Below are 127990 nucleotides of genomic sequence, written 5' to 3'. Positions count from 1 at the left end.
TCTATTGTGATTCTTCTTAAGATCATCTGTGCAAAAAGAGCTGGTGAGTTTTGAGCCACACACAATCTGATGATTCACACTCATCTGATCTGGAACAATCTGCAATCATGATAAAAACACATACGAGAGGTCAGTCAATGCTTTTATTTTGCAGGGAGGAAGGACTCGAAGCACCCAGAGGAAATAGAGATGCCGACAATATTAGAATAAAATACTGATGAGTTTAGAGCCAATCTGCAGCAATATTTACAATAGCAGAAACTTACAGAGGATTGTTCATTGTTTTATTTTCTTCTTCTCAGAAAACAGAGAAAAAACTCAAAAAGTCATGTTTAGATACATTTTTCTTGATTTTATGGATATATTTGCCTACAGTGTTAAAAGTCATTTTCTTGCGCTTCATATGTAAACTGCTTTAAATATAATATTAATACAGTAATGGACAGACTCAGACTGTATAATCTCTCTCTGTTCTGTGTGATGGAGCTGATTTGAGGATTCTTGGATCTTGTCTGTTCATTCCTGGTTTTAGCATCTTTTTTCATTTTGAATGATTGCTGTAGTTATCTTAATAAACCTCTGCAGTTGTGTTTAATAAGTCTCCTTTCCTGAGATGTTTGTTAGGAATATGTTAATTCTCCTTCATGAGCTGGTAATGTATCTGTAAGTCCACTGAAGCGAGTTGTAGTTGAGAAGCCGCTTCAATAACCGAGAGCTAGATATTGGGTCTTAAACACCTCATGACACCCTGAAGGACCCACTGAGAGGTCAGACTTGAAGCACTGTTCCTGAGATGCTCTTCTTGGTGGTTAACTGTAAGCAGCAGACAGATCCAGCAAGAGGAGAACTGAGGATTCGGAGGCTCCTCTTGCCAGTCTCAGAGCTTCAATAACCGAGAGCAGGGCCGTCTCAGTTTAGTGGCGCTTCTGAAGCCAGACTGGTTGTTGTCCAGGAGGATGTTCTGTGTGAGAAATGTAGATAGTTGGTCGAAAACGACTCGTTCAAGTGTTTTAGCAAAGTGGTCCAGAAGTTCAGGGAGGCGGAAGTTAAATCAGTGGTGCTTGAGAAATACATCCCAGATCTTCCAGAGCATTTGTAGTGTTGATAAAGGAGTCTGGATCTGATATATTTCTCAAGGCTGGAGAGAGTAAAGCAGAATGTCTCGGTTACGTATGTAACCCTCGTTACCTGAGTAGGGAACGGAGACGTTACGGTGGATGACGACGAATGGGGTTTCGCTTAGAAAGCCTTCCACCTTCGAGTATACAAAACGAGCCAATGGCAATGAAATGCCATGGGTCTGCGGAATTTGCATAGCGTAACTCCGCCCCACCCCGTGGGTATATAAGGAAGTACGCTGGCAACATGCAGATATGTTTCTTTGCTGAGGAGCCGAGACTGAACTCCGGCGTTCTAGCGGTACAGTGGAAGTAGCAGGGAGACGTAACGTCTCCGTTCCCTACTCGGGGAACGAGGGTTACATACGTAACCGAGACATTCCCTTTCGTGGTCACTCCGAGTTATGTCGGATGACGACGAATGGGGTCCCCAGTCTAATCACGCCACCTCGGCTGTCTTCCAGTGCCCTGCGTAAGTCTGAGCTCCCTTTCGTGAGACTGGCACGGACGAAGGACTCCTACTTAACACAGTAATACCAAGGTACACTGGGAAGCATATCTCAGTGGAAATATACAATCATGCCCAACCTGAAAAGGGGGGGGGGGACTTGGAATACAAATATGACCCTGAGGGGCTGCATATGGAGTATCACTGGAGTGTCCAGCCGCAGGTGGAATATTTCAACCCCAGGGGTGGCAAGGTGGCTTGCCGAGGGAAAGACACATGCTCAGAGAGCCTTACAGTGGAAATACACATGTGGGGGTCGCCCAGAGGGGGAACCATGCACATGGAGGCACCTAGCCAAGCGCGAAAGCTGCCGGTGGCATAACTCTGGCGTTGACGTCGACAGTGCTGGAGGAGACTCAGGGCTTATTAGGCTCACCTGAGGAAAATATCGCACGTATCCCATCCGTGGAGAGGAATGGCGAGCAAGTGAAGACACCTGAGCAGAATCTAGTACCGGCTAGTTGAAGCGAGTACATGAGAAGAAACTGGCTCCACTCGGAGATTATAGAATCTCGCGAATGTGTTAGGTGTCGCCCAGCCTGCAGCTCTACAAATGTCACACCAAGGGGGCACGGTCGACCTTGCTGCTGGTATGCCAAAGCAATGGCGTCCACTATCCAGTGAGACAACCTTTGCTTGGAGAGTGCCTTTCCCTTCAGCTTCCCACCATAACAGACAAAGAGCTGGTCTGAGATCCTGAAACACTGCGTTCTGTCTACGTAAGCACGGAGGGCACGTACTGGACAGAGCAGTGCCAAGGCTGGGTCTGCCTCCTCCAAGGGCAGCGCTTGCAGGTTCACCACCTGGTCTCGAAAGGGTGTGGTGGGAACCTTGGGCACATATCCAGGCCGGGGTCTCAGGATCACATGAGAGTTAGCCGGCCCGAATTCCAGGCACGCTTTGTCAACCGAAAATGCCTGCAGGAGCGCTGTCTTCATTGACAGGAACTTAAGCTCCACTGATTGCAGAGGCTCAAAGGAAGCACTCTGCAGGGCAGTTAAAACCACTGAGAGGTCCCAAGAGGGTACGAGGGGAGGACGAGGAGGATTCAGTCTCCTCGCTCCCCTCAGGAACCTGATGATCAGGTCGTGCTTTCCCAGAGACTTACCATCAACTGCGTCGTGATGTGCGGCAATGGCGGCAACATACACTTTCAGGGTGGAGGGAGACAGCCTTCGCTCCAACCCTTCTTGCAGGAAGGAAAGCACGACACTGATCGGGCATTTCGTGGGTTCTTGATGTTTAGAAGAACACCAGTTGACGAAGAGGTTCCACTTCAATGCATAGGCATGTCTCGTGGATGATGCTCTAGCGGAAGTGATGGTAGCCACCACCGCTGGTGGTAGGGTACTCAAACCTGCCTCGTCCCGTCCAGGAGCCACACGTGGAGGTTCCAAAGATCGGGACGAGGGTGCCATATGGTGCCGCGTCCCTGAGAAAGCAGATCCTTCCTCAGGGGAATTGGCCAGGGAGGTGCTGTCACGAGGAGTACTAATTCCGGGAACCAGGTCCGGTGGTCCAATACGGCGCAAGCAAAATTACCTGCTCCTCGTCCTCCCTGATCTTGCGCAAGGTCTGCGCAAGAAGGCTCACTGGGGGGAAACGCATACTTGCCCCAGGAGCCTCTGAAATAGTTTCAGTGGAACCGCACTCTTGTCCTCGAACTGGCGAAGACAAGTCAGCAGTGACTGCGCGTGCTCGCTCGCTCATAGCGGCCCGGTGCGGGGGCACGGTCATTAGCTGCGTCCTGCCAGAGGAGGCAAGGGAAGGACCAGCGTTCCATGGGGGTGTGCTTTGACAGGGGTCTGGCGACAGAGGGGGACGAGAGTGGCGAGGCTCGTGAGCGGTGCGCACTGTCATCCACAGCCTCTTGGGGCTCGGAGGAAGGGGCATCAGGGGAGTGGCCCTGCTACCAGCTCCTGAGAAGAACTGAGCCCTCACTCCAAGCTGCCCGTCTCGAGAGTGCTGCTTAGCCCAGCGTTTGGCCAGCTAAGGGGCAGAGACGGGCAGTGCCGCCCTCCTGCATCCTCCTCCTGCTCAGGCCGGTGAAGGCTCGAGGGGAGGAGCCGCAGGGAGGCGGCCTCGGTGGGAAGCAGACTAAGGAGACCGCACGGACGGATGACCGTTGGTGCAGAAGGCCTCAGTCTGCTTCTGGGGGTTCGAAGACTGTAGGGTGCAGTCCTCAACCACACTGCCGAGGAGCCCAGCCTGGGACATGGGTCAGCTGAGAAAATGAATTCTCAGACCCCCTCACATCAACCTGGCTGAGCCCATTCCTGGACCACACCTGTGGACATCACCTGGCCCAGGATCACACAGGTACCGATGTCGCCCGTAGAGCGAGGTCAGTAGTGTGCATGGCGGATCGACCAGCCCGGACATGGGAGGCATAGCGTCCCTGCGTGGGGGCGTGGTCGAGTTTCCGCATTCTGTCAGTGTTCGGCCAGGGAAGGACCAGCGTTCCACGGCGGCCTGGCGACACACAGCACTGCATGCCTGTGCCACGATAGTGACAGAGAACATACAGCCCATGATCGCCACGCGATCGAGTGCAGCGAAGGCGGAGGGCGCCCACGGGCCGCGATAAGTCACGGGGACCCTCGCGAGCCGGAGCCGCCCTGATGCACGTCTGGGAGAAAGGCACTGGGAGTGAGTGCTGTAGAACAACACACGCCCAGAAACCAATCGTAAGCCTACAGCGCTCGGGGGGGAGGGCGGCGCCACTCCAACCGATGCTTTCAGCTGCCCAGGAAAGCATAGCCATCAGCTCTGGATCTGACTCGACTAACGCTGACACTCCCGAGGGAGGCAACGCAGTCGAATCCTCATTTCCAGAAGAATCAAGCCCGCCTTGTGATGCTGTGAGTGACATGAGCCCCGAATGAAAACACTGGGTCCCCGAGAGGAACCAGGCACACACGGAAGCCCCACGGTTTGCGATGTGGAGGGGGGCGTGGCCCGAGGAAAGCTCGTCGGAATTATGCCACAACATAACCCTCAGATCACCCTGGCCACCAGCCAAAGTATCCCCTCTCGAGGAAGAGATAGATTGGGGTGTGGAAGAGGGGACTCTCACACAGAGATCATTGTGTCTCGATCTATAAACATTGCGATGATCATGTTCCCGCAATGAAAACATGACTCATCCACCGTTAGGCAGATGAATCATGCGCCCACATCCAGTAAATACACGGACAAGCCGTCTTAAAAAATACGTGCCGCGTGCAGCTCTTTTAGAGAGAGGAAAAAGCTCAGTAGAGTGCTGAAGCGCCCAGGGAGAAACACACACACTGTTGGCAGATTACTGCACAGATCAGCAGCAGGCAATGCGATCTCACTGGAACGCGCCGTCACACCAACACACTGAAGAGCCGCTCGTCTCGTAGAGTGAAGATGATTCAGAATGGCTTGCAGGAGTGAAGAGAACTCTTGGCTCCGAAGCGAAAAACATATCTGCATGTTGCCAGCATACTTTCTTATATACCCACGAGGTGGGGCGGAGTTATGCTATGCAGATTCCGCAGACCCATGGCATTTTCCTACCATTGGCTCGTTTTGTATACTCGAAGGTGAGAGGCTTTCTAAGCGAAACCCCATTCGTCATCATCCAACGTAACTTGGAGTGACCACAAAAGGGAACGTTATAATCCATGTGTAGAAACTCCCTTAAGACAGTTAATATCTGCTTTACAGACGCTCATGTGCAAATGCAGGTTTATTTTACCAAGCTGATGCTAATAATTACTTTACAACACTTTTAAAATCTGTTTTATAATTCAGGAAACTGCTAAAATAAGGAAGGGAGACTAACAGTAATGCTCTCGTGTGCAAAAGAATATCTTATAAACTGTGTTCAGAGCAGATGTGTGTTGAGATAGTGCGGTTCACAATACGCATGTAAAGCAGCACTTCACTGTGGCATCGTGTCTCTATACAGCAACTCTAGCAGGATTTAATCACTCAGTTGATCAGAACAGAGGAAGTTAATAACCACAGGAGGAGCTGATGTTTAAAGGAGGAGCTGTAACTATATGTAATGAAGAGGAAGACTGACAGAAACAGAAGATGTCTGATAAGTGTGATCTGTGTCTGCTGGGACTGATCATTCTCTCTTCACTTCTCTCTGTCAAGGTTCTCCTCTGACCGTTCTGTCAGTCCTGTCAGTCTAATCTGTCTATTTTAGTGGTGTTTTGTTCTTCCCGCTGTTCCAGAGGATCCTTGCTATTGTTTAGTATATTTTCCCCCTTAGTTTTATCTGCTTATTCTGGAGCAATGTAGCTGTTATCTGATTGGCTTGAGTAAACGGTGGGTGGAGTCCACTTATCTGTGGCTTTTTCTGCATGTTGACGCTAGAAGTGTTTCAAAATCCACAGATGCGTGCAGCGATTTACAAATGCACAGATAGCGGTTCACAAATACTGGAAATTTCAGTGAAACTTAAGGTGTGTGAAAACCCCGTACACGTCCATACACTTCAGATGCACAGAGATGATCAGATACAGGACATTTCTGATTACACACACTAGATGTGTTCAGAGATTTCCAGTATACCAGCAATTGCGGATGTTGTAATGTTTAAAACCTTGTATGACACACTTCAACTCTTACTCTACACCTTTTATAGGTGACAACATGTGGACTACAGCGCCATCTCCTAACTAATACACAAACACTACATTCCGCCATCTCCTGACTAATACACAAACACTACATTCCCCCATTACTTAAACCTGTCAATCACACCCAGGGCCAAGTTGACTTTACAGTTTTATAAAGTCTTTACAAAGGGGACAAATGCTTACATATTATAAGCATTTTAGAGCTTATAATATGAATAATGCTCAATGTTAAGTATGAAAGTAAATGAATGATGATCATAAACAACCGCTAACAAATCTGGATAAGTAAGAACTGTGTTGGTGCTGCTGGTGCTGAACTGGGCCCTGGTGTGTCCTCAGGGATTGGTGCAATGCCTCTGTCCCAACACCTCATCCATGAGGACAAACCAGGGCCAAGTTTCAGCAGTGATGATTCAGAAAATATGTGTGTATTAACTTTCTTACTTTGTAATTATTATTATTTATTTATTTATTTATTTTTAAGTTGTCCCATTATTTTTTTGCCTGTATGGGAGTTACCTTCCCCAGCTGACCCATTTTCTCCAGAATTGCTCTAAAAAAGCAGAAAAGGGTACTTATGAAAAATATGAACACAGGGGTGCAATATTAACATTAGTGCATTGTTAACACTGTAAAATATGACACATTAGGATATGCTTACAAAATACTTCAGAAATCATATTTCTGGATACTCAAATGTGGTTAAAACCTTTGAAGTTTTTCTCCCCCGTAAAGAAATGCTCATTTTCAGACCGTAATTTAATAAATTGAGCTGTCTGATCCTTGCTCCCTGAAACAATTATTAAACTAATATTAGCACAAGTTCTGCCTCAAACCACCTGAGAAATGAAGCCACGCAATGGCGACGAAGGAGTTAAGATGAAGTTTATAAGAAAAACTTGTGGCTTTTAACTCTGGTTTCGCTAGCTATTTGAGTAAATTAAAACATAATACTTACATTTAAATGTCAATTTGCGGAGTGACGCTCGAGTGATCAAGTATTCCAATGTATAAATAAGCTTTCCTTCAATTCCTCCGTCCTCCTTATCCCTCAGCCTTCCCTCGCATCCTACAGGGGGAGGAGCTGAGACGCGAGGAAAGGAAGCAAGGAAAGGAAACGAGAATGCACAAATAAGAAATGAGAAGCACCCAAAGGGTGCATTTGGTGTCGCTTTTGAATCAGGGTAGCCTTCGTCACGCCGCGATGATGCAACCGGCCTTCGAATACGGCCTTCACATTGGGACACAGCTACCGTCTCGCCTCAGCAGCCTTTTTCAAACTGGAGCAGCACTTACAGTAGGAAGAAAATGCATGATTTGATTTGTTAAACATGAAAAGGTTATCGTCTGGCATGGTCACTCGCTCTAGCGTTAATCTAGATAAATGTGTGCTATTATTAGGTGCATATCCAAGTGTTTGAGCGTAGTGTGGAGCGCGCACTGCATGACATGGAGGCGCCGACGTGATTACTTGCATTTTCCTATCAACAGTGGAAACAACTCAAAATACTCCATCATTTCTATGGAAAAAAATCACTTTCAAAAATAATCGTACGTAATTCAAAACATTTGTGTGTAATTTTAATATACTCGTGCGTAATTTAAAACTATTGTATGTAATTCTGTTTTTTGTCAGAGTTGGACTCCAAAATCTATGGCCACGACAGTTTACAGATACGCGATTTTGTGTGTTTTTTAATCTGACATGTTTAAGCAGAGGCCATCAAACTTGTTCCTGGCGGTCATGAGGTCGGAGCTAAACTCTCAATTTCTCATTAATGCTATTATCTAATCAACCAATCACATGGCAGTTGCTTCAATGCATTTAGGGGTGTGGTCCTGGTCAAGACAATCTCCTGAACTCCAAACTGAATGTCAGAATGGGAAAGAAAGGTGATTTAAGCAATTTTGAGCGTGGCATGGTTGTTGGTGCCAGACGGGCCGGTCTGAGTATTTCACAATCTGCTCAGTTACCGGGATTTTCACGCACAACCATTTCTAGGGTTTACTTTCAGTATTCCTGCTAGAAAAGTTGTTTGTCCATGATAAAGCTGTGATATTACTTGCATACTAGTCATAATCTGAAGATATAGTACACATGAAAGACACATGTTGATATTCAAGGTAAATCATCAAAGTAGACATCAAATACACTTGTTGTATTACATTTTAACATTTATTCACAACACATACTATGACTGTTCACAAACATCTCTATACCCTACAAACTAGGGTAAAAGCACAATAACACAAAGAATCAAAAGGCAACTATATATGTAGACAATACTTTTATTAGTTTAAATTAGTAAAAAAATTGTACATGTCAAGACTGCTAGGTTTTCACTCATTTAAGAGTTTGTTGCGAGTCCACATTGTACAATACTAGTTTCCGACAATTCCCAACCCTCACTGAAATACAATTAGTTAAAGAGACACCAGGCAAGTCTGCTCCCTAGCACTAGCTCCCCCTAGTGTCTGGTAGTAAATGCTTTCAAACACTCTGTCATAAAAACGAACTGTTGTCCCTCCCCCCTCGCCACGAGCAACCCAGCTGATCAGCTGAGCAGAGGAACAGGCTATTTCAAAACCAGTTATGTCTACTGAGGCAAGTAAAGCAATATTTTCTTTCCAACTGATGGCGATTTTTTTTTTTTATTGTGTTGTCATGCTTACTAGTATTTTTACCGGGAACAAACGATATGAACGAGGCAAACTACTGCTTTCGCGTTTGTTTGTTTTTGGGAGAATGGGCATGAGCATAAAAAAATATATATCGGAGGCTAATATTTGTCTAAAGTTATATTAGCAAGGTCTATAAGTTCATCTGGTAGAATGACGGTTTACCTTTGCTTGTCTAAGAAAACATCAGAACGTTTTTTCTAGCTCGATCATGATATGTGCAACATGTTTATTGCCTATTATCAGTCGCGTTGACTTAGTGACATAAAATAAAAGTGTAAGTTACACAAATAAAACCGACAGAGGAATGGCTAAACAACTACAGAAATCAAACGTGTTTGCTAATGACAATGCTAACATCAAAGTTATAGTATCTAGCGTACTATAAGCCCGTAACAGACAGCGATCATAATAAAAACCTTTACAGACAATAGCAAACATCCTCAGGTCACAATTACTTGAAATTTAAATATTAAACAGTTTATTCCAAAGATACTTACAAGTGCAACAGCAGCCAGGTCAGCATCCGTTTTGCAGGCTTCTGTTTCTCTCAGTTCTCGCCATTCTAAAAAAAGCCGGTCCGATATTTACTCGAGTCTGACTTCTTGCTCGGTCAGTCTCCCGTTTCCTCTTTCGTTGGTCCTCCGACAAAGATTTCCTAGCTTTCTGCTTCTTTTTTACAGGCTCAGCCATAACTCAATCTATCGTTGCCCTTGTTTATAGCTAGCCGGTGCTTGAATGGGGGCGTGTACGTGTGCAGTGCCGTCAAGCAATTCGTTACATCGCGAGACCTGATTTCACGCGATACTTCCTGACGGCAAGGCCGCCGACCCGCCGCCCCAAAGTTGCAAGTGCGGATTTTCCGCTCTCGGGCACCAGGGGGGTGCGAAACCACCACCATTCAACCCAAAATAAGTAATATAACCATTCCACTGACTCCGAAGCTGTTCAGTTAAGGTTAAAAAGTTACCTAGAGCACCTTTAAAACAAGTAGGCCTATCTGAATAAATGCAATCTGCTATTTTGGGCTGAAATCTAGGCTGAGATGGGAGAAGTGAAATCAGAATTTTTTTTTTTTTTTGTGTATGTGTGATATAAAAGTCATGCATTTAGAGAGCATGCTAAACACCATGTAACAATGATTTTGATATATAATCATATCAATAATAAAAGGAGTATTACAATGTTTATTTTAACAAATGTCATACTGTCGTTTCTGCTGATTGTGGGCATAATCTCTGTTCCATGCTGCAGAACTGAAAGCGGACTGAAGTTTCTGCGTCAATCGTGCAACATAGTCAGCAGGAGAACCCGTAATAGACAAAGATGGTGTGTTGTTAGGTAACAGCATGTTGACAGGCATCCTGGCTTCATGACCATGTGTGAGGAAGAATGGTGTGAATCCTGTTGTAGAGTGTGGGTTTGGACTGGCGAGCCATCCCATCGTTTCGTACCTGAAAAGGAGTTTTCTGATTGGGTAGGACAGAACTGCAGACATTGCATTTTGCAAGTTTTCCAGGATTTCCCTGAAGAAAAATAGACTAAATCAAGTCTCTCGATCCAAATCTTCTGATTCTGGTCCATAGTTTTGCTAAATAAATGTTGCCTCCCCACTAGAGGGAGACATAGGATAAGGATGGAAACAATGAATGGAAATAATCACATTGATCCAGTAATTTATTTGTTGGATTTTTTTGTTTGTTTTTAGTTTAGTTTTTTTTTTTTTTTTTTTTTTTTTTTTTTTTTTTATGAACACAAGCCCATCATATTATCACTTTATAAAAGTTTGGTAGTAAATTAAATATAAATAAATAAAAATGTAACTTTAAAAATAAATATTTTTGTAAAAATTAAACATAAATACACATACTACCACTAAAAACATTTTAAAAAAAAAATACAAAACTACAAAATATGGGCTAACTTTACATCTAAAAGAGTGAAGTGAACTTTTGAACAAAAAAAAATGGACTGGGGCGTACTCGTCCAGCCACTCGAGATCTAATGAGTTTTAATTGATGATGTAGTAGTATGGGGCCGCAGGATGCAAGACTTCGCAGGGTCCTGAATCAAGCACAAAGAACAGGGTTAAAACTGAATAAAAAGAAGTGTCAGTTTGGTGTTAGAGAAATCACATACCTGGGAGAGAGACTGTCTGAAGAAGGGGTACAGCCGGACAGAGAAAAAAAATCCAGGCAATTGAGGAAATGCCGGAACCAAGAGACAAGAAAGACCTGCAGAGAGCCTTAGGGTTAGTAAACTACCTGGGGAAATTTGTTCCAAATCTGTCAGCAAACACAAGGACATTAAGAAGCCTGTTGGAATCAAACACTGAGTGGCAGTGGAAAAGGGAGCATGTTGAAGAGTGGTTGTGGTTGAAGAGCAGTTTGACTAAAGAACCGGTTCTAAAATTCTACGACCAGGATAAGCCACTAAAAGTCTCTACAGATGCATCGAAATCGAGTTTAGGAGCCGTTTTACTCCAGCAACATGACACCGAGTGGTATCCAGTCGCATATGCATCCCGCACTATGACTTCTGCGGGAAGAAAGTATGCGCAAATAGAAAAAGAGACTAGGTGCAGTGTTTGGCTGTGAGAGATTGCATGAGTATGTTTACGGAAGACCAGTCATCCTAGAGACAGATCATAAGCCTCTCATAGCAATATCAAAGAAACCACTGGGAGAAGTGCCACCGCGCATACAAAGACTAATGCTTCGTCTACAGAAGTATGATCTGGCATTTGAATTTAAACCAGGCAAGCACTTAATAGTGGCAGACACCCTGAGCAGGGCTAGCTTGAGTAATAACACAAGCACTACGGAAGAAGATGTGCAGATTCACGTGGACTCTATCAAAGCACAGATGCCAGTGTCAACTGCAAAGTGGGCTGATATAGCCAATGAGACAATGAAAGATGAACATTTGAGGAGAGTGATAGAAATAATTCACATGCCGGGGGAAGGAGTGTTGGATAACCCATACCAACACTTTAAAGATGAACTGTCGGTGCTAGATGGAGTTCTGCTAAAAGGAACAAACATTGTCGTGCCTATGTCCATGAGAAAACAGATGTTAAAAGTTGTGCATGAGGGACACTTGGGAATGGAGAAATGTAAGAGGTGGGCAAGAGAGGTACTGTATTGGCCGGGCATGCATAGAGACATAGTGACATTAGTGCAGCAATGTGAAGTATGCCAACGGCACAGATATCAGCAACCGAAAGAGCCCATGAAATCACACGACAAACCAGTGGAACCATGGAGAAAGGTTGGGATGGGTTTATTTCAACTTAAAAAGACAAAGACTACTTGTTGCTCATGGACTATCATCCCAATTACCCAGAATTTGTGAGGCTGTCAAACACAACAGCAGAGCAAGTGGTTGTGCAAACAAAAGCCATATTTGCACGTCACGGTATTCCAATTACTGTAATAAGCGACAATGGACCACAATTCAAAAGTCAGAGCTTTAAAGACTTTGCAAGAAATGATGGCTTTGAACATTTAACATCAAGTCCCCTTTACCCGCAATCCAATGTCTTAGTGGAGAAAGGAGTGCAGATCATGAAACGCCTGCTAAAAATGCTGCTGAGACAGGTGAAGATCCATACCTGGCTGTTCTTAACTACAGAGCATTGGAGAATGGCCTTTCACCGGCGGAAATGCTCATGAATAGGAAACTGCGGACAAAGCTTCCATCAGCGAAGCATCACAAGGTACAGAGTACACTGAACTCTGCGAATGAGAGGCAGGCGAGGCATTACAACAGAACAGCCAAGCCGCTGAGTCCACTAGCTCAGGAAGAAGTAGTGCGGGTGAGATGTGATGGACAGTGTGAGAGACTACACCCAGGTCATACGAAGTGTTGACAGAACATGGAAAGATAATGAGGCGGAACAGAAGACTCCTGCTGAAAGTGCCTCAGAGAGACACAAGAATCAAGGAAAGTGACTCACATAGCTGTCAACCCTCCCGTTTTTTCCAGGTTTCTCACGTATTTGAACTCTTTTCCCGCTGTCTTCCCGTTTTAGTATTTTCCCGTAAAATATCCCGTATTTTTAAAAGTCTTAAAAACGGCCAGATTTTCATCCTAGGTCTTGAATTTCATTTAGTCAGGTCTAAAAAAGTGTTTACCCTCGTTCATTTCCAGAAATGCTGGCCGCAGAAAGTTATTACAAAGTAGCAAAAAAGTATCGAGTTGTAGCCTACAAAGTGGAGCGCTAGATCAGGGGTCTCCAACGCGTCGCTCGCGTGCTACCAGTCGCTCGTGGCTTGATATGAGCTAGCTCGCCAGAGGCCGTTCACATATCGCGTCTTTTGCGCGCTCAAGTTTGTTCAAATGTAGGCGCGCGGCAAGCGCGCTCATAATTGAAGCGACGCGCAAATTTTTTTACCAGGCGCAACGAGATGAAAAAAAAATCTAAACTTTTCAGGATGCCGCAAACGCACCGCAGGTCATGTGACATGAACCAACCAATCACCACTTTCCATAACAACATTGAAAGCTCAGTCAATATGAAGGATTGGGGGTACACCCAAACACTACTAATAAATATAAGCTAGGCCTATAATGTATAAATGTCAGTAGCCTAGTTTATCTTTTTTGACTCATTCTTTTTATAATAATAATATAATCCTAGATAGATAGATAGATAGATAGATAGATAGATAGATTAAATTTTAATCTTTATGGTCTTAAAAAGGTCTTAAATTTGACTTACTGAAACCTGCAGAAACCCTGAATGTTTACTTTGTTAATATATAAAGCTCTTTAAAAATATCCATTGGTCTGTCATTCTTTAATATATATTGTGTAGTTATAAACTCTTTAGACTGTTAATGATTAGTGCTTTTTTTTTTAAAGTTTGTGGGTAAGAATCGTGTAAAAAAAAAAAAAATCCCTTATTTTGGGGATGGATTCCGGGAAATCTCCCTTATTTTCAATGTTCAATGTTGACAGCTATGGACTCACATGACCTGGAAATCTCTAAGCAATGTGAACAAGTGTAAGGCAAGTTATCAGAGACAGGTAAAGAGAAAGAGGTTGAGACTCAGACAGAACAAATTCCAAAAAAGACAAATTAAAAGACCACAAAGACTGATAGAAGAAATGTGAAGATGTGTTCAGATAACAGATAAAGGTAAAACCAGGGTAAGCAGAGATTATAAGGGAAGAATTTTGTTAAAGTTTCACATTTAAGTGGAGACAACTAAGAATTGTAAATGGTGGAATATAAAGAGTTATTTGTATTATTTTGAAGGAGGATCAAATATTGTTTGTGTATGAAGAAAAAAAAAGAAGGGAAGATGTATTGATATGTGTTCCATGCTAACTGGGCCACTAGATGGCAGTATAAAGCGGCAGTAAGCCAAGTTCAACACTGTGTGTTATTGAACAGAATAAAAGCGTTCTGATAACAGTACTCGGTGAGTGAGCCTCGTCAACACAATTAGGATACTTTAATATCTCTATTAAGTTCACCACCATTCATTTCAGTTTATAGGCTGTCAGATGAGCCCAAACATGGCATAGTTACATATTAGAGCACACTAGTAAATAAACAGCATGTAGTTGAAAGCATATGTCCTGTGAAGCAAATGGTACAGACGTGTGATTGAGGCTCAAACGACTCCGTCTCTCCCGACAGAACCATCCTGTGCCTGGAGTGTCCCAACAGTCCTCAATCAGCATATTGATGAAACCCCTGCACTAGATAGGCATTAGCATACTGTGATGATGAAGGCCATTGTGCCACGTTTAATTCACATGTATACCTTTAAGAGGCTTTTTGAAGTACTAGGGCAGTAAAGAGTCCTGCCCATATTTGCTCAGCCCTACACTTCCATCCTACTTAATGCAACTGTAATAGTAGGGATGCTCAGTTTAAGTGATTCTTTAGCCATTTTATCAGATCTTTCATTTCCTGGTATATCAGCATGTGCTGGTACCCAAACACATTTAATTATTGTTCCAGCTTGCCTTAATCTATACATAATATTCGATATTTCTATATAGATATCATATCTAACTGTTTGATATGTTTGTAGGCTTATAAGTGATGCCATTGAATCTGAACAAATCACAACTTTATTTGGCATCACTTCTTCCACCCAACTAAGTGCCATCTGAATTGCCACCAATTCTGCGGTATACACTGAAGTCCCATCTGTTAATCTCCCATATTTTCCTATTTTAAACTCTGGAACATTAAATGCTGATCCAGTACGACCTATCTCTGGATTTTTTGATCCATTTGTGTATATTGGAAGAAATGCATAATAAACTGTTCTGATATATTCAATTGTATAGCTCTTAATGTCAATTTGTCCTTTTTTAACACACTCATGAGTTTGTAAATCAACTTCAGGTTGGCTAAAAAACCAGGGGGGTATTGGGGAAATGGTTACAGTTAGTGAAAATGATATATTATTTAGTGACATTCCTGTAGCCCATTCCTTTGCTTTCCATGCAAAACCTGTTCCTGTTAAGTTTATTGTCTCCCAACTCCCCTCTATTATTGCTTTTGTAAAATGTTCCTATTTATGCCCTTGTAAATTGATCCAGTAAGCAACAGATCATTTGTGGCGTCTTATTTCTAATGGGGACTCTCCTGTTTCCACTTGCATTGCTGAGATTGGAGTTGTTTTAATTGCTCCTGTGATACATCTCAAAGCTCGTGCTTGAATTAAATCTAACCTTTTTAGCATATAGTTGATGCAGATCCATATATAATGCATCCATAATCCAAAACGAATCGTAAGAGAGCACAGTAAATGTTGATCATAGATTGTTTATCAGTCCCCCGTTCTTGGCCTACTATACATCTCATCAGATTTAGTACTTTGCTGCATTTCTCTTCAATATATTTGACATGAATTTTCTCTTCAATATATTTGACATGAATTTTCTATGTTAATTTGGAGTCAAACCATGAACCTAAATATTTAAAATTGGATACCCTTTCTAGTGGCTGTTTATATAAATAAAGTTTAATATTTTCTGCAATCCTCTTTTTAGTAAAAAACTGACAACACGTTTTGGATATAGAGAATCTAAATCCCCATTCCACTGACCATTTCTCTACAATCTCAATTGCTTCTTGAATTTTTTGCACTATTTAAAATTTTTCCCCTCTTCCACAATGCTCCATCATCTGCATATAATGCTGTTTTAATTCCTGGATGAATTACTTCATATATATAATTGATCATTAGGGACCGTTCGGTATTTATGGAAAGGACCACCAGAGGAAAATAGGGGAGGGTCATGTCTTTTTATTCTTTGTTGAGGGGAGGGTCATCCAACTTTTTTTAGTCTAGGGGGAGGGTCACCCAACTTTTATATTCATGAAAACAGCAACATTTCAAAGTGGCTTGTTTGGTGCTATTTTTTTCCATTTAGCTCCATGTTGATCTCGCGTTATCAGCCCCCCTTCGATATCAGATGGGTCTGACCCAACAAAAATCCAGTTTGGCGCTGTTTGACAGTACGCGCGCACTTCAGTTTGCGGTAAGAAAAAGTGCATCATGTCAGAACAGAACGCCAATGAAATGTTTACCCAGCAAAGCTTTAAAGCACGAGCAAATAATGAACTTTTGTGATTGCGAATAAGTGCACAGTGTCCTGTGAGTGTAACTCTACCGCTGCATTAACATGTGATGTGAACGTACGTCGAGTTTTACAGTATTGGGACTGAGGCGCCAGAACTGCAGCTGATAGAATGTGCGCTGTATAGCGCGATACTAGCCTACCATATTTTAGTTTCCATTCTTATTTTGTTTCCACGATGTGTAAGATGTAGGGCTACCACATCTTTAAATTACTATTAGTATTATTTAAGTTAACATAATAAAATACGTAGACGTACACCACAAAAACTAGTTGAGGATAAATTCGTTAAAATTGGGCGATTCCAGTGTTATGGACGTGACATTTGCAGTCAAAACTTGAAATATAAATTCTCAGAAAATGCATTTAATACCAATATTTTGAAACGTCTGAAAGGAGTCAAGACATTAGAAAAATATCAGTCTACACATGCGTTTTATATTTAATATGAGGGAAATACACATGTGACGTGACACAAAAAATCTTTAACTTTTGTGGCAAAATATTTTTTAGTAATTCTATAAATTACACTGTGCAAACCAAAAGATATATACCCACCGGATTAATAAAGATCGGCCTCCACAGAACATAAAATATTATATTATTTTTATTTTATTTTTTGTGTTCGCATTTATGTGAAAAAAAAAAAAAAAAAAAAAAACAATGTTAAGGGCGTGACAGTTCTCCATTATGGACATGACTGCCGTAGTAGACTTTAAAAATTGCCGTAGTAGACTTTAAAAATTTCACAGAGACCTCAAACAGAAAGCACAAAGCCTTTCTTTAAAGTGAATTTCTTTTTTTTTAATTAATTGTATCTTAATTTTAATCAATGTTTCTGTAGTGTATTGAGTAGAACGCACTCAGAGTAAACTCAGGAATAAGCACTGCTTGGCCACTCTAGATTAACTCGGGGTTAGATTTTGGTTGGCCAGTTAATTGTCCAAAAGAAAGCAGAAACATGTGTGTTCACAAAGTTGTTCATTCTGATATCGCACAGTAAAAAGAAAAGAAGAATTGCCCATCGTTGTCTCGACTCTGATTTGTGTTAGACAAACACAACAGTTGGCGACGAGGATTTTTTGGATATTATGGAAGTGCTGTCTCCTAGTTTTTTTTTTTCGGATGGGTTTTTTTTTCTTCTAGGAGAAGTGATAAAAGACAGAAGAAACCCAGCCTCATGGCAATGAGGGGTAGATTCAGCGCAAAATAGTAAGTGAAATAAGAAAGATGGCAGGATATATCGGAAAGATTGATGCATTTGAAAGTGCTACGGATGATTGGACTTTGTACTGTGAACGAATCGAGCAGTATTTCAAAGCTAATGATATTGATGGTGAAAAGAGGGTGTCAGTGTTGTTGAGTGCGATAGGAGGGAAAGCTTATGCTCTGCTGAGAAGCCTCACTGCGCCCACAAAGCCTGCCGATCTTAGTTTTGACAACATTGTGAAGATAATGCAAGAGCATCTAGCGCCAAAACCGCTGCTCATTGCAGAACGGTTCAGATTTCATAAACGGAATCAGAATGACGGAGAGTCAATCGCAGTTTATGTAGTTGAATTAAAGAAATTGTCAGAACACTGTCAGTTTGGGGACGGACTAAATGACGCGCTGAGAGATCGTCTAGTCTGTGGCATTTCACAAGAGAGTATACAGAAGAGATTGCTCACGGAAGCAGATCTAACATTCAAACGTGCAGTTGAAATTGCTGTAGCCATGGAAACGGCTGCCAGAGACGCCGTAGAGCTGAGATCAGGAGTGAAAATGTCTGTAAATAAGGTGACCACTGCAGGTAAACCTAAAAGAGCAATACAAAAAGTTGACCTGTGTTACCGTTGTGACCGGGGTGGACACAAAGCAAATCAATGCAGATTCAAAACCGAAATGTGCCGAAAATGCAACAAAGTTGGACACATACAAAGAGCATGTCGGTCTGATGTACCATACTTTGAGAAAGAGAGACAGTACAAGGCTCAGAAAATGAAAAGTAGGAATGTCCATGTTGTCGCCCAAAACTCAGATGAGGAAAGTGACACAGGGTTGGCCAATTTAGAAATCTACAGTCTGAAAAGTGACTTAAAACAAGCAATCTGGCTTACACCTAAAGTGAATGGACAGAAAATCAGAATGGAACTGGATACAGGCTCCGCTGTATCAGTGATGTCACAGTGCGAGTTTGAAAAATATTTCAAAACGACTAAATTAAAGCCATCGCCTGTTAAACTGAAAACATATACTGGTGAGCCCATAATCCCTCTAGGGGTGATGCCCGTGACTGTAAAGTACAATGATCAACAGAGTGAATTAGATCTGTACATAGTACGAACAGAGGGACCAGCACTTTGGGGACGTGACTGGTTGAGAAAGTTGCAGCTGGACTGGAAATCCATAAAAAGTCTGCAAGTCGCAGTTCCTACATCGACGTGCACTCAATTGAAACTGGAAAAAGTGCTGGATGGGGCTGCAGCTGTGTTTCAGTCGGGAATAGGAACTCTGAAGCATATAAAAGGAAAGATAACTCTGAATGAGAACGCAGTACCCAAGTTTCACAAGGCTGTTCCCTATGCTATTCGTCAGAAAGTGGAAAATGAGCTGGATCGGTTGGAAGCTGAAGGAATACTTTCAAAGGTTGACTGGAGTCCCTGGGCAACTCCAGTTGTTCCTGTTGCCAAGAAAGATGGAACTGTTAGACTTTGTGGGGATTTTAAAGTCTCAGTCAACCCTGAATTGCAGGTAGAACAATATCCACTACCAAGAATAGAGGATATTTTTGCTACACTTGCAGGTGGACAGCTCTTTAGTAAAATAGACTTGGCGGAAGCATATTTACAGATGGAAATGGAGGAGGACTCAAAAGTGTTCTTGACTATAAATACTCTCAAGGGCTTGTATCGCTATAACAGGCTTGTTTTCGGCGTCGCCTCAGCACCGGCCTTGTGGCAAAGAGCTATGGATCAGGTACTTCAGGGTTGCCCTGGTACCCAATGCTAGTAGTATTAACATATACCATGTGTCACTTTTGGGTTAATATTTGATTGATTTATGACCCCTTGTCACTCATGATTGACAGGGAATCCATGTGTCAAAAACAGGGTCTCTGATTTACAGCGCCGAGCTGGCTGGGGTTTGCGTCCTGATTGACATGTGACTGCGTTGTCACATATCCACACGTGGTGATGTCCGGTGGGGGATATTTTAAAAGACAAAAACAGATCAAACAGATCAAACAGATGTGTCTCTGATTTACAGTGCCAAACTGTCTGGTCATTTGTTGATTGATACCTGGCTGGCTGGCGCCTTCCAGTCTGATGGGGAAAAGGTGTTTGCTGGACAGGACGCGGGATGTGTATTGTGACATTTTCTGTGGTACTAGGTGTGTATGTAAATGGCGATGTAAGGGACCAGCCTACATATAACACTTTTGACCATGCGTAGGTATCTGTATAAAAATAGTGGTTCACTTCGCCAGTATTCACCCATGCAGATCGCATCAGCGTCCCTGTCTCGTCCTCAAACTACAATTTTCAACGCTGCATTTCGTTATTGGAAACGTGAGTGTTGTTCACAAGAAGATGGACGCCGGTCTTAACAGTAAGTGTGTTTTATTATTTAGTAAATATTGTTAAGAAACTTACGAGAGTCACAGTTCTATTGCGTTACTTAAAACAGGTTTTCTACGCTTCAGGTGGTGTGACTGATATGAGTCTTTTCGATATCGTTGAGGAGATTAATTTCCTGAATCAAGCGAGTGGTACGTAATAATTACGTTTTATGTTTAAATGTTAATATTGTTTGTATGCTTGTATGCTTGTATGTGCGTGTGATGCATAAACGTTTTTTTTATATATATATATATATATATATATATATTAGGAGGAGCTCCGAATCTGAGATCTAGCACTGTAAAGGGTCCTTTGCCAGAGCGCGCGGACGTCCTTGTGCATCGTAAGTGTTCTGCTTCCTAAAACTGATCCGTATGCGGTGTGTGTGAGAACACATGCTTCATATACTGTATTGTGCGTAGGAAAAATATCGTATCTTCTTTGAAACTCACTCTCTCTATATATCTTTTTTTTTTTTTTTTACCAGCCCGTCCGAAACGGGAAACTGTCACAGCATTAGTACATGCAGCTCATCGAGACAACGTGAACATTCCCCCAATCCGTGAGTATATTTAGACATTATCGATCAGTATAATATTTGCATTATGGTGTGACGATTTTAGTTTAAAACCTCCTTATGTGTATTTCCAGAAGGCTTATCAAATGTTGTGAGCCGTATTGATGCACCTGAGTCCGCTAATGATACAAAGAAGACTAGTTCGCGTGGAATAGAGGCAAAGCCAAAAAACAGACTCAAACGTAGAGCTGTTGTGGACATCGCCCCAAAAGCAAAAGTACCAGTTGCTTTCAAACCACAGACATCAGCCCGGAAGAAGCCAAGACGATCAGCTGCTAAAAGTATGTGAACAAACAAAACTGATGGATTGATTTCTGTTTATACTAAATCAGATGCATATAATGTAGTAGAGTATGATAATGTTTTTATTTGGATGTAATAGAGAGAGAGCCCGTGTGTGTGTGTGTGTGTGTGTGTGTGTGTGCGTGTGCGTGTGTGTGTGTGTGCGCGTGTGTGTGTGTGTGTGTGTGTGCACGCACGCGTAGGTCTATTGCAATAGTTTAAAACTGTTGTTGACATGTATGATGTTTAAAACGTAAAATTGCATATCTCTTAGAGTATGCTTTTAGCCTATCTTTTTAACAGGCTGTAGCGGAGAACGCTGTGTAAAAGTGTCTCTTCTCAAATACCTTTATACAGTAGCGGTTTTTGGCACGGGCGAACCGGGCAATCGCCCGGGGCGGCATTTTTGGGGGGGCGCCGCCGGCACGAAAAAAAAAAAAATAATAATAATTGCGCCGCGAAGCGGTTTTCTATTATCTATCATTTCACTGTGTGGGGAATTGGCAAATTTGCGCCCCTGCTTGCTGAGAAGATGCCGTGCACAGAAGCTGTTTGTTTGAGAAGGGGAAAGGGGAGGGGGCGCGGAGGCGCAGGGGAGGGGGGAGAGACCCAGAGGTGAACAGTCATCCGCGCCCGCGCCTCCGCGGATGACTGTTCACCTCTGGGTCTCTCCCAAATGGAACGGACAAGAGGGGGGAACGGGGGATCCATATAGTTATCTAAGTAAGTGACACCTCGACTTTCTTTCAAATAACGCACATTTCATTCATAATAAATACAGGCCTCTATATTTCCTGCACATTTTTGTTTTTCTGAATTGTCTGAATGGCTAATAAAAATAGGTAATACAAAACGATTACTTGGTCACCACCACCAAGGTGAATTGGTTTAGTCTTGACTTCTGGTCGTGACTCGTCGTGAGTGACAGTTGTTATGGGGGGGATCAGGGGAAATCTGTTGATTGTCGATGTCCAGTGCCAAATAAGAGATGGACAAGAAAGGTCAAAGCCATCAGGTGCCCAATTTAGAAACGAGCGAAAGATAAAGGTATGCAACTATGTTTTCTCTGTATGATTACGGTATCCATGTCATGAATGAAGGGGCAATATTAATTGGTGGGTATAACTCTTATTTGTTAGCCTTTTTGCTATGATTCTTGCTATGCTTAACAATAATTCGGTTTTAACTCAAACACGAGATCTAATTTCACCATAATATTGTGCTTTGCAACAAAACTGTTACAAGTTCAGTTATTACACTGCAAAAAATGCTTTTCTTACTTAGTAGCCTATTTTTTTCTTGTTTCCAGTCCAAATATCAAACATTTCTTAAATAAAGATGCATAACGTTATTTTACTAAAGTAGTAATAAGATAAGTCTTGTTTTCTGGGGAAATAAATAAAAATTGAGTTTTTGTTTAAAACAAGCAAAACATGATCTGCCAATGGGGTAAGAAAAATTATATGGGGGGGGGGGGGGGGGGGGCGCTCGAAGGGGGTCTCGCCCAGGGTGTAATTCAATGTAGAACCGCCACTGCCTTTATAAATAGGCATGCTGAGAAAAAAAAAAAAAGTAATAATTTCATCTTTTAATGATGATGATTAACTTTATTAATCCCCAGAGGGAAATTTAGGTGTCGCAGCAGCACAACAATGAATAAATTAAAACAACTTTAAAACAACATTCACAAACAATACAAGACTCATTCTCCAGTATCAAGTCGCAAAGCATTGTGATCATATACCAAAACATAAATCATAAAAAGTAAGTCATCTTGAATAACACTGATTATACAACTTAATTGCAGTTGGAAAAAAAGACTTCCTATAACGCTCCCTGTAACAGCGTGGATGGATTAATCTTAAACTGTGAGTACTCATAAAATCCTGAACTATTTCATTTAGGGGATGACAATTATACTTCATCATAGAAGAGAGTTTCCCGATCATTCTATCCTGTATTATCACCTCTAAGTTGGGTAACACACTCCCTACAACAGAACCTGCCTTCTTTATCAGTTTATTTAACTTATTCTTCTCCTTTTCTAGCAGTCCGCCTCCCCAACTTGTGACAGAGTACAAGATCACCGATGAGACCACAGAGTCATAGAAGGTCTTGAGTAGTACATGACTTACACCAAAGGACCGCAGTCGCCTTAACAAATGAATACGACTTTGACCTTTCTTATAGACTTGCATCGTGTTGTCAGACCAATTGAGCTTATTATTCAAATATACACCCAAATACTTGTAAGTTTTTACAATCTCTACTTCTGACTCTCTTATTTTTACTGGTACCACTTGCTGAGGAAATCTACTAAAATCAACTACAACTTCCTTTGTCTTACTAGCATTTAGCCTGAGACCATTTTTCTCACACCAATCCACAAAACTCTTTAATAACTCCCTATATTCACTCTCATCATGGTCCTTTATACAGCCAACAATTGCAGAGTCGTCAGAAAATTTCTGAAGGTGACAGGATTTAGAATTATACTGGAAATCTGACGTATAAAAAGTAAACAAAAATGGAGCTAAAACCGTTCCTTGAGGGACTCCAGTGCTGCACTTCACTACTTGAGAGACACAGTCCTGCATCCTCACATACTGTGGTCTATTTGAAAGATAGTCAATTATCCAATTTACCATACCATGGTGTACTCCAGCATTTTCCATCTTACTTTGCAGTAGTGAGGGCTGAATAGTATTAAACGCACTAGAGAAGTCAAAGAAAGTGATTCTGACAGTACTGCCCGAGGTCTCTAAATGACTTAAAGATTTATGCAAGAGGTATATAAGTGCATCGTCAACCCCAACACCGGTTTTATAAGCAAACTGAAGTTTATCCACAGCACTAAGCAATACTGACTTTAAATAATCTAGTACAAGTCTCTCAAACACCTTCATTAGTTGTGACGTTAAAGCTATTGGTCTATAATGTGAGAACTCCTTGGGATTTGTTAACTTGGGTACGGGTACTATGCATGATGTCTTCCATAAAACAGGTAATTTCTCCAAGCGCAGACTCAAATTAAAAATATAGTGAACCACCCTACAAATCTGATCAGCACAGGCCTTAAGGACTCTAGGATTAATGCCATCCGGACCTTGAGATTTATTTATCTTAATTCTCCTTAACCCATTTCTTACTTGTTCAACTGACATAGAAAAACCAGGAATATACTCACAAATGGGAGAAATGGGAGAAAAGGATGAGCTAATAGCTGGGGGTAGATATAGTGGAGAGCTCTGTGGTAAACTACTTAGCGGGAGATGTTCAAGATCATCATTAGACCCAGCATCAAATCTATTAAAAAATAAATTTAATCCATCTACCCATGTCTGACCACCAGGGGCAATATACCTCCTTACTTTATTTTCATGTCCAGACATCATGTTTAGATCTTTCCAAACCCCTCTCACATTCTTTTGTTGAAGTTTCTGTTCCGTTTTTAACTTATAACTCTCTTTCCCCTCTCTAACTTTAACTTTTAGTAACCTCTGTACTCTCTTTTGCTCATCCTTATCACCCACTAGAAAGGCCCTCTTTTTCTCGTTTAATAATACTTTTAACTCAGAGGTGACCCAAGGCTTGTTGTTTGAATAACATTTGATCTTTTTGGTAGGTACCGTGTTTTCAACACAGAAGTTAATATAATCTGTAATACATTCAGTTAAACTATCAATGTCCTCTTCATGTGATTTGCACAGAACCTCCCAATCGGTTGTTTCAAAACAGTCCATTAATGCTTCATAGGCTGAATCGGACCATATCTGAATTGTTCTCATGCATTATGCATTAATGCATAAATTATTCTAAATTATTCTATTTTTCTCCCATCTCTTTTCTCAACAGATGTGGTCGTGGATGACAATGCGGTTCCCGATATAAATGATGTACAGAGTTGGAGTGATGGACTTATAGAATCGTGGGATGAGTGTGTGTTTACACCCGAACCCGAAACACAGCGACCTGTTCCATCCAGCAAACGTGTGGTGGCTGTGGAAGAATCTGACCCTGAACAGCTGCCTTCAAATCAGGAGGCTTTCAGACAGGAATCACAGCCCAATATAGACACTCAACAAATAATCAGAGCGATACATGCAATTGAGAAAAAGATTGATGCTCACGCACATTCTACAACTACAGTGCTACAACAGCATGGTGTTTGGATTAAGCAACTCATAGCAACACAACAACAGCATGGTATTTCGTTCAAGCAAGTCATAGCTGCACAACGGCTGCATAGTGGATCTGTCCAAAAAGCGGCCATAGATCAATGTTTGTCGGTGGAATTGTTAAAGAAGGTTGTGTTCATGGCAAAAAAGAATCACCGGTGAGTTGTCTTTTTCTTTTACTTTTTGCTGGGTGCGTTATACTTTTTCTTTTATACAATGTTTTTTTTTTTTTTTTTTCTACATTTATCCCAAGCTGTGTATGTTATCGCTATGATTGTATAGTTGTTGGTTAGTTGGTTTTCTTTCTTTTTCACTGTTTTTATTTTCCGTAGTTATTTCATGTGTAAAACCTACGTGTGTTTAAATAAAAACAAAAACAAAAAATTGATTTAAAATGGCCAAACGTTGTCGGGAGTCAGATGATTTTGATCAGGATCGGGTAGCAAGGTTTAGACGAGATGATGGCAGTGTGGTGTCCCTTGATCAATGCAGTACCACAGAAACTTTGCGCTATTTAATACAGACAATGGATGAAATTAATAGGCCTAGGTCTACAACAGATACATTGCTAGAATTATTAAACATCATGAGCACAATGTCAGATGAAGATCCAGAACCAAATTCTGATTTTGAACATTTTGTGAATACACCACATATAGTGGAGATGTCAGATGAAGATCCAGAACTAAATTCTGATTTTGAACATTTTGAAACTACCCAACAGTCAGGAGAGGTGTCTGAACCTACTCCAGAACCAAATTCTGATTTTGAACATTTTGATACTCCCCAACAGTCAGGAGAAGGGTTGTGTACCCAGTCACAACCCACACTCAATCCTGATGCACCCAACATGGGTCTCACACATGATGATATTGAATTACTTGTAAGAGAGGGTGGTGATGTGAGTGGGTACACTGTACTGCCACGAACTCGGTTCAATGGTCTGGAAATCCACAGGCTTATAAATCTGCGGGATATATCTTCTACAGATTTAGCAGCCTACACAGTGTTTTTACATGATACACTTTCTGAAATAGTGGCGTTTTCCAGACTGTTAGGCGGAGATGGTAGTTTAATCAGCATCACCTTGAGGGGTCCTAGTTTGACATCAGATGTTAGTACACTTTTGTCAGGTAGCAATTGTTACACAAAAAAAATACACTTCAGTATCGATTAACGTTATCCGTTTTATTTCTCCACAGACACCCTCCAACACCACTCGTGCTCCAAAACAAAACAAACCACTCTTCCGGGGACTTCATAATAAAAGTCCCCTTTTTAGTTTCGGTAAACGGTCATGTGAAATATTAAACAATATTCAGCATAAAGATATAATGTGCATGAACACATTTTTAACTTAACAAACTCCCACTCTTTAAAAAAAAAAAAATTATAATAAATAACTTTCAATTTAACATACTAACAGGCCATACTGAACAACAACATCCTTGAACAAAAATACAACCTAGTATATTTCAACAAGCTCTCGAGTATAACTCAAAGACAGACTTTTATTTGTTTTAATTCAGTTTCCATTGTCCTTCACTCAGTGCCTTGAGTAACTGACAAGTTGATGCCCCCTTTTTGGTAAGGCAGTCTGCAAGTTGTTCTTTTGTGTTGTACCACAGTACTCGCTCAACTCTCTGTGTTTGGACAAGTTCTTTGATACTACTTATCTCCAGGCGGAGTCTTTTCTCAGAGACTGACTTTGTGGACTTAATTGCATCAGCAAGCGAATGATTGTCAGTGACACAGATTATTGGTGGAGCATGTTCAGCATCACCAGTAGTTAGTTCTGAGAACAGTGTGGACAGAAAAATAGAATTGTCAATTCCATCAGACATTGCCAATGTTTCACCAGCAAGTGTGCTCCGCACAATCCTCTTGACTCTCTTTGATTGCCAAGAAAGAGGTGAGAATTTTCCATTTTCTCCCATTAAAAGAATCAGGTGCCCTCCTTGGGTGCCTCCATCTGAAAGATTTCCAAACGAAGCATCGCTGAACACGACCATCTTAAGAGCACTGTCTCTGCCCAAGTGTTGGAAGTTTAGAATTACCTTCTTGGACTTAAGTTTGCACACTATCCGGTTTGCTTCATGGATTGTCTGCACAGTTGCATTTTTTATGTTGGATGTCAAATTGCTAGCATCAAATATGACATCTGGCCTGCTCTGCCTTGCCACCCAGAGAATTTGGCCTATTTTGGACCTGAGCTGATCCTTTTCCTCCTCACAGAGAGGTGAGTCTTGTTCCACAGCTCGTGAAGGATCCATATGAATGTGTTGCATGTGTTGAATGTAGTTTTCCTGGTGTATTTGTACTTTTCTGTCAACAGTCACAAAATCTATTCCCACATAACAGAAATGATCATGTTCCTCACGTCCAACTTGGAAAACAGATCTTAGATGTGGTATTACGGTTGTGGAGAAACTTTGTGTGCCCCCCCATATGAAGTCATCCACATGACAGGCAAGCACCCCAGTTACAGTGCAGTCCTGATCTAGCCAATAAAAAACAGCTGGATCGACCTTGGACATTTTTCCTCCTGCTTTCAGCACTATGTCTTTTACTCTATTGTACCAGTACAATGAAGCGTCTGCCAGACCATATACACACTTTTTGAGCTTCCATAATGTTCCCTCACAGATAGCCTCAGGGGGAGGCCTGATGTAGATGTCACGTGACAGTTCTATTCCCTGCAGAAATGCAGATTTTATATCCATGGAATGAAGTGTCCACTGTTTTTGACAAATAACTGCCACCAGTAGTCGAAGAGACTCAGAAGCACATGTGGGAGAATCTTTTTGTAGCTCTAACACATTTAACTCCTCAAAACCTCTGGCCACCAATCGTGCTTTCGGTACTAGTCCAGTTAGTGTTTCCTTGAGAGTGCACACCCATCTGGTAGAGATGCACTTTTGTCCCTCATCCTGAACTTCCTCAAACACACTGTTATCTCTCCAACTCTTCATCTCTTCTTGTTTGGCTAGGTCAAAGGATAGATCTTTTGTTACCAATACATCCTCACTGACATTTGTGGCACTAACATCAGTAACAGCGGGTTCCATTTGAAGACAGTCTAAACATGATACGTCAACTGAATCTTTACTGCCTGCAACATTAGTTGGTTCAATGAGCAGAAGGTTGTTTTTGTATTTGCCAGTAGCTTTGCCTGCACGCCCTAGTACTTTTGCTGTGTGCAAAGCCCCACTGTCTCTGTCTCTGTATTTTAGAACTTGCCCTGTTTTTAAACGGACATCAGTTCCCTGCTCTGTATCACTTTGTGTCACTATGTCGTCACTAGTGTGTTGTGCTGCTACATTCTGCCCCATAGTGGATGCCCCTGTATCCTCAGTTTGCACTGAACTCTGCTGTATTTCAGTTACAGTTTCTGTTCCCTCCGTGTTGTTGACAGCAGCTCCTGTCATCTCCTGTCTTTGCATATTGTTTGTGTCAATTTCAGCATCATCCCTAATGACATGTTGATCTCCGCTGTCTTTGTTTACTTTTCTTAGTCTGAGGTAGTGTACCCTAATGCAGGTTCCTCCATGTCTGACAAACACCACTGCACCATCCTGGCCAATGACAACTCCTGGTCCTTTCCACTCTTGACAGTCAACTCTCTTGTAGTACACTTTGTCACCCATTTCATATTTCTCATCTGTCTGACGTAGTTGTTTACGTAGTGCTCTCCGTATTCTTTCGGAACATTCTGCTTCTGTGAACGCCTTTCTTGATGCATGTAAAGCAGAGATGTGTTTTGCCACCCACTCACTTTTCGTCGTGCCCTCTAAAGCTGGGGGCTTGTCGGTTAACACAGAGGGCAGGTTGGGATTCTGTCCAAACACCAACTGATGAGGACTGTAGCCATGGACATTTTGCATGGTGTTCTTTGCCATAAGAGCCCAGTCCAATGCAGTGTCCCAGTCACAGCCGTTACTTGACTTCACTTTCATTATGATCTCTGTAAGTGTTTGGTTGTGTCGCTCTGTAAGTCCATTGCTCCACGGGCTGTATGCTGCTGTTGTCTTTATTTCTATATTGAAGTTTTCTGCCATGTCTCTAACCTCATCATTATTAAATTCTCCCCCATTGTCGCTAAACAGTTTCTGAGGTGGACCATGGACACTTATCCAGACATGGACAAAGTGTTTCACTATTTCAGAGGACTTCTTAGTGGTCAGTATGCTGCCTGCACTAAACCTTGTGAACTGGTCAATAATGTGGAGATACCACACACCTGGTTCAAGTTCATGTAGATCTACTGCAACAGTTTCATTGTACTGAGATGCCAGTGGTAGGCCAACAGCAGGCTTTGGTTTGGTCTTACTATATCTTTGACACGTTTCACATTCACTCACAATTTTTTCCAGAATGACACTACATTCTGCATCTTTACTTCCTGAGCTAGTAAGAAGTCTCTGCAGTCTGTCAGCAGAAGCATGACCAAATTGTCTGTGAAGCTTCATCAGGATTTTGTGTTTTTCTGCTGAGCTCATTTTGTCTGAAATTGTCAGTATTTCCTCGTCACACTGACTTTGTACATCCGCATTCTTTTGTTCTGTAAGAGTGACATCTTCAACAGCTACCAAGACACAGTCATCACTTTGAATGTTTTTCTTTTCATTGTCCATAATGTTTACACAGTAATGGCCAGAGCTTGTAAAGTCAAGTTTTACAGGTTGACTGAACATCACCGCACTGTCATTTTCCATATCTAGCACTGTCCCTGCTTTTTTCATGGATGCCTTGCTCAAGAGTAGTGGAATGTTCGCTGGCACGACTTCAGTTTCAATATGACACCTAGTTTGTCCAATCTTTGCAGGAATTTTCAACTTTCTGTTGGAATAGACCACTTTTCCATCACCAAACTTAAAGGGTCTGTGACTGTGAGTTTCTGTCTTCCTCAGGTCTTTTATCTCGTTTTGGCTTAGTTCAGTGATGTAGCTATTTATCCATTCCTGTCCACACACAGTCCGTGTGCATGCAGTGTCTATTATTGCTGAGCCGAAACACTCTGTCATAAATATTTCTGCTTCAGTGGGCGACTCTTTTGTATACAGAGTAATGTTGCACTCCTCTATATCATCTGTTCTACAATCTTCAGTTAGTTTGACTTGCTCACCTCTGTGTGGACAGTCTTTGGCCCAGTGGAATGTGCTTTGACAAACAGCACATTTTGATCTGCGTCCATACCTGTCCAGAGGGTTAGTGCCAGGCAGTGGTGTCTTTTGCTGAACATTTTGCGACCATGGCTTGCTCCTTTGTCGCCTTTGTTCTGTTACATATGCTGTTTCCTGATTAATCCCCACTGTAGAAGCAGACTTTCCTCCGAAAATCCTCTTCAGTGCTGACTTCATTGACGCAAAATCCAAATCTGTACATGCTGTCAGCGCTAACTGTCGATCTTTCACTTCTAAGCACGCAGTGTCCAGCAGTTTGAATGCTAATACTGCATCGGGAAGCTCCATCTTATATTTACGCATCCGCGAGTACCGCTGTTCAAAATCAATTATATAGTCTGTCATGGAAACACTGCTATCTTTCATAATCCGGTCAAAGCTCGAGTACGCCTCGTAAACTTGGTCCTTTTCTTCTTTGAGAAACAAGTCATCGAGTTTCGTAAGTAAAGTGTTCATGCCAGTGTCATTATTCAGATCGTCTACCGGTATTTCCATCGCCGTTTCTCTCGCTCTTCCCGACAGCGCCAAAGCCACAGCAAGCGCCTGTTTTTTCTTTTCGAGTTCTGTAACTCTGGTCCAAATCGCGACTTCATTCTTCCAACTTTCATATGGTTTTCCTTCATCAAAGGTTGGCGGTACTCTATAGTTGCTAACCATCCTCTGCTACCAATGTTACACAAAAAAAATACACTTCAGTATCGATTAACGTTATCCGTTTTATTTCTCCACAGACACCCTCCAACACCACTCGTGCTCCAAAACAAAACAAACCACTCTTCCGGGGACTTCATAATAAAAGTCCCCTTTTTAGTTTCGGTAAACGGTCATGTGAAATATTAAACAATATTCAGCATAAAGATATAATGTGCATGAACACATTTTTAACTTAACAGCAATGGTTACAGTGTTGATCTATTTATAAATGAGCTTGAAAAAATAATGCAGAGTAACTCTGATGTGCAGTTTGATGAGAGATTGAATTTAAGAGTGTCGATAGCAAGAAGTAAACGTGGCGGTGCTTATCGTAAGTTACGTGACCTTGCTCACAATGAGGTGATTGCCAAAAACAGACTTAATCTGTTCTGCCCCACAAACGTTTCAAACAACCTTTGTTTTGCAATCTGCCTGGCACATTTCCTTAACCCTCAGAAACCACATGCTGAACTAGAGTCTGTAGCATCTTCATTGCAGAAGTCAGCTGGATATGCTGATCAACACAAGATAGCATTTAATGACATCAGGCAGTTTGAACGCATGCTCAATGTTAAAATAGTTGTCTTCTTTCGGTCTGATACAGGTGTTTTGGAGAAGTATACAAACACAGACGAACCACATGCTAAAACAGTATTTTTGTACCTGCATGACAATCATTATTTTATGATTAAAAATCTATGCGCATTTATTGGGACACCATATGTGTGTGAGTTTTGCTACCAAGGATACACATGTAGGAGAGATCACAGATGTCGGTACGTCTGTGATGTCTGTAATGACCCAGAATGTCATAAACAACCCAAAAAGCCAAAACATTGCGATGACTGTCTGCGTTATTGTAAGTCTGACTACTGTTTTGAGATGCATAAAAAACCACCTCAAGGTATGCAATACGCACAATGTAATGTGACTAAATATTGCAGTAAATGTAATAGACGTTACCATGTCAGCGGCCCTAAACCCAAACCCCATAAATGCCCTGCAGATCGTTGTGTGCACTGTGGTGAGAGTTTGGTTACCGATGGTGTGCATCAATGTTTTATCCAACCAGTTAAGGCAGAGATGCCAAACGAACGTTACATTTTCTACGATTTTGAGACCCGTTATGAAAATGGAAGACACATCGCCAATTTCGTATGCGCTATTACGTATGCTGGCGATGAATTCGTGGCCGAAGGACCAGATTGTGTGGATCGCCTCGTTAAAAAATTCAGACATCCTCGTTACCGTAATTACACATGGATTGCACATAACGCATCAGGGTTTGATAATTTCATCCTTTTGGAATACTTTACTAAGAAGGGGATTGCCCCTAAAATTACGATGCAAGGCTGTCGTCTAATCTTAATGTATGACGCAGCATTCAAACAGCGGTTTATTGATTCATACTCTTTCATACCCATACGGTTAGCCAAGACACCCGTCGCATTTAATCTGCCTAATGCTGAAAAGGGGTATTTCCCACATCACTTTAACCGCGTTGAAAATGACAACTACATAGGCCCGTACCCTGACAAGAATTTTTACGGGTACTCGACTATGTCAAGTCAAGACAGAGTGGCGTTTGATAACTGGTACAGTACCATTTCAGACAAAACGTTCGATTTTAAAAAAGAACTGGCGATTTATGGTAAAAACGACGTTGTTCTGCTGAGGGACGTGTGTATGAAGTATCGCGATGAATTCATCCTCTGCGCAGGCCTTGATCCGTTTAATTACACTACATTGGCGGCCACATGTATGGCTACGTATAAAACACACTTCATCCCTAAAGACACAATAGCGCTAACACGCAACAATGCGTACATTAACCAGAACAAGACATATTCAAACATTTCAATTGAATGGCTTGAATAGATCCGAACATCACGGTCCATAGATGTTCAACATGCTCTAAACCGTGGTGAGGCGTCATTTGGAAAATACTACGTGGATGGTTTTTATGCCGACGGTACCGTGAAAAAAGCATTCAAATTTCTTGGGTGTTTTTTTCATGGTTGCGAACGTTGTTATAACCCTAATGATCTCAATCCGTTATCAAAAGTACCTTATGGCATTCTGAAAAGACAATGTGATGACAAGCTTGAAATTTTGGAGCGTGCGTACGGTCTTCAGGTCGAGGTGGTTTGGGAGTGTGATTGGGTCCGTGCTAAACAGACCGACACAGCGGTGATGGACTTCATGGCTACTTACAATCACCCTGAAAGATTGAAACCTCGTGAAGCACTTTTCGGCGGTCAAACTAATGCCTTAAAACTGTACCATAAAGTCACGGAGGGCGAGCGTATTAGGTATGTAGATTTTACTTCTCTCTATCCCTTCTGTCAGGCTCGAAAATGCTATCCAATTGGCCATCCTGAAATAATATACAAGGATTTTAAAAACCTTGAAGATTATTATGGCTTCGTCAAGGCTTCGGTCCTCCCTCCGCGGAAGCTGCTTCATCCTGTATTGCCTTATAGGACAGGTGGGAAGTTAATGTTTCCACTTTGTAGGTTGTGTGCTGAACAACAAAACCAGACACAGCCATGTGTACACACAGATGAGGAAAGGGCTATACACGGTTGTTGGGTTAGCATCGAGCTGTTAAAAGCAATTGAGAAGGGTTATGTAGTGGCAAAAATCGATGAGGTTTGGCATTTTCCCCAACGATCTGAAACATTGTTTTGTGATTATGTTAAAACATTTTTGCAGTTCAAACAGGAAAGTTCAGGTTTTCCAAAAGATGTTGTGACTGATGCCGACAAAGAATCTTATGTTAAAGATTACTTTGAGAAAGAAGGGATTAAGCTGAATCTGGACAAGATCGAGTTTAATGCCGCACGCAGATCCATTATGAAGCTTATTCTTAATTCATTGTGGGGGAGGTTCTCTATGCGCGAACAGCTCCCGACAACTGAAATACTTACAGACCCTGAACAGTTTGCCCGACACATTTTTGGCATTGAGTATGACGTGAAACATTTCTCATTTGTGTCAGACACCGTAGCGATCGTGCAATGGTCTTACGCAGATGGGAAAGGAGCTCAGACTCGTGACATTAATATTTTTCTAGGCGCTTTTACGACTGCCCACGCCCGGTTGGAACTTTATGATCTTATGGACCGGTTGGGGGACAGGCTGATTTATTGCGATACCGATAGTGTTGTGTACATATCTAAAGACGGTGAATACGAACCCCCACTAGGTCCATACCTTGGCGACCTTACTGATGAAGTCGGGGGCGACGATTTTATTGTTGAATTCTCCTCGAGTGGTCCTAAAAGTTACGGGTATCGTACAGCCAAGGGCAAGGTATGTATGAAGGCCAAAGGCATCACACTGAATGCTGTAAACTCTGAGGCCATCAGGCTAGACTCATTAATAGGACTTGTTGATCAGTATGTGAGGGGGCGGGGCGACAGCAGTTATATTCTTGCACACGCCGACAGTATAGTGAGGAACAAAAAGCAGTTTACATTACACAACAAGTCAGTTGTGAAAAAATTCCAAGTTGTGTACAACAAGCGTGTTTTGCTACCTGACCTAACTACATTACCATATGGCTACTGACAACGTTTTTGGTCATCGAGGGGTGGTAGAGACAGCTGGATTCGATTTCAGATTGGATCACCCATTTTCTTGTGTATTAAGTGGTCCTTCTAACTCAGGAAAAACATTTTTTGTAAAAATGTTGTTGGAAAATGCTAAAAGTGTCATTTCAAAAAATGTTGAAAACATTGTATACATTTATAATTGTTGGCAACCTTTATATGACAAATTGTTGAAACTGTATGATATTAAATTTATTGAAGGTATCCCCCAGACTCTGAATGATGATCATTTGTTTCCCCCCGACAAGAATAATTTTGTTATTTTAGATGATGTGATGCAGGATGCTAGTAACAATTCTGAAATCCAACGTTTATTCACGATGTATGTACACCACAAAAACCTGAGTGCATTGTATATTGTACAAAACTTGTTTTCTCAAGGTAAATCCAGCAGGACCATCAGTTTGAACACCAATTATCTGGTGCTGTTCAAAAACCCCAGAGACAATACACAAATTAATGTATTAGCACGCCAAATGTACCCCCGAAACACAAAATTTTTTATGGAGTGTTATGAAAATGCGACCAGCATGCCTTTCGGGTACCTTTTGATTGACTTTAAAGCAAAAACACCAGAGCAGTACCGTCTCAGAACAGACATTCTGTCACAATATCCAGTTGTGTAAGTTCAGAAAAGAAAACATTGACATTGTTAGACGGAATTTGAAAATGTCTGCAAGACTTTTAAGAAACCTGCCTCTTTTAAAACTGTTATTAAAAGCTACACCTAAACAAAGACGTGTTATTTTAGAGGCTGCTGCAGACGAACTCATTGTGACGTTGTGTGAAGTAGCTCTTAACGTAGTCCATGGAAATATTCCACTATCACCACAACAATATCAGAAACTAAAGAGAAAAAGAAACGAGATCAAAATTGTTGCAGATAAAAAGGTTGGCGTTAGACGTAAAAGACGGTTAATCAATCAACAAGGCGGATTTCTATTACCTTTGTTAAGCGTTGCAATTCCCTTTATAACCAGTTTAATTACATCTAAATAAGCTGGTGATGGAGTATGCCGAGAAGATGTTTTTAATCCTGCAACACCAGTTGGATAAACTGAAATCCTCTAACACCCGCGAGTCTATACATCATGTTGTGGAGAACGATTTGGATACGACTATAAGAAATATATTGCAAAGGTCTGACATAGATCACCACGAAAAAGCTAAGATGTACACCACTGTTTTACAGAGGTTTTTAACACTCGCTAGACTGGGGGATAGGGAATCTTCCACATTAACATTAAGTCTTCCACAGCCTGACAGCCTTGTAAAAGAAGGTCCACACCCAACAGACTGCGTTACAGCCCACGATGGTTTAGATGATTTTGCAGATGAGGTTTTAAAAAATATTCCACAGAGGAGCGTGAAAAATGTCCGTTACATTTTAGATAAAATGTCTAAAACTAAAGATATTACGTCGTGGACTGAGTCGGGGGAGTTTGTGTTCAAAGGCAGAACAATCCCCGGTTCACACATGCTTGACCTTGTTAAAAGCATCACAGCTCCGCATAAGATTGCTGATGAGCGGAGACCAGGCGGATGGCACGAGTTTCTGGAGGCTTTTGCTAATTTAAATCTGCCATACTCTGTGGTACCAAACCAGTATGTCAGACAAGCAATTAACTCATTCAAAACCAAATCGACCCCTACTGTAGCCGATTTACCTAAGAAGAGTAAAAAACGGAAAGTGCATCTGAGCACACCGATACATTCAAAACACCCAGTCTAGACCAGAGTCGATGGTTAAGTTTTTAATCCCCCAGTTTGTGTGTAGCCTATTGCGTTCTCTGTTTTTTTTTGTTGTTGTTTTGTTTTGAGAACTTATGTGTTATGAATTACATGTATTGTTGAATATGTAGTGTATGTGTAATAAAAAAGAGTTTAAAGAAATATCTGTTTCTCGAGTATCTTTATTTAAAGATATTAAGCATGATACATGTACACTGCACCCAATTGCACACACTGAATACATTTGAAAACATTGTCATTACATGGAACATGTTTTAGTTTTTTCACAAATGTTGACACCATTTTATCATTTTTAATTAAATCATTGGTATACAATTTCAACACATAATCATAATCATATCCCTTTGACATGTGGTAGAGAAAGAACACACAGTGTTGACCACACGTGTCTGATGAAAAATCTTGGACTTGCACAGTGGAATGTAGTACTTTACTAGAATTGTGATTTAAAAAGTCTTTGATAACAGGGTGAAAGCCTTGGTAATCTGGTTTATTACCAAAACTATCGAAAAAACAACCTACTCTATCAGCATTTATGTAGATTGCCAACCAATGTTGGCCTGGGAGTCCTGATGGATCTGTATTGATTAAAACCATTGATGGTAATGTTCTTAAAGGTGTTTTCGGTAGATAGTCACACGGTAGTACTCCAAGAAAATAAGTATTGCACGAAATCTTATCCATGACACCCGTAAGTTGTACTGTGTTCATTTTAACGCCTTAATAGTAATCAACAAGTACCTGTCGTCGATTTGACACTTCAATTATGCTGTCAAATAATGCGTAAACAATTAAGTTAACAGTCTGTGGTAGTGGTTGTCTAAAGTGCGCTTCTAGTCTTATATTGCCGCTTTTGATAAGTGATACATGCTGGCTGCACTCCTCGTCTGGTGTAAAATTGAACGAGTAGAGTGTATAGCCATGCAGAAAATCCTCCCTATCGATACTCAGAGCCTGGTTTTTAAGATGCTTTCCTGAAGCCAGCGCCAACTGGTAAAACTCCCGCACTGCAGAACCATTTTCATATTCAGGCTGTAGAGGCTTCGAGGGGTATTGTTGACCATCCAGATAAATAGCTAAAAATTCTAAATCGTAGTTTTTAAAGGCAAAATGGTTTTTATTATATGCCCCGACAAATGCATCATTATCAACCATCGCTAGAACCAGAGATTTTGGTAAATGCCCTAAGAATAAGTTCTCTTGATTACAGACCCGGGAGCCGGCTGGTAATGAAAAGCTTTTCAAACACACCCTGTCGATGGGGTACTTGGCTGTGGTTGAGAGTAGGGCTTGCGCATGACCCAGTCTCACAGCTGGTGACACTGTCACTTTTTTCACAAATAGCGATGCTGTCTGGATGTTCAGTTTGTAGGCTTTGTCATTGCTCCTCATCAGACAGAACTCGTCTTTACCCCTTGTCATTCTAATTTTAAGGTCCAATCCATTGAGTAAAAGTTTATCTTGAAAGAAGATGTCACTGTGAACTGGCGCAAGTAGTTCGACCACGTTACTAGCGTTTTCTCCGGCGGGGTCCGACACATCCATATGCCCCGCCTTGTCTTTGTAAAAGAGTCCCGCTGAGAAAAGTGTTTCAAGGGTGTCTTTACCATAATTAGTAAGACACTCTATCATACAGCGGTATGGGTATGTGCTAGAACTCTGTGAAATGAGTCGATCTCCAAGTGATACGTCCACTTGTGAAAAAATTGTGGCTCCCGGATAGTTAACAAGCCCCACGGGATCTCCGTCTGTGTCACGGTTTTGGTCTGGTTTTGTTCTTGTTATGTTTGCTTCCTTGTCTGTCATGTGATCCCTTGTAGTCATGTGATCCTGCCATGTGTCTTGTCATGAGTTTATTGTCTGATTGTTTGATCATTGTTCACAGGTGTCCCTTGTCTAGTCATTAGTCTTGTGTGTATTTAGCCCTCATGTTTGCCGTGTGTCGGTGTCTTGTATTGCTGATGTAACCACGTAGTAAGTTCTTGTTCCTGAGTTTGTTTTCGCCATGCCTCGCCATGGTTTTGTTTCTATGTCTGTTTCTGATTTTCATTAAACTGCATTTGGGTTCTACTTAAACTTGCTTCCAGTGGACCTCTTATTACATAATACAAGACCTAAACTATGAACCCAGCAGTTGACCTCCTTCGTCTTCGTCAGGACAACCGGACCGTAGAGGATTATGTCAAGGACTTTTGCGAACTCTGTCACAAGGTAGATTTTAATGATGTAGCACTCAAGGACATTTTTAGACATGGTTTAGACGAACCTTTGCGCTGTGGACTGCCTGGGGGAAAAATTAATTTCTCACTTGAACAATACATGGATTATGCTCTATTATTGAGCGGTTCCTCATTTACTGTGGGTTTTGAGAAGCCCCACAAATCCACAGTATCCGTCATGCCTGCCAAGCCTGAGTCTCTTCACGTCATGTCTGCCATGTCTGAATCTCTTCACGTCATGCCTGCCAAGTCTGAGAAGCCTGAATCTCTTCATGTCATGCCTGCCAAGCCTGAGTCTCTTCACGTCATGCCTGCCATGTCTGAATCTCTTCACGTCATGCCTGCCAAGTCTGAGAAGCCTGAATCTCTTCACGTCATGCCTGCCAAGCCTGAGTCTCTTCACGTCATGTCTGCCATGTCTGACTCTCTTCACGTCATGCCTGCCAAGCCTGAGTCTCTCCACGCCATGCCTGAGTCTCTCCACGCCATGCCTGAGTCTCTCCACGCCATGCCTGAGTCTCTCCACGCCATGCCTGAGTCTCTCCACGTCATGCCTGAGTCTCTCCACGCCATGCCTGAGTCTCTCCACGCCATGTCTTCGGACAAAATGGCTGCCGCTACATCTGAGCCTTCAATGACAGCCACACTCACCATTTTTGCCACAGCCATTTGGTGTGTGTGGTCGGCCTATACTGCGCCTGACCACGCCTCGTCTGCCCAGCCAGCGCCTGACCACGCCTCGTCTGCCCAGCCAGCGCCTGACCACGCCTCGTCAGCTCAGCCAGCGCCTGACCACGCCTCGTCTGCTCAGGCAGCGCCTGACCACGCCTCGTCAGCTCAGCCAGCGCCTGACCACGCCTCGTCTGCTCAGCCAGCGCCTGACCACGCCTCGTCTGCCCAGCCAGCGCCTGACCACGCCTCGTCTGCCCAGCCAGCGCCTGACCACGCCTCGTCTGCTCAGGCAGCGCCTGACCACGCCTCGTCTGCTCAGCCAGCGCCTGACCACGCCTCGTCTGCCCAGGCAGTGCCTGATCTCACCACGTCTGAGCCAGTCCTATACCCCCTGGCTCTCCCCAAGAAAATTTTGGGAGGGGGTAATAGGGTCATTGATGGGACCATGGAGGCTGCAACGCCATGGTCTCCCACACAGCCGGATCCGCCCTGGTCTCCCACACAGCCGGATCCGCCCTGGCCTCCAGCACAGCCGGATCCGCCCTGGCCTCCAGCACAGCCGGATCCGCCCTGGCTTCCTGCACTGCCGGATCCACCCTGGCTTCCTGCACTGCCAGATCCGCCCTGGCTTCCTGCACTACCAGATCCACCCTGGCTTCCTGCACTGCCGGATCCGCCCAAGCTTCGTCACGGCCCTGGTCCGCCCAAGCTTCGTCACGGCCCTGGTCCGCCCAAGCTTCGTCACGGCCCTGGTCCGCCCAAGCTTCGTCACGGCCCTGGTCCGCCCAAGCTTCGTCACGGCCCTGGTCCGCCCAAGCTTCGTCACGGCCCTAGTCTGGCCAAGCTTCGTCACGGCCCAGGTCCGCCCACGCCTTGCCACGGCCCAGGTCCGCAAGGCCCAGGTCCGCCCACGCCTTGTCACAGCCCAGGTCCGCCCACGCCATGCCACGACCCAGGCCCCTCCACGCCATGCCACGTCCCATGTCCTGTCCCCCTGCACGGACCTGGCCCACCATCCCTCCCCCAAGACCGCCTCCGCTCCACCACCCACCTGAACTTTTATGTTTTGCAGGGCGTCGGGAGACGCCCTTAGAGGGGGGGATTCTGTCACGGTTTTGGTCTGGTTTTGTTCTTGTTATGTTTGCTTCCTTGTCTGTCATGTGATCCCTTGTAGTCATGTGATCCTGCCATGTGTCTTGTCATGAGTTTATTGTCTGATTGTTTGATCATTGTTCACAGGTGTCCCTTGTCTAGTCATTAGTCTTGTGTGTATTTAGCCCTCATGTTTGCCGTGTGTCGGTGTCTTGTATTGCTGATGTAACCACGTAGTAAGTTCTTGTTCCTGAGTTTGTTTTCGCCATGCCTCGCCATGGTTTTGTTTCTATGTCTGTTTCTGATTTTCATTAAACTGCATTTGGGTTCTACTTAAACTTGCTTCCAGTGGACCTCTTATTACAGTCTGCAATATCCGTTCCATCTGCATAAGTGATTTTGACACGCATAAACAACAATGTGTTGTTTAGATCCACGTAATCCTCTCCATTCCCCGCAATAAAAAATTCCAGAGGGGATGTGTCAGATATTGCTGATAATGGTGGTATTTCTATATAAGTGTTTTTTTCAATAGCGGTTTGAGTCAGTGGTACAGTAAACAGATCCAGTTCGGTTTTTAAACACTCTTCTGACATGTTGTGAAGTAACGCCATGATCTAAAATATTGTTTTAACAGAACTCCTTGATCTTTTTGAAGCACTGCTCTTAGCTGTCTCCTTGCGCTTGCGTTTTACAACTGATGTTTTCTTGGGGGGCTGTTTTGTTTTCTTCTGCTTCTGGCCACTCCTCCGCACACCCGGAGGCCTAGGTACGCTTCTGCGTGCCATCACCATCAACCCGGATCCGTCTTGAGTATCGTGATTGTTATTAAAAGATCGTGATAACGTATTACTAACAACGTCACTTAGTATGTTTTTCGCTGCTGATTTAAGATGTGGCTTGGCTATGCTAAATCCTCGTCTTAGTAGTGGTATAGCCATTCTAAAGAGACCCCTAAAAAGACCACCCAAACCAGCGCCATACATAACTCCGCCTCCTGCATACCCCGGAAGTCCATTTCCCGCTTGATTCTGGTAATAGGCCACATAACGCATGGGATCAACATTGTGATTGTTGAAATACACCATTTTAATGAAATTTTTTTACTGGCCTAAAGTGTAGTTTAATGCACACTTTCCCGTAAGAAAAAGGGATGTGGTGATTTTGATCGTCCTTCACTTCTATAGCAATATCTGTGATGACCGATTTGTTGACAGATGCGTAGTGGGGTTTGTCGTATCGAACACTGACTGTGTTATTGTTATCACCTGTTATTTGTACACACTCCAGGAGCGGTACAAAGGCATCACCTACTGACTGGTATCTGATAATATCTGTGTATATATAAAGAGTATAGAAGCCACCGTGTATGTCTGCCTGATGCATTGCATATGTTACAACATCCTTTTCAAAATTAGTTTTTCCAGGGTTTGTTTTTTGTCGCATAGAATCTCCTATAGGAACACCTGGTTTCAACCCTAAAATAATGGCTAGTTTTCCATGGAATGTTATTGAAATGTTGGGTTTTGCTTTCAGAAATACTTTGTTTTTTACAACATCGTAACCGAATGATCCATGAGGGGCTAGTAAATCATTTATCACACTAACAACAGATGGGACCTTGTCGTAATAACCAGTTTTTATCGGTATGCGTAGTCTCGATAATTCGGTCTTCTTCACATCTACACCACGGCGTATGTTGTTAGTGTTTTTTTCGTCGTCGACAGTGATGGGTTCGATGTTTATCTCAAAAACGGCATCTTTGCTGTTAAATGTGTACCAACTTCTAGGATATTCGATTTGAACGAGCCCCACCTCCCATTCTCCTTTTATATTTATAGGTGTAGCCATCCTTGTTCTATAATTAGAGATTGTATTATCAGGGTATACAGACCGTGAAGCATTGCATGGTAGTGTGACATAAAAACCACCCTCTGCCATGTCTGTTTTTATACAACTGCAGACAATCTGTCCTTGTCCTTTGTTTTTATGGCACCTGTACGTCGACTAATTCTTTCTGATCGATCCATGATGCAAATTTTGCAGGCCATCCGAGCCACTGTACCAGTACTAATGTTTTGCGACCCTTCGTCTTCTTATCCAAAATCTTTTCAACTTTAAATGTCTTGTTTTTACTAACAAATATTTTTTGCAATTCTTCAGCATAAAAAACACCGTTGATAACATCCCCATCATAATCACTCAATCTGTAAACAGGGGGGTCTCGTGGAATACGTGCTGAAACAGTAAAATACTCTTGTGTGTAGTTTTCCTCATACCCTTTGGCAAACGGACCTCTGACTTTAGAAATTCGAACCACGTCACCAATCTTGTATTTAAATATGGGGGCAACATTGCGTGGTTTGGTATCTCCATATAGGTTATGTAGCACCACAGATTCGTTTTCTACACGCACATCAATCGGTCTCATCTTGATGCTTCTGTGATAGCTCACATTGTATCCTTGTGTAATGTCTTGAAGTATGTCGATGTAATGTTTGGAGTTTATAGCTGTTAAATATCTCCACATTCTTCCTTTTAAGGTTCTATTAAACCGCTCGATAACACAAGCCTTTAATTCTGTGTCTGTTGCAAAATGGTTAATATTGTACTTTTTTGTCACATTTTGAAAGTGTTTGTTAAAAAAATACTTTCCTTTATCTGTCTGTAATTTCTGTGGTACGCAACCCTCTTTCAGTATGGATTCAAAAGCTTTAGAGACCTCTACACCACTCTTGTTTTTTAATACACGTGTCCATGCGTACTTACTAAACAAATCGATGCATGTCAACAGAAAGTGGTTGTTGTCATTTACCTTGGCATATGCAGACATATCTACTAGATCGGCTTGGAACTGCATATCAATACCATAGACAAAAACCCGATTCCTTTTATATTTTAGCGGTGCACTTCTGCGTAGTGTATGCATCCTCGCCAGCGAGCCAATCTGAAACTTCTTTATCGGTTAAACGGATCCCCGTCTCTTTTAAAACACCTTCTTTTAAACGTTTTTTACCCCCTAAAGAACCAGGGTTAGAAGGTGTGTAATAAATCTTTTTCATTTCTTCTGACATATTGACACTTCAGGCTCCACAAAAGAATAACACAGATGGTTTAAGTGATTCAGGTTTTATTTCTTAAACATTAAAAGGATACAAAAGGTATCATACAGCATCGATGTAGTGTAGAAATTTTATACACATCACAATATTTTTCTCAAGAATATAATCAACCAGCGTTTCAACAATTTCACAAACATCAGTCTGATTGTTTCTTGTCAACATGTCCACACATAGATCTGATACATATGTACACAAGCATAATATATCAGCTATTCTAATAAAGCTACCACATTCAGTCATCAGGTCTAAAACTTTTCTGATGGTTACACAAACTGGATCACCAGCATTAACACATAATCGCATCATATCAGACCATTCATTTGACACATTTCTTACAAAAGACATTTGTTTCTTAAGGTTTGTAAAACGTTTGGCATCAACAACACATCTGTTTACAGTAACCGATACATTGGCACATTCATTAATGTTGTTATACAACAAGGTGGTCATCTCACATCTAATACGTTGTTTAAGTAGACACTTAGCCAGTCCTGTTGCAAAACAAGTGTTCCCCATGCTGTTGTCACAAACAGTCAACTTGGACAATACCTTTCCAGCTGTCCACAGCGTCATAGACAATTTGTTCACTGCCGCTGTCCACAACTTTCTCTCTGACTTCACGAAGCTTCTCAACAATAAAAACCTCGTCACGCAGCTCGTGTAAAATAGCATCCACTGACCCCTGAATCCTCTGGGGGTGAACCCTTAAACCACAACGACTCAATGCTTGAGCAACGATGTGCTTAAGGTCTGGTCTAACCAGATTACGCGTCAGCTCATCAAAGTAGGCATCAAAGAAATAGGGGTCCGGTTCAAACAAACAGGAATGTCTAATCTGACTGGGGTGATCCACTTCACAACCCAAACAGATTTCTTTCAGCTTTTTGTTGATAACGTGTTCCAGAAGGACAACTACAGTCGCTTTTATGATTTTGAACCCGTCAGAACGAATACAACTGTCTGTGTCATCAATTCCGGCTAAGGCCGCAGCTCCAGCTATGGCACCGGTGTTGCCGTATGGAGTTGTAAGGAAGGTCAGGTTGTGATTTCCTAGATCCATACAAAATTTATCCAACCAACTGTTGTCATAGGTTTGTGGGTGGGGTTCCAGCAGTGTGGCATTGTCATCAGGCATCGCTGGGGCAGTCTCAGGGGTGTTGCTGTAGCAGTAGACGGGTGTAGATCCGTGAGACATGGTGAATGAATGTTGCGAATGCACCGATCCGTACACGTTTTTAATGACTGTAATATGTGGGTGGGCTTAAGAGGCGGTCTTCGGGGTTGGTAACACCCTTCTCAGGGTGAAACAATTGCATCTTTACAGAACTGTAACGATCATACATGTCACACCATCTAAACATCTTGTTTATGCTTGTAAATATATTGTCAAGCATACGAACATCTCTCCACTGAAACAGAAATTTCATGTCGTAGCACGTGTGATGCTCAGATTCTCGAATAGGCCAGGCCTGTACGTTGAGCTTTGTCTTGTCGTTACAGCAAAAAATATAAACACAGTCGTCTGGTAGCTTTTTACTGTGGTCACCGACCACCCGAATTCTTGTGTTAGGAGCTGATCCATCCCACTCAGCGACGTATAACGGATCATCACCACAGTCGTTCAAATCTCTCCAAACGTAGTTGAAAAACAGAAACCAGTCTTTGTCTTGAAAAATCAGACATGGAGTATGACATGTAAATTCGTCTCCAACATCAGCAGTGTAGAGTTTCACAATACGCAGCACCTTGTCAAACGCATATCTCAACACACGTTTACCAGACAATGGGAAATCACTTTTCACATTAGCTATGTCTTCATGAAGAAACTTTGTCAAGCTAACATTTTGCTTTTTCCTTGGTGCATAAGTTAGTTCCTCTCTCATTTCAACAGGTCCTCTTGTTGGAGAAATACACATAACCTTTCTAGGGGTTTTAGGAGTTCCCGGAGCAGCCATTGTAACAGGAAAAGATGCAGAATGTCTTCTGTGTCTAACACAGCAACCCCTAACCTTATTTAATCCATGGTGTAGTTAGTGACGTAGGTGTGAAAAGACATGCCAGGAAAGACCCTATCATAAAAACTTCATTGGCATATGGTGAGGTGTGAGTATTCACATGTCAATCAGGACGCAAACCCCAGTCAGCTCGGCGCTGTAAATCAGAGACCCTGTTTTCGACACATGTATTCCCTGTCAATCATGAGTGACAAGGGGTCATAAATCAATCAAATATTAACCCAAAAGTGACACATGGTATATGTTAATACTACTAATGCTACCTCGATGACATCATTGTCACAGGTGATAGTGACAGTAGTCACTTGGAGAACTTAGCACGGGTTTTAAAGAAATTGGAAGAGTATGGACTGCGTGCAAGACGTGACAAGTGTGAGTTTTTCAAAAATACCATCACGAATTGTGGACACAAAATTGATGTGAATGGTCTGCACAAGTGACAAGCTAAGAGCTGTTGCAGAGGCTCCAGAACCGAAAGATGTCTCACAATTGAGGTCCTTCCTTGGATTTGTCAATTACTACAACTGGTTTTTGCCGAATCTATCTACTGTTCTCCATCCTCTAAATGCCCTGTTACAAGCAGGAAAGAAATGGACGTGGACAAAGCAATGCAGGCAAGCTTTTCAGGAAGCAAAGAAACTAGTGATGTCAGATACAGTTCTGACTCACTATGACCCACACAAGCCACTAAAGTTGGCATGCGATGCCTCACCATACGGCATCGGGGCGGTGCTGTCGCATGTGATGGGTGATGGAACGGAGCGCCCCATAGCTTTTGCATCACGCTCCCTCAGTGCGGCAGAGAAGAACTATGCGCAGATTGATAGGGAAGCTTTGAGCCTGGTATGGGGCGTAAAACGATTCAATCAGTATCTGTATGGAAACAACTTTACCTTGGTTACAGACCATCAGCCGTTGATTTCCATCTTCAGTCCTCAGAAAGGAGTTCCACTGACAGCAGCAGCACGGATGCAAAGGTGGGCATTGTTTCTTGGAGGACATAGATACCAGATTGAATTCAAAAGAACACACAGACATGCTAATGCTGATGGACTATCACGTCTACCATTGGATGGGTGTGACTCAAAGACAGAGAACGTAAGCACACCTTCGGATGTTTTTACAATTGCTCAGCTTGAGAGTTCTCCTGTTACCGACGAAATGATTCGGAGAGAAACCAGGAGAGATCCTGCATTGTCTCAGGTATATTTAGCTATACAGTCTGGCTGGAATGCAGAGCAGAAGATTCGTTTCACACATTTCTATCAGCGCCGTGATGAACTAACTCTGGATGGTGGTTGCATCATGTGGGGATTAAGAGTTGTTGTACCTCCTAAGTTGCGAACTCGAGTCTTGGAGGAGCTTCATGTTGGGCATCTAGGAGTGGTAAAGATGAAGTCACTTGCTAGAAGCTTCGTATGGTGGCCTGGAATAGATCAGCAGATCGAGCAGCTCGCCATGCATTGTTCAGGATGTCAACATGTGCAAAAGATGCCAAAGACTGCCCCGCTACATCCTTGGGAGTGGCCAGCGTTACCGTGGCAAAGGATCCATGTTGACTTTGCGGGTCCTTTCATGGGCACCACATTCTTGGTTGTGGTCGATGCGAACTGTGACTGTTCTGAGAGAACTTTTTGCAAGAACTGGTGTACCAGAACAGCTGGTGAGTGACAATGGTCCCCAGTTTATATCTGAGGAGTTCCAGATCTTCTTAAAGAACAATGGAATCAAACATGTGACCTCAGCGCCCTACCACCCAGCTACAAATGGCTTAGCTGAGAGATTTGTGCAAAGCTTGAAGAATGCACTATGGGCCATGACATGTGAAAAGATCACACTGAACCAGAAGCTACACAATTTCTTGTTTGCATATCGAAATGCAACTCATGTCACCACAAATCGAACACCTGCCATGTTGTTCCTTGGTAGACCTTTACGTTCAAGGCTGGATTTGTTGAAACCTAATCTGAGGAGGACCGTACACGACAGACAGATAAAGCAATCACAAGGAGGGGAAAAAACGAGAGAGTTGGAAATAGGAGAGAGTGTGCTTGCTAGGAACTACAGAGGAGATCACAAATGGACACCTGCAAAGGTCAAAGAAAGAACAGGACCACTCTCATATACAGTTGAGATTGCACCAGATACTATCTGGAGACGACACATTGATCAGTTGAGAAGATCAAATGTTCCTCTGGAAAGTGTTCCCTCGAGTGTTCCATTCACCACTACTGATACTGTTTCCAGTGGAAGTGATACAACAACACTTCAAGATGGCACTGTATCTTCCAGTGAAGTGCCACAAGCACTAACTCCAACTTGTGAAGAGAAACGTTACCCTACCCGTGTACGGAAACCACCAACCCGTCTGGATTTATAAAAAGGAACCCGGAGTGGGACATTATAGTCATACAGTAGCATAAGTTTGTTCCTTTTGAAAAAAAAGTTTTGCTAACAGAGAAATATTGTTTGTTAAGATTTTCTTATCTAGGGGGGGAGGAAGTGTAGTGTATTGAGTAGAATGCACTCAGAGTAAACTCAGGAATAAGCACTGCTTGGCCACTCTAGATTAACTCGGGGTTAGATTTTGGTTGGCCAGTTAATTGTCCAAAAGAAAGCAGAAACATATGTGTTCACAAAGTTGTTCATTCTGATATCACACAGTAAAAAGAAAAGAAGAATTGCCCATCGTTGTCTCGACTCTGATTTGTGTTAGACAAACACAACAGTTTCATCTGGATTTAATAAATAAAGAAGTAAATATAGTAGAAAATAGATAACACGGAGGCGCGGGCGAGTGAACTGGGGCCGGTTGCACCAGCTGTGCGTAAGTTATAACTTAGCCTAGTTTTGACGTAAATGGACACTAAGTTACGATTTACGTACTTCTAAATATTTTTGCGTTGCACCATTAAACTTAGTTGAAGCGTAACTCTACGTATAAACTAAATATTTACGGCAGCCTCCGATCAGGAGTAACGGATGGAATAAAATATCAGACAGACTGAACTTCATCAATAAGCTCTTCTTTTACCTGACAGACTTCAATTCTTTAGACATATATGATTATGCTGACATTTACACTCGCTTACATTTTAAGAGAGAGAACATTATGTGAAAAGATTACTTTGTTAGCGGCTATCTTTAACACGAACCCATCCTAAACAGCACGCCGCTGTGTGCATCGGTCCATGTTGCATGTCAAATATCAGTCATAATCATTAAACGTAATTTCTTATGTTTTTTGTATCAATATTTATTTATTGATCCTTATTCATTTAATTTCAAATACAGTTTCTGAATGTTATTTACAAAAACACTTATGCTATTCATGATCAAGTATCGTATTTAATGGAAACTTATTTTTACCGTTAGTAACGTGAGGCAAAAGAATGAAGGATAATCTGAAATTCACAGCATTTCAACACAACATCTGCTCACATATTTGAAGGCTGCTATTGGATCATCGAGGCTAAACGTCATATTATGCGACTACGCATTACTTTACGGAGAGCTTACGACCTACTAGCTACGTTCTGCCTTACGAACAAATGGTGCAACGGAATAAAGTTCAGAGTTAGTTACAAACTAGCTAGTAGTTACTAAGCCTCTAGTGTGGACTTTACGTTCCAATTTAAGAAAGAACTTACGAACGGCTGGTGCAACCCTACCCAGGACTCTTGTCTCATAAATGAACCGAAACTCAGCGTAAGGTATGCTACTTGCCTCACAGACCTGAGAAATATATAGAAAGCTTGAAATGTCTACTTTTAAACAGAACAATTCAAAACGAAGGAAAACAGACTGCTTTCTGCTTATGAAATGTGCATTTCTCTCTGGCGCGTTCTGAGATACGGTGACGCATTGCTGCCACATACATATTATTTTTCCCCTCAATTATGTCGTAATAACGAGATCTTATGTCGTTTTAACGACATCTTTTCTCGTAATAACGAGATCTTATGTCGTTTTAACGACATCTTTTTCTCGTAATAACGAGATCTTATGTCGTTAAAACGGCATCTTTTTCTCGTAATAACGAGATGTTATGTCGTTAAAACGACATCCTTTTTTGCCCTTATAAGGGCATGTGTTATCATGTACAAAATATGCCTTTATCCACATAAAATTGACAGCCTATCGCGCCTTTATCACACGTTCAAAAAGCTTAAGCAAATAGTAGTAGCCCCCAATCATGCAAAATTAATCAATGAGGCTCTTTTTGAAAATATATTTTAAATAGGCCTGTAAGTTTTTTTTATATATATTATATATAAGATTTATTTTTGTTAATAGGCTATATCTTCATTCATTACCTAGAGATATAATTAAACAAAAAGTAGTCAAAACACATCTAAAAGAAAATTTTACAACATTGTGTTCTTATTTTGCTTAATTAACGAAATGTCAATCTTCGCCTTTATAACAGAAGATACAATACAATACAAAAATCTTCAAGATACAGCCTACAATCTTCACATGTATACCAGATTGTCTCCTTATAAACAGTCCTTTGTGTGGTGGAATAAGCAATGCTATATAGAAATATATGGTTAGTATCTTAATTAAAATTTTATTTTATTATTTTATTAGTTCATTAATTATGCTAACTCAGCTAATTAAATGTGACGAGCTGGATATTAATTACTAATGAAATAATGTCAAATATTAAATGTAGGCTATTGATTAGAGTTGCCATAGACTAAAGGATTTTTCTAGTCATTAATTTAAGCAATTAGGACTAATCGCACGTTTATATTCAATCCTGGGTGCATGTAGGCTATAGCCTATATTCCGCGCTCAAGCGCATGCATAAAACCTGCCGCAAAGCACCAGCAAAAGTAGGCTAATGATATAATAAATGTATCTGAAAAAAATAACGAAGCATTTTAATTGTTTATTAATTAACTAGTCTTTTCTAAATCAGTGTAGGCTGCCTGCAAACATATCTCCATACATCTCCGCTGTAATGTAGCCTAGATGCGCCTTTATTACGGACAGGATTACTTAATCAGATAGTAGCCGTATTTGCTTTCGATTGGATTTTTTTTTCGTTGGTGGACATTTTTTTATTAACTTTATAGTTATATTTCTCATGTCTGTGAGGCTTGTCTATATACACTGTTTGTCAGTTCATTTTTGAGGCGCGCTCCAATTCACAGAGATCATGAAAGCGCGCCCTGTTCGTTTTATTTTGTTTTACAAAGGCACACCGTTTTCTTGTTGTTGTGAGTTTACACAAATAAAAGTAGTTGCGACTGATGTATTATTATGTTCTGTATGACCAGAAATGATGGAGTATTTTAAGTTGTTTCCACTGTTGATAGGAAAATGCGAGTGATGGCACCGGCGCCTTCATCCATGTCATAGTGCGCGCTCCACACTCCGCACAAACACTTGGATATGCGCTTCATAATAGCAAACATTTATCTAGGTTAACGTTAGAGCGAGCGGTCATGCCAGACAGATAATCCTCTTCATGTTTAACTAATCAAATTCTGTTGCATTTTGTTGCGCCAGTTTGAAAAGGGCGGCTGAAACACTTAGCCTACAGATAAACGCCCAACGCTGGTGTTTTTCTTTAAACAAATTCGTTTAGACTTTAAAATAAATATTGTTTATGGGCTAATAAATGCCACAATAATTTGTTTATTTTATTGGCTAATTGTATTTTTCATTTTTGTTTTGCATTGAATACCATTGAATATTTTCATTGAATGCATTGAATATTCGCTGTGCACCGCAATACCACCCTCCCATAGAAAGACACGTTAAGAGCCACCTATTTTCTTTATCATAAAGGGAAGGAAAACGCTTAATGTATAATTAAATGCATTGCGTTCATATTCTTTATAACTGAAGCGTTTTCTTTATTATAAGTATATGTATTGTATTATTCCATTAAAAAAGGACTGTTTATAAGGTGACAATCCGTTATACATCTTGAAGATTTTTGTATTTTATTGTATCTTCTTATAAAGACGAAGATTGACATTTCGTTAATTAAACAAAATAAGAACACAATGTTGTAAAAAATAAACAACTCAGGCTATGTTCTGTTAGATGTGTTTTGAATACTTTTTGTTTAATTATATCTCTAGGTAATGAAGATATAGCCTATTAACAAAAATAAATCTTATTAGGCCTATATAATATATCATATTAAAAAAAACTTAGCCTATATAAAATATATTTTTAAAAAGGGCCTCATTGATTAATTTTGCATGATGGGGGCTACTACTATTTGCTTAAGCTTTTTGAATGAGTGATAAAGGCGCGATAGGCTTTCAATTGTATGTGGATAAAGGCATATTTTGTACATGACACATGTCCTTATAAGGGCAAAAAAGATGTCGTTTTAACGACATAAGATCTCGTTATTACGAGAAAAAGATGTCGTTTTAACGACATAAGATCTCGTTATTACGAGAAAAGATGTCGTTAAAACGACATAAGATCTCGTTATTACGAGAAAAGATGTTGTTAAAACGACATAAGATATCGTTATTACGACATAATTGGGCAAAAAAAATAATATGTATGTGGCAGCAATGCGTCACCGTACTGAGAAGATCGTGACGCATCGTCAACTTCATCTTTGCAGTCGACACAGAAAACACTTGTTTATTAATAAACAATTTAAATGTCTCCTTGCTATATTTGACATATTAATAATCATTACTTTTGCCGGTTCTTTGTGACAGCTTTTAGATGCTTTATTGGCAGCGCCACCCACATGTTGAACGAGTCACACCGCATCAGCACCAAAAACATGATTTTTTTCAAATCTAAAATAAAAAATCGTGATACGAACCGAATCGTAGGTTTGGTCTATCGTTACAGCCCTAGTAAGATGAGAAAGCAAGAGTTTATGGTTTAAAAACAAAAAAACAATGGCTATCTGAACATCTTTGCCAAGCGCAAACCAGTACAGAAGTAGGCTAATCAATAAATTATCGGGGAGGGTCATGCCTTTTTTCACAATCATTTTGGAGGGTCATAGAAAAATTTATTGCTGGCGAAGGGAGGGTCATGTCTTTTTTGACAACAGATCTCAAAACTCCTCCGGTGGCCACTTAAATAAAAAACGAACAGTCCCTTATGTTAAATAATACAGGACTGTGGTGTTCACCATCTGAGATAATGTATCGCCTACCTTGACTTGAGTCGATCGTCCAAATAAGAAACTTAAAACCCAATTACAAAATCTTCCTTCAATTCCAATTCTTTGCAACTTTAATAGCAATCCTTCTCTCCACATCATATCGTATGCTTTTTCGATGTCAAAGTATACTGCCACTAACACCTCTTTCATTGCTAGAGCCTTTTTTACATCAGTTTCTAATCTTATTAGTGTGTCTAAGGTGGATCTACCTGGTCGAAAACCATACTGATCCGAGCTGTTAATCCTTTGCTTTCTAACACGTAATAAAGTTGATTAACGATCTGAATGTGAAAATGTCGTCATCAGAAGAATATGATATGGAAAGTTTCTGTTGTGCTCTAAAAGTACTAAAAATATCATTACAATGTTTACATGGTACAATAACTTGTAGGTTACTGTTTTTATTATTGCTTGACACAAATTTTCAACAACTTTATTGTGATTTGAATCTGATTTGAATTCAATATCGATTAATTTCGATAAATATTAGGTAGCCTACTGATATATGTTCATTTTTCTCAAGAAAAATAAAAATATCTCACCTAATGCTGTTAATATAATGCCCTGTCAGCTTTTATTATTATTAAAGGTTAAAAATAACAACTCAAATGAAATATAATAGGGTTTTTATTATAATGTTAAAATATTTTAATATAGTGCACATATTTAGCAAAATACTCCTCTAGCTAATTTGTCAACTAGCGTGCTATGGTCATTAATGTTCCTGAGGTAAATGTAACGTCACATGTAGGTTATAGTGTTCTCCAGCTGTTATTGAGCTCTTCCGCGGGTGAAAAACACTGACTGATCGATATTATGTATGAGGGATTTACATTTCGGTAAGTTGTACTGTATCTTTCAACACACCTATTGTTCATTCGTGTTTATTTGCTATTAACTAGTAGTGAAGAGTAAGAGATGATCGGTTCAGGCGATACAGCGATCTGTCACGTCATTTATTTGTTGAATTTTGTGATAAAATGGACAGAATCTGAGAGCTGAGAGTGTGTTTCATATCAATAGTAACCTTGTCTGTCGGTGTCAGTCCTCTTTGCTTCATGATTTTCCTCTGTGTGAGAAACTGGATGTGTGTCGTGAGAGCGAGTAAAAAGTGTCGATTGCCTGATTCTCAGCATTGGCAGCCCTGCATAAAGTCAAATTAATTTCCATAACACACCACTGAGGATTTGTTCTGCATGATATTAGCATTGACCAGCAGGTGTCGCTGTGTGCATTCCAAACCTGGAGAAATCAACCACTTTTACACACATCAGGCTGGAAAGCTTTAAAGCTTCATGAAGCTTCATCTCACCATCACTACCTTCAGGTTCACTCAGCTCAACAGTTATACGCTATATTAGCAATAATGATTATTTTGGGAGACATGGATGAGCTTTGATTGGTGGTTCCCATCATGCACTGCAACATTAGGCTTTGTTTATTTCAGCAGTGATGGTTGGTTGGTCAGATGAGAGGAAGTTAATAACCACAGGAGGAGCTGATGATGTTTAAAGGAGGAGCTGTATCTATATATAATGAAGAGAAAGAGCTGTAACTATAATTAAGAGGAGGACTGACAGAAACAGAAAATGGCTGATAAGTGTGATCTGTGTCTGCTGGGACTGATCATTCTCTCTTCACTTCTCACAGGTAAAGAAATTTGTATTTTCTCTAAAGACATTTAGTGGAATTAGTCTGGAAAGAGTTCATTTGAACATGCTCAGTTTATTCTTGCACACATTCACGTTGTGATCTCAGAGTTGTGTATTGATACACACAGATCATACTGTATTATTCCTGATACTGGACATAGTGTCACTCAAACATCTGATGATGAAGAATTATCTTCATATTAAGAGTGTGTCAGTGATTTGAACAGCTCTCTGATAAAGACCAATAGTTTATTCTGGAGAGTGTGTTGTTTGCTTTAAGTCAGGAAAAATACTATGATTTAAAACTTCTGCTTTTTATGCTGGTGTGTTTTATGTTTCACTTATTAATATATACCATAATGATCACTGAGATATACTGTGTTTCAGGAACCAGTGGAGTGACCAGAGGAGGGCGTTCTGTGTTCATCAGTTCTGGTGAAAATGTCTCTCTGCCCTGTAATAAAGCTCTTTCTGACTGCAAATCTACTACATGGACCTACAAGAAACATTACAGTGATTCAGCAGTTAAACTGATTACTGAAGGGATAAAGAATAAAGACTCAGAGAGACATGAGAGACTGAGTCTGGAGTCTGACTGCTCTCTGAACATCAAGAATGTCACAGGAGAAGATTATGGATTATACACCTGCAGACAATATGTGAATTACAGAGGACAAAGACCTGATGTTAATGTTTTTCTGGATGTTCTTCATGGTAAGTTTATGATTATGTGGTCAATTTAAAAAGGGAAGATTCTCCCTTTAAACTCAGATGATGATTGAAGAGTCTGTGATTTGTGTCTTGTGTTCAGTTTCAGTGTCTTCATCATCATCATCATCATCTTCATCTTCATCATCCTCACAGACTGAGATCAGTCCAGGCCGCTCTGTGACTCTCTCCTGTCAGTTGTATTCATATATGTACCCCTGTAATTATTGGGTCAGTTTTGATAGACTTAAGCTGTTGTGGGTGAATCAGACTGGTGTTGATCTGAAGACAGACTCCAGATATCAGATATTATTCTCATCAGATCAATATCCCTGTATCATCACTCTGACTACAACACTCCTGAATGAAGATGACAACAGAGAGTGGAGATGTCAGCTTACTCAGGGAAATGAACTCAAGATCTCAGTCAGATACACTGTCAAGTATTCAGGTGAGAAAACACTCTTTTCTGACAGATTTGTGAAAACTTCCACAGATTGGCTCTACTCTTTCTGATGGCTTCATACGTTTTGGAGTTGTAAAATATTAGTGGTCAAAGTCATAAACTGCATAACAACCTTATAATTCCCAATATTGGCCTCCTACATGGGTCATGAACATGGCTGTGAACGATTTTTGCAGATTATGTGAAGTAAATCTACGCATCCACGGTACAATCAGCGTCTACGTCATGGCTCTCAGCCCCGCCCTCTGTTCGCTGATTGGCCGGCTGTTTTCAGGCCGGAGGAAAACTGAGAGATAGGTCACTATCTCAGACTGAGTACAGAAGCGAACTGAAATTGAGCGGAAATACGAAGTCTGACGGCGCTCCACAATAGACTATGATCACTTCCTCACAAACTACATTTCCCATACTCACTGCCGGGACTCATCAGCACTCATCATCTCATTCACCTGTGACTCATACACCTGCAGCTCATTCACACACACCCATATAAACCTCTTTCATTCTTCAGTTCTCTGCGAAGTATTGCATTGCCCCGGCTTTCAATTCCAAGCGTTTATCTCTGTGTTTGCTGATCTGATTACTGACCTAGGACTGTGTACCCCGACTTCTGTTTGTTCTCTGCCTGCCTTGAACCGGATTGGTTATTGGACTTTGCCTTTTGCTGCCTGCCCTGACTTCTGCCTGTGACCTCGTTCTGCTCTGTGTTCTCTCCATTGATCTGTTTGCTGTTGATTTAGGTTCAGGTTCAGGTTTATTGATATAGCCCATTTCATACTCATAACGGTAGCCCAATGTGCTTTACATAATCATAACAATTAAATAATTGTATTATGCTTTATTAGTGACACATTTGGGAAGAGAATATATTCCAAATCTGAAAATACAGTATGAGAACAATTAACTGCACAATTACTAGAAATGTTTACCTTGGATATTGTACAATTTGCAAGCAAAATTTGTGGAAAAAACAACAAACCAGTTATATATTGTCCTTGCATTCTTGTGGCTCAGTCACACACCTGAATGAAAGGCTCATTACATATGCAGCCTCATTATGCGGGCCCCATTGTCTCCTAAGGTGTGAATCACGCCCACCCGCATATGGCCTTTCCAAACAAAAAGTGCTTTACAAGATTTAAATCAATGTATTGTGTTATGTGAATGATTAGGCAGGATGATTTTCACATAATTTTGAAGAAAAAATTCTAGGCAACATCATCCATTAGTCAAAAGTCTTATTTACATATATTTAGAATGTGTTTTATGGTCTTATTTCAGAAACTTTAGTTTTTTGTTTTTGAAAAAACCATGCATAAACATTATTCTATCAAAAATACAAACATGTACATGCAAGTTGTTCACATATTATGGTAGCCCTGTTTGTGCTAAATAGAGTGAATTTACACCTTTGCCATTAATATGTTTATAAGCAACTGAAAAAAGCACAAATGTCAGGGCATGTCAGAACATCTCAAGGACCCCAAAAACCCCTCAGACCCCAGAGGGTTAAAGAGAAGGCTTATAATGACCTTTTAAGATTTTGTTTACATCTATCCTTATATATATATATATACATATATATATATATTGTCACGGGTGAGAAATCACACAACAAGGTCGCTCGGTGAAAAGTAGCCCCGGAGGGTGGATTTATTGACAAATACTTCAACAGTGGGTGAAAACGGTGAGATGAGGTGAACGCTGTCTTCGTGGCTGGTGCTCTTGTGAAGTCCTCGTGCTCGTGAAGGTGGGTGTCCAGGCGTGCTCGGTCGGGCTGTCGGTCACTCGCTGCCTTCTGTTTAGACGAGAAACAAAGGATTAGTATCAGCACGTTCAGCATGAGACGGGTTGTCTGTCGAAGCGAGAGAAGTGGCGGCTTTTACAGCCGCTTAATGACGGGCTGCAGCTGTGACCGATCAGCCCGTGATGAGGACGTGCAGGTGTTGTGCGTTGGTTGCCAGGGCGACGCTGATCTGCCCAGAGAGACTCGTCACATTCCCCCCCCCTAAGCGTCGTTCTGGCCCTGGGAACGAGAGGAGATAGTAGGGGTGAAATAAGGGGTGGGTGGGGAATGACCCGTGACAGACCTGAAAAAGCTGTCCACATCCGTGAGAGCCCATCGGCGTTGGCGTTGGCGGCCCCGGCCCGATGTCGCACTTCGAAGTGGAAGTCCTGGAGCGCGAGGAACCAGCGGGTCACCCTGGCATTGGTATCTTTAGCCCGGGCCATCCACTGGAGAGGAGCATGGTCGGTCAGCAGGGTGAACTTACGGCCGAGGAGGTAATAACGCAGCTCCAGGACTGCCCACTTGACAGCCAGGGCCTCCTTCTCGACGGCGGCGTAGTTCTTCTCTGCCTGGGACAACTTTCTGCTGATGTAGAGAATGGGATGTTCCTCACCTTCCTGGACTTGTGACAGGACGGCTCCCAGTCCGGTGTCGGAAGCATCCGTTTGCAGCAGGAAGGGGCAGCCGAAGTCGGGGGCGCGGAGTACCGGAGACGCTGTAAGTGCCGTCTTGAGTTGGGCGAAGGCTTCTTCTGCGGCTGTCGTCCAACAGATCTTCTCGGGCTGCCCCTTCCTGGTCAGGTCTGTCAGGGGGGCGGCTAAAGAGGAGAAGTTGGGGATAAAACAGCGATAGTACCCCGCCAACCCCAAAAAGGCTCGTACCTGGGACTTTGTTTGTGGTTTTGGAGCGGTGCGTATGGCCTCCACTTTTTTCTCTTGGGGGCGGATGAGGCCTCGGCCGACCTGGAATCCCAGGTACTTCGCCTCGGATAGTGCTAGGTGGCATTTGCGGGGGTTGGCGGTTAGTCCAGCCCGCCGGAGCTCCGAGAGCACCCTCCGCAGACGTTCCAGATGTTCATCCCATGCCTCGGAATGCACCACGACGTCATCCAAATACGCAGCTGCATACGCTTGGTGGGGCCTCAGGATGATGTCCATCATGCGCTGGAAGGTTGCTGGTGCCCCATGAAGGCCAAAGGGAAGGGTCCGGTACTGCCAATGGCCACTAGGGGTAGAAAAAGCAGTCTTTGGTTTAGCAGAAGAGGTAAGTGGTACCTGCCAGTATCCCTTGGTGAGGTCTAGGGTTGTGATGTACCGGGCCCTTCCCAGGCGGTCTAGCAGCTCGTCGACCCGAGGCATGGGATAGCCGTCGAATTCGGAGACTTCGTTTAGCCGGCGGAAGTCATTGCAGAAGCGGAGGGTGCCATCCGGCTTGGGTACCATCACGATGGGGCTGGACCATGGGCTGCGAGATGGTTCGATTACCCCCAACTTCAGCATTTCCTGTATTTCTTCCTCAATAGCCTGCCGACGAGCTTCTGGGACTCGGTAGGGCCGTTGCCTGACGATTACTCCAGGGGGTGTCCTGATGTCGTGGTGGATGACGTTAGTCTGCCCGGGCTTAGAGGAGAACACATCCGAAAACTGTCTGACCAGGTGCTGCAGCTCGGTCTTCTGGGCAGCCGACAGGTGGGGATCCATGTCGACAACCACGGGATTGGTGAGACTGAGGGCGGCGAGCTGGTCTCGGGTCCCTTGCCACTTCTTCAGTAAGTTGATGTGATATAACTGTTCTGCTTGTCTTCTTCCAGGTTGGCGTACGCGGTATGTCACTGGTCCAACCTTCTCCAGAACGGTGTACGGCCCTTGCCACGATGCCAGGAACTTACAAGCGGAGGTAGGGACCAAGACCATGACCCTGTCTCCCGGCTGGAATTCCCGTGGTTGGGCTGCCCGATTATAGTGGCGTTGTTGGGCCTGCTGTGCTTTGCTGAGGTGCTCCCGGACTAATGGCATGACGCGGTCTATCTTTTCCCTCATCTGTTTTACGTGCTCGATGATCGTGCGGTGGGGGGCAGGCTGCTGCTCCCAGGCCTCCCGAGCGACATCCAGCAGGCCCCGAGGCTGGCGGCCGAACAGGAGCTCGAAGGGGGTGAAACCAGTTGAGGCTTGAGGAACCTCGCGGATGCCGAAGAGGACGTAAGGAATCATCAGGTCCCAGTCCCGCTTGTCCTCCGCTGCTACTCTTCGGAGCATCTGTTTCAGGGTTTGGTTAAAACGTTCCACGAGTCCGTCGGTCTGCGGGTGATAGACAGTTGTCCTCAACTGTTTCACCCCCAGCAGCCTGCAGAAGTCAGCCATTAGCCGGGACATGAACGGTGTTCCCTGGTCAGACAGGATTTCAGTCGGGATGCCGACCCGGCTGGCCAACAGAAACAGCTCCTGGGCGATGGCTTTCGCTGTGGCTTTCCGCAGGGGGACTGCTTCTGGATACCGGGTGGCGTAATCCACGATGACGAGGATGTGTTCGTGTCCTCGGGCAGACTTAGGCAACGGCCCCACCAGATCCATTCCGATCCGCTCGAAGGGCACCTCAATGATGGGTAAGGGAATCAGCGGGCTGGGGGGAGGAGTCCTGGGAGCCGTGCGCTGGCAGGTCGGGCAGGCTTTGCAGAAACCTTTCACGTCGGCCTCCAGGCCTGGCCAGTGGAAACGATCCCGGACCCGCTGGATGGTGTTAGCCGCTCCTAGGTGGCCTGCCATCGGATGTGAGTGGGCTAACTCGAGGATGGTTTCTGTCTTCGTCCGAGGGACGACTAGAAGTTCCTTCTCCTCCCCCCTTCGCTGGGCGACGCAGTACAGCGGACCGCTTCGGACTACAAAATGCGGGAGAGGATGGGGCCGTGGGAGGACGTCTTCGCCATCGATGGCTCTAACTTGACTCCAACAGTGCTTCAGACGATCGTCCTCCCGTTGGTCTTTGGCAAAAGAGCCCCCCTCGCTGGCCTGTTGGAACACATCATAGAAAAGGTTAGTATTTAACGAGGGGGACTCACCATCTCTCCCGCTGTCCGAAGCTAGCAGCGCCGGCCGGCGGCGGGGTCCCTGTGGCCGGCGACGGCGGCGGCGACAGTTCCGTTCCGGGCTGGCGGGCTGAGCGGCGGCAGCGAGCAGGCGGTCAAACCCCGGCCAATCTCTTCCAAGCAATAGTGGGACTGGTAAGTTTTTCACTAATCCAGCTTCAACGGGCCAGGCGCCATGGGCTGTAGCGATGTTCACGCGGTGAGCTGGAACTTGTTGGGTGTCTCCATGCACACACGTGATCGGTAGGTAACTTTTCTGGCCAGGGTGAGGAGGGCACAGATGTGCCTGGACAAGGGTGACCGCGCTGCCCGAATCCAGAAGCGCCCGGACAGGCTTGCCATTCAACTTGACGTCCGCCTCTGGAGCCGCAGGTGGAACGCGCTGATGGACGATGCAGCCCGCCAGCCAGGTCCGCGGTGGTGTCGTGGGTTCAGCGGTCGGCATTGGCTCGTCCATCGTAGACGGAACTGTCGGTCTGCCAACTGCGCGTGAGGTGCCCTCCGGCGTGCGTCGCTCCTGGACCACCCTCCGGGGAAACGGCGGCGCTCTCTCTCCAGCCTCCCGTTGGTGGACAGCATCCGCCAGCTCGATCGCCTCCACCAAAGCAAGGACGGTAGCCGGGTTCCTCATACCCACCGCCTGACGATGGGACCGGGGCAGGGCGCGGAGGAGGCGATCGACGACCACTCGTTCCACTACCTGAGCTGCGGTGGGTTCGCCGTCCAGCAGCCAATGTTGAGCCAACCGGACGAGATCAGCGGCCTGGGCTCGCGCTGGCACCCGGACTTTGAAATCCCACTCGTGAAACTGTTGCGCTGCACAGATGGGGGAAAGTCCCAGCCGGGCGAGGATCTCGCGTTTCACTTCTCTGTAGTCGTCAGTGATCGCGGGAGGAAGGGAAAAATAAGCTCGTTGAGCTTCACCAGTGAGGAGGGGTGCCAGCGCGGAAGCCCAGTCTTCTATGGGCCATCCTTCACGGTTAGCAGTGGTTTCAAATACTTGTAGGAATGCCTCAACATCGTCGTGAGCCGTCATTTTGGGCAAAAGCCGGGTCGCTCGCATTCGGGGATCAGGTAGTGGAACCGGCTGGGCAGCCTGGGCATGAAGGGCAGCGATGTCTTCTTCAGCTCTGCCCTGCCGAGTGGCCAGATGTTCCATTATCTGCTGCTGACGGATGCTAACTTCGGTGAGGCGGTGCAGTAGTTCGTCCATCTCCATCCGAAGAGAGAGAGCGCCGATCGGTGCTGGGGTGATGAACAGAAAGAGAGGAAAAAAAATATATTACTGCGGTGAACTGCAAACACTTGTGTGTGATTTCTCATGCAGTTGCACGCATTCTCCACCAGATGTCACGGGTGAGAAATCACACAACAAGGTCGCTCGGTGAAAAGTAGCCCCGGAGGGTGGATTTATTGACAAATACTTCAACAGTGGGTGAAAACGGTGAGATGAGGTGAACGCTGTCTTCGTGGCTGGTGCTCTTGTGAAGTCCTCGTGCTCGTGAAGGTGGGTGTCCAGGCGTGCTCGGTCGGGCTGTCGGTCACTCGCTGCCTTCTGTTTAGACGAGAAACAAAGGATTAGTATCAGCACGTTCAGCATGAGACGGGTTGTCTGTCGAAGCGAGAGAAGTGGCGGCTTTTACAGCCGCTTAATGACGGGCTGCAGCTGTGACCGATCAGCCCGTGATGAGGACGTGCAGGTGTTGTGCGTTGGTTGCCAGGGCGACGCTGATCTGCCCAGAGAGACTCGTCACAATATATATATATATATATATATATTTTTTTTTTTTTTGGTTATACAATTACATTGTAAAGGTTATACAATTACAACAACATTTAAAATTGTAACAATATTTCCAGTGTAATCTTTCTTTGTATTCGCGATTCATATTAAAACAGTATTTTTGCCAGCTGTAGTAGCTCCACAACAGCGCGCATCTGTGCGTTCATTCATTCATAGAAACGCGATTCATATTTAAACAGTATTTTTGCCAGCTGTAGTAGCTCCACAACAGCACGCATCTGTGCGTTCGTTCGTTCATTCATTCATACACAGAAACGCGATTCATATTTAAACAGTATTTTGCCAGCTGTAGTAGCTCCACAACAGCACGCATCTTTGCGTTCATTCATTCCGATTAGAACAAAGCAAACAGAACTGACCTAATTCCTCAGCGGGATCCGTTTGCTCCTCAAAATGATACTTCCAGAACTTCTGAGGTAAATTTTTGCAGGATTATTATCAAGATAGTATTATTCCTCACAGCATCGTAAAGTACATAAGTCTGAAAGTGAACTCGCGGTGTGTGTTATCCAGCTGATGTGGGCGTTTCACAGGTTTGTATGGATCGCCTCACATTTGTGTTTGAATAGCGCGCGCTCTCCGTGGGCGGAGCACATTAAAACTTAATTAGCTGAGATGAGAACGACTGACATCTCTCTCTTTGCATACATATTACATAAACTGTGAATATTTGTTTTTTATAAAAATTACTTCATTTAAAAGAAGAGAATTCAAGCTTCATGCCTGTGTGACTGTATGCCTGTTTGACTGAGTATTCGCTGAGTTACAGTTCATTTTCGGACGCGTTTCAGAATTGACTTCACTGACGGAGAGTAGGCAGAACTCGCATCATGTTTATTTTTCTTTATTTGGCGAAAAGCACAACACTTTGTTTTTATTATGAGCATACACAAAAAAAAAATACACACTAAACAGGATCGATTGATGTATAACACAAGCATATAAGATAAAAATTTATATTTTTTTTAAAAAAAAAATTTGCACTCATACGGAAAAAAACGAGCCGGCGCGATAGCCGACCTCAGGGGGTTAATGCGTGTATGTCTTTTCAGCGATCCAGTGAAGTTCACTTAATTTATTGGAACTTAGTTTTAGTATTACTTTAGCTCTATGCGTAATCTGACTCCAATTTCAAATGATAATCAAATTTAGATCGTATTTCTGATTAGAAAATAATCATAAATATTGGTTATGAATTCATTTAGATCTTTGATTATTCTGATTATCCCATACTTTCAATTATTCGTTCATTACGGACCTAGTGTCGCTTTGAGACGTCACGTCGCGACTGCGTGCTCACAATCACAAACTAGCCAGTCCTGAAATAGTCAGAGGGTGCAGTGCAAGCATTTTACCCTATGAAGTCGCGCACTACAGATCCATAGGTGTAATTTTTTATAATATTTGCAGCGTACAACATGCTAAGTCATGAGATAGTCAGAAATCAGAAGGTCTTCCTAAGATGTGCCCCATGGTCCATTCATAGTGCCTTCAGTTTGATCTATCCTGGACAAAGATTTGCGGAAACACCAGACTACACATTAATCTACTAAAATGAATGATTTCTAAAACTTCAGAATTATTCAAGATGTAACATTTATTTGTCAGGTAAAAATGTATCATGCCAATTACAGAAGTAAATTATTAAAAGCCAATTCAGAAAATACATAACATAATTTACTCAAAGATGACTCTAAAAGTAAGTAATGTTTTCCTGACATTAGGGGATGATCCTGGTATAAGAGTCCCAAAGTATGCTCTGTCCCCTTGCCTTAAATACCAGATCAGTACAGAAGGGGGTTATACAAATGTTGTTTAGAGTTGTTTTTTCCTATCCATGTACCCCAGGGGGGTAGCACCTGGTTTCTTGAGATATTGTAAAGAGATATCAGCCAGAGAGGAGATACAGGCTTCTCCTAAGTTCTCAATCTTTCTCATTAAACCAATGACTGCAATGAAATTAAGACCATTTTACCAATCGCACTGCGACCATTAAAATGACACCAAACATGTAAAGGAAAAACACCATATTCACAAGATACACCATATGTGATATATAGACATTCTTAATGAACTTTCAGTAACTTGAGGAGGGAGAAGAGGAGGGAGAGGGGGATGCAGAGATAAGGAAGAGGGACAGTTTGGACAGGCGATGTCCTGTGCTCTGTCTTTGCTATCTTCTGTCCAGGGTGCATTTTACTGCTTTATTGCAGGGTGCGTTTTGTTTTAACAGGAAAATCAGTTCTTACAAAGGGATTCAAGGGGAGCAAACTCATTGGGAGACAAGGATAGGTATAACTGTGTGTCATCTGCGTAACTATGGTAACTAATGGAATGGTCCTTCATAATTTGGCAAAGCGGGAGCATGTATAAATTAAACAAAAGAGGACCAAGGATTGAACCCTGAGGGACACCACATGTTAGGGACCAGTGTTGGGTAGGATACTTTCAAAATGTATTCCGTTACAGAATACAGAATACATGCCCAAAAATGTAATTTGTAACGTATTCCGTTACGTTACTCAATCTGAGTACTGTATTCTGAATACTTGGATTACTTCCATATTGAATTGCATTTTATAAGTGTCGGCCATCAAATCCTGCTTAATAAACAGGGTTGTTCTTGTGGGGTGATGGGGGTGCAGTTATGCGCTGGTGACGCGTATGCCAATAAAGCACCTAAAAGCTGTCACAAAGAACCAGCAAAAGTAATAATTATGAATAAGTTATGTCAAATATAAAAAGGAAATATTTATTACGCTGAGCGCCCGTTTCACACATACTCCGTGTGCAGTGCATATGCGCTGCGTGTTGCGGTATGTGTATGTGGTACAGGAGCAGCACACGCTATAGTGCTTTCACATATGATGGGTTTGCAGTGCATATAACTGATCCACTGCTGTACCACAAACACATACACAATATTTGTATTTCAAATCCAGAAGTTTTCAGCAACTTTTATTTAAAAAAAAGTTTTGTCACCGGTGCAATTTTCTTTGTAGCCTACACATATACACTCTTTAATAGACGTATTCAAGTTTAAACAATTTAAACAACATATTAATCAATGCATTACTTATATATAGATTAAGTTGTTCAAGCAAGTGGTAACATAACATGGCTATTAAAATCGCAAACATTTTAAATTAAAACTTAAAATGGACAAAAACGTACTTGGTTACTTACGTAACCTCGGTTCCCTTAGAGATAAGGGAACGAGTACTGCGTTGCAAACGCTGTGGGAATACTCCTTTTCTCGAGAATATTGAAGCCTTTATTTTAAAACGCATTGCTGCAGCACAGGCGAGAGCATCAGGCTCGCACGAGCGAGCTGATAGGCTGTGCTGTGGGCAACTGCACGAACCAATGGCGGATCGGCAGAGGCGCGCGAACCAATCAGGGCGCTTGGCACACTGCCATTGTCAAGCGCGCGAAACTGCACGTGACCGTAGAATATAAATATAGAGAATAATCCGCCATTTGACAGGTATAATCGACTGAAGCGAAAAACACCTGACATAAGAGAAATAGCACGGCAAGGCAACGCAGTACTCGTTCCCTTATCTCTAAGGGAACCGAGGTTACGTAAGTAACCAAGTACGTTCCCTTACGAGAACGTTCTCTCGTACTGCGTTGCAAACGCTGTGGGAACGCTATTTAAAATGCCGTGCTATTAATCTTTTGGCCGCTCTGACTCACCAGAAGTTCCGGGAAGTTACAGAATAGCCAGGATAAACGAGACCGAACATCGGGCCCAGAGATTATCCAATAATTAAGATCTGGGCCAAGGGCCAGATTAACTTAACCACAATTCAAAGTGACAGCCGTGTGTCCAATTTCAAAACTAGTCTGGGTCCACAGAGCCAGGGTCTAGATGGAAAAAACTTGTGTCTGCAAAGCAGAGTCATTTAAGTTATAAAAACTCACAAATGTGGACGGAGCGGACCAGCCGGCCGCCACACAATTGTCCTGGATAGGAACACTCACGTGTTCAGGTCTAAAGTCAGACTGGGTCCGCAGAGCTAGGGTCTAAACAGAAAGAACTTGTGCCTGCAGGGCAGGAACATCTAGGTTGTAGAATCTCACAAATGTGGACGGAACAGACCAGCCGGCCGCCGCACAAATGTCCTCAATAGGAACACCACTCGACCAAGCCCACGAAGAGGCGACACCTCTCGTGGAGTGAGCTCTAACACCTATGGGACAAGAGAGGCCCAGTGAGGTGTAAGCCAGAGCAATGGCGTCAACTACCCATCTGGACAGCGTGAGCTTAGTAACAGGAAGGCCCTTGGTTCGGCCCCCGAAACAAACGAAGAGCTGTTCAGACTGTCTGAAAGAGGCCGAATGCTCCAGATAAATTCTCAAAGCTCTGACGGGGCAAAGCGTGAGAGAATCACTGTCCTCTTCAGAGGAGGGAAGAGCTGACAGAGAGATAACCTGGGCTCTGAACGGAGTTGAGAGCACCTTAGGCACATATCCATGTCTTGGCCTAAGAATGACCTTGGAGTCATTAGGGCCAAACTCCAGACAGGAAGCGCTAGTAGAAAGCGCCTGCAAGTCCCCTACTCTTTTAACTGACGCCAGTGCTAGAAGCAGGGCGGTTTTCAGAGGGAGGGGCTTGAGATCTGCCGACTGAAGTGGTTCAAAGGGAGGCCCCCTAAGAGCCCGCAGGACCAGAGAAAGGTCCCAGGCCGGTACAGACGGTGACCGAGGCGGGTTAAGCCTTCTGGCGCCCTTAAGGAAACAAACTATAAGGTCGCTTTTACCTAAGGAGGCTCCGGCTTCCAATACGTGAAAAGCAGCAATGGCTGCCACGTACACTTTGAGAGTGGAGGGGGAGCGACCCGCATCCAACATCTCTTGCAGAAAAGAAAGCACTTTTGGCACCTCACAAGTGTGTGGGTCGAGGTTTCGAGCTAAACACCAGCTGGAGAACACTGACCATTTAAGGTGATAGAGGCGTCTAGTAGACGGAGCTCTAGCCTCCATAATAGTGTTCAGGACACCCTCTGGGAGATCCTGGGGTACCCGTTGAGTGGCCATACATGTAGGACCCACAAGTCGGGACGGGGATGCCAGATTGTCCTGTTGGCCTGAGCCAGAAGGTCGCACCTCAGTGGAATTGGCCACGGGTCTGTTACAGACAGTTGCATCAACTCTGGGAACCAAATCTGGGTCCGCCAGAGAGGAGCCACCAAGAGAACCGCGCTTTTGGTGTTCCTGATCCGTTCGATGACCTGAGGGAGCATCGAGACCGGAGGAAACGCATAGAGAGGAAGGTTGGGCCAGTCGTGGGCCAACACATCCCTGTTCTTTGAAAAGAAGATTGGGCAGTGACAGTTGTCTTCTGAGGCAAAAAGATCTACTTCTGCCTTCCCGAAGACCTCCCAAAGCAGGAGAACTGTCTGAGGGTGGAGAGACCATTCCTCTGGGGGAACTCTGCCCCGAGAGAGCATGTCTGCTCCTGTGTTCAACGTGCCTGGCACGTGAGCTGCCCTGAGCGAGCGCAGGTTGGTGTGAGCCCATAGTAGGAGCTGCGTGGCTATGGCAAACAGGTTGCGGGACCTGAGGCCGCCCTGGCGATTTATGTAAGAGACCACCGACATATTGTCCGTTCGGACCAACACGTGGTGTCCAGCCAGGTGTGGGAGAAAGGTTTTTAGGGCTAGAAAAACTGCTCTCATTTCGAGGCAGTTTATGTGTAGGCGTTTCTCCGAGCTCGACCAGAGGCCGGAGGCAGGCCTGCCCTCGTACAGAGCTCCCCAACCCGAGTTGGAAGCGTCTGTTGAAATCACCCTCCTCTCTGAGACCACCCCCATGCTTACGCCCTGCTGGTACCAGCTGGCGTCTTTCCAAGGGGCCAGGGCTTGAACACAGCGCTGGTCCACCTTGATAATCAAGTGGCCTGAGTGCCAGGCGTGGGGTGGCACCAGAGGTGCTAGCCACAGCTGAAGAGGACGCATACGCAGTAGGCCGAGTTGGAGTACTGATGATGCAGAGGCCATCAGGCCAAGGATCCTCTGAAACGTTCTGAGGGGTACATAAGAGCCCTCTGTGAACGATGCTGCGAGCTGCTGAATCGTTAGAGCACGGGCCGGTGTGGGCCATGCTCTCATAAGTACGGAGTCGAGAACTGTTCCCAGGAACGTGATACATTGGCTGGGCAACAGAATACTCTTGGCAAAATTGACCCTGAGCCCTAGACATTCCAGATGTCTGAGGAGCCAGGCTCTGTGAGTATGTGACTCCGCCTCTGACTGAGTCAATATGAGCCAGTCGTCGAGGTAGTTCAGGATGCGCATGCCCCGCTGTCTCAGGGGGGAGAGAGCTGCATCCATGCACTTCGTGAATGTACGAGGTGCCAGTGCCAGTCCAAATAGTAGGACTGTGTACTGGTATGTCTGCCCCTCGAAGGCGAATCTCAAGAATGGCCTGTGGTGGGGGTTCACTTGAATGTGAAAGTAAGCGTCTTTTAGATCTTTTGAGAAAAACCAGTCGCCTGGGCGAATTTGCGCCAGGATGTGTCTGGTCGTGAGCATTCTGAACGGCCGTGACATGAGAGCCTTGTTCAGATGTCTGAAATCTAAAATGGGTCTCAGGCCGCCGTCTTTCTTTGGAACAAGAAAGTAACGGCTGTAAAAACCTGACTCGCTCTGAGAAGGGGGGATCTTCTCGATGGCCCCTTTGGCCAGCAGACTTAACACTTCGGTACGGAGGACATGACTCAGTGTGCTCCTTACCGTGGTTTGTATAACCGTGCGAAAACGTGGTGGTCTGCGGGCGAACTGAAGCGAGTAACCGCGCTTTATGATGTTCATTACCCATTCTGAAACTCCAGGGATAGCTTGCCAAGCTAGAGCCCGCAGAGCCAGAGGCATTATCATATCTGGAACGCCCGGAGTTGGGGGTTCGAACTGACATGTATGTGAGCGAGAAATTTTGCTCGATTTGTGCTTTTTGTGGGTCGCTGTTAAAACAGCGTTTGTGTGCAGGGGTGCGTGACAGGTGACGGGCCCATGTACTGCATTTAAAACCGCCTGAACTGAAGAGGGGGCTGAGTGTAGCACTCGAGCGATCTTCGGGGCTGGTCCGGGGTTAGGGTTAGGGTTAGGGTTAGTACTGACCCCTCTTTATGCCGGTTAGGACGGCTTCTTGGGCTCGTGATCGAGCGTGAGCTTCGGCCGCGAGCCCTGACGCTTAGGGAACGGGAACCGCTTTGCATGCTTCAGGCGCTGGCTGGTCTCAGCCACTGGGCGGGGCTGGAGGACCTGTGAAGCTACCCTCTCAGGTCGCGGCGTGCTCTTGGGGCGCCGTTGGACCGAACTGGAGCGTTTTGGTAGAAAATGCTTCATAGCGCTGGAAGCTTTCTGAGCCTCAGTGAAGCGTTCTGCGAAGCCGCTGACAGATGGGCCGAAGAGACCAGATGCTGTGACTGGAGAATCGAGGAAGGCGGTCTTGTCTGCGTCCCTGATCTCAGTCAAAGTCAGCCACAGGTGGCGCTCTAAAACAACCAGGCTGGCCATGTTGTGGCCCAGGGCTTGAGCGGTGGTCTTTGTGGCCCGTAGCGCCAAATCCGTCGCACTTCTGAGGTCCTTAAAAGTGTCTGGGTCAGGGCCTGACTCGTCCATGGAGCGGAGGAGCTTCGCCTGAAACACTTGAAGGGTCGCCATGGCGTGAAGAGCAGAGGCGGCTTGACCGGCGGCAGCATAAGCGCGGCTGGCAATGGCCGAAGTGGTTCTGCACGGCTTGGATGGGTGCACAGACCTCCAACTTCCTGCAGTGGGAGGGCATAAGTGTGCAGCGACCGCTTCCTCCAGTGGGGGGAGACACACATAACCTTTTTCGTCAGCGCCGTCAACAGTGGAGAGCGTTGAAGAAGCAGATGAGCGCGTTCGCGCTGAAAAGGGCGCGCGCCAGCTTTTAGTGAGCTCCTCGTGGACCTCGGGCAGAAATGGAGCGGCGCGCTGACGAGGGGCCTGTTGGCGCCCCGGCAGGTACCACTCGTCGAGGCGGCTTCTGGCAGGCTCGGCTGGGGAAAGCCAGTCGAGTCCCAACTCGTTGACAGCGCGAGACATGACACGGAAGAGTTCGGCGTCGATGTTCGCTCGGGTGTCAGAAGGATCTAACTGAGAGGGGGGGGGGCGGGGTCCGCGGAGCCCGACCAATCCTCACTCTCAGATGCCGCCACAGAAACTGCGTCATCCATTTCTTCAACAGATCCGCCAAAAGAGACGAGTCCCGCCGCTTCAGACGAGGGGTGTTGGTCGCTCTGAGAGAACAGAACTGGAGAAGAGGGCGTGGGCGAAGCACGTGGAGAAAGGCCCGGCGTGCATTCGCTAAACTCACCGCGTTCAGGACGCCTCTGATCGCGCCGCTTCTTCCTACGGGGCTCGCGGGGCGCCGAAGATGGAAGATGGGCGGAATCACTCACTCCGTTTCTAGCGGAGAGTAGAAACAGGCATCCCGTCGCAGAGAAGGCAGCCGCCTTTAGTGAGCGCTGACTCGGCGTGCTCAGGGCCGAGACAGGCAGCACACTGTGTATGTCTGTCAGACACATGCAGGGGAACCCCGCAGGATTCGCAGATAGAGAGCGGCATTTGCAACAACGCCGCGCGCTGTGAAAACAGCAATTTTGCTCTTTTAGAAGAGAGAAAAAAAGGATACTCGTCGGATGCCACAGGGAAACGCTCAGCTAGCAGATGCCGGGATGCGAAGCTGTTCCGCTGGACGGCTGTTCGACGACGAGCGGCTTCTTTATCCGGAGAAGATCAGCGACGAGGTGAGTCGAGAGCTGAAGGAGATTAAATCTGTCAAATGGCGGATTATTCTCTATATTTATATTCTACGGTCACGTGCAGTTTCGCGCGCTTGACACTGGCAGTGTGCCAAGTGCCCTGATTGGTTCGCGCGCCTCTGCCGATCCGCCATTGGTTCGTGCAGTTGCCCACAGCACAGCCTATCAGCTCGCTCGTGCGAGCCTGATGCTCTCGCCTGTGCTGCAGCAATGCGTTTTAAAATAAAGGCTTCAATATTCTCGAGAAAAGGAGTTTTCCCACAGCGTTTGCAACGCAGTACGAGAGAACGTTCTCGTAAGGGAACAGCCGACTCTCATGCCTTTTCTTTTGCATTTAAATTTGAATACAATAAATCTTGCATGCCACAAATAACTTGTTTTTTCAACATCCACGAATCAGACGAGTGTTGTTCATTATTTGGCCTTGTTAAAGTAAACTGTAGGCCTAGTTTTCCTTGCTTTACCCCGGTCTTAAAGTAAAAAGATGACTGAAAAAAAGCAGTATTTAATTAACTAGCCTACATTTATGATGGTATTACTACATTTTATGTAATTAAATGCATTTATGGTGAGATTACTACATTTGCAGGTCAATCTGTGTTCATTTTGACCACGAAACATGCGCTGTCACATTAATTCAGCGTTTGCGGCACAGCAGAAATAGACTCGGTGCGGAAACGATCTCTGCACTGCTGTAAACGCACCGCAACTGGGACGGATACACGGACCGCAGTGTGAAAGATCTAACCTGTTAACATGGGTATGGAAAAAAAATAATAAATAATAATATGCACCGCATACACACTGCAAACAGAGTATGTGTGAAACGGGCGTTAATTTATGAGACCAGCTCCAGTTCACGTGCTGGCGCCTCCTGATTATCTAGGCTATTGTCTGCTATTTACTTCTTATTAAATCCAGGCAATTTGGTTGTTGAAACATTGATTAAAATTAAGATACAATTAATACAAAACGAAATTCACTTTAAAGAAAGGTTTTGTGCTTTCTGTTTGAGGTCTCTGTGAAAGTTTTAAAGCAGTCTTTTAGTGGCGCTTTCAGAGCGCTCGCGTCCGTAACAGAGAACTGTCTCTTCCATAACAATGTTTTTTCTTTCCTCATAAATGTGAATACGAAAAATAAAATAAAATAAAATAAAATAAAATAAAATAAAATAAAATAAAATAAAATAAAATAAAATAAAATAAAATAAAATAAATATTTTATGTTCTGTGGAGAGCCAACCCTTCTTCATACGGTGAGTAGTACTTTTGGTTTGGTTTGCCTATAGGCCTATTTTTTTTTTTTTTTTTGCCACCTAAAAGTTAAAGATTTTTTTGTGTCACGCATGTTTATTTCTCTCATAATATATATAAAACGCATGTAGACCGATTTTTCTAATGTCTGGACTCCTTTATTAAGGCAGTATGGATATAAACAGACGCATCACTATTGGTATTAATGCATTTTTTGAGAATTTATTTCAAGTTCTGACAATTTATTTCAAGTTCTGACTGCACGTATTAAAAAAAAAAAAAAAAAAAACTTTAAGATTCTTCTTCAGATTGGAGGTGGAGTCTTTGGACGACGCTGAAAGGAGGTTGGTTGCTGGCAAGCAGAGGTTGCACTGCACAGTTATATTTCGTTCTCCCTTCTCTTTCTTTAATGTGAAATTCTGTTTGAATTTCCAAGATAGAAACGCATTCTTGCCCTGCTCTGTTGTTCCGGCTCCATCTCTACCTCTAGCTCCCGCTGCTCCTCTTCCGACTCCATTGTGACTGATCACGCAAACCGCGCATTTTTCCGTTTTCATATTGAGGCTTCTGGGAAATGCATGGAGTTGCCTTAATTTATTTAGAGAGTGAATAAACTCGTGAAACAGAGAAGTATCGTCATGTAATCCATTGATTTCAACAATGTAACTGTATTCTAAATACCAACTATTTAAACTGTAACTGTAACGGAATACAGTTACTCATAATTTGTATTCTAAATACGTAACGCCGGTACATGTATTCCGTTACTCCCCAACACTGTTAGGAACATAGGAGCTGAGGCATGATGACCAAAAGACACATAGAAACTCCTGTCCTCTGAATAAGACTTTAGCCAGCAGATGACTGCGCCAGAGAGACCCACACAGCATTCAAGTCTTTCTACTAGTATGCTGTGGTCAACAGTGTCGAACGCCGCACTGAGGTCCAACAGCATAAGAACAGTGATTTTTCCAGCGTCATTGACTACTTTAACCAAGGCTGTTTCAGTGCTATGGTATTCTCTAAAACCTGACTGGTATAGATCAAGACAGTAAGTTGAGGTCAGAAAAGCAGATATTTGATTGAAAACAATTTTTTCAATTATTTTGCCGATGAAAGGTAGATTTGATATGGGTCTGTAGTTGTTAAGGACAGACCCATCCAGGTTGTTCTTTTTAAAGGGCATATTGCAGGTAAAAAAAAAAAATCAAAATGAATATATAGCCGTGAATGAAAATATCATATGAAAAGATAATGCAGGATTTAAAATGTTTTAAAACGACATAAGGACACCAATTTAGTAGATAAAGTGAGCGCTTTTTTTCAACATCGCGTCATTTTACGTCACATGAGGGAGATGAGTGCTATGCTCTGCAGCTCTGCCGCAGCTCAGTGCAGAGTAGGTTGGTATTCAGTAAGAGCGGTCGTGAGTCAGTGTGTTTTCAGTAGTTTTTGTATTTCAATTTATCATCGTCATGGTAAATTATTGTGTTTGTGGAGCTTGCAAAAACTCCAGCCAGTCAGGACATCGAGTCCACCGGTTTCCTAACAAGAAAAGAGACGGTGCTATCTTTCGTGCCTGGGCGCGGTTTGTGCAGGTGAAGAGACGAAAACGAAAACTGAGCTACTCGTTATTGTGTTTGTGTGGACCGTTTATCAGTTTGGACCAGTGCAGCGCGAGCCTGATCAAGCAACACTGTTACTGCGAGATCCAGTAAATAAAGCATTTGAATTCGCCACTGAAGTAATAACATCGCTGCGAGATCTAGTGAGAAATATTCACATTTCTCCGTTATTAACGAATCAAACAGCGCTGACGTGGAAACCAGGAATAAACTGTGCAATGAATGAACTATCCAGTGTCCACAGATCAGCAACATTCACCATGGATTTACTGTAGTAACACTACTGTCTGCAACCATGGACGTTTGGCGGGAATAGTAGGATAAAATGCTTTCAATTTACATATTACATTACATTATTTTGACATTATGAATACAATTGCTGCCCTCAAATGTTAATCTGAACTAAAATAAACCTTTGTTCCCTTTCGACGGAACTCACGCTGCTTCGAGAATCGACACATTAGGGAACGCCTTCAGCGTGACGCGTTTGAAGCCTGTATGGAACTAGTCCAATCTTGATTGGTGTTACGTGATGACGTCACCCGTGATGTCGCATGTGACGGTGAAGCGGAAGCTATAAAAAGGACACCGGAACATAACAGCGCTATCTTTCTGTTCTTCAGCAAGCGTTATATGTGACTGTGTGTCTTATTTGGTGTTGTTTGTTCGGTAAAGGTATTTTGATGGAGAAAGAGAAGCATTTCAGACAGTGTGCGTCCCCTTGCCCGCGCTATTTGAGCGAGGGTGACACACACGCGCTCTGTGTTGTTTGTCTCAGAGTGGAGCATGCACGGGCAGCGCTCGAGGGCGCTGTCTGTACAAACTGTGATCTAATGCCCCTGAGAACGCTCCGCTCCCGCCTCGGTCTGTTCGATGAATCAGGCCAGGCACGCGCTCCCCATGGATCAAGTCCCGCGTCTGTCGAGGCAGCGCGGCGCTTGCATTCATGGGGATCGCAAAAGGATCTGGCTGATAATGTTGAGACGGCCGTGGCCCTTTCCCAACATTCATCGGCCAGTTCCCGCGGTCCTGCTCGCGAGGTGGAAGCCCGCCCAGCGGCTTCTTCCGCCCGCGAGGAGGTCCCGATGTTCGAATTGTCTGGCTCTGAGGGGTCAGATAGTTTGAACATCGAGGCAGGAGAAAGTGAAGCACCACCATCATCACATTCTCCTGCCTTTGAGGAGTTGCTGGAGGTTGTAACCCGGGCTGTGGGTAAATTAAATATAGAATGGCCCCCAGATAAGCAGGAAGCGACGAAAAAAAGTATGCTTGATGAGCGCTTCCTGCAAGCCCGGCCACAACCTTCACGCCGGTCTCTCCCGTTTTTTCCCGATCTCCACACCGAGGTGTCGAGATCGTGGAATAAGCCCTTCTCTTCTCGTCTCTCCAGCCCCAATGTACATATATATTCCAGTATTGTGGGGTCGAAAGAGAAGGGCTATGGGACGATGCCCCGGGTTGAAGAGAATTTTGCATCTCATCTCTCGCCCGATGCTGCATCGTCCCTGAGAGCTCTGGCGCTTCCCTCCAAGCCCTGCCGTACCACTTCGGCGCTTGTTGGGAAGGCATATATGGCGGCAGGTCGGGCTGGTGCATGCCTGCACACTATGGGGCTTTTGCAGGCGTACCAGGCCGACCTCCTAAAAGAGGTGGACAACGGCGGGGAGGCTTCGTTCGATGATATTCGAGAAATGCGTCGAGCGGTCGATTTGTCTCTCCGTGCTACCAAAGAGAAGGCCCGCGCCATTGGCCGCTCTATGGCAGCACTGGTAGCCACGGAGAGACACCTATGGTTAAATCTGTCGGGCATCGGGGAGAAGGACAGGGCTTTCCTCCTCGATGCCCCGATTTCGTCTTCTGGCCTTTTCGGCGACGCAGTCAACACTGTCGTCGATCTGTTTCAGGAGACGAAACGACAATCGGCCGCTCTAAAGCATCTCATTCCCCGCCGTCGTTCCAGCAGAAGAAGCAGAAGAAGGAGAGTGTTGCTTCTCGTGCCCCCCCGAGGAAGGTCTGGGTCTGAGGGCAACACTCTCAGCCGAAGGCCTAGGACAGATCTGAGGACTGTCATTCAGGCGAGGAAGGCTTCGGCAAAGAGGTCCTGACGCGTTGCGCAGGCCTCTGAGGGTGGTCCCCCCCGTGATAGAGCAACAACATCAAGCTCCTTCACGGAGCCCTCAGGAAATCGATTTGTGCTCCCCGCCGCTACGTGCGCTTCGGGACACATCGGTTTTCAGCGAACGCAAATCGCAGTGTCCGCCCGAAAACAATGCGGCTCTGTCGGTTGCGTTCCCTCTCACGAGGCCTTCAATAAAATTATGTCGGTTAGTTCCTGCCAAACGAATGCTTCAGGCCACCGATATTTCAATTACAACACCCGAGGTCAGTCCCGAGAGACTGATCCCGCTAGTAGATTATCTAGACACCTGGAAGGGTCTTCGAAATATATCTCAGTGGGTCCTGTGCACAGTGGAAAAGGGGTACAGAATTCAGTTCGAGTATCGTCCACCAAGATTCAGTGGGGTGGTTCACACACTGGTCAGCCCAGAGTCAAGTCAAGTCAAGTCATCTTCATTTATATAGCGCTTTTAACAACGTAGATTGTTCCAAAGCAGCTTCACAGAGATATGCGTATAATTTAAGGTAACAGAGATTGTTTCGGCTTTACAGCAGAGTTAAGTTATTTCCATCTAAAGTTAGTTTTGATTGATTTGCTTCCGTCGCAATGATCATTTGTTATTAAATTAGGGGCCGCTAAGACGACACCATTCTCTCTACACAGACTTTAAACGCGAAGATGTGAGAAACGCTGATGGCGTTCACATGAGCATTTAGAATGGGTTCTATAGTTATGTGCGTTTGAATATACGCAGGTTTGGAATTCCCTACAAGCCAAGCCTAAACAAAGTACTTGTCTTTCCTTATAACTTTTGATAAAGAATTTTATTTTATTTTGTTGCTTTGGGGTAGGAACGCGAAACGAATTTTCCCGACAACACCTTATCTGTAGAGTGGTAGTGGGATCCTCCATAGGGAGAGACTAGTTGGCACTTCAGCACTGCGTTGTCATCGGTCCAGGCGAAGGTCCTTCGTCAGATCTGGATACGGCCTGGATCCGGCAGGCTGCAGGAAAACCTCGGGATAAACACAGACACTAAAATTAGCGTAGATGCCATTCTTCTCATGATGTAACGAGTACATCAGGATTTTTGGGAAGTGTTCCCGGTTCCGGCTGACCTAATATATGCAGCCTAACATTAAATTATAGAAGTCTATAATATATTATGTGAAAGCTAGGTCAAAGAGATGTGTCTTTAATCTGACTTTGAACTGACAGAGTGTGTCTGCTTCCCGGACAATGGTAGGAAGACTGTTCCAGAGTTTTGGTGCTAAATAGGAAAAGGATCTACCGCCAGCAGTCGATTTTGATATTGATATTGGAATTTTGAGATCGCAATAGACGTGACGGACTATAATGCGTTAAGAGCTCGCTCAAGTACTGCGGAGCTAAACCATTTAGTGCTTTGTAAGTGATCAGCAATATTTTAAAATTGATGCGATGTTTAATAGGGAGCCAATGCAGTTTTGACAGAACCGGGCTAATATGGTCATACTTCCTGGTTCTGGTAAGAACTCGAGCTGCTGCGTTTTGAACCAGCTGTAGTTTGTTTATTAAGCGTGCAGGGCAACCACCCAGTAGAGCATTACAATAATCTAGCCTTGAGGTCATGAACGCATGAACTAATTGTTCCGCATTTGTCAATGAGAGCATATGGCGTAATTTAGATATATTTTTAAGATGGAAAAATGCAGTTTTACAGATACTAGACACGTGACTTTCAAATGAAAGATTGGTATCAAAGAGCACACCCAGGTTCCTAACCGACGACGAAGACTTAACAGAGCAGCCATCAAGTGTTAGACAGTATTCTAGATTATTACGTGAGGAAGTTTTTTGTCCAATAATTAGAAACTCTGTTTTTTCAGAATTTAGAAGTAGGAAATTACAAGTCATCCAATTTTTTATATCCGCTATGCATTCCGTTAATTTTGTGAATTGATAAGTTTCGTTAGGTTTTGAAGAAATATAGAGCTGAGTATCATCGGCATAACAGTGAAAGCTAATGCCATGTTTCCTAATGATATCTCCTAAGGGTAGCATGTACAGAGTGAACAGCAACGGTCCTAGTACTGAGCCTTGTGGTACGCCATACTGAACTTGTGATCGATGAGACATCTCATCATTTACTGCTACAAACTGATAACGGTCAGATAAGTATGATTTAAACCATGCTAGTGCATTTCCCGTAATGCCAACATAATGTTCTAATCTATTTAAAAGAACGTTGTGGTCAATGGTGTCAAATGCAGCACTAAGATCGAGTAACACTAATAGAGAGATACAACCACGATCGGATGATAAGAGCAAATCATTTGTGACTCTAACGAGAGCTGTTTCGGTACTATGGTACGGTCTAAATCCTGACTGGAAATCCTCGCAGATATCATTTCTTTCAAGAAAGGAACACAGTTGTGAGGATACTGCCTTTTCTAATATCTTTGACAGAAAAGGTAGATTCGAGATCGGCCTGTAATTGACTAATTCTGTAGGATCAAGTTGCGTTTTTTTAACAAGCGGTTTAATCATAGCCAGCTTGAAGTTGTTTGGTACGTATCCTAGAGACAAAGATGAATTAATGATATTAAGAAGAGGATCTATGACCTCTGGAAGTATTTCTTTCAGTAGCTTAGTCGGTATAGGGTCTAACATACATGTTGTAGATTTAGATGATTTAATGAGTTTAGTAAATTCTTCCTCTCCTATAGCAACGAATGAATCAAATTTTTCCTCAGGGAGACTACAATGCACTGCCTGATGTGATACTGTAGTAGACGGTTGCATAGTTATAATTTTGTCCCTGATATTATCAATCTTATAAGTGAAGAAGTTCATAAAGTCATTACTGCTGTGTTGCTTGGAAACTTCGGTGCTTGAAGCTTTATTTTTCATTAGTTTAGCCACCGTTTCAAATAAATACCTAGGATTATGTTTATTTTCTTCTAATAGGGTTGAAAAATAAGCAGATCTATCAGCTTTTAAAGCCTCTCTGTAAGTAATTGAGCTCTCTTTCCATGAAATGGGAAATACCTCTAGTTTTGTTTTCTTCCAGTTGCGCTCCATTTTTCTGGCTGCTCTCTTAAGGGCCCGAGTGTGCTCGTTGTACCACGGCGTTGGACTATTTTCTTTAATCTTCTTTAAGCGCAACGGAGCAACTGTGTCTAAAGTGCTGGAAAAGAGAGAGTTAAACGTTTCTGTTGTAATATCTAGTTCTTCTAAGCTATCTGAGATGCTGAGATGATGAAACTGATTAGGAAGATTATTAATAAAGCAATCTTTAGTAGCAGAAGTGATAGGTCTCACATATTTGTAACACGGAGTCGGCTTTGCAGCCTTGGCTAAATGCAAATTACACGAGACTAGGTAATGATCTGAGATGTCATCGCTCTGCTGCAGAATTTCAACGGCATCAACATCTATTCCGTGTGATAATATTAGATCTAGAGTATGATTACGATGATGAGTAGGTCCTGACACGTGTTGTCTAACTCCAATTGAATTTACAATGTCTTTAAATGCCAATCCCAATGCATCTTTGTCATTATCGATGTGTATATTAAAATCACCAACATTTAGTACTTTATCTGCAGTCAATATTAATTCTGATAGAAAGTCTGCAAATTCTTTGATAAAGTCTGTATGGTGCCCTGGTGGCCTGTATACAGTAGCCAGCACAAATCTCAAACGTGATTTATCGTTTACACTATATATTTTTACATTAAGCACCAATGCTTCAAAAGAATTATATTTGAAACTTGATTTCTTAGTGGTTTTGAAACTATTACTATAAATTACAGCAACTCCTCCCCCTTTGCGTTTCAGACGAGGCTCATGTTTATAACAGTAATCTTGCGGGGTTGATTCATTTAAAGTAATGTAATCGTTTGGTTTTAGCCAGGTTTCTGTCAAACACAGCACATCTAGGTTATTATCTGAAATCATATCGTTAACAACGAGTGCTTTTGAAGTAAGCGATCGAATATTCAGCAACCCAAGCTTTAGCATTTGCTCATCTGTAATATAGCTGTTTTTTATTTGTTGAACATCAATTAAATTTTTAACCTTAGATGGGTTTAAACGTTTTTTGGATTTCCAAATTCGGGGAACAGACACAGTCTCTATATGATGATAGCTAGGTGAAAGAGGCTCTATGTGATAGGATTTATCTGACCTTGGTGACGCGAGGCCGCTAGCAGACGGTCGGTTTAGCCAGTCTGTCTGCTTCCTGACCTGAGCCCCAGATTGTCATGTTTGAGCTCTAAGACTATGAGCCATATTACTAGAGAGAAGAGCAGCACCATCTCAGGAGGGATGAATACCATCTCTTTTCAACAGGTCAGGTTTGCCCCAAAAACTTTTCCAATTGTCTATGAATTCTATATTATTAAGCGGACACCACTTAGACAGCCAACCGCTAAGCGAACACAATCTACTAACTATCTCATCACTCCTGCGAACAGGAAGGGGGCCAGAGCAAATTACAGTCCTTGACATCGTACTTGCAAGTTCACACACCTCTTTAATATTCATTTTGGTGATCTCCGACTGGCGGAGTCGAACATCATTAGTGCCGACATGAATAATGATCTTAGAGAATTTACGATTAGCATTAGCCAGCACTTTTAAATTTGCTTTGATGTCAGGCGCTCTGGCTCCCGGCAAACATGTGACTATGGTGGTTGGTGTCTCTATTTTCACGTTCCGTGTAATAGAATCGCCAATAACTAGGGCACAATCATTCTCAGTGGGTGTTTCACTGAGCGGGGCAAACCGATTTGTTATGGTAATCGGAACGGAAGAGTGGTTTTTAGATCCGCGACTAGAGCGATTCCTCACTGTCACCCATTTGCCCGGCTGCACGGGCTCTACTTCAGCCGGAACCGCGCCATGTAAAGTGTTCACTATACTATGCGCATCCAAAACATCTAAAGCACTAGCACTCTTACTATCCTCAATTAAAGTTTGGATGCGTGTTTCTAATTCTGAAATCTTCTCTGTCAACCTAACTGTCTCCTTACATTTATCACATATAAATCCTATATTGTCGACAGAGAAGGCTATACTAAACATGTGACATGAAGTGCAGGTGACAATAACAGGACAAGACATTACTCACCGTGTTTGTTGACTGATTCTTACTCACCTGAGCTTTTTATGAACTCAAAGGCGCGGACGCGCGAGAGAAAAATAAATAAATAAAGATAGCTGAGCGCACGCAGGGTCAGCAGGGTCAGGTTATGGAGCAAGAGGTTCAGTCCCTCTTAGCAAAGGAGGCCATAGAGCAAGTTCCTCTTCAGGAAAGGGAAGCCGGGTTCTACAGTCGGTATTTTATAGTTCCCAAAAAGGATGGGGGGTTACGACCTATAATAGATCTAAGGGTATTGAACCGGTCTCTGAGGAGATACAGGTTCAAAATGTTGACTATACCTCTTATATCGACGACTGGCTCATTTTGGCACAGTCGGTAGAGATGGCGGTTGAACATCGAGATCTTGTTCTGAACCATCTAAGGTGCTTAGGTTTAAGACTCAATGCCAAGAAAAGTTCCTTAATTCCTCTACAGAGAACCACTTTCCTGGGGGTAGTGTGGGATTCTATCACGATGCGGGCACAGTTGTCTCCTGCTCGGGTAGATACTATCTTGAACACAGTAACGAATCTCAAGCTAGGCCAGGCCATCACTGTCAAACACTTTCAGAGGGTGTTGGGCCTTATGGCAGCAGCGTCCAACGTGATTCCTTTTGGCCTGCTGTACATGAGGGCCCTGCAGTGGTGGCTCAGGACCAGAGGGTTTTCCCCGAGGGGCAACCCTTTTCGCACGATCAAAGTAACGCGCAGATGCCTTCGTTCTTTGGTCATGTGGAAGAAACCAGGGTTCCTGTCCCTAGGTCCTGTGTTGGGGGCACCGTGTCAGAGAAAGATTCTAACCACGGATGCCTCCCTCACAGGCTGGGGTGCGATTATGGCAGGCCGCTACACCAGGGGTACTTGGAAGGACCATCATCTTTCTTGGCACATCAATTGCTTCGAGATGATGGCAGTGTGTCTGGCCCTCAGACATTTCCTTCTGGATCTCAGAGGCCATCATGTTCTAGTGCGAACAGACAATATGTCGGTGGTGTCATATATAAATCGACAGGGGGCCTGAGATCGCGCCCTCTGTGCAGACTGGCGCATCAGGTCCTTCTATGGGCCCAGGGGAAACTTCTTTCACTCAGGGCAATGTTTATCCCTGGGGACAGCAATGTGGGGGCAGACATCCTGTCGAGGCAGGGGCTGAGGCCCGGGGAATGGAGACTCCACCCCGAGGTGGTGGAGTTCATATGGAGGGAATTTGGTCAGGCGGAAGTGGACCTGTTCGCCTCTCAAGAGAACACCCACTGTCCTCTCTGGTACTCCCTCACGCTTCCAGCTCCTCTCGGACTGGATGCCATGGTGCAGACGTGGCCGAGGCTTCGTCTGTACGCATTTCCCCCGGTTGCTCTGCTCCCAGGGGTTCTAGAGAGAGTCCGGCGGTATGGGATCAGCCTGCTCCTAGTACCCCCGTACTGGTCGGCCCGAGTGTGGTTTTCGGACATTATGGTTCTCCTAGCAGGTCCTCCGTGGCAAATTCCGATCAGGAGAGACCTTCTGTCTCAGGCCGAGGGCACAATTTTCCACCCTCGACCAGAGCTATGGAAGCTGTGGGTTTGGCCCCTGAGGGGGACCAACTCTTAAATGTCGGTCTCTCAACCGAGGTTGTCGGGACCATTTTAAACTCTAGAGCCCCCTCCACGAGGAAACTGTATGCGTTAAAATGAAATGTATTCACTTTATGGTGCAGAGAACATCAAGTGGACCCAGTTAACTGCCCGGTGGCTTCAGTGCTGGAGTTCCTTCAGAGTCGTTTCTCGGACGGGCTCTCCCCGTCCACGCTTAAGGTCTATGTGGCGGCCTTAGCTGCCTTCCACACGCCTTTAGGGGTGGGCACTTTGGGGAGACACCCACTTATAGTACGTTTCCTTCATGGAGTTAGGAGGATGAGGCCTGTCATCCAGTCTAGGGTCCCCACGTGGGACCTGACAGTGGTTCTTGAGGGGTTATCTGTGGCACCCTTTGAACCTTTGGATGAGGTGACTGAGAAATTTATGTCTGCTAAAGTAGCGTTCCTGCTCGCCATCACGTCCCTAAAAAGAGTAGGGGACCTGCAGGCTCTATCTGTCGCTCCTTCCTGCCTCGAGTTCGCTCCCGGCAGAGTAAAGGCTATTCTCCACCCTAGACCTGGCTATGTGCCTAAGGTGCAGTCTAATGTGGCACGGTCCATAATTCTCCAGGCCTTTCATCCTCCACCGCATGTGTCGGATGAGCAAGCTAAATTACATCTACTATGCCCGATCCGGGCCCTGGAAATCTATGTGCAAAGAACTTCAGGCTGGAGGAAATCGGATCAACTACTTGTGTGCTTTGGGTCCCCAAGGAAAGGGTCACCTGCTTCAAAACAAACTATTAGCAGATGGATAGTGGAAACAATTTCTTCAGCTTACGAGGTGAGTGGTTTGCCTTCACCTCTAGCGTTAAAAGCCCACTCCACTAGAGGGGTGGCTTCCTCTAAAGCTCTGCTAGCAGGAGTTTCCCTCCAAGAGGTCTGTGATGCTGCAGGCTGGGCTTCCCCTCACACTTTTATAAAACACTACAGTTTGGATCTGCCCTCTACACCGGGTTCACGGGTTCTCTCGTTTTGAGTATGCTAGATTGCTTCATACCAGGGCGTATTCTCTCAGTGTGGCGCAGTGGGCATTTCGTTCCCCAATGTGTCGATTCTCGACGCAGCGCGAGTTCCCTCAAAAGGGAACGTCTCGGGTTACGACTGTAACCCTTTACAGTCGTAAAGGGCTTTACTGTTGACGCTGCGTCCCTCGGCCACACTTTTCGCGCTCCTGAGAACGACTTGCTTCGACCAATTGAAAGCTAGCGCTGTTATGTTCCGGTGTCCTTTTTATAGCTTCCGCTTCACCGTCACATGCGACGTCACGGGTGACGTCATCACGTAACACCAATCAAGATTGGACTAGTTCCATACAGGCTTCAGACGTGTCACGCTGAAGGCGTTCCCTAATGTGTCGATTCTCGACGCAGCGTCTCGTTCCCTTCTCAGGGAACGAGGGTTACAGTCGTAACCCGAGACGTTTATACTACCGATATTACATTTCATTTTGTCCAAGGAGCTGTTTTCTTTTATTTGCTTCTAAGAAGATTCAAGTAGCCTATAGCTCCATCATTGCTCAAAGTAAAAAAAAAAAAAAATCATATTTATGATGTTAGTTTTAATAAAAAAAAAAAAATGATTCAAGGAAATTTCAAGGAAACGTATCTATAAGCTAACTCTGGTCTCTCACCAAGACACCTGCCCTGTTCTTCACTATCTCCTCACACCACAACTCAATTTGTCTCCTCTGACCGTTGTTCTGTCTAACATTATTCCTGACCTGTCCCTGCTTTCTTGGCTGCCTAGCAGGCTCATAATTGTATAGCTGTGCTCCATCATATGAGTATGAACAATTTCCTCAGCGTCCGAAACGTTTTGCCATCCATTATTTCGTTGATTGAATCGACCGCTCTCCCTCGTGCTACGTCATGCCCGCCACACCCATTTTCAGATGCGGAAGTAAAATTTTCTCACAAAAACGACTCCAGAAGCCACTGTGGCAAGTTTTTTTTTTTAAAGAAAATCTAGTTCCTACATTATTTTTCTATACATTGACTCATTGGGTCTTCTAACCTGCAATATGCCCTTTAAGCAAAGGCTTTACAACGGCTGTTTTAAGAGACTTGGGAAATACGCTGCTCAGTAGAGAAGTATTAATTATTAAAAGCACATCAGTTGCTATTAGATGAAACACAAATTTAAAAAAACTAGTGGGTAAAATGTCAAACTCAGATATAGAGGAACTTAGACTTTGTACAGTCTTTTCAAGAGTGTCAAGGTCAACAGGACTGAAATTTGAAAAAGTGCTGAACTCCTCTCTCAAACTAGTTGGTGATTCAGAGTGAGAGATGCCATGCGAGGTATATAATAAAATGTCTTATGTTTTCTACTTTGCTCTTAAAAAAATAAACAAATTCATTGCACTTGTCAACTGAGCGTAGTTCAGGAGCCAGATGAGGGGAGGGATTTGTTAACTTCTTAATAGTGGAGAATAGCGCACGGGTGTTATTTGCTTTACTGTTGATGATAGTGGAGAAATAAGATTGTCTTGCTCTACAAATTACAGAATTGTATTCGTAAAGTGTCCCTTTATGGATCAAATAGTCTGAATTAAGTTTGGATTTACGCCATTTCCTTTATGTTCTCCTACATTCTTTCTTTTGCAGTTTAACTGACGGGTCATTCATCCATGGAGCTTTCTGTTTGCCAGTGGATTTTTTCAGTTTTAAAGGAGCAATGTCATCCATTATATTTCTCATTCTTAAGTTAAAATCTTTCAGCAAATTATCAGCAGTCTTTGGGAATGGGCTTTTAGACTCAAAGAGTGCTTGCTCAAAACGAACACAAGTTTTGTCAATTATAGCTCTCTTTCTGATCATAATGGAGTTATTCTGACGATAGGGGGACAAGCAGACTTTAATAAAGATACAACAGTGATCAGATAAAGCTAAATCCACAACAGATGTAGAGGCAGTTACACCCTTTGTGATGACAAGATCGAGTGTATGGCCCTGAAAGTGAGTGGGGCCCTGTATGTGTTGTGTCAGATTGAAGGCATCGATCAGCGCCAGAAAATCTCTTGCATGAGGGTTTTCAGGATTATCTACATGGATGTTAAAATCACCTGATTTAACAATACTGTCAAAGTGAACACAGATTTCAGAGAGCAATTCACAAAAATCTTCAAGGAAGACTGCAACTGGTAAAATAGGAGGTCTATATACAGTTAGCAGTAGGATTTTTGGACAACTTTTAAGAACAGCACAAAGATATTCAAAAGAAGCATAGTCACCATAGGATGACTGTTGACATTGAAAAGAAGCTTTAAATTATTTAGCTATTCCTCCCCCACGTCTATTTTCACGGTTGACACTCATAAAGTTGTAATCGGGGGGAGAAGATTCAATTAAGGTAGTATTATAGTTTACTGAGTCAAGCCAGGTTTCAGTTAAAAGTAAAAAGTCAAGTTTATATGTGGAGATAAGATTGTTAATTAAAAAAGACTTTTTTATGAGTTACCTGATATTTAGCAGAGCAAGTTTTACTGTAAGAAAAATGTTTTTTTTTCCACAGGGACAGGTGGTTTCTTAGGAATAGAAAGTAGATTAGATGGGTTAAGTCTGCGAGCCAGGGTGCATTTAGGTCTATGCAGGAGGACAGTTTAGCAAGACCTTCATAATTACTATGCTGGGTAGAGTGAGGGCAGACTGAAGGAGGGTCAGGCTGAACATTATGTCAGTCAATACCAAAGGCTATATAGTTCAATAAGTTGGAGGTGAGCAGCTTGGTCCCCCCCCCCCCCCCCCCCCCATTTAGGTGAGATCTGTCAGCATTAAAAAGGTCATGCCTAGTCCAAAAGGAGTCAAAATTAGGAATAAAATTAAAGCCAGCAGCCAAACAGAAGTGGCATAGCCATTGATGCAGTCCATAGAGACGACTAAAATATTCAGAGCCCATAGAAGGAGAGGGGGAAAGGACCAGATAGAATGCAGCGCTTTCCCAAGGATTCAATTTGAAAACATAGTTCCTCAAGGTCTGAATGCAGTCTGGCTGATTGCCTGTCCATTATCTCATTAATCCCGGTATGTACAATGACTATTTTAACAGATGTATGTGAGTAAAAATGTTTAGGCAAAAGCTTGATGAAATCACCAATATTACCATTAGACAAACAATAGGTGATACAAGCTGGAAGTTGAATTCCCTTGATTCACCAAGAGTTACCAAGCAGAAGGACTTGTGGCAATGAGGTGTCGTTATACATATAGGTAGAGAGATTCTGGTGAATTATATGTGTGGCAGAAGACTGAGACTCTCGAGAGCCAGGGGGCGTTGCTGGCTCAGCGCCAGCAGTTGTCGCAAGGTCAGAGAGTCGAGAAAAGGACCCCGAATGTATGACGTCATCACTCGACGCGGAGGAGCCTGGCCTAGCATCTGTTGCAGGTGGAAACACCGGTGGAGCACAGCCGATGTCGCCACTAACTTCAGAGTAAGAGAGGCAGCGACGGCGCTTTTCACATCTTTCTGTAAGCATGGGAGAGGTGGACCGCTTTCTCGACTTGTGGATGGAAGTTTTGCCTGGCGGCTGCAGATACAATGGGTGGCTGTTTCTCCGTAGAGTATAACGGGAAGTTCATAGCCCCAAGCTTGACCTCCAGGCCAGCCCCTTGAAGTGTCTCCAGCGGTGCATAAAAATTTGAAAGAGTGAGGAGGCTCTTGTCATCATCCGGAGAGAAAAAGGGAATAGAACCCCGTCGGCCGTCCTTCGCCCCGACTGTTGTCCAGGTGATCAGTGGATCGGTCAGAGTAGCGACACTGGCGGGGACCTTGGCGGCATCATTCGTGGCGCCGGGTTTAGAAGCTGGATGTAATAAATCCACCCGTGAGAGGAGTAAAGACTGTCGCCGGAGAACATCATCCAGGAGGGCCTCTGTGGAGCGAAGCTCAGACCTCAGGTCAGCCGCTTCGGCGTTCGCGGTGTTCGCAGAGAAGGCACCAGACATGCAATCTTCGGTGGTCATAGTTCCTTCTTTGGAACTCTTCATGAATAAAACCGGCGTCTCAGTGTGAACTTGGTCTCCAGTCCCGGGATAAAGACAGAGGGAACGTGATTTACCCTGCCTGTTGACCATTCTAATAAAAGCTGCAAATGGATCCCTCAGCGTCTGCGACATCATTACAGAATACTTCGCCACTACAAGGATCCAGCAGCTTTCCCTGTGAATATCGGCCAGGTTTGGACAATGCACTAATGTTATTAACCAGAGGTGGGACAAAGTCATTGTTATGCAAGTCACAAGTAAGTCTCAAGTCTTTGCCCTCGAGTCCCGAGTCAAGTCGAGTCAAAGATGAGGCAAGTCCCGAGTCGAGTCAAAAGTCAAAGCCAACAAGTCTCAAGTCGAGTCCAAAGTCCTACCATTTTAGTTTCGAGTCATTTCAAGTCTTCTTACCACAGAAATAAAATTTATACAAATCATGTATGTCTGTAAGATTTGTATTTATTTAAACCTCTTTTTATACAATGACATTAATCAAATACAGTAAAAAACTGAAAATTTAATTTTCACAAAAAATGCTTGTATTTCAACAGCATATTGCACTAGAACAATGCACAGCATGCAGCTTCAGTCCACTCTAGTCCCTAGACATGGGTCGTTTTAGCCTAAAACTTTTGAAACATGTCATTAATAAAATCCTCACTCCTCAAAATTATCACTTCTGAAAAACTGGACCAACCTGATAATATAATTGGAATGCCTCCATGACTGGTGTGTATGAGAGAGAGAGAGAGAGAGAGAGAGAGAGAGAGAGAGATGCGTCTATTGGGGACTCGGCTATTATTTGAAGTTTACGGTAGGCTACATCCGATAAGGTGCTTAGCATTCGTTCAAAACTTACCTTTCTTTGTGCAACTTCATGCTACTTCAAATTGCAACACGTTTTTTGTCGACTACCTCGTAATTTTTATAGCCAAACGAAACTACCTTCGGTATCATTTTGCCAACTGGCGCGTTGTTGCTTGTTGCGCTTCATTGGTTGTCTTGCAATGTGCCTGCTTACACCGTTTCACACACACTCCGTGTGCAGTGCGTATGCGGTGCGTGTTGCAATGCGTATGCGGTGCGTGTTGAAGTGCGTATGTGGTGCGTGTTGCAGTGCGTATGCGGTGCAAGACCAGCACGCGCAATAGTGCTTTCACATGCTGCGTTTGCAGTGCGTGATCCGCGGCTGTACCACAAATACATACTCACTATTTGTATTTCAAATCCAAAAGTTATTAGCAACTTTTATTTAAAAAAAGTGTTTTTGTCAGCATTGCGATTCTCTTTGTACACACTTATACACTCTTTAATAGACGTATTCACGTTTAAATACAATTTAAACAACGTATTATTTAATGCATTACTCTTATATAATTATATATTAAGTTGCTCAAGCAAGTGGTAAAATATTTAACCATGTAGGCCTACTTATATTAAAATCGCATAGCCTACATTTTAAATTAAAACTTAAAATTGTCAAAAACAGCAGACTCATACTCTTTCTTTTGCATAATTTAAATCTTTATACAATAAATCTCGCATGTCACAAAGAACTTGTTTTTCCACCTCCACGAATGAGACGAGTGTTCATTATGTTGCCTTGTTGATATGTGTTTTCCCTTGATTTACCCCGGTCTTAACGTCTCAGCATTGCGATTTTCTTTGTACACATATACCCTCTTTAATAGACGTATGCATGTTTAAACACAATTTAAACAACGTAGGGCTATTATTCAATGCATTACATCTACTTATATTCCTAAAGCAAGTGGTCAAATATTTAACTATGTAGGCTACTTGTATAAAAAACAGCCGACTCTCATGCCTTTTCTTTTATATTTAAATTAATACAATAAATCTCGCATGTCACAAGGAGCATGCTTTTCCACCTCCACGAATGAGACGAGTATCGTTCATTATGTCGCCTTGTTGAGGTAAATTGTAGTTTTCCTTGCTTTACCCTGGTCTTAAAATGAAAATAGTATTTAATTAAATACATTTATGGTGAGATTACTACATTTTATTTAATTAATCGCATTTATGGTGAAATTACTACATTTTTAGGTCAATCTGTGTTCATTTTGACCACGAAAAATGCGCTGTCACTTTAATTCAGTGCGTGCAGCACAGCAGAAATAGACTCGGTGCGGAAACGATCTCTGCACTGCTGTATACGCACCGCACCTGGAACGGATCGACGGACTGCAACCGCGTGCAGTGTGAAAGCTCTAACCTGTTAACATGGGCACGGAAAAAACTACGCACCGCTGGCACAAACGCCCTGCAAATGGAGTAGTATGTGTGAAACGGGCGTTAGATGCTGGCGAATCAAAACAACGTGGGACTACAGTGATTGGATGTCGTACAGGCAGCGCGCGTGCTCTCTGCATGCATACAGGTGGTGCACATTTTTTTCACAGATGCAGATAAACTGAGAGCGGCGCGGCCGTGTGGACATTTTTTCCCCCAGTTTTCATGGGAAGTAGCAAGTCTTCTCGAGTCAAAAGGCGCAAGTCCAAGTGAAGTCACGAGTCATTGATGTTAAAGTCCAAGTCGAGTTGCAAGTCTTTGTACATTTTGTCGAGTCGAGTCTTAAGTCATCAAATTCATGACTCGAGTCTGACTCGAGTCCAAGTCACATGACTCGAGTCCACACCTCTGTTATTAACCCTTGAGCAGGGCTCTCGATCGCTCGAGGATTATATCCAAGAGTATTTAGATCTCGCCTCCTGTTCTGATATGCCGGACTGTGTGCTCATAGATTTCTTTTGTGAGGGCATTAATCAGCCGCTCAGATCACGTTTAATCCATGAGGGTCCCCGTTCATCTCTCAGTCAGTTTATGGACTATGCCTTGTTGACTGTTCAGCATTCACCGTGGGGGTCGCAGAGGAATGCACCATTACTTCCGTGCCTATAATGGCAGCCGCACCAGAGTCTTGTCACGTCTTAACAGATCTTCCAGAGTCCTGTCACTTCTCAGCAGATATTTCAGAGCCCCGTCACGTCCCAGCAGATCATCCAGAGCCTCGTCACATATCAGCAGATCGTCCAGAGCCCCGTCATGTCCCTGTTGACCGTCCAGAGCTCCATCACGTCTCAGCAGATCGTCCAGAGCCCCGTCACGTCTCAGCAGATCGTCCAGAGCCCCGTCATGTCTCAGCAGATCATCCAGAGACCCGTCACGTCCCTGTTGACCGTCCAGAGCTCCGTCACATCTCAGCACATCGTCCAGAGCTCCGTCACGTCTCAGCAGATCGTCCAGAGCCCCATCACGTCTCAGCAGATTATCCAGAGACCCGTCACGTCCCTATTGATCGTCACGAGTCAAGCCAAGACCCAGTGGATCGTCACAAGTTAAACCAAATCATGGTTAGTCTTCACAAGTCTCCTCATGTCACCGCTAACCAGCCGGAGTCCTCTCACGTCCTCTCTGCCACACCCAGATATTCAAGGTCAGTGCTCCGATTTCCCAGTCTGGTTTTCAGTGTGAGGGATGCACCGCTGGTGTCTGCACGCACAGCTGGTATCCCCAAACCTGCTCACTTTAATCCTCCTGTTCCTGCACTAATTACCCTATCAGAAGCGCTTCCCACGATGAGGATCGCTTTATGTTGCGTTTGGGCTGCATACACCACCTCGGAACTGCCCCAGGCGATGGCACCCGCTGCAGTTTCTCCAGAGGTGGCGGCAGATGCTGCAGAACCTCTCAAAGTGGCGGTACTCACTTCAGCCTTGTGTATGGTGGTAGCGCCCAGTAATGTCCTCTCAGCCTGTTATTTTACTGTCAAAGGAACTGTAGAGGAGCACTGTACCTGTCCTGTTAGTGAACCTTACCTGATTCTTGATGCTACCACTGTAGAACCACCAAAGGTGGCGGCGTCTGCTGCAGAACCTTTGGAGGTGTCAGTGATAACTGTTTATGAATCCTTGTCCTGCCCTGTTACGGACCCAGAGACTGTTCAAGTCATGTCTGCCGACCCAGAGAAGGTTTGCGTCACGTCTGCCCAACTAGAACCGGCACTTCACGCCAGTCCAGCCGAGCCCGCACTTCACGCCAGTCCAGCCGAGCCCGCACTTCACGCCAGTCCAGCCGAGCCCGCACTTCACGCCAGTCCAGCCGAACCCGCAATTCACGCCAGTCCAGCCGCGCCCGCACTTCACGCCAGTCCAGCCGCGCCTGAGACTGAAAGCGTCATGCCCGCCGAGCCTGAGACTGAAAGCGTCATGCCCGCCAAGCAGGAGTCTGTGAGCGTCATGCCCGCTGAGCCAAAGCCAAAGCCCTCTTCGCCGCTGGTCCCGTCCAGCCCAGAGTTTCACAAGATGCTGGTCCCGTCCAGCCCAGAGTTTCACAAGATGCTGGTCCCGTCTAGCCCAGAGTTTCACAAGATTCTGGTCCTGTCCAGCCCAGAGTGTCCGGACAAGATGGTCGCTGCCGAGCCAGAGCTTCACGTCAGTCCTGCCGCCGCCGAGCCAGTGTCTCCGGACAAGATGGCCGCCGACACGCCTGAACCTGAGCCCTCAGCAGAGATGGCCGCCGAAACGCCTGAACCTGAGCCCTTAGCAGAGATGGCCACTGCCACGGTGTCCGTTCCTGTTCCTGAGCCATTGTCGGTTTCTGAGCATGTGCCTGTTTCTGTTTCTGAGCATGTGTCTGTCTCTGAACATGTGTCTGTTCCTGAGCATGTGTCTGTTCCTGTGCCATGGCCGCCTGAACGGTCGTCTCCTCCCTGGCCTCCTGAAGGGTCGTCTCCTCCCTGGTCACCTGCACAGCCCGCTCCGCCCTGGCCTTCCATCCTGCCGCAGTCTCCAGGTCCTCTTCTGCTCCACGACCTGGCCCTCCATCCCGCCCCCGGATCTGCCTCCGCGCCACCTCACCAGCTGGAGTGCCCTCGAGAGCCACCAGAGGGCGCTCCACAATAGACTATGATCACTTCCTCACAAACTACATTTCCCATACTCACTGCCGGGACTCATCAGCACTCATCATCTCATTCACCTGTGACTCATACACCTGCAGCTCATTCACACACACCCATATAAACCTCTTTCATTCTTCAGTTCTCTGCGAAGTATTGCATTGCCCCGGCTTTCAATTCCAAACGTTTATCTCTGTGTTTGCTGATCTGATTACTGACCTAGGACTGTGTACCCCGACTTCTGTTTGTTTTCTGCCTGCCTTGACCCGGCTTGCTTACTGGACTTTGCCTTTTGCTGCCTGCCCTGACTTCTGCCTGTGACCTCGTTTTGCTCTGTGTTCTCTCCATTGATCTGTTTGCTGTTGATATACCCTGCCTTTTGACCATTCTAATAAAAGCTGCAAATGGATCCCTCAGCGTCTGCGACATCGTTACAGAATTAAAGCCTAGTATGACCCATGTAGGAGGTCGGGTTTAGAAATTATAAGGCTTATGTCCTTCATTCAAGCTGAAGGTTTATTTGCAGAAGCTCAACTGTGTTTCACTCTCATATAAACCAGGAATAAATTATACAGTAACACAGTAATACAGTTATACAGTAATACAGTACAGTCTCTTCTCAACTACTGCCACTGTAAACTGTGATGATGAACACAAACTGCATGTCATGATCGATATGAACATATGATGTTAAATAAATAATAAATAGATTTATTTTTGGTCATTGGCGATAGTCATTCTCCTGACAGCTCAAGAGTGAAGTAAGAAGATAATAGATGACAGACTCGTGCACATATTCATCATTTCTGTGATGTGAAGCTCCAGTATTATGTGATGATGATGTTGTGTATATGTGGCATTATGTGTTGAACTGAACTAACAGACGTGATCCACAGATCCAGCTGATACAGCATCAGAAACTGAAGTCAGTGTGACTGCTGGATCATTATACGGAGGTACGACACGTTCATTTATACTGACAGCTTTATAACATTAAACTATCAGTCAGTCTGTAAATGCTTCATCAATAACTGTTGATAGTTGAATACCCTTGACTTCAGTCATGTACAGTTTCTCTTCTTCCTCTCATGTTTCCTGCAGTGATTGTGAGTATTGTTGAGATCGCAGTTTTGCTGCTCCTACTGTGATTCTTCTTCAGATCATCTGTGCAAGAAGAGCTGGTGAGTTTTGAGCCGCACACAATCTGATGATTCACACTCATCTGATCTGGAACAATCTGCAATCATGATAAAAACACATACGAGAGGTCAGTCAATGCTTTTATTTTGCAGGGAGGAAGGACTCGAAGCACCCGGAGGAAATAGAGATGCCGACAATATTAGAATAAAATACTGATGAGTTTAGAGCCAATCTGCAGCAATATTTACAATAGCAAAAACTTACAGAGGATTGTTCATTGTTTTATTTTCTTCTTCTCAGAAAACAGAGAAAAAACTCTGAGCACTTATAGTGACATAATCAAGTTTAGATTAAAATGTGTTTTTTTACATATAAAAAGCCAGATTTATTTTCATTTATATGGTTTTATGGATATATGTTCCTACAGTGTTGAAAGTCACTCTCTTGCGCTTCATATGTAAACTGCTTTAAATATAATATTAATACAGTAATGGACAGACTCAGACTGTATAATCTCTCTCTGTTCTGTGTGATGGAGCTGATTTGAGGATTCTTGGATCTTGTCTGTTCATTCCTGTTTTTAGCATCTTTTTTTCATTTTGAATGATTGCTATAATTTGCTTAATAAAACCTCTGCAGTTGTGTTTAATAAGTCTCCTTTCCTGAGATGTTTGTTCCCCTTCATGAGCTCGTAATGTATCGTAATATAGAATTGTAAGTGTGAGTATTAATGGGTTGAGTGTTGATGAAATATATGCGTTTTCAGCCATTTCTTGAAGATGGCTAAAGCCTCATGAGCTCAGGTTGAGTTCGGCAGGTCGTTCCTCCAGCAGGATCAGTCCAGGTGAAGGTCTGTGAAAGTGATTCTGTGTCTCTTTGAGATGATGCACCACAAGACACCGTTCACTTGCAGAACACAAGCTTCTGGAGACTCATCGGTCTGGAGTAGTGAGTTTAGGTGTAGAGGAGCAGAGCCAGTGGTTGTTCTGTAGGAAAACATCAGGGCCTTGAATCTGGTGTGAGCGGCTGTTGGAAACCAATGCAGGATTATGAGGAGAGGAGTGACGTGTGTCTCTTCGGCTCGATAAACACACTCCTGCTGCAGCACCTGGATCCATTGCAAAGGTTTGACAGTGATGCTGGAAGGAGAGAGCATTACAATAGTCCAGTCTGGAGAGAACAAGAGCTTGGGCAATGAGTTGTGAAGCTCTGATAAGAAGGGCCTGATCCTCCTAATGTTGTATAAGGCTAATCTGCAGTTCTAGCACTGTGGTCTGTGAAGTTCAACTGATCATCCATAGCTGAGTGGAGAAGTTGTGATGAAGTGTTGGGTTGGCCGAGACCATGAGCAGTTCTGTCTCAGCAAGGTTTAGTTGAAGGTCCTTCATCCAGCAAGAAATGTCTGTTAGGCGAGCAGTGAAAGGAAGACGAAATTCGATTTCTGATTGGCTACAGCAGTCAGATGACATCACAGGTGTTACGACCACTAGGGGTCAGCCGTAACAGGAAAAGGAATGAGTCTCACCACCAGAGAGATATCAAAAATAACAAATGTTTATTTCTAAAAGGGTTTAAGCAAAGAAAACAAAATACAATTTAAACTTACCTACCTCCCTAAACCATAAACAATGTGAAAAGATATACAAAACAAAATGGCGTCAAACCCCCTACCTCCCTTAATTTGGCAAAAACATATATACAAATATCTACAGGAGATTAATGTAAAGTCCGTAGCAAACAAAGCAAAACATAATCCAAAATCGTAGTCAAACAGGCGTGGGTCAGTTAACAAGGATAAACAGAGGTTCAAAATCACAGTCACAATCTCCAAATAAACACTCACAGCACAATCTCAAATAAACACTCACAAACTCTCAGATACGACACACTAGCATAGACGATGATACAAACAATAGCAAAGTGGTAACAATCAACAATGGCACAATAGTCGGCCATCTTGAGTGTTTGGGGTGGTCCTTATATCTGGATCAGGTGTGGAGGAGAACCAATCGCAGCGGTAACTAATCACCAGATACCGCCCACCTGCAACACAAACAAGCACAAGCACATGCACCTACGCAAACACTACACAGGACAGAATGGAATCAATGAGTAAATGACAAATAACTCCGGCTCATAACACAGGTGCCCTGATAGGCTGTAAAACATCATCAGCTCTTTTGTCTTCAGAAAGCTGTTTGTCTATAAAAGTGTCACACAGATGGCTGGTTGGGTTAAAAAGTGCATCACGTCATGGAAATGCTCCACTACACCTGATGATGTGTGATCTGTTTTGGAGCAAAGCACGCTGGGTTAACTCTCGAGGGTCTGGCTGTACTCAATGCGATCGATTCACAGTGAAGAAGCTCCGCTCCCGCCTGGCTCTCTTTAAGAGGGATGGGAGCAAAGCATTTGCACATAGCGGTCCAGTCCCACTGCTTTGTTTATGAGGCTCACAGGTGGAGCTGGCGGAGGAGTTTGAGTCGGATCTCTGCCTTTATCAAAACTCAGCCGTTAGCTCCTCATGCCCAAACCAGAAGCATCGGCAGGCCCGTCCGATCCGGCAGAGAGCATGTTGTTGGCCCGGTCTATCTCTGAGGAGAGTTGAGACGATGTTTTAAGTAAGCCTGTCTCCTCCCTCTCTCCAGCAGTTGGACATGATGACCCTTGCCATGGCCAGTGGAAAAGAGGAATCTCCTCCAGATAGATTAGAGGAGTGATTCCTTGCCAGGCATGTGTGGCAGTGGGCCCGGCTGGAGGTGATTCCTGTTGCACACCAAGGCGATGTTGCAAGCCGACTAAATGAAGGACCTCATCAAGGCGAGGGAGTGTCTCCAGATGCAGTCCTGGAGCTCCGGCGCTCCACAGACCTCCTGAAGTCCTGAGCCATCGGCCGCTCTCTTCCTGCAATAGTTGCCATTGAGTGGCATCTGTGGGTAAACCTTTTGGGGCTCAAGGAGGAATAAAAGTCTTCCGGGCTTTCAATAACACCATTGAGACAGTGGTCCAGAAGTTCAGGGAGGCGGAAGTTAAATCAGTGGTGCTTGAGAAATACATCCCAGATCTTCCAGAGCATTTGTAGTGTTGATAAAGGAGGCTGGATCTGATCTTTGTTCCTCAGAGTGAACAGCACATTATAATCCATGTGTAGAAACACTCCCTGAGACAGATGAATCTCTTCTTTAGAGACGCTCATGCTACTTTTTCATATTTCAGGAGTCATGGATAGTGGATAACTTTTAAGTAACAAAACAATTTTATCACTAATAATGTAATGATTTTATTTGTATAATTTAACAGCATGCAGGAAACTGCTAAAATAAGAAAGTGAAACTAACAGTAATGTTCTCGTGTGCAAAATAATATCCTTGTGTTCAGAGTAGATGTGTGTTGAGCCAGTGCGGTTCACAATATGCACTTCTCAGACATGTTTCACACACATGTAAAGACACTTAACTGTGGTATAGTGTCAATAAATATCAACTCTAGCATGATTTACACACTCAGATTATCAGGAGTGTGACAGCGCCAACATGTGTATTACATGGTTCATGATACTTTAACATCTACACATGTAGCGCCCTCTCCCTTAGATTTAAGCGGGAGGGGTCCTGGGTTAGTTTATTATTAGATCTCTCTAAGTAACCTCTGAATATTATTAACTTTATTTCAATAAACCCATATCTCAATATTGGTGTGCTTATGAACAGACTAAAATTACCACAAAGTCTTGTAAGTGAAATAGAAACTTTAAGTACTTTTAAATAAAATGATGAAATTCGAATAGAAATTGAAAATAAAATAAAAGTCAAGACCACAGACACATAAACTGTCAAGAGTTCAGGAGAGAAAACAGACAAAACTTTCAGAGATTAATTTTGACTCTGGCTTCATACATACTGTCATTGTGAAATAGTTCTGATCTAAGCCATTCAATTCCTAAAAGTGACTTCCGACATGGACCATAATGGGCTAAAATAGACTGTTGTTTGTGAAACACAGTGCAGGCTAGAAAATGAGGACAGTTTTACTCTTTTAGATCATTCTCATTAAATCATCTATTTTCTTAAGCTGCTAATTACCTGTCAGCTTGCAGTAATTATGAGACTGCAGTCAGTTCTGCAGAAACAAAGGAGATAATGATTATTTTAGTTCAGTTTAATTTTAAGAAAGGAATATTTGGCAAAATTTCATTGCCAGATGAGAATTTTTATAATAACTAGATTTCTCTTTACAGCGAGGTGTCTGTGGGCTGTGCTCTAAGCGTGACATTACATGATTTCCGTAGTGTTTTCATAGCTGTGATCTCACTGTTGAGGTCTGGAAACATGTTACTGCTGAGTGAGAGAACTCACAGTTTGACCACAATAGAGCCGTGATCATCTCTGAACCCAGTTGATGAATTTAAAGACTGCCCTTCTGCTGGTTCTGGCATCGGTCCAGAGAGATGGCGATCTGTCTTATCTGCTCTTTCAGTGGACGCATCGTGCCTCGAGTTTGGGTCTAATCTCCAGTCATCCTACCACCTGCCCTCTAGACCCCGTCCCCTCACACCTTCTACAAGCCGTCTCTCCCACACTTCTACCAGCACTCACACACTTCATCAACTCATCCCTCCATACTGGCATTTCCCCTACAGCATTCAAGCAGGCTCGGGTAACTCCACTGCTTAAAAAAAACACATTAAACAGAGAGTATAGAGAGAGAGAGAGAGAGAGAGAGAGAGAGTGTAGAGAGAGAGAGTGTAGAGAGAGAGAGTGGAGAGAGAGAGAGAGAGAGAGAAAGAGAGAGAGTATGGAGGACACACTTTGAAAATCTATACAAAACACCTGAAACAAATCCTGCTCGAAATGAATTAAAAACCAAATTAGAAATCCTGAAAGAAAAAATTAAAGACAACCAGAACCCCCTAGATTTCCCAATCACTGTAGATGAGCTTACAGAGAGACTACATGCTTTAAAACCCAACAAGGCATTGATGGAATATTAAACGAAATGATCAAATACACCAACGACAAATTCAAAACCGCAATAATCAAATTATTCAACATAGTTTTGAGTGTAGGATATTTCCCCGACACCTGGAACCAAGGCCTGATTACACCCATCTTTAAACAAGGAGACAAATATGAGCCAAACAACTACAGAGGCATATGTGACAATAGCAACCTGGGGAAAATATTCTGTTCGATTATTAATGTAAGATTAGAAAACTTTTCTCAAAGCCCACACAATTCTGGACAAAAGTCAAATTGGTTTTCTGCCCAAACACAGAACATCTGACCACATCTACACCCTCCACACCATCATCGATAAACGTGTTTACCAGAATAAATCCAAAGTCTTTGCATGCTTTATTGACTTTGAGAGAGAGAGAGAGAGAGAGAGAGAGAAACAAAACATCAAGATAACAACTTTTTTTCTCTCAAGGAGAGCTACACTTTAGTCTAACTGGAAAGTAAGGCTTGAACAAAGAAATGGTCCCTTAAACTATTGGCTTCAATGACCCCTATATGTCCCTATAAGACCTTTCTCAAACACAAAACCAGTCCCGATTTCATTTCTGGAAGCCGGGATAATGAGCAAGCACTGTTATTGCATTCAGATATCAAATACAGACATTAGAGAATACATGAAAAGAACATTTCAGGAATCACACTGGTAACTTCTATAACAAAGTAAAATCTCCAGAGAAGTCATTCAACTCATTTGATATTTAGAAGTAAAAATATTGATTAATACCTTGATTATAATCATTCATTACATATACATTGAAGCAGCAGTGGATTCCAATCCACCCCATTCAATCTCCTCTTTAGAGACACTCATGTAGTGTGTGCAAATACTTTTTGATTTAACAAGCTGGAGCTGATGTTAATAATTACTTTAGAATACTTTAAAAACTGTTTTATAATTCAGGAGTCATGGGACTTCAGTAGCAAATACATTTGTATCACTAATAATGTAATGATTTTATTTCTAGATTTTAATTACATCCAGAAAATGAAGAAGGGAGACTAACAGCAGAAATACTCTCATGTGCAAAATATATCCTTCAGAGCTAATATCCATCGTTCAGAGCAGGTGTGTGTTGAGCCAGTGCGGTTCACAATATGCACTTCTCAGACATGTGTCACACACACGTTACACAACCCTTCACTGTGGGATTGTGTAACTATACAGTAACTCTAGCAGGGTTCAGATGTTCAGATGAGAGGGAGTTACACAACCACAGGAGGAGCTGATGAAATCTCTAACTAGATTTGAATCCGATCTTGATTCAATATCAGTTCATTTCGATAAATATTAGGTACAGGTACAGAAAAACAATATCTCACCCGCTGTAAATATACAGAAAGCCCTGTCAGCTTTTATTATTATTAAAGGTTAAAATAACAACTCAAATTAAATATAATAGGGTTTTTATTCTAATAATGTTATAATATTTTAACGATATATGCAAACAAATATAATAAATATGTAATATAGTGCACATATTTAGCAAAATAGCTAATTTTTTCTAGCCAACTAGCGTGCTATGGTCATTAATGTTCCTGAGGTAAATGTACGTCACGTGTAGGTTATAGTGTTCTCCAGCTGTTATTGAGCTCTTCCGCGGGTGAAAAACACTGACTGATCGATATTATGTATGAGGGATTTACATTTTGGTAAGCTGTACTGTATCTTTCAACACACCTATTGTTCTTTCGTGTTTAGGCTATTTGCTATTATCACACACCCCTAACTGTATCACGCCAAAATGACGGCTGAAGCGCCACCTAGTGGCTGTTTCCAAAAAAGCATCAAAGTTTCACTTATTGTTCTTCTATACTCTTTGGTTTTACATGCGTTTTGTGTTTCACATAGGCTGTGTGTGAATAGGCTATGACCGTCAGATGCTCCTGTCAGTCACAGTCATGATCACTGAGGCTTCATCAAGATCCTGAATGAGTTTTCTATCTGAGAGTGTGCGCTCACCAGGTTTGTGTTTCTGAATCCCCCTTTTCTTCATACTGAGAGGACGAGGTATGAAGACCCCCCCCCCCCCCACACACACACACACATACACACACACAATTTGCTTTATTGGCATGACTGTAAATACAATATTGCTGAAGAAGAACAAGAAAATTATAACAATTTAAATTGAAATAAACAGTGTAACAAATTAGAACATGTGTGAACATTTAATCCCACAGTGCTTTAACATATATACTGAGGTGCTTCATATAACATATATACTTTAACATATATACTGAGTGCTTCTCTGTCTCCATCTGCTGGTTACACGTGTTACTAAAGCCTCTCTGTGTATGTGTGTGTGTGTGTTCAGGTGTGTGTTTGTTCTGCTGTAGGATAAAGTATAATAATAATAATAATGTAAGTAAAAAAAAAAAAAGTCATGCAATAACAAAAAGTCATGTAAAATATTTTTTTTTTGGCTGCAATTAAAAAACCTTCTACAATAATAAAAAAATTGAAATAAAAAAAGCAAAACCTGCTGCAAGCAATGAAACATAAAAAAAGAAAACACCATGAATACATTGCAATAATAGAAAATAGTGCAAAATAAAAATAGAATACAAAAAGTAATGAAAAATAAACAATAAAATTGCTGCAATTAAAAACAAAAACTGCAATAGCAAAACATAATGCAAAATATTAAATAAATTTGCTGCAAACACTGGGACATTAAAACAATGAAAACATCACAAACGCATTGCAATAATAAATAACACTGAAAAATAAAATAAAACTGCAAAAAAGTATGCAAAATAAACAATGCAAAAATAAAACTGCTGCAAACACAGGAATATTATTAAAGTAAAAAATAAAACCTGAAATAAAACATTATATAACAAAATAATAAACTTGCTGCAACTGAAACACTGAAATAAAATGAAAACATGCTGAAACCATTGCAATAATAAAAAAAAATTGAGCAAAATAATAAAAAAAACACTGCAAAAATAAATATCTAATAATTTATTATATAAATATTGATTTAATCTGTGTTGCACGTACAAGTTCTTATTCATAATTAAAATATCCGTGGCTTTACCTCGTGTCTCTCTGATAAACGTTCATGTGACTAACAAACCCTGATTTACCAAATTAAGACGATACAGAAAGTGATATATATATATATATCCTCCTGGGACCCAAGAATAGACTTTTGTCCACTGTAGTGGACATTATATTTTAGTGAATTTCTCTGACATCATACATGTCACATGACACAACATGGGTGTCCTGTAAAGAGCACATTCAGGACTTTTCAGAGAAATGAAATGTTTGGAGGTTTCACCATGAAAACAACTTTTCCTTGGTCTTTAAAAATGTCTGACATTAATTTAGTGATCAAATGTATCATTCTTATGGAAATATGACAATATATTGTAATTATAATTTAAATTGGACTACTTTTCAAATTGTATTTCATAAAACAACATCTCAGGAAAATGTTAAGGGGTTTCAAATAATAAAAAAAAATTCTGTTACAGAACAGGGCGTTGATTTCAAACGTGTGCACTGTAGAGGACACCAGTATGGAAGTAAAATAATGTCAAATGTTTTTGAAACAAAAAGCCTGTTGAATTGCACTACTTGAAAAAAAATAGGCATTGCATTAACCATGCTTGCATTTTAATGCATTGTATTTTTAGGGCTTGCATTTTTATGGGCTGAAATTCAACATGGTTGAATATTTAAGCTGTGAATATTTCAATTAAAAACATTTCAAACACATTTTCATTATTAAAAATTCAATAATCCATATTCACCTTTCATATTTCACCTCCAAAATATTCAAACTGTTTAAAAATACAACCTATAATATTCAACAGGCAATTTTCGGTCCATTTTATTTCGCTTTGCAAAATTCGCTTCCACAAATTCAGTGGTTCAAATTCGACAGTAAATTCAACGGAACTGCAGGAAAAGCAATAGATTACCGAGATACTCTCCATCTGCTGTTAGTCAACCTCACCAGCAGGTGGTGCAAAAGCGCTTGTTGTTGACGAAGACAGAGCAACAGTTAGAGCAACACATGATATTAACACATAATATTCTTTGAATTTCCTTTTTAGTGCATACAAAATACATGACACCAACTAGCGTGCTATGGTCATTAATGTTCCTGAGGTAAATGTAACGTCACGTGTAGGTTATAGTGTTCTCCAGCTGTTATTGAGCTCTTCCGCGGGTGAAAAACACTGACTGATCGATATTATGTATGAGAGATTTACATTTCGGTAAGTTGTACTCAGTGTTGGGGAGTAACGGAATACATGTACCGGCGTTACGTATTTAGAATACAAATTATGAGTAACTGTATTCCGTTACAGTTTAAATAGTTGGTATTTAGAATACAGTTACATTGTTGAAATCAATGGATTACATGACGATACTTCTCTGTTTCACGAGTTTATTCACTCTCTAAATAAATTAAGGCAACTCCATGCATTTCCCAGAAGCCTCAATATGAAAACGGAAAAATGCGCGGTTTGTGTGATCAGTCACAATGGAGTCGGAAGAGGAGCAGCGGGAGCTAGAGGTAGAGATGGAGCCGGAACAACAGAGCAGGGCAAGAATGCGTTTCTATCTTGGAAATTCAAACAGAATTTCACATTAAAGAAAGAGAAGGGAGAACGAAATATAACTGTGCAGTGCAACCTCTGCTTGCCAGCAACCAACCTCCTTTCAGCGTCGTCCAAAGACTCCACCTCCAATCTGAAGAAGAATCTTGAAATAAATTGTCAGAACTTGAAATAAATTCTCAAAAAATGCATTAATACCAATAGTGATGCATCTGTTTATATCCATACTGCCTTAATAAAGGAGTCCAGACATTAGAAAAATCGGTCTACATGCGTTTTATATATATTATGAGAGAAATAAACATGCGTGACACAAAAAAATCTTTAACTTTTAGGTGGCAAAAAAAAAAAAAAAATAGGCCTATAGGCTATATTTTGTGTAATTCTGTGAATTACACTGTGCAAACCAAAAGTACTACTCACCGTATGAAGAAGGGTTGGCTCTCCACAGAACATAAAATATTTATTTTATTTTATTTTATTTTATTTTATTTTATTTTATTTTATTTTATTTTATTTTATTTTATTTTATTTTATTTTATTTTATTTTATTTTTCGTATTCACATTTATGAGGAAAGAAAAAACATTGTTATGGAAGAGACAGTTCTCTGTTACGGACGCGAGCGCTCTGAAAGCGCCACTAAAAGACTGCTTTAAAACTTTCACAGAGACCTCAAACAGAAAGCACAAAACCTTTCTTTAAAGTGAATTTCGTTTTGTATTAATTGTATCTTAATTTTAATCAATGTTTCAACAACCAAATTGCCTGGATTTAATAAGAAGTAAATAGCAGACAATAGCCTAGATAATCAGGAGGCGCCAGCACGTGAACTGGAGCTGGTCTCATAAATTAACGCCCGTTTCACACATACTCTGTTTGCAGTGTGTATGCGGTGCATATTATTATTTATTTATTTTTTTCCATACCCATGTTAACAGGTTAGATCTTTCACACTGCGGTCCGTGTATCCGTCCCAGTTGCGGTGCGTTTACAGCAGTGCAGAGATCGTTTCCGCACCGAGTCTATTTCTGCTGTGCCGCAAACGCTGAATTAAAGTGACAGCGCATGTTTCGTGGTCAAAATGAACACAGATTGACCTGCAAATGTAGTAATCTCACCATAAATGCATTTAATTACATAAAATGTAGTAATACCATCATAAATGTAGGCTAGTTAATTAAATACTGCTTTTTTTCAGTCATCTTTTTACTTTAAGACCGGGGTAAAGCAAGGAAAACTAGGCCTACAGTTTACTTTAACAAGGCCAAATAATGAACAACACTCGTCTGATTCGTGGATGTTGAAAAAACAAGTTATTTGTGGCATGCAAGATTTATTGTATTCAAATTTAAATGCAAAAGAAAAGGCATGAGAGTCGGCTGTTCCCTTACGAGAACGTTCTCTCGTACTGCGTTGCAAACGCTGTGGAAAAAACTCCTTTTCTCGAGAATATTGAAGCCTTTATTTTAAAACGCATTGCTGCAGCACAGGCGAGAGCATCAGGCTCGCACGAGCGAGCTGATAGGCTGTGCTGTGGGCAACTGCACGAACCAATGGCGGATCGGCAGAGGCGCGCGAACCAATCAGGGCACTTGGCACACTGCCAGTGTCAAGCGCGCGAAACTGCACGTGACCGTAGAATATAAATATAGAGAATAATCCGCCATTTGACAGATTTAATCTCCTTCAGCTCTCGACTCACCTCGTCGCTGATCTTCTCCGGATAAAGAAGCCGCTCGTCGTCGAACAGCCGTCCAGCGGAACAGCTTCGCATCCCGGCATCTGCCAGCTGAGCGTTTCCCTGTGGCATCCGACGAGTATCCTTTTTTTCTCTCTTCTAAAAGAGCAAAATTGCTGTTTTCACAGCGCGCGGCGTTGTTGCAAATGCCGCTCTCTATCTGCGAATCCTGCGGGGTTCCCCTGCATGTGTCTGACAGACATACACAGTGTGCTGCCTGTCTCGGCCCTGAGCACGCCGAGTCAGCGCTCACTAAAGGCGGCTGCCTTCTCTGCGACGGGATGCCTGTTTCTACTCTCCGCTCGAGACTCGCGCTCGCTTCGTCGGTGAGTGATTCCGCCCATCTTCCATCTTCGGCGCCCCGCGAGCCCCGTAGGAAGAAGCGGCGCGATCAGAGGCGTCCTGAACGCGGTGAGTTTAGCGAATGCACGCCGGGCCTTTCTCCACGTGCTTCGCCCACGCCCTCTTCTCCAGTTCTGTTCTCTCAGAGCGACCAACACCCCTCGTCTGAAGCGGCGGGACTCGTCTCTTTTGGCAGATCTGTTGAAGAAATGGATGACGCAGTTTCTGTGGCGGCATCTGAGAGTGAGGATTGGTCGGGCTCCGCGGACCCCGCCCCCCCCCCCCTCTCAGTTAGATCCTTCTGACACCTGAGCGAACATCGACGCCGAACTCTTCCGTGTCATGTCTCGCGCTGTCAACGAGTTGGGACTCGACTGGCTTTCCCCAGCCGAGCCTGCCAGAAGCCGCCTCGACGAGTGGTACCTGCCGGGGCGCCAACAGGCCCCTCGTCAGCGCGCCGCTCCATTTCTGCCCGAGGTCCACGAGGAGCTCACTAAAAGCTGGCGCGCGCCCTTTTCAGCGCGAACGCGCTCATCTGCTTCTTCAACGCTCTCCACTGTTGACGGCGCTGACGAAAAAGGTTATGTGTGTCTCCCCCCACTGGAGGAAGCGGTCGCTGCACACTTATGCCCTCCCACTGCAGGAAGTTGGAGGTCTGTGCACCCATCCAAGCCGTGCAGAACCACTTCGGCCATTGCCAGCCGCGCTTATGCTGCCGCCGGTCAAGCCGCCTCTGCTCTTCACGCCATGGCGACCCTTCAAGTGTTTCAGGCGAAGCTCCTCCGCTCCATGGACGAGTCAGGCCCTGACCCAGACACTTTTAAGGACCTCAGAAGTGCGACGGATTTGGCGCTACGGGCCACAAAGACCACCGCTCAAGCCCTGGGCCACAACATGGCCAGCCTGGTTGTTTTAGAGCGCCACCTGTGGCTGACTTTGACTGAGATCAGGGACGCAGACAAGACCGCCTTCCTCGATTCTCCAGTCACAGCATCTGGTCTCTTCGGCCCATCTGTCAGCGGCTTCGCAGAACGCTTCACTGAGGCTCAGAAAGCTTCCAGCGCTATGAAGCATTTTCTACCAAAACGCTCCAGTTCGGTCCAACGGCGCCCCAAGAGCACGCCGCGACCTGAGAGGGTAGCTTCACAGGTCCTCCAGCCCCGCCCAGTGGCTGAGACCAGCCAGCGCTTGAAGCATGCAAAGCGGTTCCCGTTCCCTAAGCGTCAGGGCTCGCGGCCGAAGCTCACGCTCGATCACGAGCCCAAGAAGCCGTCCTAACCGGCATAAAGAGGGGTCAGTACTAACCCTAACCCTAACCCTAACCCCGGACCAGCCCCGAAGATCGCTCGAGTGCTACTCTCAGCCCCCTCTTCAGTTCAGGCGGTTTTAAATGCAGTACATGGGCCCGTCACCTGTCACGCACCCCTGCACACAAACGCTGTTTTAACAGCGACCCACAAAAAGCACAAATCGAGCAAAATTTCTCGCTCACATACATGTCAGTTCGAACCCCCAACTCCGGGCGTTCCAGATATGATAATGCCTCTGGCTCTGCGGGCTCTAGCTTGGCAAGCTATCCCTGGAGTTTCAGAATGGGTAATGAACATCATAAAGCGCGGTTACTCGCTTCAGTTCGCCCGCAGACCACCGCGTTTTCGCGCGGTTATACAAACCACGGTAAGGAGCACACTGAGTCATGTCCTCCGTACCGAAGTGTTAAGTCTGCTGGCCAAAGGGGCCATCGAGAAGATCCCCCCTTCTCAGAGCGAGTCAGGTTTTTACAGCCGTTACTTTCTTGTTCCAAAGAAAGACGGCGGCCTGAGACCCATTTTAGATCTCAGACATCTGAACAAGGCTCTCATGTCACGGCCGTTCAGAATGCTCACGACCAGACACATCCTGGCGCAAATTCGCCCAGGCGACTGGTTTTTCTCAAAAGATCTAAAAGACGCTTACTTTCACATTCAAGTGAACCCCCACCACAGGCCATTCTTGAGATTCGCCTTCGAGGGGCAGACATACCAGTACACAGTCCTACTATTTGGACTGGCACTGGCACCTCGTACATTCACGAAGTGCATGGATGCAGCTCTCTCCCCCCTGAGACAGCGGGGCATGCGCATCCTGAACTACCTCGACGACTGGCTCATATTGACTCAGTCAGAGGCGGAGTCACATACTCACAGAGCCTGGCTCCTCAGACATCTGGAATGTCTAGGGCTCAGGGTCAATTTTGCCAAGAGTATTCTGTTGCCCAGCCAATGTATCACGTTCCTGGGAACAGTTCTCGACTCCGTACTTATGAGAGCATGGCCCACACCGGCCCGTGCTCTAACGATTCAGCAGCTCGCAGCATCGTTCACAGAGGGCTCTTATGTACCCCTCAGAACGTTTCAGAGGATCCTTGGCCTGATGGCCTCTGCATCATCAGTACTCCAACTCGGCCTACTGCGTATGCGTCCTCTTCAGCTGTGGCTAGCACCTCTGGTGCCACCCCACGCCTGGCACTCAGGCCACTTGATTATCAAGGTGGACCAGCGCTGTGTTCAAGCCCTGGCCCCTTGGAAAGACGCCAGCTGGTACCAGCAGGGCGTAAGCATGGGGGTGGTCTCAGAGAGGAGGGTGATTTCAACAGACGCTTCCAACTCGGGTTGGGGAGCTCTGTACGAGGGCAGGCCTGCCTCCGGCCTCTGGTCGAGCTCGGAGAAACGCCTACACATAAACTGCCTCGAAATGAGAGCAGTTTTTCTAGCCCTAAAAACCTTTCTCCCACACCTGGCTGGACACCACGTGTTGGTCCGAACGGACAATATGTCGGTGGTCTCTTACATAAATCGCCAGGGCGGCCTCAGGTCCCGCAACCTGTTTGCCATAGCCACGCAGCTCCTACTATGGGCTCACACCAACCTGCGCTCGCTCAGGGCAGCTCACGTGCCAGGCACGTTGAACACAGGAGCAGACATGCTCTCTCGGGGCAGAGTTCCCCCAGAGGAATGGTCTCTCCACCCTCAGACAGTTCTCCTGCTTTGGGAGGTCTTCGGGAAGGCAGAAGTAGATCTTTTTGCCTCAGAAGACAACTGTCACTGCCCAATCTTCTTTTCAAAGAACAGGGATGTGTTGGCCCACGACTGGCCCAACCTTCCTCTCTATGCGTTTCCTCCGGTCTCGATGCTCCCTCAGGTCATCGAACGGATCAGGAACACCAAAAGCACGGTTCTCTTGGTGGCTCCTCTCTGGCGGACCCAGATTTGGTTCCCAGAGTTGATGCAACTGTCTGTAACAGACCCGTGGCCAATTCCACTGAGGTGTGACCTTCTGGCTCAGGCCAACAGGACAATCTGGCATCCCCGTCCCGACTTGTGGGTCCTACATGTATGGCCACTCAACGGGTACCCCAGGATCTCCCAGAGGGTGTCCTGAACACTATTATGGAGGCTAGAGCTCCGTCTACTAGACGCCTCTATCACCTTAAATGGTCAGTGTTCTCCAGCTGGTGTTTAGCTCGAAACCTCGACCCACACACTTGTGAGGTGCCAAAAGTGCTTTCTTTTCTGCAAGAGATGTTGGATGCGGGTCGCTCCCCCGCCACTCTCAAAGTGTACGTGGCAGCCATTGCTGCTTTTCACGTATTGGAAGCCGGAGCCTCCTTAGGTAAAAGCGACCTTATAGTTTGTTTCCTTAAGGGCGCCAGAAGGCTTAACCCGCCTCGGTCACCGTCTGTACCGGCCTGGGACCTTTCTCTGGTCCTGCGGGCTCTTAGGGGGCCTCCCTTTGAACCACTTCAGTCGGCAGATCTCAAGCCCCTCCCTCTGAAAACCGCCCTGCTTCTAGCACTGGCGTCAGTTAAAAGAGTAGGGGACTTGCAGGCGCTTTCTACTAGCGCTTCCTGTCTGGAGTTTGGCCCTAATGACTCCAAGGTCATTCTTAGGCCAAGACATGGATATGTGCCTAAGGTGCTCTCAACTCCGTTCAGAGCCCAGGTTATCTCTCTGTCAGCTCTTCCCTCCTCTGAAGAGGACAGTGATTCTCTCACGCTTTGCCCCGTCAGAGCTTTGAGAATTTATCTGGAGCGTTCGGCCTCTTTCAGACAGTCTGAACAGCTCTTCGTTTGTTTCGGGGGCCGAACCAAGGGCCTTCCTGTTACTAAGCTCACGCTGTCCAGATGGGTAGTTGACGCCATTGCTCTGGCTTACACCTCACTGGGCCTCTCTTGTCCCATAGGTGTTAGAGCTCACTCCACGAGAGGTGTCGCCTCTTCGTGGGCTTGGTCGAGTGGTGTTCCTATTGAGGACATTTGTGCGGCGGCCGGCTGGTCTGTTCCGTCCACATTTGTGAGATTCTACAACCTAGATGTTCCTGCCCTGCAGGCACGAGTTCTTTCTGTTTAGACCCTGGCTCTGCGGACCCAGTCTGACTTTAGACCTGAACACGTGAGTGTTCCTATCCAGGACAATTGTGTGGCGGCCGGCTGGTCCGCTCCGTCCACATTTGTGAGTTTTTACAACTTAAATGACTCTGCTTTGCAGACACAAGTTTTTTCCATCTAGACCCTGGCTCTGTGGACCCAGACTAGTTTTGAAATTGGACACACGGCTGTCACTTTGAATTGTGGTTAAGTTAATCTGGCCCTTGGCCCAGATCTTAATTATTGGATAATCTCTGGGCCCGATGTTCGGTCTCGTTTATCCTGGCTATTCTGTAACTTCCCGGAACTTCTGGTGAGTCAGAGCGGCCAAAAGATTAATAGCACGGCGTTTTAAATAGCGTTCCCACAGCGTTTGCAACGCAGTACGAGAGAACGTTCTCGTAAGGGAACGTACTTGGTTACTTACGTAACCTCGGTTCCCTTAGAGATAAGGGAACGAGTACTGCGTTGCCTTGCCGTGCTATTTCTCTTATGTCAGGTGTTTTTCGCTTCAGTCAATTATACCTGTCAAATGGCGGATTATTCTCTATATTTATATTCTACGGTCACGTGCAGTTTCGCGCGCTTGACAATGGCAGTGTGCCAAGCGCCCTGATTGGTTCGCGCGCCTCTGCCGATCCGCCATTGGTTCGTGCAGTTGCCCACAGCACAGCCTATCAGCTCGCTCGTGCGAGCCTGATGCTCTCGCCTGTGCTGCAGCAATGCGTTTTAAAATAAAGGCTTCAATATTCTCGAGAAAAGGAGTATTCCCACAGCGTTTGCAACGCAGTACTCGTTCCCTTATCTCTAAGGGAACCGAGGTTACGTAAGTAACCAAGTACGTTTTTGTCCATTTTAAGTTTTAATTTAAAATGTTTGCGATTTTAATAGCCATGTTATGTTACCACTTGCTTGAACAACTTAATCTATATATAAGTAATGCATTGATTAATATGTTGTTTAAATTGTTTAAACTTGAATACGTCTATTAAAGAGTGTATATGTGTAGGCTACAAAGAAAATTGCACCGGTGACAAAACTTTTTTTTAAATAAAAGTTGCTGAAAACTTCTGGATTTGAAATACAAATATTGTGTATGTGTTTGTGGTACAGCAGTGGATCAGTTATATGCACTGCAAACCCATCATATGTGAAAGCACTATAGCGTGTGCTGCTCCTGTACCACATACACATACCGCAACACGCAGCGCATATGCACTGCACACGGAGTATGTGTGAAACGGGCGCTCAGCGTAATAAATATTTCCTTTTTATATTTGACATAACTTATTCATAATTATTACTTTTGCTGGTTCTTTGTGACAGCTTTTAGGTGCTTTATTGGCATACGCGTCACCAGCGCATAACTGCACCCCCATCACCCCACAAGAACAACCCTGTTTATTAAGCAGGATTTGATGGCCGACACTTATAAAATGCAATTCAATATGGAAGTAATCCAAGTATTCAGAATACAGTACTCAGATTGAGTAACGTAACGGAATACGTTACAAATTACATTTTTGGGCATGTATTCTGTATTCTGTAACGGAATACATTTTGAAAGTATCCTACCCAACACTGGTTGTACTGTATCTTTCAACACACCTATTGTTCATTCGTGTTTATTTGCTATTAACTAGTAGTGAAGAGTAAGAGATGATCGGTTCAGGCGAAACAGAGATCTGTCACGTCACATTTACAAGCGCCAAAACCGTATTTATTGTTGAATTTCGTGATAAAATTGACAGAATCTGAGAGCTGAGAGTGTGTTTCATATCAATAGTAACCTTGTCTGTCAGTGTCAGTCCTCTTTGCTTCATGATTTTCCTCTGCGTGAGAAACTGGATGTGTGTCGTGAGAGCGAGTGAAAAGTGTCGATTGCCTGATTCTCAGCATTGGCAGCCCTGCATGAAGTCAGATTAATTTCCATAACACACCACTGAGGATTTGTTCTGCATGATATTAGCATTGACCAGCAGGTGTCGCTGTGTGCATTCCAAACCTGGAGAAATCAACCACTTTTACACACATCAGGCTGGAAAGCTTTAAAGCTTCATGAAGCTTCATCTCACCATCACTACCTTCAGGTTCACTCAGCTCAACAGTTATACGCTATATTAGCAATAATGATTATTTTGGGAGACATGGATGAGCTTTGATTGGTGGTTCCCATCATGCACTGCAACATTAGGCTTTATGTTTATTTCTCCAGTGATGGTTGGTTGGTCAGATGAGAGGAAGTTAATAACCACAGGAGGAGCTGATGATGTTTAAAGGAGGAGCTGTAACTATATATAATGCAGAGGAAGACTGACAGAGACAGAAAATGGCTGATAAGTGTGATCTGTGTCTGCTGGGACTGATCATTCTCTCTTCACTTCTCACAGGTAAAGAAATCTGTATTTTCTCTAAAGACATTTAGTGGAATTAGTCTGGAAAGAGTTCATTTGAACATGCTCAGTTTATTCTTGCACACATTCACGTTGTGATCTCAGAGTTGTGTATTGATACACACAGATCATACTGTATTATTCCTGATACTGATCGCAGTGTTTGCTGCTCCTACTGTGATTCTTCTTCAGATCATCTGTGCAAGAAGAGCTGGTGAGTTTTGAGCCGCACACAATCTGATGATTCACACTCATCTGATCTGGAACAATCTGCAATCATGATAAAAACACATACGAGAGGTCAGTCAATGCTTTTATTTTGCAGGGAGGAAGGACTCGAAGCACCCAGAGGAAATAGAGATGCCGACAATATTAGAATAAAATACTGATGAGTTTAGAGCCAATCTGCAGCAATATTTACAACAGCAAAAACTTACAGAGGATTGTTCATTGTTTTATTTTCTTCTTCTCAGAAAACAGAGAAAAAACTCTGAGCGCTTATAGTGACATAATCAAGTTTAGATTAAAATGTGTTTTTACATATAAAAAGCCAGATTTATTTTCATTTATATGGATGTTATGGATAAAAAGCCAGATTTATTTTCATTTATATGGATTTTATGGATATATTTGCCTACAGTGTTGAAAGTCATTCTCTTGCGCTTCATATGTAAACTGCTTTAAATATAATATTAATACAGTAATGGACAGACTCAGACTGTATAATCTCTCTCTGTTCTGTGTGATGGAGCTGATTTGAGGATTCTTGGATCTTGTCTGTTCATTCCTGTTTTTAGCATCTTTTTTCATTTTGAATGATTGCAATAATTTTCTTAATAAAACCTCTGCAGTTGTGTTTAATAAGTCTCTTTCCTGAGAGGTTTGTTCCCCTTCGTGAGCTCGTAATGTATCGTAATATACACAGTAAATTCCCCAGTGTTAAATTAACACTGCTCAGAGCACATATGGTCCCACTCTACATGGTATTAAAGTAACACTGAAGCAGTGTTAAAGTTAATGAGACAATTAAGTGATCAACTGAGTGATGATTGAGCATTATTGAAGACACCTGATGATAACAAGCAGAATCACTGAAGGAGAAAATCTCAAATTGTAAGCCACCATTATGGTGATGGGTGTTTGCTTTAGTTGGGCTCTTGACCCTTAAATTATTAACTTTAATTTTTGTTTGGTTGCTGTATCTGACTTACAACTACCAGATGAACAAAGAAAAAAAGTGATCTGATGGTGTTGGTTATGTTATGACAATCATCATTTGAACTTTATGTTTTTGATTTATGTTGTTGGTTACAGCATAACTGTGATTCTGCATAAATATCCAGAATTTTAGATATAATATAAAGGATTTCTTAAAAGTTTTTTTTTTTTTTTTAATCTTTCTTTTAGGCACACACAGACATAAAGATTCAGTCTATGCATCTCAACAATGGTGACAATTGGGAAAAGTAAATTACATAGACAATTCAGATCATAAGTTATTCATACCGCAATGCATGATGGGAGCCATTAATGAGTTGTGATTGGTGGCAGCCACTGCAACATGCTTTATTATTGTCACCATTGTTGAGATTCACAGGCTGATTATTGATGTCTGTGTTTCTAAAGTAATACATTTGAAAGTGTTTTGATCAGAACAATGTTTATTAAATATATTGGATTATAAGAAAAATGCTGATAATCATATGCTGTAGAATCACAGAGCTGCTGCTAACAAGTTACACCAAACTACCTCAATAAGTTTCATTTTCGGATCACAGCATGATTATGTCAAAACATAACCAACACTATCAGATCACACTTTTTCGTTGTTCATTTGACTGTTATAAATCAATAACAGCAGACAAACAAAGTCTAAAGTTAATAATATACAGTAAGGGTCAAGAGCCCAACTAAAGCAAACACCCATCACCATAATGGTGGCTTACAATTTGTGATTTTCTCCTTCGGTTTCCGGTGCGCTGCTCGGCGGCAGCACTGCGTTTCAGTATGCCATGTTTACGGTTTGTTTGTTTGTTTATGAGTGAGTAAGTCCGGTCGGTGATTAGTAGTGGAAAGATGAAGGTTGAGAATAACGTATTCCTGATCTGGATTTTGTGGATGATCGGCAGCTATGGACTATGTTTGACAATGCAATGCTCAACTGCACTGCACAATGCAACGCAATGCCCAACTGCACGTGGAATCTCAAACACATGTGGTGTCACGAGGTTTGCACGCCCCTACACTCGGGAGATGTTGCTGGAGTTAAATTTCAAGACAACGCAAGAGTCGATTACAGGTCAGTCTAAGGATCTGTTTGAAAATGTTCCACGTGAGCTGGTGAGAACAAAACGAAAGAAAAGAGGAAAAAGAGGAGGAATTCGGAGCCGACTGCGAAGGAGATTTAAACGACCACCGTTGCCGTCAATTGTCTTCAGTAATCTGTGTTCTCTGAATAACAAAATAGACATGATAAGATCACACACAAGGTACTGTAACGAATTTCGTGAAGCATCCTTGCTTTGCTTCACAGAAAGTTGGTTGAAGCCTACAATGCCTGACTCGATTTTTGAAATCTCCGATTTCACTTTAGTTCGAGCTGATAGAGATAAATCGTCAGGTAAAAATATAGGGGGAGGTATCTGTGTGTATATAAATGAGAAATGGTGTCAAAACTATTCAGTAAAATATAAGATATGTGATCCAAATGTGGAAATTCTCGGCATGACTTTAAGACCTTTCTATCTGCCTAGAGAATTTGGTTGTATCTTGGTGTTTGTGGTATATGTACCGCCCAGCGGCAAACCATCTCAGGCAGCAAGCCTGATTGCGGACTATGTTCACGAACTACAACTCAGCTACTCCGATGCCCCTGTGATTGTACTGGGTGATTTAAACCAGTGCAAATTGGAGACTTTGTTGCCGGGATTCGAACAGTATGTAAAAACTCAAACAAGAAACAATAATATCCTTGACAAGTGCTTTGTGAATGTCAGGAATGCTTATGTGTCCAAAAGTATGCCACCAATTTTAAATTCTGACCACAATGTTGTGCTTATGATTCCCGTGTATAGGACTAAACTTAAAAAAAGTAAACCAGAAAAGAAAATGATCAGAATATGGTCAAATGAAAGTGCAGAACAACTGAAAGCCTGTTTTGATTGGACAAACTGGGAAATCTTTGATGAAGGCTCACTAGACGAAAGAACTACAGTGTTAAATGATTATATAAACTTCTGTGTGGAGCTGAACATACCTACTAAAGAGAATAAAGTTTATCCAAATAACAAACCATATGTGACTAAAGATATTAAAGAAATGATAAATGTGAGGAAAGTAGCTTTTAAAGATAAAAATAGTCTGGTACTTAAACAAACGGAAAGAGAGTTAAAAATTAAATTAAAAGAAACAAAAGAAGTTCATAGGAAGTGTTTGGAGAAAGCATTTATAATTAACAACTCTAAAAAAGTTTGGGATATTATGAAAACTATGTCTGGACTGTCGCCCTCAAATAAATCCATTGTAACTGATGATGAACTTAGGTTTGGGAACAAACTAAACACCTTTTTTACACGGTTTGAACTAACAGGCAAACAAGAAAAGAACAAAGACACAACACATAGAGTTCTAGTACCATCAGATAGAATTGTTATTGAGGTTGAAGATGTTAGAAAAATGTTTCAGTCTATCAATACAAAAAAGGCTGTGGGTCCTGATGGATGTAGTGCAGGCCTCTTAAAAAATTTTGCTCAGGAACTAGCACCTGTGTGGCAACCAGTATTTCAAGCTTCAGTTGACACACATGCTGTCCCTGTGATATGGAAAACCGCAGACATAAAACCACTACCGAAGATATCATGTCCAAAAAAATATAAAGACTTTAGACCAATAGCTCTCACTTCTGTGATTGTGAAATGTCTAGAGAGACTGCTACTTCGGTATATGGTTGCGGCAGTTAATGATAGATTAGATCCATGGCAGTTTGCCTATAAGAAAGGCTGTAGTACTGAAGATGCAGTTGCTGCTTTAGTGCATATTATCTCTAAAAATCTAGATAAACCAAGAACAATTGTGAGAACTCTGTTCTTGGACTTCTCTTCTGCATTTAACACCATACAGGTTGACAGACTGGTGTTAAAACTCGTACAGCTGAGGGTGAACCCTTATCTGATTCAGTGGTAGACATCATTTCTCACAGATAGAGTTCAGAGAGTCAGGGTGAATAAAACCGTGTCGTCTGAAATTATTACAAATGTTGGAGTACCGCAAGGTTGTGTTAGTTCCGCCATACTTTTTACATTATATACTGATGACTGTCGAACGGACATGTTAAATCAATATATTTTGAAGTACTCTGATGATACTGTCCTAATATCTGTGTTGAATGACTTAGATAGTTTTGAGGTTCATCATCGCGGTGTAAGTAAATTGATTGAGTGGTGTGAGAATAATGCTCTTATCATTAATACGAGTAAAACTGAGGAGATTGTATTTGGGTCATTGGAAGATATAGCGCCTGTCTTTATTCATAAGGAGGAAATTAGACGGGTCAAGACATATAAGTATTTGGGTGTGACCATATGTTATCTTGGAAAGATCACATTGAGACCCTATGCAAAAAGACTAAGCAGAGAATCTATTTTCTTCGCCGTCTTAGGTCTTTTGGAGTAAGAAGGCAGATTCTTCTGCTGTTTTTTAGGTCTGTGATAATGAGTTTACTGCAATACTGCAACTCTAGTTGGTATAAAAGTCTGTCTGTTGTGTTAAAAACAAAGGTTTTTAATCAATTAAAAATCTGTTCAAAGATAGTAGGTCAGCCGCTTGAGAAGCTCTATGACTCAGCTTATCATAATAATATTCTCAGGTTAGCTGACAATATAACTTCTAATCCCAGGCATATTTTGCACAAAGAATTTGAACTACTACCGTCAAAGCGGAGGTATAGAGTTCCCAAATTTAATAAGGTGAAGCTGAAACATTCTTTTGTGCATCAGGCAATCCTAGTGCTGAACAAAAAAACCTAATCAGAGATCAAGAGTACTGGGGTGGTGGGGTTGAAGGATAAGTGTTGTATTGAACGTATAATTATGTGGTTTGAGTGAATGTCAATGTTGAATGTATGTTAAATGTTGTTGTAAACATGGATACTGTCATGTAAGAAAAATTTCAGACTTTAGTCTGACAATAAAGTATTAAGTAGTAAGTAAGTAAGTTCAGTGATTCTGCTTGTTATCATCAGGTGTCTTCAATAATGCTCAATCATCACTCAATTGATCACTTAATTGTCTCATTAACTTTAACACTGCTTCAGTGTTACTTTAACACCATGTAGAGTGGGGCCATATGTGCTCTGAGCAGTGTTAATTTAACACTGGGGAATTTACTGTGTAGGATAGTAAGTGTGAGTATTAATGGGTCGAGTGTTGATGAAATATATGCGTTTTCAGCCGTTTCTTGAAGATGGCTAAAGCCTCATCAGCTCAGGTTGAGTTCCGCAGGTCGTTCCTCCAGCAGGAACAGTCCAGGTGAAGGTCTGTGAAAGTGATTCTGTGTCTCTCTGAGATGATGCCCCACAAGACACCGTTCACTTGCAGAGCACAAGCTTCTGGAGACACATCGGTCTGGAGTAGTGAGATTAGGTGTAGAGGAGCAGAGCCAGTGGTTGTTCTGTAGTCAAGTCATTGAGAGCATTACAATAGTCCAGGAAAATGCTAAAATGAAGAAGGGAGACTAACAGCAGAAATACTCTCATGTGCAAAATATATCCTTCAGAGCTAATATCCATCGTTCAGAGCAGGTGTGTGTTCTCAGACATGTGTCACACACACGTTACACAAACCTTCACTGTGGGATTGTGTAACTAAACAGTAACTCTAGCAGGGTTTCAACACTCAGTTGTTCAGATGAGAGCAAGTTACACAACCACAGGAGGGGCTGATGAAAACTCTAACTAGATACAACAAACTAGGGCTGTAGTCAAGACCACCTTTGTCGAGTCCAAGACAAGTCCAAGACCAGGACTAGTCGAGTCCAAGTCAAGACCGAGTCCAAAGAGGTTCGAGTCCGAGTCAAGACCGAGTCCAAAAAGGTTCGAGTCCGAGTCAAGACCGAGTCCAGGACAGGAAAAAAAAAGTATGCTAAAAAATATAGGCTAGCCTATAGAAATTAAATCATTATGTAATAATGAAATAATGAATAATTTTAATTTTATTTAAAATAATTTACTAATTCAAAGAACAACAAAAAAATAATAATTATATAGCCTAGGCCTAACACATTCGTTTCGACTGTCTGATCAGCCTTACATTCTGTTCCTGTCAATCATACACGCGATGTCAACCAATTAAACTGCATGAGGGAAGACCGAGACAACTCACAGACACACACACACACACACACAAGAGATGCGGATAAACCGCGGATCGGGCGGATGACGTGACGAAAAATAATATTTTAATTAAATTCGGGCGGGTGGCGGCTGAAGCAATCAAATGAAAAAAGTTTGCCACTAAGCAAACCTGCAAGTTATGAGCTGGGTTATTTTGTTTCGATATTAGCTATATTTTAAAACAGCCAGTCATTGCGCCTACCACTCATGGAATAGGCAAAGAAAGAAAGGTAAGAAAAAAAGTCGGAAAACTTTGCCCATTAATTAGATGTGCAAGGCAAGCATGCTAGTTTTCGGGGTGTTATGGACAATTAAAAATGTGAATATTCACGTTGCACTAGCGGTGGACTTTCAGCGAGTTTATTTAAACATTTATTTTTTATAGAGCTGTTTGTGAGTCAAAAGAGCCGGCTCTTTCAGTGAGCTGAGTGAAACGAGCCGGCTCACGAAAAAGAGCCAAAATACTTATTAGGTGGCCAGTGTTTCACTTTCCCTCCAATAATATATTGTTTTAATATCGCGGCGACGTATGTGTGATTACTGGGAACATAATAAAGAAACCTGGACTCGGTCGAGACCAAAAGCCATATTTGGCAAGACCAGTGGCCGAGACCGAGACAAGTCCGAGTCCGAATACCAGCGAGTCCGAGACAAGTCCGAGACCATAGAAAAGCGGTCTCGAGTCCAAGACCGGACTCGAGTACTACAGCCCTACAACAAACTGCGTTGGTGCTTCGAAGCTTTTGACACAGTGCTCAACTTCGCCATTTGGTGGTCAATAATAATTCCTACACCAACTGTGTCATTCAAATGTTTTGTTCAATGGGATGTCATTGTAAGGTTTATTTGTATATTTAATAAGCATATTTGTCATTAGCAAGAAGGCAGGCCAAATGTCAGTGTTTTGCACAATACAAGGACAATTCAAAGACTTTCTGTTCATCATTGTTACTCACCTTCTAAATACAATGTTTAATACGCCAATAAATTGGGCCTATGTGATTTTTCATTGAACCATTTTTGGGCCTGCCAGTATTTGAGAGGGTCCTCACTTCGAGGGAGGTATGTATGATTGATGTGTCTCTTGACCTCTATGATGGCATCAGCATTATAGCTTTGATGCATTATAGCTCATATTCAGCAAACCCAGTCGGCAGCGGCCATCAGACCCAAGAGTCTCTGAAGCGTTCTCAGGGCGACCGCTCTGCCCTTCACAAAAGAGGCCGGTGTATCGTTAATGGACTGGATACTCTGTTCTGATGAGCTCGAGAGTCCAAAATCATACCCAGAAAATCTATCTGGAAACTATCTATATACAAAAATCTGGAATTTCATTTGTAATGTGGTGTGCTTTTTATTTTGATCTATTCTTATTTTCAACCACTCTTAGTTTCAAGTATTTACTTTTTTATCTAGCCTTTGTTGAGAACTGTATTATTATTATTTTTGTCTTGAACAATGATTCAATTAAAATTGATTGTGAATACAAAACCAAATGAGTGAAAAATGTGTTACTGTCTGACACATTCTGAGTGCAGTGTGAATAACTAAATCCTCTGCTGAATGCATATTTCCAAACAATTACATTATATAATGTACAAAATACATTAAATGGATTATGTTTTAAAACCAATACCATCATTATTCCATGGTATAATAAAAAAAGTAATGCATTCATATCTGAAAATTACATGTCTTATTGTACAGTGCCTAGATAGTATTTATATTCCAGTAATGAACAATGCGACTAACACTTTTTGCTGTCTTACAGTGGGACTGTCTTACTGTGTGTGTGTGTGTGTGTGTGTGTGTGTGTGTGTGTGTGTGTGTGTAAAGTTGATGTCTTGTATGACAGTTACAGAGACTGATTGAAATGTTGTGTTTCAGTGTTAAGACATATATCAGTTCTGCTTTATTCTTGTGTTCTGTTTCTGTTACTGCTTTGTACAGCACATTGTCTTTCTGTTTTCTGTGTTTGATGACTGAACTCATAAAATGTTTTGAAATATGAAAAAAAAAAAATTATATATATACACTGTAACTAAATGCATTTAATGATATGTTTACTGCTGAGAAATACAGATGAAGCCACTTGATAATTGGGAAATGTAGTCAAGAATTTCCCTCCGTTATGAAATCACCCATTCACTGCAAAACTTCTGTTATTGCTCTGAGAGATCTCATCATCGCCATGGAAAAACCCTGTCTTTGCTACACATTTACAAACAATAAATTGCAGAATTTAGCAAATTAATCATGATTCCTTTCCATGGAGTCCCACCCTTTGCACACACACTGGTATTCCTATCACTATGGGGACTCAACATAGACGTAATTAGGAAAATAGTCGATCTCCGAATGCGAATGAACTGACTCTGAATATTAGTATTGTTTCTTATATGAGGATCCTTTTTCAAATACGAGGTCAATATTGATTTTCACTAACAACAAAACAACAAATTATCCGTGAATTTATTTTGAACTAAGCTTTAGGAGCTTTCCATCTTTACTCTCCTCCCTGTTACGGAGATCGACTATTTTTGACTGACAAAATGCCGGCGGACGGAAACACCGTGAGTTGTTCAAAACCTTTCTTTTTAGTAAACTCTGTGTACACACAAGAGCAGAATGAGAGGTGGCAACTTCCCATGGTACATGTAAAAAAAAAAAGTTATAGTGCTAATGAGGGACATATGATTATTTTAATGAACTGAACAGTAAATTCTGAACTATCAGCCATTTCAACTGAAAGATGAAGGCTATAATACTAACGTTGGATTAGAAATCTTTAAAGTATAATAGTTTTCTCTGTTTTTAGCATTGTGTGTAAAAGTATGTTTGTTAGTGTGTGTGTGTGTGTGTGTGTGTGTGTGAGAGAGAGAGAGAGAGAGAGAGAGAGAGAGAGAGAGAGAGAGAGAGAGAGAGAGAGAGAGAGAGTACGTTTGAGTGTGTATGCGTTAGGGCTGCACGATTCTTGCTAAAATGTGAATCACGATTTTTCTCCATGGGAATTGAGATCACGATTCTCATTTTTTCAACCAAAATTTATTGCAATCAAGTACAAAAAAAAAAAAAAAAAGGACATTCAGTATAATAAAGTGCAGGAGTAACAAAAAAATGTCTCTTTATTTTAGACCCCTTAAAGTGAATAATTTTAAAGCTTTATGTTGTTGAACATACATCTACTGTGTTTACGGGAATACTCGACTTGGCATTTTGAAATATCTCTGTTTATTTGGCCGTTTAGGTGTGCAACTGGAGACAACAGCTGTGTCCCAATGTGAAGGCTGCATCCTTCTAAGGCTGCGGACTTCAAATGATGCAGCCTATGCGTCCTCCGAAGGACGCACCATGTAGCCTCCGTAGGATTTCCTAATTGTGCAGTCAGGTGTTCCCGATTACCGCTCCAGGCGGCAAGCAACGGTGCGAGAGTATGCTGCCATCCTGATAATTAATTTGATATAATTGAGTAAACAGCTATGGAGCCAGAATTGGCTATTGTCATTTTTATGTTTTATATTTTACTGGAGGACATGGTAAGGATGTTTCAGGTCATGTACTTTCGGCTTAGCCGAAGATTCAAATGTTCATTTATATCTTGCCTTGATGCGATTTTGTAGGCTAGTGTATTCTTTTTATTATGCACATAAATGGACCATGGTAAATATAATTACAAAGGTTTTCAACCGTATTTGAATATAAAACCCAGTTGAATATAAAAAGTCCAGTGCGAATGTTACTCCCGCTCGTCATCGGCAGCTGTCAGTCACTGTTGCTAGGCGACAAGAACAATCCTCCGTAGGCTAGACCGGTCCGAGCGCTTCAGAAGCGCCCTTTGAAATGGGACAGAGCTGTAGTTAGCAACAATTTGTTAATATTGTGACAATAGGCCTACATTTTGTAACTTTAATTTTCAAAATCACCAGTGGTGGTATGTAAGGAACTACATACTTCGTTAATGCTCAAAGTAATTTTCCCACACAGGACAGCAACACTATAAAATTGTTCTTTTACAATATGATGCATTGTTTTACATTAAACTACACAAAAGTATATAGTTTAAATGTATCAACCTTGAAAATATTCAAAAGTAAAATGCAACATATGCAGTAATATAAATGCAAAACATCATAAAAACCCTGACAAGTTTTTTTTTTCCTGCAGAATTTCTTTACTTTTACTCTTGATGCCTTAGGTACATTAGATTATGCAAGATAATTTTGCTTAACTAAGGTTTGAAATACTAGTAGTTTTTCCCCAATGCGGTATTAGTGGTTATTAAAAGTACTTTAGAGTAATAAAGTATCTCAATATTTATTCCATGAGTCAGCCCTGCAAACCTGTTGGTAGACAACTCAGTGGATAGTGGAAATATCTAATATAGTGATGTCCCACCAGCAGGAGGCCTTACCAGGGTCTCTATTGTGGAGCCCATCCCGGTCCAGCAGCACACCAGGGTCTCCCTGCTCAGTTCAATACAAGTCTACATCATTTCTTCTTATTTTATGTACTGTAAATTTAAATGTTTATGTTGATTTTGAGATGTTTAACATATGTTGTAAATAGTTGGGGGAAAAAGGTATAGAAGAATTTGTTTGAAGTAGAAATTATGACTGTCATTACAAAAATAAACCATGTCCAGAGCAATGAATTCTCTTTTATTTACACATTTAAAGTTGCATAAAAATAAATAAATGTACAGATTTTTTTTCCTTTTAAAAAATATAAGTGAAAAAAGTTAAATATATATATTTCTCAATCATTCTTTCAAGAAGAGAAAACAGCCTGTCCATTCTCTCCTGTGCTCTCCTCGCCTCTGCAGTCCCATGTCTTCTCTAATCAAGTCCAAAATCTCATCCTCTCTGTCTGCTGCTGCTGCCCCTGGCTCCTCCTCTTCTTGGTCACACACTGCTGAACTCGTCCCTGGTCTGTCCTCAGGGATTGAAGCAATGAGGACGGGGGGTTGGTGCAATGCCTCTGTCACAACACCTCATCCATGAGGACAAACCAGGGCCAAGTTTCAGCAGTGGGTTTCCCACTCACTCCCTCTCCTGTCCCAGGACACTTGCAATCCTAAGGCAGAGCAAATTAACCATGGCTTGTTAACAACAACAGGACAATACATTTCAGCAAAGATGTGTGTATTAATTTTCTTAAAATATGTATATTATTTTGTGCCTGTATGGGAGTTACGTTCCCCAGACCCATTTTTCCTGAATTGTTCTAAAAAAGCAGAAAAGGGTACTTAACACAGGGGTGCAATCTTAAGTGCATTGTTAACACTGCAAAATATGACACATCAAGACATGCAAAATATACTTAATATTTCTGTATACTCAAATTTGGTTAAAACCACATAGCTTTCATGACAGCACTACAAAAACACATAAAAGTGAAACCCCATTGCCTTATCTAATGCTTTTCTTATTGTTTTAGGCTTTATAGGGTGAGTGATATTTCTTATAATACACAAGTGAGATAGACTAGTGCAAATATTACAAATAGGTTGTTAAACTAATAACGTTATTACCACAAGTTTTGCCTAAAATTACCTGACAAATGAAGCCACGCAATGGTGACGAAGGAGTTAAGATGAAGTTTATAATAAACTTTAACTCTGGTTTCGCTAGCTATTTGAGTAAATGAAAACATAATACTTACATTTAAATGTGAATTTGCTGTCCACCACCGATCTCTAGTCTCGGCCGCCTTTAAAAATAAATAAATAAATGCTGTCGTCAACGGCGCGCACTGACTTATGGGGTAGGATAGGGTAGGATAGGCCGCTAAGTGTCCATTTATGTATCCTTTCTTTCACGGGGAAACGAAGGGCGCATTTGGCGTCGCTTTTGAATCAGGGTAGCATTCGTCGCGTCGCGATGGCGCAACCGTCCTTTGAATACGGCCTTTCCAAGGATGCAGCCTTTGAATTGGGACGTCCTTCGTCGCACCGCTGTGACGCAATCGGCCTTCAAATACGGCCTTTGGAGGATGCAGCCTTCACATTGGGACACAGCTAATGACTGCTTGTCCGTGTTTCGCTCGGAGCGCGCGCACAGCATCCTGTCAGTATAATTCAGTTCTCTTTCGCGACTTATCGCGCTTTTAATATTTCTTTTCAATATACAGCACATTCTGCTCTTTTCTTTCTCTTTCATTCATGATTTGTTATTAATAACTTTAAACAGAATCATCAACTGAAATCTGCGCGGATTATCAAAAATACGACACATTTATAGGACATAAAATTGTCTCTGCGGCAAAAGTGAAAGTAAAAGCACAGCAAAGCACCCGTTTCAATAAAAGGATATATTAAAGTTTATATAGCCTACTTTTACATTTTCGCTGCTGTTCTATTGGCTTGAATCCCAGTGCAGGAGCTGTAGGTTACACTTTACCACAGAAACGTAAGTGGTTGATTGCTTTGGTGACTCGTGACACTCGCGAACAGCACTGAACACGCACTTTTGCCGGTACAACTTGAATATTATTATTATTATCATAAACTTTTCATTAACTTAGGTAGAACAACAAGGGAATTGTAATTGGCTGCTTTTTCTGCAGAGAGAGACGATCTCTGTTGATGTTCCTCAGCCATCACAACCATATTTTGTTATTGTGTGAGTGTGACCAATAACGCGTGAATGCAGCGTGATCTGAATGAAGGGAAATACACGGAAGTGAATCGCCATCTTTAAGAAATGAGATTGCATTTATGTTTGAATCGAGATCGTGATTTTTTTTTGGATTAATCGTGCAGCCCTAGTATGCGTGTATATCTGTGTGTGTGCATGATAATGTGTGTGTAAGCATATTAATGGAGTAATCATGGAAAAATGGCCTTGCTGTAGTGGAGATTACTGGTAGAAACAAACACTTTCAAAATAAAATAATTTGATTCCTTAATTTATTCATTTTGATCAAAACGATATGGATTCCAGGATATTTTGATTACCAAACAATAAAACAATGCATTTTGGGAAAAATTCCAGGAAATACTGAGCCTCAAAAGAAATGATGCCTAGTCTGTAAGATACAGTATACTACACTCACTGGGCCTGTACCCTCAAGGGTATACCCTTGGCCTAGGGTACATATTTGTACCCTTGTGATTTGTACCTTAACAAATACCTTTATTTTTTACATCCTGCCCAAAATTAAATGAGGTTTTATTAACAAAGTTCGGGTGGAGCACGTTCAGATAATTAACACAAGTGAAGAGCACTCAGCAATCAATGGTAAGAGGTATATATACACTCAACAGTCTCACCTCAATCCATTGACAGTTTTGCAGCACCCCCTCCACCACCCCTTCTTCACGCTTCTAGTCCTAAACACTTACATACGGGGGGAGTACTCTGGGTTCGGGCCGAACTCCGAGCTCGGAGCCCTTCCTCTGGACAGCACGCCAAATACGCATTAAACTTTACCCCCTCATTTTGTATGTAAGTGTGAACTCGTGAAAGAGATGTATGAGCTAAGGATGTTCTCTGACCCCAAATAAACAGATAATGGAATGTTCACAATCTACAATATAGAGTTACATATTCTCCTACTTAGTATGTGTGTAAATAGTTGTGCTTAAATCTTTGGGTGTATTTTTACACGCCAACATATTTTGTCACACCTAATCTACAGCAAAAGAAAACATTTACAAGAGTTGCGAATGTGCGTTTTGTATGTTGAAATGTATGTTATTAAATTAAAAATGCCACGAAACAAAGACAAGAACACATCTTTCTATAAGTGACCCTCAAAATCTGTGCATACAACAAAACACATGTATCTGTGTACAATGATTTATCAGAAAATTACTTTTGTCTCTTTGTTTGAAGAAAAACTTAAATCAGCTGGTGCTTAATAACTATTGAAGCTATTAAACACCCCTGAATTCGGTAATGACGTGTTTTATGCAATATTTATATCACGTTTTAATTTCAACTCAATACATTTGAATGCGCTAAAGGGCTATGAACTTTAACATCTTAACATTTGGTCAAATTAACTCAAAGCATGCGCAAATTGAAATACATCCTAGCTACTTGTTTAATGTTTGTAATGTTTGTTACAGAACTTATTGCGAACAATTCACACATAAAAAAAAAACTCTTTTGATGTTATTAATAGTAATCTCTCTGGTGGCATATGCATAACTTCTCCATGATGCTACTTCTGATTCAATGTGGCTTTAATCCTATATAGCTGTTTACGACGTCATGATGACGACACCCCTATACAACCCGGTTTTCCTAACTGAAGGGCTCTAGCTCTACTAGCCGTGGACTGCTGTGCTACTGCATCATCTCATTAATCAAAAGTTGAAGGAACATTGTCTGGTTGTTACATGGACTGTCAAAGTCCGCTTCAACATTCCTGTTTGTCTGAGCCTGACGCAAACTACGCTTCTTCGACTCACGCTTCTGACACAAAAACCCAAACTTCCGAGCGTTAACGCACTAGGTCTGGACGATTGTGCTGCAAGGACTCACTCAGGAGATTCCAGGAACTAACATTATCTTTCATCGTCGAATAGGGGACTATTCGAAAATCTAAAAACTTCTGAAATGGCGACGCAAAACCTGATGGAGAGCGACTGCCCGTTGAGTTCTGGCGATGCTGTGCACATGCAGCCGGAGGTGTGTGAGTGCGCCACGGGCAAAGAGTGTCGTTTAAGAGCTATGTTTAAAGATCATTTTAGAGGCCAGATGGTTGGCTTGATGCACAGGATCATCGATGCTGTGTGTGATATGAAAAACGATTGTGCTCGGCAGGCACGTGCACAGGTAGGGCTCAACCTGTGCAGAGCACATGCCCTTTTTGCCCTCACACTCCGAAGTGCCCTTTGTTTGGTGGTGTTTTTTTTTTTTTTTTTTTTTTTTTTTTTTTAGATCAATGCTATTGGTCATCCTTTACGTCTGTCTGTCTGTTTTACAAATATTTAGCCAATGAAAGTTCTTAAACCGAGCTTGTGTAAATCTTATTCGATCCTCAAGCTGTCAGTAAGCTGATAACTCCGCCTCCTCTATATTGACTGAATCAACTGAAGTTCCACAGCAGCCGCACAGTAGACCGCAGCTGAACGAAGTTTTGCGAAGGGTAAATAAATATCTTGTTGTTTGAATAAGTACTACTAAAGACTATGTCTATAAAGGCTCATATTTTATTTATTTGATGTCTGACTCACTGACTGAGACATGTGGGACGTCGCCTGAGACTGAAAGAGAGGTCTAGGCTAGCATTTGCCATCTAGTCATAGCCAATACATAGTCTAACGCAAATAACTTAAATATCCTGTGCATACAGTAGTATTTCATCTTTTATAAAATGCGATTTTGGCCAAATGTA

At 43.0% G+C, this 127990-nt stretch overlaps 2 protein-coding genes across 10 annotated transcripts; both read left to right on the top strand.

The window, feature by feature from the left end:
* The first annotated feature begins 17485 nt into the window (after positions 1–17485).
* Positions 17486–100755, top strand: LOC311089647 (uncharacterized protein). Of its 2 annotated transcripts, none has more exons than XM_084124518.1 (7): positions 17486–17747; positions 54149–54351; positions 54741–55067; positions 55165–55512; positions 93535–93594; positions 93740–93819; positions 93931–100747. In XM_084124518.1, the coding sequence occupies exons 2-6, from the start codon at positions 54291–54293 to the stop codon at positions 93784–93786; spliced, it is 843 nt and encodes a 280-aa protein (XP_083980644.1). In that variant the 5' UTR covers positions 17486–17747; positions 54149–54290; the 3' UTR covers positions 93787–93819; positions 93931–100747. The 2 variants fall into 2 exon arrangements, with proteins under 2 accessions (XP_083980644.1, XP_083980645.1); XM_084124519.1 differs by lacking the exon at positions 17486–17747 and having other exon boundaries at positions 54018–54351; positions 55165–55254; positions 55384–55512; positions 93931–100755.
* On the top strand, positions 17501–26551 carry LOC311089477 (uncharacterized protein). Of its 8 annotated transcripts, none has more exons than XR_014607703.1 (7): positions 17742–20126; positions 20221–20286; positions 20409–20480; positions 20625–20699; positions 20789–20995; positions 22804–22864; positions 23048–23229. XR_014607703.1 is itself a non-coding variant. In XM_084124195.1 (7 exons), exons 1-6 carry the CDS (start codon positions 20108–20110, stop codon positions 22824–22826), a joined length of 462 nt encoding a protein of 153 aa, XP_083980321.1. In that variant the 5' UTR covers positions 17742–20107; the 3' UTR covers positions 22827–22864; positions 23048–24788. The 8 variants fall into 6 exon arrangements, 4 of the variants coding, with proteins under 4 accessions (XP_083980319.1, XP_083980321.1, XP_083980320.1 ...); XR_014607704.1 differs by having other exon boundaries at positions 23045–23229; XM_084124195.1 differs by having other exon boundaries at positions 23048–24788.
* Positions 100756–127990: the final 27235 nt, after the last annotated feature.

The sequence above is a fragment of the Abramis brama genome (assembly GCF_963993115.1).
Source record: "Abramis brama genome assembly, chromosome: 1".
In the NCBI taxonomy this organism is placed as follows: Eukaryota; Metazoa; Chordata; class Actinopteri; order Cypriniformes; family Leuciscidae; genus Abramis; species Abramis brama.
Note: the sequence above shows the minus strand (reverse complement) of the source record. Positions and strands in the feature narration are given on the sequence as shown.

Bases quoted from the DNA above. Each gene is read 5' to 3' on its own strand.
- LOC311089477 (XM_084124192.1), top strand. The intron at 20,287-20,408 runs GTACGTAATAAT...TATATATATTAG, and splicing joins TTTCCTGAATCAAGCGAGTG to GAGGAGCTCCGAATCTGAGA. The intron at 20,481-20,624 runs GTAAGTGTTCTG...TTTTTTTACCAG, and splicing joins CGCGGACGTCCTTGTGCATC to CCCGTCCGAAACGGGAAACT.
- LOC311089647 (XM_084124518.1), top strand. From the start codon at position 54,291: ATGGCTGATAAGTGTGATCTGTGTCTGCTGGGACTGATCATTCTCTCT. The intron at 54,352-54,740 runs GTAAAGAAATTT...ACTGTGTTTCAG, and splicing joins TCTCTCTTCACTTCTCACAG to GAACCAGTGGAGTGACCAGA. The intron at 55,513-93,534 runs GTGAGAAAACAC...CGTGATCCACAG, and splicing joins ATACACTGTCAAGTATTCAG to ATCCAGCTGATACAGCATCA.